This window comes from Taudactylus pleione, unplaced genomic scaffold (genome assembly GCF_031769625.1).
Source record: "Taudactylus pleione unplaced genomic scaffold, aTauple2 ptg000122l, whole genome shotgun sequence".
NCBI lineage: Eukaryota > Metazoa > Chordata > Amphibia > Anura > Myobatrachidae > Taudactylus > Taudactylus pleione.
Window position 1 is genome coordinate 5949100 of NW_028284524.1, and position 144179 is coordinate 6093278.

Genomic DNA, 144179 nt, shown 5'->3' on the forward strand with positions numbered 1-144179 from the left:
TGTACCTCTCCTGTCTGGGACCTGATATATATACCCCTTCAATAAGGATGGTGGGAGGTGCTTACAATTATGACCACTTCCGTTTTTTTTTTTGTTTGTTTTTTTTTTAAACTAAAAAAGGTTATTCAAACATCGTGGCTAATACATAGCTAAGGTAAAGTTCATTTATATAAGTAGATCGCTTCCACAGTGTGTGATTTTAGATACTGAAACTAGTTTTTTTGGTGTTTTATGCGGAATGAGCCTAGTCGTCACGTGATGTCCGCTTCCTCACTTCCGCCCTGTTTGATGCAGCCTCTTGCGTCACTTCCGCCCATTCACTCGCGTTACACCGCTCGTATGTGCTGGATCATCATCTGCTGTCCGCTGTGTGGTTTCCGCCCGGCTGTGTTATGGCTTCTTGCGTCACTTCCGCCCATACGTGTACATGTTGTTGTATTGTTAGCGGCCATGTTGCTGCACCTTATTAAGTTTCAAACGGCGGACATCTTGGTACTCTATTCAGTATCGGCATTAAGATATTGAAAATGCGATTTCCACAGGAGATCACTCGCGTGTAACATCTATTGGTACCTACATAATACAAAAAGTAATTTTGTTAATATGTTCATGGGTACAAATTAGTCAGTGTTCCCATATACTTCTAAGATGTTGTTTTTAGATTAATCACAGGTGTTATCCAATGCACAGAATTTATGAGTGAAGTATTAATAAATAATTAATTGAAAGACAAGATAATAGCATATCATATGTTGCTATTTGCTAAAAGTTAGAAAAGAGATAAATGCATGAGATCTAATAATTAATATTTCCATCGATACACTTATAAGTATCTGATGTAAAAAATAAATAAATAAATAAAATATAAATATATGTATGCATATTTCATATCCAAAAATGGGATCTCTAGAGGGAAGTTTTTATAATACAATAATGCGCATTACTCATCAAACTGCATTTGGTCACCAGGCACTGTTAAGTATTCACTGCATCGCAGTTGTGACATGCATTCTTTGGCTTCCCGATGTAACTAGGCTGTGCTTTATAATACATGTTCTTTTTGTTGAAAAACTGTCTGGTGTGCTGGCTTCAGTGATTGGTTCCCCCTTTTTTTATGAAGGGGTTCTGATCCAATTTTTGCATATGTGCTATTATGTAGCTGAGGCACCCCCTCTTGCCCATTAAGTGTGTGCGGTTCTATCCAGGATATTTGTGTATATATATATATATATATATATATATATATATATATATATATATTGTTTGCAAAATATTTATATATATATATATACAGTATATATATCCCTGTATATATATATCTATACATATATTTTATATAAATTTTTTTTAAATATATATATATATACTGTATATATGGGTGGGGAAGGCATCTTCAGGGATGGGTGGGGAGGAATGTGGGTGGGAGGCATCTTCAGGGGTGGGTGGTGTTTCGGCTTGCCTAGCCCTTCCTATTCTTTGAAGTAATCCTAAGAGTTAAATTAAAAAAATTAAAAATATTTTTACATTTTGCAATGTCCAAAAAACATCATATCCAGATCTCCCTGGTTTAGCAGAGGAAAGGCATGAGCAAGTTTTTTTTTTAAAAGCCAAAAAATAAAAAATACAGAGGATTACATACAGACACCTGTGTCACCCATGTGACATTAATCCAGAGACACTGCGTAAAATGTAGCATGACACTCAAATTGTCAGCCATCTTCTACATTTAAACACATGTCAGAAACCATGTTGATTTACAAACAATCCCCCCCACACACACAAACTCACACACACCAACACACACACCTAATGACTACAACAGTTGTGCTTATTTTTGAAACACAGTATTGAAATTAGGGCTTACAACTTGTTGGCAGCCATTTTCTTAAAAAAAAAAATGTCTGCAGACCTTAAAATGAAGCTAACAAACAGGCCATCAAAAACAGAAAATATACCATAAACACACACACACGCAGAAAGGCATACACAACACAAAGCATACACCACACAATGCATATAAAACACATTACTTACTTTGGAGGTTATCCCCCCGCAATTGATCGAGGAAGGCCAGGGTCCATCTCCGGAGATCCGACCATCTCCTTTCCAGCTGCACAACAGTATGGCCGAAGCCCATGTGCCAGAGCCTCCTCCTCACCTCCGCATACGCCCGTAGGCGCCAGTCCATAATGTCTGTCAGGACGTGCAGCTCCCGTCTACTAAAACTGGAGGATCTCATGATGGCAATGAAAAATATTACAGTGTGCAAACTTTATATCAACTAGGGTGCAGTCTGAATGGTTGGCCATTCAAAAATGGTGGATAAACACAGGATATTTGTTGATTTAATACATCTATAACAACACAACACATATCATACATCATGTGACTCACCTCATTCCACAGCTAGGATATGCCTGTGCGGCCAGTAGGACACTCCCAACACTACGCAGCTCCTTGTGAAAGTGTTTGGAATTGTGAGGGGCACTTTTAAAGGGTGTTGTTGGTCCCTTGTGCATTGCGTAGTGCACTGTGTGGGAGTGGCGCACAGTAGCAGGTGCGTACGCATATTGCTATAAATAGCAACGCTAGATTTGTAAAAATTTGCAGTCATGGATTCTGAGGAGGCCAGTGTATAGGACTGCATGATTGATATACATGAGTTTCTGGACAAATTTGATTTTGGAATTGCTTCAGAAATTGAAGTAGTGGATACACTTCCAGATGAGGCTGAGAAAAGTGTGCCTGATCCCACACCAGATGATCCTCCTCCAGCACCTACAAACACATCACCTCCAAATGTGGCTGGCCCATCAGATGGAACGATACAAGGTCAAGTTAAAGCTTGTCGGGTTACAGATACACTCATCCAGGTGGCACTAACCTGATTCACTTTTGGACATAAGATTCCTTTTTGTGTTAGGAAAAAAATCTGGGTGAAATTTACAAAGATCATCAATCGGTAGCACTCCACTCATTTTGAGTCCTATTTTCTTCGTAATAAGTAAGTTATATCCCCAAAAAATTTTGGGATACTGTCGACAAAATCTTTTATTTTTTTCTAGTTTACAAAATAAAAAATTAGTTAGACTTAAAAATGTTAGCCAAATGGTCTATATATCTATATCACTCACAACAAAATGTTTTTGCATAAAACTAATTGAAGAAAAATGTATCAAAAGGTGGGGTGACCTTTGCAGTCCTCAAGACGAAGCTGAATTTGTGGATAAAACACTTTAATGGGCCAGGGGGCCCCTCCGTGACAACTTGGCTTTGACCAAAAGGCAACATCTACTTTTGGGAGCCTTAGATTAGAGGATAGTGGTGGAGGCAAAACTAGACCATCAGGAGCCTCCACAAGATGACCCACATGCTGAGTCTGGTAATTATTTGCATACACCTGGCTCGGTATCTGTCTTTTTTTCTATTACTTTATAGTAATTTTTTTTTCACCCATTTTTTAGGAAGTAACATGGCTGAAAGCCTTCAGATGGATGGGGTGACGGCACAACCTCCATCAATTGTGCCTTCCCCATCCTCCACCCTTACCCAAGTCCTGGATGGGCTTAGGGTGGCAGTATTAAGGCAATCAGCAGCCATGGAGGCTGTCCAGGCCAGCACGTGGGAGCAAAACTCCTTTCTAAGGTCCATAAGCCAAGATGTCAGGGAGATCAAAGAACATCTGACTGGCCCAATAGAAGGTAAGGTGGACCAGTGCCCTGCTGTGGCTGGACAGAGCACCCAACAGGGTCTACGACGGTCCACCCGGATCCGTAAATTCAGCTTACCAGAGTCGGCTGCAAAGAAAAAGATATCCGATTGATGATCTTTAATTTATTTCACCCAGAACTTTCCAAATGTATGTCCAAAAATTTTATCTGGTTAGTGCCCCTGGAAGGCCCACAAGGAATATCTTGATTTTGTATTGTTCCATGTGATGGGCCTGCCACATTTTGAGGTGATGTGTTGTTAGGAAGTGGAAGAGGCTCATCTGGTGGCGGCACAGGCACACTTTCCTCACCCACATCTGCAAGTGTGTCCATTTTCTGATGGTAATCCAAAACCAAATTCATCCAGAAATTCATGTATTTTTAATGAATTAAATTGTTTGCTTTTTTATGTTTAAAAAATATATTTTCAATGATGCATTTTAAAAAAAATTAAATTTATGGATTTTGAATTCTCAAAAATCCAAAAAAATAAATAAAAATTTCATCTTAAATGACAGAATGTTTTTTTGTACCTTCTTCCAACATAAAATATTTTTTTTTTAAAAAATACTACGGTAGAACAAATCTGGACCTGGCCTGCAACAGTATTGCAAAAAAGGCATGTATTTACTCTGGAATGGCATGCTGGGATGTACAGTTCCACAACCAAAAAAGCACTTTCACTTTAAAAACCACAAAAAGAAAAAAAACATGTATTTGTGAACTTTAAAAATATAGGGACTAATGTTTGTGAATTTAAATTTCTTTGGGTTTGGTATCTTACTTAATATTCAATTAACAAACAAAAATAGGCAAAACAAAAAAAAATATGCTTATTTACGCAACCACTTTGCTATTATACAATGCAATGAGTGACACCGGTTACTCTATTAATTGACTGCATACATCCCATATGGGATAACACTCCCATATGCCGTCAGTCTCTGTAGCCACGTGGATCCCCAAATTAATAGATCAAAAGACGGCTTGGCGATGGTAATAGGTGAATGCTGAGGGTACAAGTCCAAAAAACAAGGAGAGCAGCAAGGCACGTTTTGGCTACCACCGTAGCCTTTTTCAAGCTGAAAAGGAATGTGTACATTTATACATGTTCCCCATTCATGTATCTTGGCGTGTATATGTGTGTGAAGCGTTTATCTATATAAGTGAGAAAGTGTGTGTGTGTGCGTGTCTGTTTGTCCACAGCCAGAGTTTTGAACCTAGCTCCATCAAATTTGACATGGTGGTGTAGTCTGACTAGGATTAGGTTCGTCAGGGCCATGGAGGCCAACATGGTGCCCACCAAGTAGGCCGTGGAGTCTGATTTGAATTTTTTTTAATTTTTGCAAATTCATGCAGGATGTCTTCCAGTGCCTAAAGCTGCACTGATCTGACGGCTGATATGTACCAGTGGGGGCAGGCAAAGCACCAACAGAAGAGCAGTGAGTCGGAGGATCAACTGTCACACTGCACCTGCACTTACAGTTACTAATTTCCTACAAGCACATTTTCATACGCCATGGTCTCCAATGTTGGTCTGCACTGATTCCTATTCTGTACTGATTTCTGAAACCGCAGTGACCAGGTGAATTTGTCAATTAGATAAATTTACACTGTAACTGACCCAGACCAAGCCGAGCATTATCCAACTGAATTTCTTAACTGCCAGGACCACCAGGGATGCCTCTGCCAAGCTCGATCTTTGAAGGTAGCAGGTATTGGCCTGCTAACTCCATGCTTTTCCCATGGTCTTTTGTATGTCCAACAGCCTTTTGATTCTGTCTACTAATGGATAAACAAACAACACTGTTTATACCTCAGTGGTGAGGTAACAGTGTCTAAATACTCTATATAAATGGATAGATAAGTCCTTTTCAGAGCTAAAACCTTGGGGTTTATGGATCAAGCAGTGAAAAGTTTGGAGAAGTGGAGCAGTGGAGAAGTTGCCCATAGCAACCAATCAGCTCCTACCTATTATTTTATAGACTGTACTTGATAAATGCTACTTGGAAGCTGATTGGTTGCTATGGGCAACTTCTCCACTGATCCACTTCTCTACTCCTTTCACTGCTAGATACATTAATCCCCATATTAGCAAGCAATAGTCCTTTTCATGATCAATGGAATGGAGTTATAGACAAGGTAAACGTAAAAAATGAAGGCTGCAGATGTAATTCAAGGTCCATTCTTCAACCTGGACAATGCTGGGTACCCCAGCTAGTTTTATAGTGTGTGTCTGTTTTCTTGTATGTCCTTATATGCTAAGCACATTTCTTTTTTATGTAGGTGGACAAATAACTATTTTGTTTCAGGTAGCAGAATGGACAATCCGCCCCTCACTGACTCTCTATTTGTTCTACAATCCTAGTAGTCTTACACTTAATGAATTACCCCTAGATGCTCTATTAAGTGTCAAATGCCTAAGATAAATCTCAATTACATGTGTCAGCAACCAATCAGATGTGTGGCTTAACTTTCTAAACTGTACTAATAAAATTATAGCTAGCACCTGATTGGATGTTATTGGCCATATTTTGGTTAGTAATAGTTAAACTGTCAAGGAGTGTTACAAAGCACATGCCACTGGACAAAATAGTATGTACACATTAAAAATCCAGCTTAGAATAGTAAAAAAAACAACAACAGTAAAACAAAGCATGATTTATTACATTTGAGATTTTGGTAAACATTAAATAATTTTTATTTTTGACAAAAAATTACACCAATTTTAGGTTTCAAAATTGCAAAAACTATATTGCAACATGGAAGAAGCATTATGAGTGTACCTAGAACACATAGGGGTAAATTAAATTAGTCATAAGCAATGGTGGCTCCAGAGGTGGGGCTGCAGCGCAGTCCATGATTCAAATAGGGGAGCCACACCAATTGCCAGTGAGCCCCAGCCTGCGATGTTTGGCAGCATTTGGGGTGGCAGTTGGTGTGGCTCCCCTATTTGAATTCTGGACTACACTGCAGCCCTACCTCTAAAGTCTCCACTGGTCATAAGGTCCTGTCCAAACCTTGCATGCTACTACTAAGCGGGTTATCAGGGCAGGAAAACTTTACAAATGTGTGCTCATGTACATTAGAGGTGTGAGCAAAAAAACAACCATCATTCTTGTATAAATGCTGATAGGCCTCAGTGTCACAGGTATTAAGGAGGAGCTGTTAGTTACAGAAAGGAACAACATACATTATAAATACATAGAATAATTAAGGACATACATGTAGTTTTGATAGCTCTATGTAATTCTAAAACAATTTCATTTGTGTTTAAAATGCTTGGGTGCAGGAAGTTGTTTTACTACAGACGTGATGATCAGTGGACATAACTACAGTCGTGGGCTGGCCTTGAACTCATACAGCTGTATAATCCGCTCAGCTTCCCGCACCCCTGTCATGTAAGCTCCATGTGTAGTTGTATAGAAGTTGGGGTGCGTGGCCTCTCCAGCAAACAGGACCTGCAGCGGCTGCATTAAGGGACAGAAAAAAGGAGAACACATGACACCAAAATAAGTTTGTACATTTGCTGCAAAGGAGATTGTTGGTGTGTGACGAATATACTAAGGAATGATGTCAGCGGTCACTCACTGCAACATCACTCCCAGGGCTTCAGCTGTACAAAAACACCGGCCATTCTGACTAACCTGAAGTCCTCCTGTACTCAGATGGCCGATGGTCATGCAGGGTGATCTGATGTTGAATCCTTGGATGCAGCAGTGAATCACAGAAGCCGGCAGGAGGCATCTATTTACACAAGACGCTTCCTGCTGCATTAGCATATTTTAGCATTGCTGCTGCGTCCAAAAACGCAGTAGCGATGATAAAAGCGTACAACTCTGCATCAGGCCCAAAAGTTAGCAGCATGCCTATTAAGTGGCTGCCCCGAGGTGGCAGCATGTTTTATATACATATCCTGCAGTCTGCTGTCTGGCCTGTAGGTGGAGGCAGGCTATTTGCCTTTCAGTCTCCTGTATTATTCCTTGCACGTGTTTCCTGGTGGGTATGTTCCCTTCATTCTCATTGCCTTTTTCTACACCTTCTTGGCCACATCCTGAATGTTAGCATCCAGTTAACTCCTGGGGGTACATTTAGTAAGCTGCAACTTTAACCTGGAAATTTAATACGGTAATGACAGTAATGGCAAAACACAACGTATTTTGCGTTAATATCTTAGCCATTTTTAATTTCTGGGTTAAACACGTTGAGAAGCGACGACATGCAGTTTTTAGACCCCTGGTCTGACTGACCTGGATCCTGCTAATTGGACTCTAACTTAAATTGTATCTTTTTCCAGAATATCCTGTGCTCTTACCCATCTTACCCCCATCTATTATAACTCTCTACATTCCTTGTGCTTCAGTATCAGTTCTCTGCTAGTCATTCACTATTCTTATACATATTTGTTCACTGTTTTGTTCTATGTCACTTGTATTAAATATTTATTTCATGTGATTGGTTCACAGCCTGGGTGAGGCTAGCTTGCATGCTGAAATCTAAAATTGGGCCATTAATGATCTTATCAGTACAGGTTGTGAATAATATTGAGCTATAGCCTATAACAGGTAGAATGAGTAAAGTTCAGGTATGAGTAAACAGGTTAGAAAGCGCCCTAAGCCTACATTTAATGTATTTTCCCTTTCTATAATGTCAAATGTAATTATTTAGGTATTAACTGTACAGTCCATAGGGCTGAGAGGTTAATAACTGCACGTGATGTATTTCTATGTTTGCAGTTATCCCCGTTTCTGCAAACTGATTTTATCCACCTTCGCAGCTGCTGCCTGGTACTGAGTGCTGCTTTATTTCCACTATTATTCCCATGTATGTTTCTTTAGTTATATTCCAAAAGTACTACCATGGCTCGGGTGCACATCCCAACATTTATCTACAGTAAATTTCATCTGCCATTTCACATCCCGATTTCCGGTCTTGCCAAAATCTTTTTTTTTTTGTAGCAGGTTAGTTCCATGCTCTGTGTTACTAACTCTACATAGCTTCAAGTCATTAGCAATATAAACCTCTTTTATATTATGCTATCTTTTTCTAGGCCAACATTCTTGTTATATGACATTGCTGTGCTGGTATTCAAAAGGTATTTTTGTATAGCTCTATATTGCTCCTTGGGAGCACCCTCATAACAGCAATATCTATCTGGAATGTGCTATTTTTCTATTAGCATTTATTTGTGTGTGTGATCTTGAGAGTTGCCTAGACCTCCTCTGTGCGGTGTATAGCCTTCCCCTCTCTCCCCCTTCCCTACTCAACAAAATCCATTGCTGTGCTGGTGCAAGAGTACATGTGCTCGATGAACTTAACATTTAGTAGAGTACCATTGCTTGCCTCCTTTTACCATTACTGAATTTATGCGTATTTCCTCTCATAGCTCTCTAGTTAATCTTATTGTGATAGTACTATTACAATTCGGAATCTTGGGGAAGGGACGTAAGACAGGTACTAAGGAATAAAGGGAGTGATCCAGAACTGGACGGAATTGCAAAGCTGCACGCAAGCAGCTTTGCAATTCTGTCCATGCAAACATGCAAATGCAGCAGGAGGTGTTTGACACCCCCTGCTGCATTTGCTATCCCAGCAGTGGGTGTCATACACCAGCAGGGCGTGCGACTAAAGATGGGTACACACTATATGACGGTGCAAACCAGCGATGCGATGTAACGATACATTGTGTTACCGTACACATTACACGATCCGGCAATGTATCTTTACATGCCACATGTAACACCACCGCGTACAGCCGTGGAATTGTACCACCTGATGTGCAGCACAGCTGATGGGATAATTCAATGAACAACGGCAGTGAATGGATGGATTGGGCATACACACTGTATGATATATTGTGTATTGAGCAATAGATCGTATAGTGTGTACCCAGCTTCAGAGTCAGGCCCAAAATGTGTACAATAAATGTAGCCTCAATATAAAGTAAGAGAGGTAAATGCATATATTGGAGGTAGGAGATATATAGAAAACATAAGACTAATGTGTCATGTACAAGAGAAAGGAAGTGCCCACTGATACATGTTTATGAAGCAGATTAGGACAGATTAGCAATATTCTCAAACTCGGTCCTCAGGACCCCAAACAGTGCATGTTTTCCAGGTCTCCTCACAGAATCACACGTAAAATAATTATCTCCACCTGTGGATCTTTTAAAGTGAGCCAGTGACTAATGACTACACCTATGCTCCTGCTGGGTGAGCTGGAAAACATGATCTGTGTGGGGTCCTGAGGACCGAGTTTGAGAACCACTGCAGTATGGCATTCACGTACCCGCAGGGTCTTCTTGTGATGGCTGGATGGAAGCGGCTCGCCCAGCGCTGTCTGTTCTTTCACTGCATCCACTCCCACTGGCACATTGGTGTAAGAGCCTCGGAAGTAGGGATTACTGTGCCACGTAGAACGCAGTACTCCCCGCAGTTCTGACACTGGCCATCCTGTAAATTGCTTCAACAAACTGAGAAAAACAATGGAAAAGAAATGTTCACTTACAGTAACTATGTGGTGGGTGCCATAGAAATTAACTACAAAAAGAGCATTATTTATTCAGCAGCCGCTAATGTGGAAAATGTGAATCACTTCTTATTGCTGAATTGGAAAGAGGAGGACAATTGTATTACAGCAGAACTATTAATAGCCCACTGGTGATTCCCTTGCTTAGCATTCCCTAGATAAGAGCTGGAGACATTTAAATAGCAACACATAGGAAGAAACAATGGATATGGGATAGAACTTGTGGCTTTTAATAGTTTTCCAGCTAAGTACCTTAGAGATAGGCAAGACCCAGCCGGGGGAATGCAGAAGCCATTTCCGATACTAGGTACACTAAGTATGGACAAATGGCTGGGAAGAGCTAAGTGGTCGCTCGTAAAGCTATTTTTTCATCAGTTGGATCAGACGTCAGTCGAGTCAGGCATCAGGAAATAGTTCTCAACGCATCATGAGAGATTTAAACAGAAGCAAATATGACAGCCTAGCAATTAAGTAGTAATGAATGACGTCAGCAAGATACGAGGGTGGTTCAAAAGACCTCTCATTGCGTACATTTATTCAACTCGTACGCATATGTATAATCAATAGTATGACCTTGGTACAGATGATTTTCCACATAGTCCCCATACTTGTCTAAGCATTTGTTCCAACGGCACACCAAGGCATCTATCCCGGCATAGAAGAAATCAGTGTCAAGCACCTGGTGGCAGAACATGGCGGCTTGCTGAACTTGAACCGTTGTTTGCGAATCGTCTTACACAGAGGTGTTTCTTCAATGGTCCAAAGAGATGGAAATCACTCGGTGCCCTTGCCACGAAGATGATGTATCCACCTCACCATGGGGGATTCTTAAGTATCTACCACGCCGCGGGGGACACTGATCACAGGTGCAAATCAGCATTGCTCCAGTGCGGGGACAGCTGCTCTGAAAAGCAGAATAGGAGGTGGCCCTATCGGACCCCTGATGATGAATGATCTGTTACCTCCAATACCTTGCTCCTTCACAACCGGCTCAACCCACATTTTACTGCCTGTAACAATACGCTGCAGGAACTGCACTCCCTCCTCATGGTACTGAGTCAAGTGCAATAGAGCAATTCCCATCCTATTGGTTTTGTGAACTTCTGTGAGTAGCTTCGACACCCAGCATAAACACTTTTTCCTGTACCCCAGTTTCTCATGAACGATGATGTGCACAGTACCCACTGAGATGTTCAGTTCGTCAGCAATATCACATCATTCGTCTGTCCTCCTGACTCAGCCCTTCAATGCGGCACAAATTGTAATCTGTGGTGGACTTGCCAGATGGCTGCTCATCTTGAACGTTGTGCCATTATCAAAGGCGGTGCACCAAACTCAAACCTGTTTTTGTGACATGATGTTGTCACCGTACACCACGACAAGTTAGCAATGAATTTCAGCTGCTGATGTGCCTTTTAGACTCAGAAATCTGATCACATCACGCACCTCAATGTATGACCATGTTTCCGCCAGCCCCGCTATCTCACAACTGATGTTGGGGCAATATAACTGTTATAAGGTGCAGTCTAATGGCCGTGAGGGGAAGCAGTGTCTACCTGCTCAGGCCTGGCAGGAAATTAGAATGAAACAGACAACATTACACACGTGAGAGGTCTTGTTACCTTACTTTTTGAACCACCCTCGTATGAGTCCAAAATAAAATGAATAAGCTGCATTCTCATGGCTGTTTCCACTGCATGTACCTGTGTCCTCCATTAAGCCGCATATCCACTTGCAAATACAAATGAGCGATTGAACGATAACGACATCGTTATCGTTCAACCGCTCATTGAATGTGCATAAATCAGGCACTTTAATTTCTTTCTTTTAATATTTCACGGACTGTATCATTGATATACATATTTTAAAGACTAATAAAAGTTATATTTTAATTTTGTGCATCAATTACAGACAACTCTTTCCCTCTCTACCCATTAATGTCGGAAACAACCAGCGATGCACGCTCCCGCTGGTTGTTTCCGATAACATCAGATTGACCATGTTCAGGGATGAGGGAGGGTGCCTACACTGAATGACTAATCGTTCAGTGTAGGCACTGCAGGGGATGAGGAACGACCAGAGATGAGCGGGTTCGGATCTCAGAGATCCAAACCTACCAGAATTTCGGGGATCCGGGGCGATCCGAGCGCAGCAAACATGACGGTCAACCTGACGACCGCCGTCAGGTTGCCATGTTCAGGGATGATTGATCTGCATACACTGAACGTCTGAACGTTCAGTGTATGCAGTTCACCCCGCGGGAGACGACGGCATCGTAATCGTGCCATCGTCCCCCGCATTGTTAAGTGGATGGGCAGCATTAGTATAAAAGGCAGCCTGTCTATGGGTTATTGTTTGTTTTGTCTTTTTAATAAACATTTTAAATTTAAGTTTGTTTTTTTTAATGTTTATTTTTTTGTCTAGTCTGTCACTATGGCCTGATTCAAAGTTGTATGCTATGCCGATGTTTTCCCAGTTCAAAGATTATTGCCTTCATGCATGTGTTTGAGACGCACTAGGCATGCGTGGAGGTACATTACCGCAGCTGCTTGCTGCAAGTACTTATTCTCAGTGTGATTGACAGTCAGGGGGTGTTTGAGGTGGTAACGAGGAGTATTGGCTACAAACACAAGCGTGTCACAACCGTTTCGGGGGCGTATCGCCACGGCAGGCCGCAACTAGGGGGGGACTAGAGGTGCACGTACACCGGGTGCTGGAATGCAGGGGGTGAAATAGGGCTGACTCAGCCCCTGCACACCTCGCACAGAGGGCCTGATTCAGAGCCGGAAGCTATTTGCGGACGGTCGTTCCAAAAAAGGGGCCGGCTATTTAAATTGAGCACTCGCTCATTGCGGTTTGTTGACGCCTCTATGTCTGAGCGAGCAAACAAAAAATGCGCTCGCTATTTTGTAAAGACGCCCCTTTGCCGTTCGCATCACACGTCATCTCCGGTATTTATTTGATTAATCGGGTACATCGAAAGGCATCTGAACTGCTCACAGTGCTTGTGGTAGCTTTTTCCTAAAAGACAACCAAGTGATATGGTCGATGACGCTCCTTTACTAATTATGCGCTCCCATTAAACGCCCTTTTTACCGTTAGGCACGCCTGCGTTCGGATCTCCACTCCCCCGTTTTCAAGCACCTTCCCCTGTTACCACCCACAAACGGTACATTCTGTCAATCAAATTAGCAGCCCCTCGCTGTTTTGTGAGTGCACGATTTCCGACCGCAATGACTGGTTTGCGCATGCGCATTAAGACCCATACGCATGCGCAGTTGTGCGAACATCGCTCATAGCAAACGAGCGGCCGCTTACGAGTGGCTCTGAATCAGGCCCAGAGTCACAGTAGTCATTGAGAATTGCGGTGCTCATAGTATTGGCAATGCATTGAGAATTCCTGTTCTGTGACTGGGAGGTGGCTAGTCAGACGCACAGAGATGCACCATCATATGGGCTTGGTATGAGAATGTAGCGTGCATGTTGCTGAACTAATTGCAAACTCAGGGCCCGATTCAGAGATGGACGCTACTGCCGCCGCCACTGCTGTGAATTTGTGTGCAGTGGCTTTGCAAAAATCTGCAAGGTCGCAGCCACTGGAATTTGTATTGAGGTGTCCACTGGCGGCTTTGCAAATCCAAGCGATTGCATACAAAGACACAGCATTGAGTGCAGATCAGTAACCCTATGGTTATTCAGACTGGATGTTGGAACTGGAACACTAGAGCCATATTATCTGCTTACGGGATCGCAGTTTGCAACCTGCCCCAAAAATGCTTGTGACACATCTGCGTTTGAGCCTCCACTCCCCCTTCACCTCCCAAAAATGGTTCCTGACTGTCGATCACATTGTAGCAAATCCTCGTTATATGACCACCGACAGTAACGAAACTTGGTGCCCGCGCAGACCACTGACAGTTGCTCAACTGCGTATAAATCTACATTGCGTCATTCTGAATCAGGCCCTCAGACGAATTACATAAAGCATTATCTTATTAGATTACTCTTATGCTGGGTACAAACAAGGTTGTCAGGTCAACCTTTTGGCTGACTCACCAACCTATTTAACAATTGGTAAGTGCATATACACTTACCATTCGTCCGCCCAATGTGTCGGGCCTGACATCACAACTGGGTGGGCATGTAAATTTGCTTGCCCAGTTGAGCTATCACTCACCGCCGGGTCCCTGCAGCTTGTGTATGGGTGATTGGCAAGTCGCCTGTACACACCAGCAGATGGGCGATATATCTGTAGATATATCAGCCATCTGCTGTGCTGCACTGCCGATGCGATATGTCTGTGAACAACGCCGTTCACAGAAATATCGAGGGTACACACCCGCCGACTGAACAGCCAATATATCGCTCAGAATTAGAAATAGCTGCCAGGTTACTTCAGTTTATGAACTTCCACTAAATAAAGGTTACAAGATCAAATAGTAGAAGTGAAAATACATATATTAAACAGCTCAGCAAAGTTGCATCAAACTTTTGTCATTTGCTCCTGTCTCAGCCTCCTCCCAACAGCTTCATATAGAGTTTATATGTAAACAGATTACTTGCTCATGCCTCACATGTATTATGTTTGGGATTCTAAGGATTTAGTTGTCCATTGTGATGGAGTTTTTTCAAGTTAATTAATGCTGCTTGGGAGAGATAAGAAGACCCTGTTCTGCTGAGTAAAGTACTTATTGTTCTATGTGCGAGACACTGGAGAGTTTTTTGCAGACAAAGAAATGCAGTGATAAAAGCTGATTTACGCACACAACCTTCAGTTCACAGGCAAATGTACTCCCTGGTTTGACGGCTATTTTCTGATTCAATGACCCAGGGCCTTATAGTGAGATGTTAATTCGTTTTGTGACTTTTTTTGGCTAGTTGGCAATTTTTCTTTAATGTACATCGGCAAAGCGCGTCTTTTTTCATGCGTGCACCCACCCTGCAACTATATATCACTAGGGTGGCAAAACTGGGTCTGGAAATGAGATCAGATGAGAGCAGTGGGCATTCAGACACACAATAAATAGAAAATAGTAGCGCTTTGATGATTTAAATTCACAAACAATTGTTTAAAATAGCATAAACCATATAGGTCACTTTAATAAAATATATTTGCAATGGAATCAGTAAAAAAAACAAATGACAGCGAAACGCATTAGTGGACCACCAAGGAGACCACCCCAATACCACCTTATTTGCCAAGTGTCTACACACACAGCGATCCGCTTCTCAGCTACCCTGGACCAACCTTCCGGATTCAATCCATTCTTGGGATCATCTTGGAACTCTTTTTGCTGTTCACACCCTGGATGTACAACAGAGGTCCACACCGTACAATTTGGAGGACTCCAAGTGCAGCATACTTACCTGTATGTCAATAGGAGCATTCCCCCTATCGGTATGAGGATCTGGTAATTATACTCAGGACAATTGAATATTATATTGGTGTCAGTACCATATACCATTATCCGGTGTTTATGTACTGGACAAATTCACCTCAAACATCCAAGTGACAATATTGCTTTTAACCTACCCATATATCCGGCAGTACTATAGGCAGGGCCGCAACTAGGGGGGGGCTGGAGGTGCACGTGCACCGGGTGAGCCGCTGTACCTGGTGCCAGTGACCTCCAGCCCGGTGCTGCAGAGAGGCTCCAAGCCGGACGTCCGCTGGTAATATTTATTACCAGCGGGCGCCCGGCTCCTCTGCAGCGACGCGGTGTAGCCGGAGCCGGAGTTCTCTCCCGAACTCCAGCTTCCGGCTCTCCCCACGGGCACTATGGGGGAGACGTCATGACATCTCCCCCATAGTTCCAAGGACCAGCCGGCGGACCGGACGCGACGCTTGATGCAGGATCGGGGTTCAAGGTAAGTATTTTTTTTTTTTAATAAGCTGCACTACAGGGGCATTATTATGGGGGCAGGGGCATTACTATGGAGGCATAGGCAATAAGGGGCATTACTAATGGGACATGAGCACTACAGGGGCATTACTACAGGGGCATTACCACAGGGGCATTACTGTGGGGGCATGAGCACTACAGGGGCATTACTGTAAGGGCACTACAGGGATATTACTATGGGGCATGGGCAATACAGGGGCATTACTATGAGAGCATGGGCACTACAGGGGCATTACTATGACAGCATGGGCACTAAAGGGGCATTAATATGGGAGCATGGGCACTACAGGGGCATTACTGTATGGTGGGCACTACAGGGGCATTACTATGGGGGTATTAACATATGGGCATTACTATGGGGGCATTACAATATGGGCACTACTGCAGGGGGAATTACATGGGGGGCGCCAAATTACTGTCTTGCCCCTGGTGACAAAAATCCTAGTTTCGGCCCTGCTATAGGAACAGGGAGTGTGTTGATGTGGTCCTATACTAGGTGTATACATTGGCTTGCTATTATAGTTTTTTACTGATTCCAGTGCAAATATATTTTATTAAAGTGACCTATATTGTTTATGCTATTTTAAACAATTGTTTGTGAATTTTCATCATCAAAGCGCTACTATTTTCTGTTTATTGTATGTTCACTCATGTATGGGCCTGACTAGCCCTCATATAGTAGCAGCTTGGAATAAAGCACTCACCTCAGCGCCTGTACCCATATATTGGTATTTCATTTTGGCATTCAGACACAGCCAAATTACTGTAAGGTCACACATAGTGTTATGCTGGGTACACACTATACAGATATATCTGCAGATGTTGGTTGGTTGTTGACGGGCAGCAGATATATTGGCCAGTCAATTGATCGGCCAATATATCTGCCAATGTGTACTCAGCTTTACTCAAATGAACGTCAATATGTTTGAAGCAAAGCCTCCTGGTCGGGACTGGGGGCTATAACCCAAGGGTAAGTTGCACATTGATGATGATGATGATGACACACCCATTTACGCAAACACACTGAAACTGCGGCAACTGTTTTAAAAGACACTTTAGACTGCAATGAACACTCGCTTTACATGAATAAAGAATGCTTCATACTCATTTGGGGAAAGGGAAATCTGCATATGTATTTTAAGCTGTTGCCATAAAAAATTCTAATAATAATTTGCATCTGCTTTGCTTCAAATTCAGATGCTCCCAATTTTAGATACTATCACTTTAGAATGTCAACAGTTAAGAGCTCATTCAGACCTGCTCGCAAGCTGCGGCCACTCGCTGGCAAAAGGGGGCCGAATATTCAAATTCCATGTTCGCACTGCGTGGCGTAAGGACTCCCTCTATGTCTTAGCGAGCTATGGCACTGTGCGCTCGCTAGTGTATAAAGACGCCCCCTTTCCCCTCGCAACACACGTCATCTCCTGGAATTGTAGGATTAATCGGTAACATCGAGAGCCATCGGAGCTCCTCGCAGCCCTTGAGGTAGCCTTACCCCGCCGCAAGCACTGCGAAATACATGCAGATGATGTGTACGATGACGTTACTTTGCTAATTATGCACGCCCTTTAAACAGCGTTTTGTCGGCCTGACATGCCTGCATCCGCAACACCACTCCCCCGTTTACAAGCACCTTCCCCTGTTACCACCGACAAATGGCACTATCTGTCACTCAAACTAGCGGGCAGTCTGTGTGCTACGAGCGCACGATTCCCCATTTCTAAGACGGGCTTACGCATGCGCACTGCGACTTATGCGCACTGAGCAACAATCGCCCAGCAGTGAGCGATCACGACTTAGCGAACGGGTCTGAATCAGGTTCATTGTCCCTGGTGGCCCAGGGTCACTTACCTGCTCCTGACAGCTGCAGCAACTCCACCGCAGTTTTCGGATCCTGGCGGTAGCTGTCACTTCCGGCACAGACCTCTGATCCTCCAGCGTTCTGGTAAGTACAGTCCTCCTATCCCTAACCCTCCGTCTAGTGCTTAACCCTAAACCCCCTCCTCCCCGCTGCCTAATCCTAACCTTCCCTTAGTGCCTAACCCTCCCTTCCTGCAGTTTAAACATAATGTTAACATTCTGTCAGTGTCGACATTTCATGGGGACATTCTGAGAATGTCGACATCATAACTGTCGAGATTGTAAATGTCGACCTATTGACTACATCACACACATGACTGGGCAGCAATAACAGAGTTTATGCCTCGTATATACCTCAGTTTATCTATGTAAGCAGTGGGTTTTTTCTATAGTACTCAGCATAACTTCAATCATAAAATGCATTTTCTACATTTTTTATTCTGTAACAAATATGTTTGTTCTGAAATGAAGAAGCTACAATATAAGTGTATTATGTACCTCTGAAAGAAACCTATTACAGCCAGAGATGTGAATATGATGCAGAGAAGACAGTGGGCCTGATTCAGACCCGGTCGCTATGAGCGTACGCTCACATGATGCAAATATTTGAAAGTGACGTGGCGGGGAGCGATCGCTCACCAAGGCATAGGCACGCCCATCGTACCTGTACGAGCGTTCACTTTGTGTATGCAGACTCCCTTAGCAATGCAGAGATGCCCACTGCCCCACGTCATCTCCTGGAAGTTTATGAAAACATTGGTACATCGACCACTATCGGATGCGAACGCAGTGCTTGTGGTAGCTTTTGTTTACCGCAAGCATTGCGAGGAAAACAGAGGAATAAAATGGCTGGTGACGTGTACTATGACGCTGCCTGTTAATTATGCACACCTCTAAAACAGCGTTGAAACACTCAGGCACGCCTGCGTTCGCATCTCCACTCCTCCGTTTTTACTGGACTGCCCCTGTTACCACCCACAAACTTCCTCTCCTGTCACTCACTCTGCTGGGCTGGTTTTGCTGGGCGAGCGAGGGATCTGTGATCGCACAGTGTAGTTCATGCATACGCATGCGCAGATTAGCAACCATCGGCAATAGCGAGCACACTGCAGATAGCGTCCGGGTCTGAATCAGGCTGCAGGGAATGCTGGCACTATATAAAGGTCTGGTTTTCTGTACTCTTTCCAGTAAGTATAGAAATGAATGCAGATGGGACTATGCCACACACTGAGCAGTACAACCATCATATTTACGTAATAGAACAGGAGTATTTGAATTGGAATGAAAGCAGTGAACAGGAGTGTTTGCAGTTACATCAATAGAAGGCCCCACGTTTTTAGTCAGACTAAACAATAGCAGTCACATAAGCTGTTTTGCCACATTTAAAAATGTATATGTTATAAACTGTGGGCCTAACTCAGAGATGGCCGCAGCTCACACAGCAGCTGCATCCTTATACGCAGCGGTTGTGCGATAATATGATAATGATGCAGGAGGTGTCTTGTGTAAATACTGCTGGATACTCTGACCCACTGCTGAGTCTAAGGACGCGGCATTGGTCATCGGAGTAACCCTCAGATTATTCAGGATGGCTGGGAATTTTATGCTGCTGAAGCCACACACAGCCACTGGCTTCGGCTCACCCAGAAACCGGGGCAGACCCGATCCCATTTTCTGTAACACTGCCTTTCGCCACCCTCCAAATGCCAGTAGCACGTCAATCATGCTGCAGCATTTGGGGCACTTTGAGTGACATCACAGCCCCGGATCTGCACATGCACCGTGCAGCTGCGATGTGATGTAATACAGCATCAAAATATTGGAAACTGCTCCTGCTGTTTGTGCATTTGTTATTCCCAATGCCGCCGACATTGATAGTGTATACATGCACCTGCATATATAGGTATATATATATATATATATATACACACATATATAAATACATATGTACACATATACAGTGCTATTTTTCAGCAGGAACTCAGGGCTCGATTCAGACCTGATCGCACAGCAAGGCATTAGGACGCCCACTATGTCTTGGCATGTGATCGCGGTGTGTATTTAGATGCCCACCAGCCTGTCTTAAGATTCCCACTTATGCACGTCATCTCCAGGAAGTGTATGCAACCATCGGTAACATCGAGTACCATCGGAAGCGTACGCTTCAGTGTGAAATTCAACCAAGTGACATGTACTATGACGCGCCGTAATAATTATGCACGCCTCTGAAACGGCTGCATTCGCACCACCACTCCCCCGTTGTCTTTGTCCAACCCACAAACGGCTTGTCCTGTCACTCAGACTAGCGAGCAGTCTCTGCTTAAGGGACGATCGCTTTGCGATCGCATGGACTGGGTTGCACTTGCACACATTGCAAACATCGTCTGGCTGCGTGCGAACGCATCCTAGCGAGCGGGCTGCGGGTCTGAATCGAGCCCTCAGTTCCTGACCTCTCACTAACTATGACGTAATGTCCTGGGCCAAAATGTATCTTCCATAAGATACGTTTTATTCTAAAGGCCCTTTTGAGTGCCTTCTTTCATAAATACTATATATATATATATATATATATATATAATGCGTGTGACCTCATAATATGGCTCTATAATATATGTTAGATATCATACAATTTCTGCATAGATACCCAGCGTGGATCATTATCATTTATTATTATTTGTACCTTTAAACGTGCACAGGGGGTTTTTCAGATCTGCTGCAGGGTCTCTTGGACCTGACAGGTGCTTAGATTGCTCCTTGGGAAGCACCTTGGATTTAATTTATCTAGTTCCTTTTATTAAGCAGGGTACACACTGACAGATATATTGGCCGATCAATTGATCGGCCTATATATCTGGTGCCCGTCGGCCAGTGTGTACCAGCAATATGTCTGTGGTGTCATTCACAGACATATCGTGTCAGCTGTGCTGCACAGCCAATGGACAGATATATCTGCAGATATATCTGTCCTTCGGCAAGTGTGTATAGGTGATTAGCCGATCGCCCGTACACATGCACCGGCAGCCACGGTGATTTGCACTTAATAGTATTGCTATTTAAAATTTTGCAGGCATTAATAACCATAAGACTAATTGGACTCCCACTCCTTTAGTTTGGCAAGAAAGCCCCCCACCCAACTCTTCCAATTCTGTACTGAGCTGTCCTACACCCCCTACCAGTCTTTGCTTTAGCATGGTGCAATGAATGCTGATATTGATAAAGACCAATGGCATCACATATTTCAATTTTCCCATGCCAGGTCTACAAATTACAGAAATGCAATATAAAAAATTCTCCTCAGATGGTATCGTTGCCCAACCCTCAATAAAATGTCCCCTTGCAGTGGGATAGCCAAAACTTTGCCAGCTCCATAGCAATACATAACAATACTCTGATGTGACCCCTCCCCAAAGCTTCTAGAGAGACACCTCTGTCCACGGTGGTTGTTAATTTTTATACCCGATAATATTGCCCTAGTTAATTTTATGTCACACAGAAATGCTCAGTCACATTATATCACACAGTACAACCCAGGCCTGGAGAGAGCTGGGCTGGGCCCTAGTACTGTTCAAGGAGTGTGCCTTAATTGCAGGAGGCGTGGCCATGCCCTCCTTGTTTCTAAGGAGGGCATGGCCACGCCTCCTGCAATTAAGGCATTATTTGCAGTGCTGAACCCCCCTGTTCAGCACTGTGAGCCCCTCAGCCAGGGGCAAAACCAAGAAGGGTGGGCGTTCAGTCTGTTCAGTGTGCACAGGCACAGGTGACTGCTGCTGCTGTTCAGCCTCCCTCGCCCCACTGCACTTCAGAACACAGCAGCGTGTGCTGCACTGGGTAGCAATGCTGCTGCTGCTTTCCACAGGTAAGAGGGAGGGGAAGGTGGAACCTGGCCCCTGCCAGGCCCCTCCAATAAACCTGGGCCTGGGTAATTAGTACCCACCCCCCTCGGCAGCCCTGGTGCCACCAGTTCATATTATACCATATTACAGTGGTTACCAAACTGTGCGCTGTGGCACCCTGAGGTGCCTCGGGACACTTGCAGGGGTGTCTCACGTTGGTGGTCCAGCACCAACTCAAATTATTTATGGTCAATGTAATGTAAATATGTGGACAAACAGATCCGCAAACCTGTCCTCCACCACATATTACTACATTTTTTTCTGAATTTCTCAATAACAAACTTTTGTCTTAGGGGTGCCATGATAACATTGCTGATACTTTAGGGCGCTGTGATTTACAAAACTTTGGGAACCACTGCCATATTCTATTCCTCCCAGTTCACAATATGCCACACAGTGCCTCCAGTACCCATTATGCCACACGATGGACAGGGCCAACCAGCTCCTACCTGATGATACTTCCTAATGCAGGTGTTCCATTTTGAGTGTATATTATCTTACTTTAGGCACTTGTCCCTTTCTGGGACAGTCCTAATCTTGGAGCTCAATTCCTGTCCTCCCAGCTTCACAAAGGAAGTAAATAAGGAGTAGCCTACTCTCTGACAATGCTGGTCTTACTTATTAGCTCAGCTGAGTCTGTGAGCATGAAACAGGTGTGCGGGAGATAGATCATAACAGTGTGGAGCTTTACTGGGAGAGACAGAGATCGCCACTGGCGAGTCCCCCTTTTTTAAGCCCAGACAATGGCCAGACCCAATTTCTTAGCAGGCAATTTCAGGAACTTGGTAGACAAATATATCAGCTGGGTCCAGACACCCCTAAGCCTCTGGGCCCCATAGCAGTGGCACCGCCTTCACCCACTATAGCTATGCCCATGTTCCCTGGCCTCTCTAACTAGTGTTGGAGATGCAATACGGCTCTCTTCATATTTGGTAGCCTGGTCCCACTTTGTTAGAGTTTTGGCATAAAGTTCATGAGCTCTCTGAGAAGATAACGGTCTTCCCCTTCCTTTCACACCCGAGTTTTGGCTTTTAAACTTAATGGATTTACCTATCTCAAAGTTGAAAAAGTCGCTACTCTGACATCTCATGAATGCAGCTAAAGCTATCATCCAGTGCCTATGGCGATCATCTTCTTCTCCCTCCCTCTCAGTGATTTTGAAGAATCGACCTTTATATCAATAATAAATAAATAAATCAGAATTCCCCGCTGTTTGGTATGATTCATTGACATTTATGGAATCTGCCATCTATAAATGACATGTCTAATCATCCTTTGAGGATGTTCCTATTATGCGGGCTGAGGTCTCCTCCAAATTACATAATTCCTCATGCTAATACATTGCCCTCCATATTCCTATCCCTATTTTGTTCTTTGGAATCCTTTCTTACACACTTTCCCCCTCTTCTCTTCTATAATCTAATTTCTTCTTTTTCCTTTCTGTCTCTTATTCCCTTTTCTAGATCTCTCTTCACCTCAGTTTGTTTTCATCTCTCTGCCTTCTCCATATTACAGTTTACATATATTTAGTTTTACGAGCTCTCAGTTATCATGATGCTACTGTTTCCAAGCTCCTGATTCCTGTGACTGTTGTATTATATGGTTCAATGTCTGCTTTTGATGCATTTTATGTCACGCCAGTTGTTGCTTGTAAACTGTATTTTAAAAATAGATTGCATGAATTCTGCAGGCAAAAATGACAATAATTAACAGCCGATTAGTAAACAAGTGCCTTAGAGGCTGATGCAGATTTCAAGGCAAGTTGGGTGGAATTGCTCCTGCAGTGTGTGCACAGAAATCAATATGTATATTTGCCCATATACAGATTTGTATTCATCCTTGCGACAACCGCCCCATCTGTACGCTTGGTATGATACCCGGCATCATCATCAGTACACGCTTGCATGAGTCCTGTTCTTAGTGCAAAAGACACATCTGAATATAGGAGTATTTATGCTTCCTATAACTCTGCGTAGCCCACAATTCCATTCACCTGCCCTCTCTGAACATTGCCTACGCGAGAGCTCCCTCTTACAGCCACGTTACTCCCTTTCAGTCACATGTTGAGATGAAGCAATGAAAAACTGTAAGTTAAGTCTCACAAAGTTAATGCAGAAATGTATATGGAAATCAAGAGATCTTAAAAGTACCTTCAGCTTTCCCTACAGAAGATATATTATTCTTCTTTGATGACCTCAAGAACATCAGATCATCTGTGATCCCATCAGCCAGCTAAGTGACCCATGGGGTAATGCAAGGTAACCGCCGCAGATGCACAAAAGAGGCCATGAAATCTCCGTCTGCCTACGGAAATCCTGTACTCATCACTCCCCAATGGCAGTGACACGCCTCCGTTTTGGGAAACGGAGGGCATCGCCGCCGCCTCCCCACCCAGGAATGGCAGCAGACTGTCAATCAGACCACAGACCCATACTACACATGCACAGTACGGGTCCAGCTCATGTGTAGATTCCCGCACATCGAGAATCTGTGAACAAATCTGAGCTGCGTCCACAGCTGAACCAACCCCTTTATACTATTTCTCCTGTGGACTCCTCCCATCAGACTCAGCTTCTTCACAAAAGTCAACCATGCCAAATTGCTGTCCTTGCAGAGAGCATTTCTAGAAGGAGAAATTACTGAAGTGAAATTTAAGTTTACAATAACACATTTACCTTCTAATAATTCTCCTGTCCCTGATGGCTTCTCTGGGGAACACTACAATCTCCTCCAACATGATTTACTTCCCAATTTTCTGGAACTCTGTAATACCATTCAAAGAGATGCCTCTTCCTTTCTGGCCTTTAATGAATATCATAGCACTTTACTCCTTATCAATGGTGTCCGGGGTGACACACTTTTCTTGGGCCGTAAGACCCGCCAGGGATTCCCCCTTTCGCCACTCTTATTGAATTTGGCTATAGATCCCCGTCTTCATTTACTCAATGGCAGCTCTTCTTTCAAAGGCATTTTAATTGGTTGTCGTGAAATGAAGGTGACTGTGTTTGCCGACAACCTTCTTCTTTATATTTCTGACCCTAGGGATTCTCTAACTCATGTCTTACATTTGTTCGAGCAGTTTGGCCGGATCCCTGGATAATATATTAACCCTAGTAAATCTGTAGCAATGTTATTTGATGTACAGTGGATCTGACCCCTATGGGGAGAGTCCCTCCCTCTTAGTCTTAATTAGCTTGGTATTCAACTTCTTTATCGACTGAAAGTCACTCCAACTGTCAGGCTTCTCTCTGATGACTTAGAGTTGGAGTCATCTTTTGTTATCCTATCTGGGCCAGGGGAATCTCATTAGAATATTTTTTCCTAAGCTACTTTGTATGTTGCAATCACTCCCAATTCTCTCAAATCAGAGAGATGTTCGGCTTATTATTTCCATTTTACATAATTTTTTGTGGTGGGTAGATGTCCTAGGATTAGCAATACAAAATAGTTGTTGCTCAGATCAACTTAATAGTCTTTCACAGGTGCTTGTAAAGGGAGGGGATTACTCTAGACTAGAAAAAAAAATGTTCTCTCCAGCACACTGCAAATAAAAATAAAAAAATAAAAAAAACCACAAAGACTTGAATACTACATGATAATAGAAATTCACAGATTTTTGTTTCATATATTTGCAAATACATGGTTAATCACCTTGGATGCCCTAGGATTAGTATGAGAAATCTTTACCAGCCTAGAGCCAATGGCGGTAGTAATATGTAAATATACTTACATATAATCAGGCAGTAATTCTGCGGTATCTTAGGGATTGGGTAGGTAATACAAAAATTTATGCTGCCACTTCATTGGAATCCATATTCCTTCCCAGTATGGATCTGATTAGTTTCCTCCATTTACATGACCAGGAGCTTTCTACAGAATTGCGAGATAACCCACTTCTTTGGTCAATGAGGAAATTGTGGTATGTACTCCGACATAAGTTGAACCTTAATGCCCATAAATTCCTTTATCTCCCTCTATTGTAAAACCCTGAGTTGCTGGCTGGCATGGCTGCTCACCTCTTCACATTTTAAAGGCTGGGGCATCCTCATTAGCTACCCTGGTAATTGCCCAACTCGTAAGCCGCGTTCCTATTCAAAGGTGTCACAGAAATTTCCTGTCAAACAGTCGTATTCCATTGCATTTTTACAGACCCAAAATGATATCAGCTCGGGCATTCAGATGTTCTCTGAGGCTGACTGTTGTAACCCCCAGCCCCTTCCCCATAAACAAGTAATCTCCTACCATTACTCCTTTCTCAGGGAGACATTGGATCACTCGGTGGTTAACACTGGGATGGTCCGTTGGTTATCCCAGTTTCCCTCCTTTATTGTATCTGACATTATTACTTATTGCCTCATCGTAGATGTTTTATGGGGTCTCCTGTGGCCAATTGTCCGAAATGTTATACGAAAATGCTAACATATTTCATCGCCTGTGGTATTGCCCCCTTGCTTGTCATTTTTGGCTTAAGGTTAAAGGATATGCTGAACCTCATGTAGTAATTTATGTTCCATCCACCCCTTAGTGGGCTAGGGGGATAGAACATTGTTGCTTGTCATTAATTCCGCCGGCCAAGAAGACCATCCTTCAACAATGGGTACTCCCTTTGTCCTCTGTTTTATTCCTATGTAATGCTGGGCATACACTGCCAGATAAAATGTCTGTCAGACCGACAGACATTTTATCTGGCTGGCTGCCAGCCGCAGATGTCCGCGGCATACACTGTGAGAGAAATCTCACAGTGTATAGCCCGACATCCGCGCTCCGCCCCCGGGGGAGGAGACATTTCCCTGTTCCTTCCGTAGGAAGGAACACAGGAAATGTCTATCTGTCGGCCGCGCTGGGCATACACTGCCTGATGCGGCCGACAGTTTCCCGGGTAAATATCGCATCGGACAGGCATGCTGGACAATCCAGCATGCCCGACCGAGCAATATTTAACCCTCGGTCGCCCGCATACACGCTGCAATTATCGCGGCGATCCGCCGATATCGGGCGGATCGTCCCGATAATTGCAGAGTGTATGGCCAGCATAAGGAGGTTATTTTATTTATTCCATTCAGAGTGTATTGATACTTTATTTCAAAAAGTGAAAAACATTTTTGGGGTCTGGGAAAGTTATATAGATACTCTGCCTTTGTCACTTTGTTCTCAGCTTCATAATACATTTGAAACCACTACCTGGTATGCCCTTTGTCTTTTGGATGGAGACCCCCCTATTGCCCTTTTATCACTGGGATGATGGTCTTCTTGGTTTAATTATTTCTGCTTTTCCTTTTGGTCTTTCCTTTTGATTATCTGCAGTGTACTGTATTAACCACTCATGTCCGTCCCAAAGGTAAATTATTGTTTCTTTGACTTGGTTATTCTTCCATATTTTTTTTATTATGTTTTTGTTTTTATAATGTTGCTGTATTACATGTTATTTTTCCTATTTAGATGAGACTTGTTTAAGATCCAATCCTGCATCCTGATGTACTATTATTTTAATGGTGATTTGCTGACAAAATATTTTGATGAATCAGAAGATATATAATTTCCCTTAATTTCCCTATCAATTTCTGCATTAATGACAAAATTTAACTTTTTCAGTTTTTCATTGCCGATTCAGAAAACATTCTGTAAAAAATAATAAAAAAAAACATGACGGGCATCAGGATTTACAAATCAATGTCTAAAACAGGTGTGCGCAATAAGCGCCCCCCCAGCTGTTGTAGAACTAGACATCCCAGCATGCTCTGCTACAGTTTTACTATTTGGCCATGCTAGTACTGCTGCAGGGCATGCTGGGATGTGTAGTTCAACATCAGTTGGAAGGCTGCTTATTGCCCACCCCTAGTCTAAAGCATCTTATCTTCTGCACAAAGATGAGTGGCAGCTCAGAGAATAGTAAATTACCTGTACATAGGTTAAACAGTATTGTACCACACCTTCTCTCCAGATTTTCCTGTGATCATCGATTTATCCATTCGACGTCTCCACATGAAGTTATCCACACTAATTGAGTCCATGAGGTTCCAGCCACTTGGCCAGCACACTAAACATCTGGATCTAAGAAAATTGGCCTCACTCCTAAAGGCCCCCACACACCAGAACGATTTCGTTCCAACCAGCCAACTAGTTGGCTGGTTGGAATGATAATCGTCCTGTGTGTGGGAGCAAACGATAGTCAGCCGTTTGCTCCCACACGCTGAAAGACGGCCAGAAACGGTCGTTCCAACTAGTTGGAGAAAATCAAACATGTTTGATTTTCACCAACTATCGTTCTAGTGTAGGGGGAAAGTTCCCCCCAACTGAACGAAAAGTAGGCGGGCACTTCTTCACCTGTCAGCGGCTGTGCGTAGGGGTGGATCAGTGGCGCTGCTGCACTACCTGCATTGTCAGTGCCGGTTCCCGTATCTCCAGCTCCCAATGGTCCTTCGTCATCATCGCCGTGTTCGCGTGTGTCTTCAGTTCCGGCGGGTCCTCCATCATCAGTGCAGTGTCCCATGTGTCCAGCTCCCGCGGATCCTCCTCCGTCATCAGCGCTGGCCAGGTTCTGTGTGCTTAACGCCGGCAGCAGCAAGTCCTCTGTCCTCAGCAGCGGGTCCCGTGTTTTCAGCGCCGGACCTGTCAGGAGGAGCAGGAGCCGGCTGGAACATGTAGCAGCAGCGGTGGATCCAGGTGGGTAGCACACCTCTCCAGTCTCCCCTGCCAGCCCGTGATCACCCCCCCTCTCCCCCACGATCACAGCTGCACCCCCCGCGGGAACAAACTCCCCCTCCCCCCCGCGGGTACAAACTCCCCCTCCCCCCGCGATTACAGATGCACCCCCCACGCGGGTACAAACTCCCCCTGGCAATCACAGCTTCACCCCCCCGCGGTTGCCCCCCTCCCGCGGGTGTACCCCTCCTCCCCCGCAATCACAAAGGCACCCCCCTCCTCTACAGGTGCCGAACACCCTCCCTCCCAGATCCCGATACTCACCTTCTCTATCTCCGGTGCATTGATGAAGCTGGAGTGCTCCAGACCTTCCTCGTGTCACTTCTGTGACACCTGCCGGGAATGCTGCCTGACCGACCTCCGATCCCTGGGGTGCTGTTGATGGCCTCCCTCTTCAGGTTGTTGGATGGTCCTGATGCCCATTGGTACCATATTGTGTGTGTGTGTATAATATTAATAAATATATATATATATATATATATATATGGAATGGGATTGAAATGGCAGCGGCTGAAATCCCGACAGCAGATGCCCGGCGGAGGAGATCCCGACTGGGGTAGGTAAGTATACTAACCCTCCCCTCTCCTCCCCCTAACCCTAACCAACTCTCCCTTAAGGGTGCCTAACCATAACCTCCCCCCAGTGCCTAAAGCTAACCCCCCCTCGCTGCACCCTAAACCTAACCCTCCCGGGGGGTGCCTAACCCTAACCTCCCCCCTAGTGCCTAACCATAACCCCCCCTTACCCTTGCCTAACCCTGAGATACCATTTGTTTTTTTTGTCCCTAGATCCCTACTTTGGAACGAAGAAGACCCTACTTCGCATAGGAGACGGTGAGTAAGGTTTCTTATCACAGATCCACTATGGACAATCTACTGGACAGTGGACCGATGCTACAGGGATACATAGGTGAGTGTTAGTACATTTGTGTGTACATGTGTGAGTGCATGTATGTGTAATAAACTTTTACTTTGTATGCTGTGTTTGTCCTGCGTTTATTTTAATTTGCAGTGGAACTACAGGTACCAGCGGGCCCGTAATGCCCCGTATGCTGGTACTTGTGGTTCTCTAAGTACCAGCATGCAGGGGAGGCTTGCTGGGACCTGCAGTTCCACAGCAAAAGACAATATTAGTTCATCTATTTTTTACACACACTATATACAATCAACCCGGCACCCACCGGCCAGGGGTTCCGGGGATAGCCCCAGGCTATCAGCCTGGGCCTGGCGTGCCCTGGAGAGAGGGACCCCTTTATTGGGGGAGTCCCCAAGGATCCCCGGCCTGGGCTGACTAGCGGTCAGGGTTAATGCTTCGGCTGGGGGGCCCGATGTAAGGGCTCCCCTGGCTGTGGCATTAGCCCCCCACTAGAAAAAGTCTTGTGCTGGTTCTGGATAATACAGAGGGACCCTACAAATTTTTTCCTCCTGTATTTCCAGAACCAGGACTGGATCAGAGTCCAGTGCTGGTTGCACAAAATACGGGGGACCCCCTACGTCGTTTGTCCCCCGTATTTTGGCAACCAGAGCTGGCTCTGACTAGCCTGGTGCTGGTTGTGCTTAAGTATGGGGGACCCATGCGTCGTTTGTTCCCCGTATTTTGCACAACCAGTAGGTCACTAAAGCCCGGGGCTGGTTGTTCTTTTGGGGGAGGGGGTCACACTGTTTTGTTTTTTTTTTACACAGGGTTTTTTTAAACACAGCAGCACAGACAGGTATCACTGTTCCTGTCCCTGCATCTGTGTTTATTATTTTACAGACAGATACATGCATCATGGATATCCCTGATCCGTGCAAGCATCTGTCTGCTAACCTGCACAATCTAAAGATCGGCAAATCTTTAGATCATGCACGATAGATCTTGTGACACATCGTGCAGCTTTTGCTGCACATAATGTCCTGGAGTGCCGGGGAGCTGCCGGGGAAAGTTCAAGGGATATCGGACACGATATCGGATCGTGACCACATCGCCTAGTGTGTAGGCACCTTAAGTCCCCCCGGTGGTTCCTAATCCTAACCCCCCCATTCCCGTTATAAGTGTAGTACTTACCTGGCAGGAGGACTTTCGGTTCGGCGTCGGGATTAATATAGGAGTCGTTATTTCGACGCCTCTGTTAAATCCCTTGTCGGGATTCTGCAGCTGGAATTGAGATTGCCGGTCTCATAACTACATCCCTATGGATCATATTTATGTATATATAAATGTGTGTGGCCCATTTAGTAATGATCGCATTTGCAATGCGATCTGGACGCCATATTAGCGTTCATGATCGCATTGCAGGATGCGATCATGCCACCCGGATGTATGAAGTTCCACCTGCAGAGACAGCGGTCACTTCACTCCTGTGCTTGGATCCTGTGCATGTGCGTTCTGCAGACCACGCATGCGCTGCGGCCATTGCCAAGGGAGGGTTCCTATGGAATCCTCTCATGGACAGATTTGTGATGTGTAGCATACTTGCCAACTCTCCCTCATTGTCAGGGAGACTCCCTGAAATAGCAGCAATCTCCCTGCCCCCCTGAAGAGTCTACCAATCTCGCTCATTGCACCTTACCTCCATTATGACAGTTATATAAAATAAAAAACAGAGATATATACATTCAAATGGTATCCTTAGTATAATGTGCCTGCATTGGTTATAAGACACAATGATCCCTATGGTTACATGCATTTTCTGAGAAGTATCAGTGTGTTTTCATCAGCAAATAGATATTACTAACTGCTTTGGGGCTCATTTACATGTGGATGTAAATCAATTTTTTAATGGCACGCCTCTCATATGTAGCAGTACACGCCCACTGTAACACGCACTCATAGGTGCTGCTTTCACAATCTCCCTGAAATTCTTTTTCAAAAGTAGGCAAGTATGATGTGTAGCCCATAAGCTACAGCGGCTTACACCATCTTCAGATGGCTTATGCTGCGTGCATCAAGGTCCAGAATGTTTCGCATTCCAGAACGTAATAAATCTGTCAGCATTGCATCCCCTATAGAAACTATTGGGGTTAGCATTGCCGCCGGAAATGGAGGTATAGCAACAGATAGCGAATATTTGCGTATATATATTTTTATAGATATATATATATATATATATAAAAACATGCACACATATATACAGTATATATATATATATATATATATATATATACACACATATATATACACACACACACAGTATATATGTATTCATATATAAATATATATGTGTGTTCAATATATTTATTCAAAACATGCAGAAGTAGGCAGGCAGTCTCCGCCTACTTCTGTGACATCACAAGTTGGACAGAAGTTGGCTGGTCTGATAAAAAAAGTTGGCAGGTTGGCTGGTTGGATGAAAAGTTGGTTAGATGTGTGGGGAAGCGTTTTAGTTGGACAGACAAGTTGGACGGTTGGTCAGTTGCTTGGTTGGAGGAAAGTTGGTCTGATGTGTGGCCAGCTTAAAGCTGGCCACACACTAGACCAACTTACATCCAACCAGCCAACTAGTTGATTGGTTGGAATGAATATATGGTAAGGTATAAAAGCAAATGACAATCAGCAATTTGCTCCCAAACGCTGGAAAATGGACAAAAACTGTTTGACCAAATTGTTTAGATCAATCATTTAACAAACTTGTCTGACCGACCATTTTCATCTGTTTTCTGGCATTTAGGAGCAAATTGCTGATCATCAGTTACTCCCATACCTTACCAGGTTTTCATTCCATCCAATCAACTAGTTGGCTGGTTGGATGAAAGTTGGTCTAGTGTGTGGCCAGCTTTAGTGTCCAAATTGGACAGACATATAGGGCCAAATGTAATAGTCAGTTTTAGTAACATTACAAACTCACACTTTCTCGCACTTTTAAAAAGTGCGAGTTTGTTCTGAAACTTGCAAATTCAGTAGCCTGCAAACTTTTCAGCTCGATGCTACTACATATGCGAGTTTGGGCAAGTTTAGGACTATGTAAACTGACACCATTTAATGCAAGTAGCATTAAAAGGTGCGTGTTTTAGAGAAGCCATCACAGATCAGTGAGAACCGTGATGGCTTCTGTGTGTGTGTTAAAAAAAAAATTACGTGCACCCCCTCCCTAAAAGCATAACCAGCGACAATGTATCAATGATGTAACCACAAGATTAAACTCACTTAACCTTGTGGATACAATGTAGCGGGAGCCAGCATAGACTTCAATGGTGAATTCTCACCATTGATGTATATGGGGAACACAGGCTGACCACATTCAGCCAATCAGGGAGCTGCTCCGATGGAGATGCCTGCTGATTGGCTGGCGGCCCCTTCAATGACGGGGCACACGTGTGGCCCGGTCATTTACGCGGAGCAAAGGTATGTGTACATACACATAAATTTGCTCAGTCCGGCATGGTATGGTTTTTTATCAGTTTGTTATTTTAACCCTTTGGATGCCTACATTGAACAAAGCGGACGTGAACTACGCATAGGAGAGGTGAGTATGGATTTTTATTTTAAGTACCCCTATGGATTACTTCGGATACTAGCTGAGTATGTGTGAGTGTGCAGGTATGTTTTATAAAAAATTAACTTTCACGGTGTGTTTGTTTTATTACGTATTTCTTTCGTTGTGGAACTACAAGTGCCAGCAGGCCCGTAAAGCCCCGCATGCTGGTATTTGTGGTTCTCCAAATACCAGCATCCGGGGGAAGTTTGCTGGTACGTGTGGTTCTACAACTAAAGACAATATTTAACCCTTTATTTTACACAAAACACTAACACTATCAACCCGGCACCCACCGCCCTAGGGTGCCGGGGATAGCCCCGGGCTATCAGTCTAGGCCTGGGGTGCCCTGGAGGGGGGACCCCTTTATTGGGGGGGTCCCCAACTCCCCAGGGATCCCCGGCCTGGGCTGACTAGCGGTCAGGGGTAATGCTTTGGCCGGGGAAACCGGTGAAAGGTTTTCCTTGGCTGTGGCAGTATCCCCCCGCTAGAAAGAGTTCGGTGCTGGTTTTGGATTTTAGTGAACTGAGGGCCTGATTCAGACCCGCTCGCAAGCGGATTGATTGTTAGGCAGTGTGCACGCACGGCGTGCGCACTGCGCGAGCCCCGGAGCTCGCTCCGGCGCTCGCATCCAAAAGGGGCAGCTGTTGATGTTGATGGATAGCTCGCCCCATTTGGAAGGCGGGGCGAAGGGGTGGCTGGGCAAAAGGGCAGCTGTTGATGTTGATGGATAGCTCGCCCCATTTGGAAGGCGGGGCGAAGGGGTGGCTGGGCAAACGGAGGCGTTCCTGCAGGAATGCCTGCCGTTTGTGGGCGGCCCTACTGACATCACTCGTGATGTCAGTAGGTGGACTTCCTGCTCTATTAGAGCAGGAAGTCCACTGGGGTTGCGGCAACGAGATTCTACCGCAAGGGTCTCGTCGCAAGCCCGATGGTCGCGATGGTCTTGACCATCGCGACCATCACCTGGCCGCTCGCATAAGCTGTGGGTGGTAACCCATAGCTATGCGAGCGGCCAGGAGGCTGCAACTAAAAAAACGAGCGGCCGCCCTGATTCAGAGCTAGCGCCCGCTTTTTGCGAGCACCTCTGAATCAGGCTCTGACACCCTATTACATTGGACAGTTGTGAAAAATTGCGAGTTTAGCACAAATCTCACAATTTACCAAAACTGACACCCTATTACATTTGGCCCTTAGTCACCCAAGCATAGCAGCTGGACCCTGGAGGATAGGATTAATCAGTTGATATTAGAGGCTCTTCCTAACATGATATTTAAGAAAGTAGTGTTAATTTAGTAAATCCAAACGCAGCATTGGATCTTCTGCGAGATCATCGGCCATCTGAGTAACCCTAAGGTTACTCAGATTGACCCTCGCAGCTCTGTAGCCGATGCAGGAAGCCTGCATCAGAAGACGCAGACCCTGACCTTGGCATTCCCAGAAAACAGGGGGGACATGCCCCGTTTTCCAGTACAGAAGCAGGCCCTTGTCAATCAGCCTGTGGTTTTGGGGAATTGCGAGAGATCTCATTGTAGAAGACTGGCACATGTGCAGTAAAGATCCTGCGCATGCGCCGATCTTCTAACCATCAGGTTTGCGTACTACTCTGAATCAGGCCCATTAAGCAGAATTACCTCTCACCTGACACACACATCTCCCACTTCGCTTTCAGGGAGAGCCTCCATGTGCTCTGCAGCCAGTCCCGTAATCCAGCCACAGAGGGTTCTTCTATGCATTGGAACACAGTCAAAGCCTCCGATCTTCTTGTACCACTCTGAGCGCCAAGAATCTCCTTTACATCCATCAGAATAACCCTTTGAGCTTTCGGGGCCTTGTTTCCATACTAACTGTATTCCTGCACAGTCATCTGGCCAAAAGGGCTCAGAGAACTCCAAGAAGATCTTGGCCACTGTGCCAAATCCCAGCCGCTCAATGGCTTCCATCTTTCCATGTGGCAGTGGTGGATCAAATAAGCTGGATGCTTGTTCCTTCAAGTAGCCAAGTGACACAGTGACAATTACATGATCTGCAGGAAAATACTCTTCATCTTCACAAAGTACATTGACGGGATGTTTAGATATATTGGCAACTGGTTTTGGAGATCCTTCCCATTGGATGCATCGAACTGCCTTACGGCAGCGTAGTGCATTAGGAGGCAGTTGGTCTATCAAGACATTTAGCAAAGCCTGGTAACCTTTACTGCCCAAGCAGTTAAAAAAAGGTCCCTCTAGGGCAGTGTACAAACTGAGTTGACTCAAAGAGAATTCATACATGGAGTTACAAGCCTCGTCAATGCACTCGGTGCGCTTACACCATTCATAGACACCTTCTGAACCCTCAGCCCCAGAAAGGTTGGATAATGCAAACTCACTGTCTAAATATTCTCCAACTGACCAAGATTCACATTCTGGCTTAAAGTCCTGCTCGGTAATATGACACATCAGCCTACCAAAAAAGCAAGTTATCTCTTCTACCTGGGGTGAGGGCAGCAGCTTCCCTTGCTCAGTGAAGAAGTAATCCTGGGGGGTCACAGATACTGGCTGGCAAGACATCATATTGAAACCATCATCCGCTAGCAGTCCTGCTTCCTTAGCCATTTGGTAAAGTGGATTATCTTTTTGCCCATGGATCCAGGTGGCACCTAACTCCAGTGCAGCAGACCCCAAAGATTTAAGTGTGAAAACTCTTCCACCTGCACGATCTAAAGCTTCAAGGATAATCAGGTCCTTCACACCATGTTTCACCAAAGTGGTGGCTGCACCAAGTCCTGCAAAGCCAGCGCCAATTATAACCACTCGGGGTGAGTGGCTGGCATGATGTTCTGAGTCCATGGAAGTTGAAAGAGAAACGGGATAACCTAGGATCATAAGCATCAAATTAAGATTGACTGTTCTCATGTGTACAGACACTAATTTAAAAAAAGCAGAGTGGCTTATGTTGTGAAAATCAATTACAATAATTTATGTAATTTCAAATTTATTTAAGAGACTATGCATTTTGAGTTGCAGAGTATACAATTTCAAAGTCTGCAGGTGTCACTGTTGTTATTGCTTAGGGAAATTTAATCATGTCAAAAAAGATTTTATATATATATATGTATATATACACACACACAATAAAATATAAATATATTATCTGACACTACAAAATTTTATGATTGAGCCTTTTAAACTATTTATGTGATTTGAACTAGATTATTATTATTATTATTATTATCCTTTATTTATATGGCGCCACAAGTGTTCCGCAGCGCCTTACATAGTACATACAACTAATGGGTGAACAAGAAACAAGTAACATACAGTACATTACAGTACAGGACAAGGACACAACTTATATACATTGCTGAAATAGTGATTAAAGCACTCACAATAAGCTGCCGGGAATTGGCGGTCCCGTGTTAGGTGCCCTAATGGGGAGTAGAGAGTAGAAGAAAATGTAAAGAGAAGCACATGAAGGAAGAGGTCCCTGCTCGTGAGAGCTTACATTATAAGAGATAATTGCAATCGATTTACTATATTTTTTGCCAATAAAATAATAACAGCACATATATATATATATATATATATATATATTTTAGCTTATATATATATATGTGCTGTTATTATGCAGTACATTAATATATAATTATATGACCCAGAGTGGGTGCTACTATTAGGTAGAATCAATTATTTTGGGGTGAGCGTTTGGGCGTGGGGCCCCCGAGGTTGATCTGGCTGGGCTTCTTAAGGGCATCACCACTCACAACTCACAGATACATTTTCAAATCACCTTTTATTTGTTTGTTTATTATTCATGTAATTTTAATTCTTTCTTACTATATTAACACTTATTTATTATCTTTACACATCTATACTTTACACTTCACTATCACCTTTTTTCGTGTGATGCCCTGGGGATGGTCCTTGGCTGGATTTTTTTGGGGGTGCCCTGCGCCTCAGACGTGAACCCCTGAATGTTAGGGAAGCCGGCATAGAAGAGCCTTGACGCTGGCCTGGCGTCTAATCATATATTTGCAAATGTATGTAACTAATACCTCTGAATTTCTATTATTATGTAGGGTTCAAGTATTTTTGCTGATATTGTTGCAGTGTGCTGGAGGGAACACCCTTTTCTTCTGTGATTAATTGATTAACCCAGCAATCTTCAGTAGGTTCTTTAACTACTTAACCTTTGAACATGGCTGTATGTTGGAGATAAGGTAGTCTTTTTCTTGAATCTGTTTCTTACTAGTTTAAAGTAAACGCATTTACCTACAAATGTGAACATTTTCCACACTATTGCTTATTAGCTACATTCTAAATAGAGATGCAGGATGAGCTACCCAATCTATTATCACTATATTTATGTAATGCATTAAATGGTATCAAACATTTATAATGTAAGTGAATATCTATTATGAGTTGTTTTATACAAGAGTTTCATGATCTTCTCATCAAATGTGAAGAGATCACACGTGTATGCCGCTAAAAATGAGACAATCTGAAAGTCCAAAACTATATGTCTGTGAATGACATTGTTCACAGTCATATCAGGTGACCAACCAAGATGGCAACTCTTACATTGATTTGGGATTTTTAAATCAATGCTGCGACATTTGCACTTGAATGAAAATGTTCTGACCAGCATTTGTGCAGGAAGGTATGACTAACAGCCCTGAGAAACACCCCATGAGCTTAAATCACCACCCCCTACAAGTCAGGAACACAGGAGCTGCAGCAGTGCAGTATTCCACTCACCAGAAGCAGCACAGTTATCCCCACGGCAGCCTGCGTGCTGTAAGACTCTGGAGAACAAACTCCTGTGTTTATAGATTCCAAACAGAGCCCTGGTCTGTGAAATCTTGGACCATCCGTGTTGCTTACACAACATCCCTCTTTTCCCCAATAAGATCTGTGAAGTACTGCACGCAGCAAATATGGGGTGTATTCAGGTTATGAGACACGTACCTTTGCCCTGCTGAGACAGATGAGGTTGATCACAGTAAATGCTTAGGTTTATTCCTGTGGCTGGAAATATAAGTATCAACATTCAACTCAGTCCTGTGTCATCCGGAGACCTTTGGTCTGTTTTTTTGATAAAAAAGAAATGTACAATAAACTCAGTTTACAGTACATGTACTGTGTAATCTCTCAAAATAATGTGTTTTACAACACAGGTCCTATTAGACATAATAGTTCAAATATTGGGATAACTTGTCAAGGTTCGAGTTAGGAACAGCAGCTGGCTGCATATTTGTTGATTTTGACTGGGACCTATTTCAGGTGCTTTCTGTGTTAATATCCTGAGGTCAGTACACAAGCTTTGTAAGTCATCTGGTGGCTGCTCCAGATATTTTCATTGGTGCCAGCAGCCTTAAATAGGTGACGTTCACAGACATACCTTGAGAGTTATATCTTTCATACAGGCCCGTATTAACAATGGGGTGAGTGGAGCTGCAGCTCCAAGCCCACCCATTAAAATAGGCCAACAACAACCCCTGCAGTGCAGACACTGGGCCTGATTCAGACCCGCTTGCAAGCGGGTCGATGGTTGTGCATTGCGCATGTGTGCGCAATGCACGTGCGCAAGCCCTGTAGCGAGAGAGAAATTCTCTCGCTCCGGGGCTCGCTACAAACGAGGCGGCTGTCGTTGTTGTTCGACAGCTCACCTCGTTTTGTAGGCGGGGTGGGGGGGTGGCTGGACAAACGGAGGCGTTCCTGAAGGAACACTTGCCGTTTGTGGGCGGCCCTACTGACATCACCAGTGATGTCAGTAGTGAGCTTCTGGCTCTATTAGAGGCGGAAGCTCACTGGGGCTTGCGGCAGATGAGACCCTACCGCAAGGGTCTCGTTGCAAGCCCGATGGTCGCAACCATCGCGACCATCACCTGGCCGCTCGCAAAAGCTGTGGGTGGTCACCCAGAGCTTAGCGAGTGGCCAGGAGGCTGGGTTTCAGAGCGAGTGCTCACTTTTTGCGAGCGGCTCTGAATCAGGCCCACTGTTGGGAGGAATTATTTTTTTTCTGTCACCATCCCAAACATTAATCTCCCGGCCACCCAGGCAATGGTGCAATCACGTACAAACGCCCCCTCCCTAATGCCAGCCCCCCTGGATGTCTAAAGACCCGCCCACCCCCTGAGCCGATCGAAGCTCCACCCCCAAACCGGTCGAAGCTCCGCACCCCACTTTGTTCTAAGATGCACCTCCTGTCTGGGAGTGGGACCGGAAGTGAAGGTAGGAGGCTGCAGGGCAAAGTGCTATATCTACTGTCGCTGATTGGGACAGATGGGCCCCGGCAATGACATATTTGGGAGTGACTGCCTGACACATCTTTAACAGGGCTCTCAGTCTGCTGATGGCAGCTCTGCCAGGGGGAAATGATTGGAATAGGAAGGAGGAGTCTGCGCTTAGCAAAAGAGGAGCAGGGAGGATTGCAGGAGGGAGCGGCACAGATGTGCCGGAGAATAAGAACAGCTCAAGGGACCCATAAAAGGAGAGTGTGTGCAAGGAGGAGTGGGAGTCCCTGAGTAGGTGAGCAGTAACAGTGCCTGCTGGCTGGTATTTGTCCAGTCCTGGGGATGTATGGAGAAGTGGGGCAGAATCCAGTCAGTGCTTTTTATCTATGTCCATTTTTAATTAAAATACTCTCTATTAAAGCCTAATTCCTGCCTCAAGGATACACTATGCGATATGTCATTCAGTGAACCACATATTTCATAGTGCATATGCGGGTGTGTACAAACTATATGTCTGTGAATGACATGGTTCACAGACATATCAGGTCAGACCTGCAGCACAGCCAAAGGTACACTTACTTGTCTGTACAGGTGACCCACCGACCACCATACACTGGCCGCAGGAACCGCCGACACTGGCACCACAATTAGATGGGCAAATTTAAATGCCCGTCCAGTTGTGACATCTTTCCAGACATTGAGCTGCCCATTGGTAAGTGTGTATCACTTACCGAATTGACCACTTGGGCGGCGGGACTGCCAGTTGGCCGCTGGTTTGCTTAAGTATGTACTTATCTTAATGCATCATATTTGATGTAGATGTGCCTGGGATTAGCTAAAATGATAGCCACACACCCTTTTATGGTGGTCATGCCCTTCTTTAGTTTCATGACGTGGAAACCTCCCTCTAGAAATCCTGCGTTTGTCCCTGTATATATAGATAGATCTGCCCGCAGCTTGTTGTTTGATTTATCCCACTGCAGGGGCCATGGTGTGTAGCTGTGTATGGCAGTCACTTAGATGCTTGGTGCATTATATGGCAGGCACTGATGTTCTCTGATTATACGGCAGTCACTGCGATACTGTTTTATATGGCGGTCACTCTAATGCACTCTATTATATTGTGGACACTGCGATGATATTTATATTATATGGCAGCCACTTCAATGCTCTCTGTATTGAATGACATTCACCGAGATACTTTCTGTATTATACGACTGTGACTGCATTATATGGTGGTCACTGTAATGTATGGTGGTTACTGCAATGCTCTCTGTATTATATGGTGATCACTGCGATGCTCTCTACATTATCTGGTGGTCAAGGTAATGTTCTCTGTATAATATGACAGTCACTGTGATACTCTATGAATTATGTGGTGGTCACTGTGATGCTCTCTGTGTTATATGCCAGTCATTGTAATATGCTCTCTGCAGTATATGGCAGTAACTGTAATGCTCTCTGTATAATATTGTGGTCACTGTGATGCTCTCTGCATTAGGTGGCGGTCACTGATTCTCTGTAGTATGTGGCAGTCACTGCGATGTTCTCTGCATTATATGGCGGTCACTGTAATGCTCTGTGATGGTTGTAGCAGCTTAGTACAGGCAGCAAAACTTAGCCATTATGTTTTGCAACCGTTGAGCCTTTATGCTCCATTTGAATAGTGTAGATGCCCCAGAATAAATGCAGCAGGCACTGGCACTTTAAAGTAACGGTACTAAAAATGGGATTTTAGTTTTTACAATGCTGACAGTTCTATGCAATCTAGCCAAGGGTGTCTACTATCTACAAGGTGGGTGGATGCTGAGCTGAGTCTTTGCCTGTGGTGAAAAGAAGCCTAGCTTCAGGGGCGTATTTACCCATTTGGCAGGTTGGCACTCGCCAGGGGCGACAGTGCCACCAGCAGCCAATGGGTGGACTACCCCAGGGGCTTGAACTAGCCCCGCTAGTCCCCCGGGCCCCTCAAGTGTAGGGCAGACCGCAGTGAGAGCGGTCTGCCCTACACAGTGACAAACATACACAGCCGCCAGCGGCAGTTGTGTGATTGTTACAGCAGCCAGCCAAAGAGAGTCAGACAGACTCTCATTGGCTGCTGTGTCCACGGAGGGAGCCGGCTGGAGCTCACTCATGAGCTCCACCTTCCGGCTCGCCCCGCAGCGGGTGATGGGAGAAACGTCATGACGTCTCTGCCATCCCATAGTGCAGAGTGAGAGCGGGCCCAGACGATTGGACAGCGGCGGACGTCGGCAGGAGCGGGGATCAGGTAAGATGCTTTTTTTTTGTTTCGTGTTTTTTTTTTCTGGCACAGCACAGAGGGGGGGGGAGTATGGCTACTAGGGGGCACTGTATAGAGGGTGGGCGCTACTGGGAGCACTTTATGGGGGGTGGCCTCTACTGGGGGCACTGTATAGGGGGGCCACTACTGGGGGCATGTTATGGGGGGGGGTGGCTGCTACTGGTGGCACTGTATAGGGGGGACTTCTACTGGGGGCACTGTATAGGGGGGACTACTACTGGGGGCGCAGCATAGGGTGGATTACTACTGGGGGCACTGCATAGAGGGGACTACTATTGGAGGCACTGCATAGAGGGGACTACTACTGGGGGTACTGCATAGGGGGGACTACTACTGGGGGCACTTCCTGAAATTATGGGGGGAGGGGGCGCCAGTCCATTACCTTGCCAGGGGCTCTCAGATCCCTAGATACACCCCTGCCTAGCTTCACCCCTGCATGTATGTATGTATACACATACAAACAAATATTCGCAACACAAAAAATCCTTAAACTTTTTCTTTTTATAGCTTAAAGGTAGGCACTAACAATGCACTCCATGGAGTTAGCCACACCCACTGCACATACCACACTACCTGTATAGACCACACACACACCACACAGGTCACACCAGAGCCGTAGCTAGGCATTTTGGTGCCCTGTGCCAGAAAGAGCATTGGTGCCCCCCCTATAATTTAAACAGGAATAGTGCGTGGCAAAGGCGTGCATCAAAAATAAAGGGGGTGTGGCCTCACCGGGATGGGATGTGACCACACAAAAGTACCAATTCACATTTCACTGCACATTAGTGTCTGTTATTCACATTACAATGCACGATAGAGTCCGTTATTCACATTACATCACAAAGTAGTACCCCAAACCCCTTTATACATCTTACGCCTCATAGTAGTACCCCTTATACATGTTATGCCACACAGTTAAGGATACTGGATTTAAACCTTAATACGCTCCTGCCTATACCTTCTAGAATTGACGCTATTTGCGTACGCAGTCATACAGTAAATAAATGCCTTCAGACTTTGAGAAATGTTTTCCAACGCACAAAGGTTATTATTCAACATAAAAACAGTAGGTTACACACTGTGATCTAAAGACAATTTAGCGCAAAGAAATCATACAGCCCAATGGTACAGTTAAACATACGCACGTGCACTGGGACCAGTTACCGGCATCAACAAGAAACCTCCATCATCAGCATCAGCAAGAAGACTCCAGATTGGAGTCGGTACGCACATTTATACCCTTACAGGGATAAGCAACACAATAAAAAAGTTTGGCATGGTTCCATTGGTTCCCAGTGCGTGTGTATCTGTTACAGGACATTTAACAGGTTGATTCAAATGGACACAGGCCAGCCTCCGACAGCCTTTTGTCTCCTTTTTCCCGCCACATGCAAATCTAAGCTGCTAACATTACAAAGTACATTTTAGTGTTTTAACTCTCTACAGTCCATAAGTTGAGAATGCATGTTGCGATCTTCTCACCAATGATACCGGAAAGCTGTTGAGACAGAGTAGATCAGTACAACACCAAACATGGTTTGCTTATCATGTACTAAACCTTAGATATCAAAATAGTCTTTATTTCACAACATTAGCAATAAAAACCCTTGAATATTACACTTTGAAGCTATGGAACCTTTTATGTGAGTGTGCAGTGTGTAAGTATGAGGGGTTTGAGAAAAGACGCTAGTTAGTTATATGTAACTTAGGGAAGATGCGTATGCATGAAGCTAATAAACAGCGTTTGCCTGCAGGATTTTATGCATTTGCTAATGTGTGTCATGTTAACAGGGCAAGTGTGTGTATTTAATGTGTGTATGGAGTATGGTGAAATATGCGATCGCATGATGCTAATAATAGCATCGCTGTATGTACTTAAGTGTGAGTTTCTCTAAAATGGCGCTGGGCGGCCATTCGCAAGATGGCGTTGTGCAGATCTCATTTTCTAAGATGGTGTCTTGTGGCCATTCGCAAGATGGCGTCGTTCCTATCTGATTTTAAACTGATTCTGTCTCAGCCAATTATCCAGCTTCGACAGTCCAACCTTTGATAGCAACCAACATGCTATCATACACTGGTCTTACATTAATTTTCAGGCTTACATTTTGACATATTATTTAATGTTATTATGGGATGGCACAAGGTGGTTCCTAATCCATCAATAATGTGTCTCTAAGAGGTGACATAAAACTACCATTATACGCACACCGCAAATCTTGGAAGATCATGGGAAAGGTGTGGGGATGCACCTATCCTATAAAGGAAGTCTTGAGGGGGATTAGGGACTTACATTATTTGAGGTTTTTTAAAATAACATTTTAATAATACATTTTGTGCATGTCTAAATATAATACATTATATGATGGTATTTCCTAGTTCAGGGTTGTAATGCAGTTCTACATTTACCTCAGTATTCATATTGTCATTGCTAACCACCATCATAATTTTGTTCTTCTGGTTTACCTTATCTTTACATTTTCCACACTTCAACACAGTAGGAACACACCTGACACATATGCCAATTACTATGATGACAACCAGTATGAGGATCAGGAGTTTACCTATGCTTGCGATCATTTCCTGGACCCACTCTCCTAGACCTGAGAACCATTTCGCTGGGTTCCACCTTGAAACCCATTCCTCTACCTGTATACCTGAAGGTGTCATCATACTTCTCGGTGATATTATCTATTAATTTAGCAAGATCTTGGATATATCTAAAATTTAGTGTACCTCGAGCGATCCTGGTGAGATCCAATGCTACTAAAACTTGAAAGCCAGTTGTTTCACTAATTAACTGTGGCTTTATGCACATCACCAGGTATCATATTTCTTTTGCCTCTGTGTTCATAATGCGTGTAAAGGGTTATATCTCTTAACAGTTACAGTACTAAGATTGGTCAGACACTCCCCTGATTGGCATAGCACTCCTCCTCTTGACTCCCCTCCATCAGCATTGCCATCAGCTCCCATCTCCTCTATCGGTCCCGCGTCACAGAAACCAGGTATCCCCGAACAAACCAGGATGATGGAAACTCTGGAAGAGAATATGAAAATTAACACAGCAGACCAGTCCATCGTCGCAGCACGGACCTGCAAATTTCTTTAGCTCAGGTATCTCACTACAACCTTTTAATCCTCCCGGAACAAGCTCGCGATCGACAGGTCCACGTTATCAGCCTTGTCTCTACACCGGTTGGTTGACCTTTTTGCAGTGAGTGGAATGGACCCAGGTATCTCTCTCGGCCACCTTCAAAGTTGTGGTATTCGTCAGCAACACCTGATACAGGCCTTCCCAACAATCAATCAGTCAAACAACCTGGGTGTAGAGAAATTCAGATCATAACAAATTATCCAGGTTTGACAGTTCCACCCTTTCATGACAGTCTGCATCAGACATGTTAGAAAATAACATTTTCAATTTCAGTTGTTCTTACTCATCTTTGTGAGACACTGCAGAGTAACCTCATTATCATATTTTCACATGAGGCTGCCTGTCAAACAGTATCTCAAAGGGGGACAGATAAAAAAAAAGAAAAAGAGATGGTCTGGGGTGATCTTGATATTATTAATACCCACCAATTTACACGTTTGTTTTTAAAGACATCACCTGTGAAATTAATATCCCTATACTCTAGGGATACCGTATCTGCATACAACCTTCTGTACAATTAAACCCTGTTATTAATAGCTACTGCTCTAGGTGGTGTCTTAGCCCCTGGGTTTGGACAGTTTCCCAAGTACTTGACCTTAGCCTGTCATGGCTGTAATTTGTCCTTGTGTCCTGTGTGTGAGAGATGAAGCACAACAGTTTAGTATCATTTAAACATGGCATAAATGAAACAGGGCACAACAATAAATCGTCCACATATTATATCAGAACAGATCCATTGGCAGGTTAAAAAAGATTGTAAACAGTCGTATAAGGCCTGGGGGAAGATACTGGGGTTGTCTATGAAACCTTGGGGCAATCGTGTCCATGTGTAGTACTTCCCGTTAACCTGACTATCTACAGACTACAGATATGATCTGACCCCTAGCGCTGACTTTCATTCTCCAATAGATTGGATGTAAGGCTACTATTGGAGCTGGTGACTGTTGGGGATTTCCTGTATTCTGTGTATATCCCTTATGAGGGTATACAGGTACTCTGGTTTGGGAGTCCTACATTCTTCACTTTGCAGTGCTTACTTAGGTGTCCCACTTGGTTGCAGTTAAAGCATTTTTGTGAGCGGGATGGGTGATAAAGTTATTGTGTGGGTTGAGCAGTGGGGAAAGGGTGAGGGTATGGGTAAGGATATTGAGGGAGAGGAAATTGTGGGAGATATGGGGTTTGTGGATAGTATGGGAATTGTGGCTGTGTGTGATAAGTGGGGCAGGGCTGCGTTTGCTGTGGTGTGGGATTAGTTAGGACGTGTAACTGTTCAGGTGAAGGTGTAGGTGTGGGTGCAGGTGTGTCTGCTGGCTGTGATGTTACCGTTATTCCTTCTAGAGCTTCAATACTGACAGCCATTAGTTTCTCGCTCGGGGATTCTCTCTTTTTAGAGATGTTCTTGTCATGTTCATTTGCGGATTCTATGAGGGTGTCTACAGTGACTCCCCTCCAGCCAGGCTGTGAGGTCTGAACCCGGGTCTTTAGGCTCTCTTTAAGACCATCCATGAGTACAGTGACAATCATTCCCCTGTGGTGAGTGCTATCTTTAATATCTTCTAACCCAGAGTACTGGGTGATAGCCTGCAGAGCCCAGTCACAATAATCTTCTGCAGATTCACTCTCTTTTTGTTTTATGGTGAAGATTTTGTTCCAGTTAACTACTACTGGAAAATATACACCCAATTGAGTTACAATGCGGGAAATGTTACCGTGATTAATTTCGTCTGTTAAGGGAAAATCTCCATCCAATAAACAATATGTGATAAATTTTGTCACGTCGATATTGCGTGGTAGACAGACCCTTAACACCACTCGCCAATCTTTGTTATGGTTACTTAAGAGAGGGTACAAATGACTTGTTACATTTTTATGGGTTTTTCAATAACTGTACCTGCACCCCCATCTGCATAGGGCGGCGGTGGTGCGCGTGAACCACTGACAATACTTTCCACAACGCTACCTTGCTGCACGTGCACGCCATTTCACGGCTCGCACGCATTACAATTTAGCACTGTGGATGTACTTTCTGAAAATGCGTTCGCAACGCTAGTTTGCATCGCTTGCACACCTTTAAGCCACATCTCCCCTTCATGCTGCCACAATTTTAAACATTCGTTATATTTTATCTTTTTCATTCGAGAACGCACCAAACAGATGTGAGCTCGGACATTGTTCAATATCTCATCAAAGCTACCAATTCTAGGAAACTGCCTAACACTCTTCCTCGTCATATTAAACCATAAATCACAATACCTGGTTGCATTGGCACCGTAGTTAATATGCATAATATGTCGTACTGACCCAAGCGGCACTTCCAACAGCAGCAAATCATTTAACATTTCTACCGTTTGCTTGGCCCCCATCCTGGGAGAGCCCTAAGTTTTTCAAAAAAGATTTAAACTGGTGAAAGACAGTCTAGATACTCTCACTTACCTTTGAAAGAAATTTCTAGATGCCTCCACTCACCTATGGAAGTTATTTCTAAATGCTCCCACTCACCTATGGAAGAAATTTCTAGATGCTCCCACTCACCTATGGAAGAAATTTCTAGATGCTCCCACTCACCTATGGAAGTTATTTCTAGATGCTCCCACTCACCTATTATCTCTCAGTTTACAATCACAAGTTTCCAGTGCGGCTCAATTACAATGTTCAAGTAACCCAACCTAATTACTAAACACTGCAATCACACTGAGAGCCGGTCCCTACAACAAAGACAACATGTACACCTGCTGATGTGTATAGAACGGTAGCTACTACTGAGCAGCTAGGCTAACTCCTGCACCTAGCCCTTAAGGATCATACAATACCCTTAACATTTAGGTCCCGTGTTACACCTTAAACAAATACTCACAGTTACACACTTTATTCCTGCGCAGAAAAATACACGTTAACCCAGTTATTGGCAACAATTGATAATGTAATCTCAACGGCTTTGTTTAAAACATGTGGCAGCAAGACCGGAAATACATATACGCTATTGTGCGACTAGTCGTATACACAATAATGCGACTACTACACAACCGTATTATGACTCTTAAGTTATATTACAACTTAGCTGCGTACGCAAAAATGCGATTTTGCTGCGTATGCAATAATACAACTCAGCTGCGTACGCAAGAATGCGACACCCCCTTTTTAACACACAAAATAAAACAGAAAAACAACCTATCGACGAAGGAAGACAAACTTTTTTCTCCCCCGTCCCTGGATTCTTAATCAGCGCTCCTAAAGTCACAGTAACCGGTAGCGCACTCTCAGCAACAACGGTGGTAACAGATTCCGAACGCACAATGCGTTCTCCTGCCAGGCGCCTCCACCCTTTTGCTGTGAGTTCGATACTGAGTGTTACAGACCAGTTGCGAGATTAACCTGCGAACCCCCAACTAGGGATACTAGATTTAAACCTTAATACGCTCCTGCCTATACCTTCTAAATCCTGCCTATACCTTCTAGAATTGACGCTATTTGCATACGCAGTCATACAGTAAATAAATGCCTTCAGACTTTTGAGAAATGTGTTTCCAATGCACAAAGGTTATTATTCAACATAAAAACAGTAGGTTACACACTGTGATCTAAAAACAATTTAGCGCAAAGAAATCATACAGATCCAAGGTACAGTTATACATACGCACGCGCACTGGGACCAGTTACCGGCATCAACAAGAAACCTCCATCATGAGCATCAGCAAGAAGACTCCAGATTGGAGTTGGTACGCACAGTTATACCCTTACAGGGATAAGCAACACAATAAAAACGTTTGGCATGGTTCCATTGGTTCCCAGTGCGTGTGCATCTGTTACAGGACATTTAACATGTTGATTCAAATGGACACAGGTCAGCCTCCGACAGCATTTTGTCTCCTTTTTTCCACCGCATGCAAATCTAAGCTGCTAACATTACAAAGTACATTTTAGGGTTTTAACTCTCTACAGTCCATAAGTTGAGAATGCATGTTGCGATCTTCTCACCGATGATACCGGAAAGCTGTTGAGACAGAGTAGATCAGTACATCACCAAACACGGTTTTGCTTATCATGTACTAAACCTTAGATATCAAAATAGTCTTTATTTCACAACATTAGTAATAAATGAATAACCTTTGAATATTACACTTTGAAGCTATGGAACCTTTTATGTGAGTGTGCAGTGTGTAAGTATGAGGGGTTTGAGAAAAGACACTAGTTAGTTATATGTAACTTAGGGAAGATGCGTACGCATGAAGCAAATAAACAGCGTTTGCCTGCAGGATTTTATGCATTCGCTAATGTGCGTCATGTTAACAGCGCAAGTGTGTGTATTTAATGTGTGTATGGGGTATGGTGAAATATGCAATCGCATGATGCTAATAATAGCATTGCTGTATGTACTTAAGTGTGAGTTTCTATAAAATGGCGCTGGGCGGCCATTCGCAAGATGGCGTTGTGCAGATCTCATTTTCTAAGATGGTGTCTTGTGGCCATTCGCAAGATGGCGTCGTTCCAATCTGATTTTAAACTGATCCTGTCTCAGCCAATTATCCAGCTTCGACACAGCAGAGCCCCTTACGCACATTATGCCACTCAGTAGTACCCCTTATACGCATTATGCTACACAGTAGTGCCCCTTATACATGTTATACCACCCAGTCACAGCCCACACTGCCCCCACTCACTGCCCCCCCTCACAGCTCACTGCCTCCATTTATAGCTATCACTGCCCCCAATCACAGCCCACACTGCTCCTGTCACACTGCCCCCACTCTCACCATCTCCACTGATAGCTATCACTACTCCCAATCACAGCCCCCACTGCCCCCACTCTGACTGCTCTCAAGCCGCCTTTATAGCTTTCACTGCTCCCAATCACAGCCCACACTGTTCCCTGTCACATATCTCAATGCCTCAACTCTCACTGCACCCCTTATAGCTATCAGTGCCTCAAATCACAGCCCACACTGGTCCCACTTATAGCTATCACAGCCCATACTGCTCCCTCCTCCCAGCTTACTGCCCTATTTACACAGCCCCCACTCATATCTCACTGCCCTCCTCACACAGCCCTCACTCATAGCTATCTCTGTGCCCAATCACATCCCCACACTGCTCCTGCTCACACTGCACCCCTCTAAGCTTACTGTCCTCCTCACACTGCCCCCTCTCATAGTTCAATGCTCCCAACTCACCACTCGCACTGTCCCCTCTAACAACTCACACTGCGCACCCCCATTCCCTGCCCCCCTACAGATCACACTGCCCAAACCCCCTCTCCCCTCTTACCCACGCCCTGCTCCCCTTATACCTCTAGCACACTAACCTGCAAACTTTGTTGCTGTCTCCTCTCCTGCTGGCACCCTCCTTGTGCTGGACACCTGGCCTGCACAGTCCACTACACACACCTGGTTGGGCTGACCACAGCGCTGGCTGGTAACTAAACACTGCAGGACAGTTAATGCCCCCAGCTAGCCTCCTCCTGGTCTGGTCAGCTTGCTGTAAGTTGCTAGTGGCCTCCTTTCCATCCTCATATGGCCCGCCCCCTTCTTCCTCACAGCCAGCTCTGTGCTGCACGTGTCTGGCTGTGACTACACTTGCAGCAGGGACGGCAGTTGTTGAGCGTGGTGAGTGGGCCTGGCTGAGGCAACGTCCGCACCACCCTCCCTGCGGCCCTCCCCTTTCCCTCAGCCACTGCGACCAGTATCAGAGGCACTAGGAACATTGTGGTGGGTGGCCGGTCCCCAGGCCTGCTGAGAGCCGCGGCGGGCCCGGGTAATAGGGGGCGTGGCCTAATCGTGGGAGGCGTGGCCACGCCCCCTTCCCGCTGTGCGCTGGGGAGAGGGGCGCTCTGGGCCCCCTCAGCCCTGCTCAAAGCCAGGGGGGCGTGATCAGTGTGATCGCTCCCCCCCACAGGCATAGGAGAGTGCTGTGGCTGCTGCTCAGCAGCCACGAGCAGTCTCCACTGCAGCTCAGCACACGCAGTGTGAGGGAGGGAGGGGGAGTGGCGCCCGACCCGGGCCACCACCGGGCCCCTCAGGAAGCCCGGGCCCCGGTAATCTGTACCCACAGACTACCCTCTCTGCGCCCCTGCCAGTTCCACCCACAGGGCTGTTGCGCTCTGTGCGGTGGCACCGGCCACACCACCCTAGTTACGGCCCTGGGTCACGCCCCCGCATCACAGGTAACACTGCCACAGAGATTGTCACACCCCCTGCAGCGTCACACAATAGGCCCTTCATAAATGTCAGCTCGGATTAAAGGCCCATGTGGACATTAATCTGGCACTGCTTTCACACACTAGCACTTTACACTACTGTTCAGAAATGCCCCATTTTTCCAGTTTTTATTGAAATTTGCGCAATATAGTGTCTCAATGCACTCTGAAATTAAAGCATAAAACAAATAAACAATTGGAGATAAACAAAATGATTCTATGATTTCTTTTTCTTTAACAAGTAGCTACTGTTAGGATTTTGCCTAGTTGTCAATGTCAGTCACTGACTTTCCATGTGTGTGATTTCAATCACATTGAGCTGCAATGCAGGTGTGTCAGTTTCTGTTATGGTATTATGGAGCTGAGTCAGACCCTATCGCTAGGATGCAAACGCTCATAGCTGACGATAGTTGCAATCTGTGCATGCGTATGCATCGCAATGAGCGTGCGCAAACCACTGCGAAAGATCAGAATGCGTTCGCTCGTTGCACATAGACAGCCCAGCAGAGTGAGTGACAGGAGAGGCCGTTTGTGGGTAATGACAGGGGCAGACCTCTGGAACCGGGGGAGTGAAGGTGCAAACGCAGGCATGCCTGAGTGTTGCAACGCCGTTTCAGAGGCGTGCATAATTAAAAGGCAGCGTCACAGTACACGTCACTTAGTGGGATTTCACATGAGGTGATCGCAGTGCTTGCGGCAGGGTATAGTCAACATTAAGCGCTGCGATCGTATCCGATTGTGCTCGATGTAACAATGTTTTCATGTACTTCCAGGAGATGACGTGCGCAGGCGGGCATCTTATGAATGTCTGGTGGGCGTCTGCATACACTAAGTGATCGCACGCCAAGACATAGTGGGCATGCTAATGCCTTGCCATGCGATCGCCTGCCTTGCTGGGCATGCGCTGGATTTGCATACGCAGGCTGCGAGTAAACGCATCTAGCGAGCGGGTCTGAATGAGCTCATAGGCTCAGTACACAGCTATATAGATATATCTGTCTGGTGGGAAGGAAAATCTGGTTAATGTATGGGAGTAAATAACTATAGAAATTCGCTCCCAAACACTGGAAATGGGCCCGATTGTTCTTCCCACCAGACAGATTGGACAGATATATCTATAGGTGCGTACGCAGCCATACCCTGTATGTGAGAGCTTGCTATTAACTAAGTTGAGCTGTTATGCAGGTGTGGTTACCAGGTAGCGCTGATTGGCTCTAGGTCTGATTCAGAGATGGACGCAGTTCACATTGCGGCTGCTTTTTTGGACGCAATAATGTGAACATATGCTAATGCTGCAGGAGGTGTCTGAGGAGAAAATACGCCTCCTGACAGCTTTGCATATCTGAGTGCTGTGTCTGAAGACTCAGCATCAGATCACCATCACGCCCATCGGCTACTCTACCTGCGTAGTCAAGGCCAAGAAATCTGATGCAGTACTTGCCTTGGCACTCCCAGAAAACGAGGACAAAACACTCCCATTTCCGGGAACGCAGGCTGCGCCATCCCCTCCCCACACCCTAGTGGCACAGATAGAGAACTGCACATACACAGTACACATCCTACGCATGCGCAGTCCTTCCACCATCGGAAATGCACACAAGCCATCTGGTTTGCGTACATCCCTGAATGAGGTACTCCATCCTCCATCTGCCCTGACACTCCACCTCTGTCAGTGACAGCGTTTGCTCCCTGCGTAGCATTCTGATTCCTGTGCTGCATGTTCTTGGTTTTGTTTTCTACTACAGCTCCTACAATTCCTGGTTCAATTGCTGTATATTCCTGGTTTGGTTTCCTTATACAGCTGCTGCTATTCCTGATTCAGTTCCTGGCTTCAGACCACTACTGACAGGGCAAAGCCTGGGATTTCAGTCCTGGCTCCAGTCGGCCATCCTTGTCCCTGCATCCAGTCCGGCTTCCAAGTTCTGAGTGCACATTCCAGGCTCAGTTGGAGGCATCCAGTATTGCAGTCTCCGTTGGCTGACTTCAGGTAGTATATCCTGCGTTACTCGACAAAACATTCAGCTGAATCTGCCTCCAGTCCGGATTCATCACGACTACCACCTGCACACATCCCACCTCCACGCAATCCACCTAGTTTGGCAAGAACTCGAGCTAACTTACATGATGTTAAGGTAATTTGCTGGTTACACTAATGGTGCGTACACACTAGACGATATGCTCCCTGAGCGATATCGTCTAGTGTGTCCCCGGCAGTGTGTGCTCATTGTCGTTCATGACATTGAGCACACCCGCTGAACGATATCATTAACGATATCGTTCAGCGCCGGGCTCTCTCCCCCATTCCATAACATGCAGCAACCTGACGACATCGTCAGGTTGGCCTGCATGTTAACCCGATGAACGATGATGACGAACGACCCGCGGGAACGTGCGTCGTCGTTATCGTTCATCGTATTTGTGTTAAAAATGGATGATAAAGTGGACGACTGAACGATAACGATATCGTTATCATCCAGTCGTCCACTTTAATCGCCCAGTGTGTACGCACCATATGGGGCTTTGGGCTTGTCTCATTTACTGGTGTATCCTGGACTCTGGCCCTGATTCAGAGCCGGACGCTCTGACAGAGCGTTCGCTCTGAGTCAGGGTCGTCCTTCTTGATTTTTAGAGCGGCCTCCTGGCCGCTCGTATAGCTGTGGGTGACCACCCACAGCTATAGCGAGCGGCCAGGAAGATGGTCGCGCTGGTCAAGACCATCGCGATCATCGGGCTTGCGACGAGACCCTTGTGGTAGGGTCTCATTGCCGCAAGCCCTGGACTGCTTTCGGCTCAAACAAAGCTGAAAGCACTCCCACTGACATCACTTGTGATGTCAGTGGGGCCGGCCCCAGACGGTAGGCGTTCCCATGGGAACGCCTCCGTCTGGGCAGCCACGCCCCTGGCACGCCCACCAAAGGGGGCGTTCTGTCACTCACCATCGACAGCACGCCCCCTTTAGTACGAGACCCGGAGCGACGGCTTGCCCGTCGCTATCCGGGTCTCGCGCATGCGCACGATGGAACCGGCTCCGTCGTGCGCATGTGCACTGGGCCAACATCGACTCGCTTGCGAGCACTCAGCGCTCGCGAGCGGGTCTGAATCAGGCCCTCTATTCATTGCTGTGTACATACCATCACTAAACATCCACCATTTCCACAGTTACCTAAATGGGAGTGTATTCATACTTTGTATATTGGGACATTGCTGAGGAGCTCTGGGCCGGTCTCTGCTATCGGATAATATGTGCACTCTGTTACTTGCTGTGACTTGTTTATCAATTCTGAATATTGACATTCCAGATTCATCTGTTTGTGTTATATTTATCATATCAATAACTGTCATATTTATGGTAAACACACCTCGTGATTTCTGCTACAAACTTAACAGCCATCTTTAGCAGATATCCACCAAACACACTTGAGACCAGGGCCGGATTAAGATCTGTGGGGGCCCCTGGGCAACAAACTTGTGGGGGCCCCTATATACCACCGTCCCCTGTAGTAATGCCCCTTATGCAGTGCCCTCAGTAGTGGTCCCAGACTCAATAGTGGTCCCCCTATGCAGTGCCCCTTATATAACTCCCCAGTAGTGGTCCCCCTATACAGTGCCTTCAGTAGTGCCTCTTATATAGTGTCCCCAGACCCAGTAGTGGTCCCCCCCATGCAGTGCCCCTTATATAGTGCGCCCCCAGTAGTCCCCTCTTATGCATTGCCCCCAGAAGTAGTCCCCCCCTATACACTGCCCCCAGTAGTAGCCCACCCCTATTCAGTGCCGCCAGTAGTTGTCCTATGCATTGCCCCCATGAAGCGGCCCCCCCTATGCAGTGCCCCTTACACACACAAATAAAAAAAACCACAACTTACCTGAAACTCTGCTCCTGACGCGACCGCCGCTGTCCGCTCCGGCTCCTCTTCTCCTGCAGTATGGGAGAGACGTCAGCGTCATGACATCACTCCCATCATCACCCGGGGGGGAGCCGGAAGACGGAGCTCATAAGTGAGCGCCAGTCGGCTCCCTCCGTTGAAGCAGCAGCCAATGAGAGTCTGTGTGACTCTCATCAGCTGCTGCAACAAACACACAGCTGCCGCTGGCGGCTGTGTGTTTGTCACTGTGTAGTGTGGCTGCGCTCACTGCGCGGTCTACACTACACTAGCGGCGGGGACACTAGCGGCAGGTGAAGCCACCAGCTGCACCGCTGCTAGTGGGGGCCCAGGGACGACCGCCCCTGTACACTCCCCCCCCCCTTATTCCGGCCCTGCTTGAGACATTCTTTCTACAATGGAAATCAAATATTGTTCCGAAAGTTCTTCTCAACACTGTTGCAGAAGTTCCCGCAAATATGATGCACTTGTAGGTTGCTTTGCTTTTACCATTCTGTCCAGTTCTTCCCAAACCCGTTCGATAGGGTTTAAATCTGGAGACTGTGCTGGCCATTCCATGATTTAAAGCCTACTTGATCTTTTCCTCGAAGGTTGTTCTGACCTAGCCTGGAGGTATGCATTGGGTCATGATCTTGCCGTAGGATGAACAATTGACCAACTAGGCATAGAGCAGAGGGTATTGCATGACGCTGCAAAATGCTGTGATAGCTCTATTGATTCAGGGTGCCAGTAACTCTTTGCAAGTCGCTGACTGGGGCCCAGACCATCATGACCTCCTCTCCATGCATGAAAGTTGGTGTTTACTAAATAAGCAAGCCTACTGTAGTGTTTAAGTTCAAAAGTTAGAAGGTCAATGCTTTTAATGTTGGGGACACACTAGACGATATGTCATGCGATATAGCGAATCAGATCGACATAACAGGCACATCATCTTGTGTGTACGGACAATTGCACGCTCCCACAGGTCTATCAACGTATCTTCTGATCGGCCTGCAGAGCGGGCCGATCAGAAGATATCTTGAACGACGCCATGCTCCTGGATCTGGCCACTAAATGGTATATTATGCGGTTTCACAATAAATATTGTTTAGTATGTACGGCCAACCTACATATCGTTCCATCGGCCACGATCCAGGATCGTGTAGCGTGTACCCAGCCTAATAGTAAACTACATGTTCTATCCGCTTATAAATGCTGGTCTGCATGAGCCATATCTGAGTGAACACACACTTTGTGAACCTTGACTACTTGAGAACGCCTCGTTTTACCTCTCCTGTTGTAAGTGTGGATGCGTCCATAATGCGTTCCACTCTGCAATTTGCTTTACTTACTGGGCATGTACATTGCGGAAATACGCAAAATAAGCCACATTATTCGGCTTAGTTCTCTCTCTATCAGTCCCATAGTGTTATATAAGAACGGGGGTTGTTATAGGTGAATTACTCATCAAGATCAGTTATGATAACTTTATTAAGTGTAGAGCTTTTGCCCTTCTGCTCCACGGTAGGTTTCTGTCCTCCCTTAGCTCGCCTTTGGACACCTGGGTATGGTTTGACATGTCAGTGTCAAACGCAGGATTTTGAAAGGGGGGTTTCCAAACATCTAGCCTATGCAGTGCCCCCAGTAGTGCCTCTTATACAGTGCCCCCAGTAGTACCAGTGCCCCCAGTAGTACCCCTTATGCAGTGCCCCATATACAGTGTCCCTCTATGTAGTGCCCCCAGTAGTGGTCCCCCTATGCAGTGCCCCCAGTAGTACCCCTCATACAGTGCCCCAAGTAGTGTTCCCCTCTATGCAGTGCCCCCTGTAGTGTTCCCCCATATGTAGTGCCCCCAGTAGTGGTCCCCCTATACAATGCCCCTTATACAGTGCCCCCAGTAGTTGTCCCCCCTATGCAGTGCCCCTTATACAGTGCCCCCAGCAGTAGTCCTCCCTATGCAGTGCCCCCAGTCGTGGTCCCCCCTATGCAATGCCCCCAATAGTGCCCCTTATACAGTGCCCCCTCTATGCAGTACCCCCAGTAGTGCCCCTTATATAGTGCCCCCATAGTGTCCCTTACATATATATGACAAAAAGACAATTAAAAAAAAAAAAACATGAATTCCTGTGCCTGCCGCTGTCCGCTCCTCCGACCTCCCAGCCCGGTCATGATGTCTCTCCCATCACCCACAGCAGGAGCTGGAAGGTGGAGCTCATGAGTGAGCTCCAGGCTGGCTCCGGCAGTGGGCGCAGCAGCCAATGAGAGTCTGTCTGACTCTCATTGGCTGCTAAAACACACCACCGCCAGGTAGTACCAGTGTACTGCCCGGTGGTGACGGCTGTGTGCTTGTTCTTGTGTAGAGCAGACAGGGGGGGGGGGTCTCTGGGTATTCAGAAACCCCCCTACAGCGCGTATGCAAGTGTACCACCCCTTTCTCCTTTCTTCTGCTGAGTGGAAAAAAAAAGACTTCTGTAGCCATAACAGTAATACCAGGTTGCAATGCCCGCTCTGTCCTCCCAGATGTTAGGCCAGCAGGCATCTGTATCCAAAATGCCAAGGGAGAGGCAAGATCATTCACTCCTCAGCTCTGTGGTGTACTCTTGGTTGCTATAAACTAGTTATGAGAATTTAAAAACCTTGTGCTACAATAAGGTTTTTATTGAAATATTTATAGTGAGCGCTTCTTCTTAACTACCTTACTATAACCATACTGGGTGCACTGTATGTTGCTTCAATGTATGGTATATCATAATTTAATCATTTAACAGTTCTAACAAAAAATGCAACTGCTGGGAATATTAGGTCAATTTGGCCTTTTCTTTCAGGCAAGAGGGAGACATCAGGCATTTGGAAACTGGTGGAACTTCAGAATGCTGCAAAAACACCTGCTGTCTCTTCAATATCTTCACCTGTGCTGCTGAGTTGTGAGGAATGAGCTAGCAGAGACCAAAGAGGTGCTAACATAGATATTTGATTAGGAATCCAGGCGCACCATTTTCCATTTACAGGAGGAGAACCTGGAGAAGAGTAACTTTCTTTTTCAGAAAGCTCTACTATGGCCACATGTCCCTGTCTCAGCTGCAGGATGATATTAGCATCACCAGGAAGGGGAAAGATGGTGTCATGGGGGTCATCAGAGACTACTACCGCAACCTCTACTCCAGGGATGCTCCTGCCAATGGAGATGCTACACTCTGATGCTGCAGGCCTTGGTGCAGTGATAGCCTCAGCAGAGCTCTGGGCCTGATTCAGAGATCTACGCTATTCCGATATTTCCCAGTTGAGCGATAATTGGTCGACGGCGCATACATCACGGTCACACTGTGCACTAGCCAAGGTACCTTTGCGTTGCTGCTTGCAGAGCGGATTTCTTTGCAAAGTTATTGACAGTCAGGGACTGTTCAGGACAGGTAACAAGAAGTTGAAGCAAAAAACACAGGAGTGGCCCGGCTATTTTTGGGGTGTGTTTTAGCCTGCGGCTGCGATCTCGTATGCAGAAAAAGTGGTTCCGACGACTCAGTTCAGGCAGCCATTCAAATTGCAGTTTCTTCACACTAAGGAGTATATTTACTAAAGTGAGAGTTTTTAGAAGTGGAGATGTTGCCCATAGCAACCAATCAGATTCTACTTAACATTTAACTAGCACCTTCAAGAAGATAATAGCTAGAATCTGATTGGTTGCTATGGGCAACATCTCATTCAAAAAACTCTCACTTTAGTAAATTTACCCCTAAGGCTTAATTTCACTTGTCTGCAACAATCCAGCAGTGCTAGCAATTTACGATCATGATCAGCCTCTGCTTTCTTTTATGTCTCACCACAGCCAATGACAAGAATATCATCTGCTATCGGCTCAATGCCACCAAGTCCCATCAACAATTCATGCTGTTTTTGCTGGTAGACCTCAAGTGCTACAGAAACTCCAAATGGAAGTTTAAGCCATCTTTTCCTACCCCAGGGGGGTCCAAAAGGTGGTCATATAACTGCTTTCTTCATCCAGTCTACATTGCAGGAATGCATCACATGCATCAACCAGCATAAACACTTGTGCCTTGAGCAGCTTATATAAAACATCCTCCAATGTAGGCATAATATAATTAGATCTCCACAGTGCTTGATTTAAAAATTTTGGATCAATGCATATCCTTAACTTACCAGGCTTTGCCACAATGACCATACTGCTAATCAGTTGGTTCAGTCACAGGTGCAATATGTCCATCTGCTTGGTTTAAGAGCTGTGGGCACATTACGTGGAGCATCCTGGAATGGTTGGACACTTAGACCAAGTTCAAAATGTACTTCCCCCAGGGATAGACTTCACTGGCCCCTTAAACACATCAATATAGGCATCTGTAATGTGCTCTTTCCTCAATGGTCCAGGCAAATCACATTCCATTTTATGTAGCTCAGCAGCAATAGTAGATTGCATCAACCCCCAACGCTCACATGTGGACCCTGACAATAATGGTTTCTGATGGGCCTCCACAATTTCAAAAGTAAGCATATGCAGGGGCGTCGAGAGCTGGACCGGGCTCAGGGAGAGCCCTAATCGTGGGAGGTGTGGCCACGCCCCCTTAGGCTTTGAAAAAAATGTTTTGCAGTGCCGGAGGGAGGCGCTGTGAGCCCCTCAGCCCAGCGCAAAGCCAGTAGGGGGCCCGATCGGTGTGATTGCTCTCCCCCCACAGGCATAGCAGACTGCTGCGGCTGCCGCTCAGCAGCCAGGAGCAGTCTCCCACTGCAGCCCAGCACACAAAAGCATGTGCTGGGCTGCTGTGTGATAATAGGAAAGGGGGAGCGGGCCCCCCGCCGGGCAATTAGTACCCGCTCCCCGCCTCTCGGCGCCCCTGAGCATATGGGTACATCTATTAACAACACATTCTGTTCTGAACCATCCCAATGATTTCTAGGAGCCAATTTCATCTTATCGGTCAGACTCATCACATCACATGTTGCACCTGAGTCTAATTGACATGGTTGCCTTTTATTATTCAAATTCAGATGTGCAAACCACTTTTGGCCTTCTGTTCTCACAGTCTCAATGCATTCTGTTGAATTTAATCGCCTCAGCACTATGGGTATCTGCCTCAGCTGTTTCTTCCACAATGTGTACTTTCCCTGCTTAATTCCATCTCTTGCTTGATAAGCACATCAGTGATTGGTAATGCCACATGATCTACAGATTTTCCCAAATGCAGGGCATTGCTCTTTCCCTCGCTTGTGCCAGCAGCCCAGCATATGCAATGTGAAACCAGGGAGACTGCTGTCACTAAGCAGAAGCAGCAGTCTCCTCTCCGCTGCCTGTGGGGGGGAGTGATCACACTAATCAAGCCATCCCCCCTGGATTTGCTCCAAGCTGTCTCACGGCACCCCCTTCCCCAGTGCACAGCGCCACCTCACAGTGCTGGAAATAGGGTTTTTTATTTATATTTTTTCTAAGGAGGAGTAGCCATGCCTCCCACGTTTAGGCCACACCCCCGATAGTAAAGGGGCCGGCTCTCTACGGCCCTGATTAACCCTTAAAATGTCTGTTTTAACATTTACTTGATATGTGATTATATTATCTTCCTCTGTTGGCAAGGTTTAAAAAATTTGGAAAATGTTGGCTGTCATATTGTATGGGACTTTCTCCTCCTCCGGGAATCTCTCTCCTGATTGCAATTTTTTATTCCTTACAATTACATGTTCTACCTACTTTCTTGTTTTCTGCTGCAACAAAGATATTTAAAAAACAAACAAACAAAAGAAAAGCCCATATTAGCAGGTAATCTCTCATGGGCCAGGTCCTCCATCCTCTATTTCCTCCCCCACACTGTCCCTTGCTTCCAGTGCTCCTTGTCTCCGACTCTGACTCCATATGCTCGTCCCTTTTTGGTCACAGTCTCATTGAGTGCTGAACTGCCTTCCAGTCCTGGAGACTTACCGTCTCCTGCCTGTCTGGATATAGGCCCTGATTCAGAGCCGCTCGCTGCTGGCGGGCGCTCGCTCTGAATGTGGGCTGTGGGTGACCATCCACAGCCTGTGCAAGCGGCCTGTAGACCGTCGTGATTATCGCTACCATCGGGCTTGCGATAAGACCCTGGGGTAGGGTCTAGCTGCCGCAAGCCCGAGTGTACTTCCTGCTCTATTAGAGCAGGCAGTCCACTACTGACATCAGTAGTGATGTCAGTCAGCCCTCCTACAAATGCTAGACGTTCCTAAGGGAACGCCTGTGTTTGTCCGGCCACCCCCCCTACCCGCCCACAAAACGGGGCGAGCTGTCAATCAACATCAACAGCCGCCCCGTCTTGTTGCGAGTCCCATAGCGACTGAACTTCAGTCGCTCAGCGGGGCTCGCGCACGCCAGATGCAGTGGGCAACCATCGGGACGCTTGCGAGCGGCTCTGAATCGGGCCCATAGTGAGTATCCCATCTTTCGCCCCATCCGCGTCCTACCTAGTGTGCCGGACATTTGATTCGTGTTGTTCCAATGCTATGTCAGATTTAATTTAATGTACTATCGATATATCTATTTTCACTGTTACTTCTATATAGCCTGTACAGCGCTGTAGAGACTGCATGGCATCTTAAAAATTAACCATAGACAACAGTAGTAAAGATATTTATTACCCCCCCCCCCCCCCTCCCAACTCCCCTTTCCTGGATTTTAGTATAATGATCAGTACATAAGTCATTTTGTAAAAGCCCACGTGGAAAACCAGTTTTGTTATTCAAATATGCTGTATGCAAAACTCTCAACAGCCCGTTCTGTGGAAGCTGAGAAGCAAGGGGCTTATCGGAAAGTGAATGTCTGAATGTGTGGGTAGTTTGCTGGTGGTTTGGGTGGATTGTGGCTAGTATAGGCGGATCGTGGCCTAGTCCCCAAAACATAGCATTACAGATGAAAACCAGACATGTTAATGAACTTTATAGATACAATCTATTCCTACAAAGGTTTGAAAAGTATTGAACTTACTATAATATTGACAAACTGTGTTCAATCTGAATTGTACGTTAATTATAAATAAATGACCTTACCTTGTATTTCTAGACATCAATATTATTATTTTACTTTCCAGTCTGCTAATAGAGTTAAACCACTTATTATTCACACATAAGTGGAGTGCCCTTGGAAACACATTACGAAGTTGAAGATCTCTATCATGATGACAGTTGCAGCGTTGGTGGAGTCAGTTTCTTGTAAGTGTAGCCTTACATAAATCTCTCTTTCTATGGCATTGTGTCGTCCCAAAGACCTGTATGGAAACAACAAATAGTCTGATACATGAGACCTTGAAATGCAGTTCTGCAAGGAGTACACAGGTTTCTGCACAAGATACAAAGTTTCTTTCATTTCTCAGAATTTCAAAACACAACTTCTTTCAATACACAAAAATAAGGATAGTGAGTAAAAAATTTATCAAATAAACAAAAGCACTAAACAAAAGCACTGCCATGGATTAGTGCTATTGTTTATTTGATTATTTTTTTTAATTAATCATTTTGTGATCACATTTTCTCATGCACCCCTTTTAACCTGTTTAATCTAGCTTGTGTCAGCTGTATTCCTAAGTGCTTTGCAATAGGTATGCTAGGTGACTGTCTCAAGTTTAAAAGCAAAGTTGCTGTAGCTTTAAACCTTGATAGCACATGCTGAGTTTAACACTAATGTAATAGCTATTTCCATGTTATAATTCTGAGTTATACCCCTTTTACACCAGAGCTAAAACCTGGGTTGCTTCTGGGTGTAAAAGGGAAAAGGGTTGGATTCCTGGGTCAAGTGACCCGGCATTCCAACCCAGGACTCTTGCAGGGTTTAACGCAGGAACGACCCATGAAACCCTGCAGTGAAACGGCGCGATCCGGGTTATGATGATCTGGATCGTGCCGCATGCCTGTCGATTGGCCGGCTTCAGTGGCGCTTGGAGATGACATCATCTCCAAGCGTCCGCTTCAACGCCGGAAGAGCCGGGTCACTGCAGACCCAGCTCTGGTGTGAACGGCGCCGACTCGGGTATATCCTGGGTCGGTGCCGGGGAAGTTCTGGGTCTGATCCGGATTGGAACCCTGTTCCAACCTCCGGGTCAGACCTGGAATTTAGGTATAAAAGTGGTATAAAGTGGGGTCCCTTGACGGGTGCTGCAAGCTTAAATGCATTGATCAATTCATGAACCAAAACCCCACTGTTTATTATTATCATTGTTAGTTATTATGGTGAGTGCAGAGCCCCTGTGATTTCTATTTAAACAATGTGGTCACATACCATGTTGCATCCCAAATCTTGGAATGGCGAGTGCCATGAATTAGTGCTTATATATATATTTCACTTTAAATAGTGTTATGCTGTCAGAATGAACTGAGATGCCATGAATATAAAATGAGATTGACCTCAGTAAAAGCAAATAAAATGTTCATGTTAACCAGGCATTATTATAGTAAAAAGCTGCTGCTTTATGGTTCCATATATTTCACTTCACCACTGATTACACATTATTGCTCTAGGTTAATATTTGATATTTTGTCCATACATCAGCACTTCTTACTGTAATCAGATAATAAGACATTTCCCATGAAGCACACAATAAATGGTATCAGTTTAATATTTTTATTGCTTGTACACGTCATTATGTGCCATTTCATAGTGTGATAGTGCGTTATTGTGAGAGGCATCGGAATTCCGGCGCCAGCAATATCAGCACCGGCATCAAAGGCCACTGGGATACTGACTGGGGGCCTGATTCAGCTTCAGACAGAATACTATTCCGTTTGTGCTGATATGGTAATGCAGCAGGAGGCATCACGCCTCTCGCTGCATTACGTATCCGAGCTGCGTTGTCCAACGCAGCATTGGACACTTTGTGGGGCATCGGCCGGCTAAGGTGACCTATGGGGTCATGCAGCCGGCTGCCGAAATTGAGATGGAGAAGCCAGGAAATCTCCGTCAGCCAACGGTGATCCTGGCTTTTTCCCTCCACCGCAACGGCAGCGACACGCCTCCGTTTTGGGAAACGGAGGTCATCGCCGCCCCCTCCCCGCCCACAAACGGAAGTAGACTGTTAATCACTGCCAGTCTGCTGCCAGTCTGCGAGCGTGTTACCAGGACCCATTCTGCACACTCGCAGAATGGATCCTGCGCCTGTGCAGATTTACGACCATGGGGAATCTGAATCAGGCCCTGTATCCCCTGTAAAATGATTGAGGTTGGCGCATATGCTATTTAAACAAATCATAATAAGTTATTAGAGTTGCACCAGGCTTAGGCAACCTCTGTCTCTCCAGAAGTGGATTAACTACAGGGTGTTTCACTATTGGCCCCAAAGTTTTTCTTATAACTTATAAAGTAATTGAAGTAATTAGTGAAAATTGACACAGAAGTACCTTGTTCTATGAGAAACATGAGGAAGTCATAGCAAGTGTTGAAAGAGTTCGCCATTAGCATCCAGGCCAGCATTCACGCATGTGTAAAGTGAAGACCAGCTGTTCACCACCCTAGTTAGCAGCACAGCCCAAAATTCAAATAGGGGAACCACACCAACTGCCAGTGAGAATGTCAGTGAGGATGGCAGGTGGTGTGGTTCCCCTATTTGAATTTTGGACTGTGCTGCAGCCCCACCTCTGCAGCCGCCACTGCTAGTCAGTAGGTATTCCTGCTTCTGACAGTGGTGTTGTGTACTGAGGCGTCCATATTCATTGTGTCTGCGTGTTACGCGCCGATAAGATCCTTTATTGACTTTTTCGGCAATGACGTCATTTTCGCCTGTTTTGCCTTTACCCCGTATTCAATTTGAAAGACTTTCCGCTTAGGCGGAAAGTCAATGCAATGTAGTAGGCGAAAAAGTTTCGCCTATCAATAGTAGGCGGAAAAAAGTGCAGAATTGGGGTTTTAGGGTGCAACATTGCAGGTACCCCCCTACAGCCTTCAGACAGTCCCCCAAAGGTAGACTGTGTCAAAAAATTTTTTAAAAACACTTAAGGACACCCCAAAAAATGACTTTGAAAAAGGGGGCAAAAAAAAAAGTTGGGGTACAAAGTTAAAAACTAGCAAACTTGACTCTGGGGGGGTCCCCAAGTATGCCCCAAGTGTTTTTTTGATTGCAGGTGCTTGCGGAAGGTGGATTTTTCACGATTTTTTCAACTTCACTTTAGAAACTATTAAATATGCTGACCCCCATTTTCAAGTACCCCAAATTTGCTGGGATAACTTATTTTCTGGAAAAAATACTCCTGTATACTATTCTGCATCACATATAGAAAAACGCTATTTAGCAGCTATTGAGCCCGTTTAAAAACTCCCAATACTTTCAGCAAGCCAAATCGGGGGGTACCATAGGGAACCCCCATGTCAGAGCATCTTTTGGGGGGTGTCAGGCTGATTTTCCCAAATCTGACAGGACTTTCCACCTGTTCAAGTTTCGCCGTGGTCCCGTTTTCGCGTACTTTCAAACTGAATACGGGGTAAAGCGGGCACGCGCGCGATACTTTTCCGCCTGCAAAACAGGCGAAGTAGGCGAAAAGTCCGGGCCGCGAAAAAGTATCGCTGCTTGGCTCATATTAAATACGGCACTTAGTTTTCCTGTATGTCTGGACAATAAATGTGCATCATTCAGCTGTGTCCCAGTTCATATCAGCACGTAACACACACACACACACACACACACACGAGATGGGGCGGTGTCAAATTTCACTAAATGATGTCAATTACTTTAAAGGTTGTAAGAAATACTTTGGGGCCAATAACGAGTGAAACACTCTGTACAAGTCCCAACGTGATTTTTGGCATAGCTATATATAGCTTATTAGTTTATTACCAGTTATGTTTATGACCTATAGCTCTGAACAACAGGTTTGCTAATTAAATCCACTTCCAACTAATAGGACCACTTCGCCTAAATCAGGTTAATATTTAAAACATAACAGGTTTTAATTGCAATTGAAACCTAATAAGTATATAAATACTTAGTTTAGATTCTCTAATTAAACGAACTAAAATGCATTACATTACTTTTCTAAAACAGCCAGTCTGACGTCTCATACTCATGTACATGTATTACTGGGCTGTCTTGCAAAAAGCCAAATCTAACACACTTGTTGTTACATATTTATATATAACATTACATTACATATTTATATATAACATTACATTACATATTTATATATAACATATTAACAAACCGTCACCTGCTCTGTAACTCTCCGGCGTTATAGCGCTCAGAGCATGTCGGGAAATGTAGTTTTAACATTTTACAAGTAGTATCTGCAACTGTTGCTGACGTCATATTGTAGTCTCCGCTAGGAGTTATGGGACTTGTAGTTTTTGTGCCAATAAAAAACGACATAAAGATAGTGGGAGGAGCTGAACTGAAGTGTATGGAAGAGAAGACCAACGAGGAGATAACGAGTAGTACATGTACAGTAGATGGAGTCATAGGCCAGCGCACATTACAGAAATAGATGGAAATGTATTTCTTCAAACATCCAACAGGGAGGAGATCCTGGACATTTGCAGCATGTGTAATGGAGCCGTCTATGGGCATCTGTAACTTGCAGATTATTTCAGTAAACAGTAATGTGAACATTCGCACGTAAAGGGGTTATCATCTGAGTTAACTGTGTTTAAAATAAGCCTGACAACATTGCAGTAAATCTATTTAAAAACCCAGCAGGGAGCTTTTCAGTACAAACAAACAAATAGTATCTTAGCTGATAATAACATAGAACAAAAGAGGAGTATCGTTGTTCTGTCATCTCCCCCCTTCCCCTACTCTCTTGTTTATTGCTCTTGATTTGCTTAGATACCTTTTTTATTGTATTAGTATTCCTTTTGTTTGCAACACTATGTGCTAATCTACTGTAACTAGTCAGGTATTTTAGTTGTGCTTTATGCCTCCCACCCCCCTTCCTCCTATTTTCCGTTCTGTTTCCCATCCCCTCACTTTAGAAAACTTTTCAATGAACAGTTATTTACGAAAAAAGAAGAAACAAAATAACAAAAGGTTCAGATTTTACTGAGCTAGAGGGAGGGGGGCAGGGGGCTAATGTTAAACACCTTAAGGATCTGCATTGATTTATTTAATACTTCAACTCTCACATTAGCAGAGCCATGGGGTCCCATCTGTGGCAGCCCCCTCAGTTTCCAGGACACACACCTTCTGGTCGTTTGTGTATAGCTGGACGGACGCCCTGGCTCCAGCATACATATGGAATCAGCGCTGGGGCCAGCAATGTGCTGCAGGCTGCTGTCTGTCTCTCGTCTGGTCACGTAGCCAGTGGCACCACATAGGGATGAAGAAAATGACTCCCAGGTCGCAGTATTTCACGTGCATCATGTATCCTTATACAGAGACAATGGCTTTACGTGATGAGAGGACAGATCATTAGCATTATCAACATATTCAGATGGCATGTCCAGTGTGTGCTGTCGGTCTTCTTTTATCTCCTTTATTTGCTAGGAGAGTTATTATTACCCCTGTGTATCACACAGGAGGCTGAGTGTTTACTGACCTCAAAGACGACACCACTAATCCAATTAGCTCATATATTGTTTTCCAGAGCAGTCACACAATTCCTGATTTTAATTTCTTAATAAAATAATCCCATTGCTATTTAAATTAGTAAACATGTCACATCCCAAACTGCTTCTTTAGAGACACTTGTATTAACAATAGTTTTGGAATGATGTCAACAATGTCCAATGTCAATGGAAGAGAATAAAATACAGCGCAGGTAAAACTGCTAGAAATGAGCACACAGGGACCCCACCTCTCACTGTCTCAGGACCCCACCTCTCACTGTCTCAGGCAATACTGAGTCACATTTACATGATGGACTTTGCATTTGATCAATTGCATTATCATAATGGAATTCACATAGTTGTAGTTACATACAGGTAGAGGTACGTATCTGCATATTTGTCATGTATCAGCTGGTGATTTATGGTTAAAGGGCTTAAACATAAATAATAAATACCTTAGTAATGTATCCAAATGATAGTACAGGAACAGTTATCTCTAGGGTCACCAAAGATACGCTGATAAAAGGTAAAGGTGCGTACACAGTACTCATGATGATGTGCTCATGATAGAGAAGGTGGGGGACAGAAAGTGCGCTCGCCCTGTGTGTGCAGTTGTAGTTGGGGAGTCTAGGATTGTATATGTGGTTGCTGGTGTGTTGGGTGTGATTGTGAGTCGTATGAATGAGAGAGACGGACACAATAGTGGAGGGTAAATGTTTTATTGGAAGTCACAATGCTTCTCCTGTGTGGTCCCGGGCACAAGATGGATATGGTGGTGGGAGTGAAAGAGAGAGACTGGGGAGATGGGTCGACCCATTCAGGGGGCTCCTTGCCGCGCGGTTCAATTGACCCCTGCTGCACCTATGGTGGACAGTCTTAAGAAGTCTAGGATGGGGGGGGGGGAGGGAGAGAGAGCAAGGGTACCAAGCAGGTGTGGTGGGTGGGTGTATATACCTGGCGGCGTCCCGCGTGTGTATCAGAGTCTCGGAGTCTGTTACCGGTAGGTTCGGCCTTATGTTGGTGAGGCCATGGGGGTGTAACGTTGCTGCAGGTGAGTGGAGCTGCTGCGGTAGTGGAGATGGGTTACTGCTGATCAGGGAGATCTGAGTGGTGCTAGTTGCTTGTAGATGCAGCTGCGTATGTCTGCTGCTGGGGCTTCTGTTGCTGTTGCCGGGTCACTGAGGCGGGGTGCGGGTGCCCCTGTGGGAGCCGGAGGTGCGGTTTTGGCCTCCCCTGTGCAAGGGGGTGGGCTGCCCGGGACGGGCTAAGTGAGTAGCACTCCTGAGGTGTTACATGGGAGATTCAGGATGGAGTATAGGTGCTTGTACCAGCAAGTGCGGGGGCAGCGAAGATGGGACGGCTGCTGCCACCGGGGTCCCCGTTGGGATGAGGGGCATCGGTGGGAGCAAGCCGTGGATTGGGAGTGTGGGGGTAAGTGGGTTTACCAACGCGTTTTGGCAGGGGTTCTGCCTTCTTCAAGGAGGTAAGGAGAGTGGTGTTGCAAGCATGGGTTTAAATAGTATACTTCCGGGTGTGGTGGTGATCATGTGATGTGGGCGGCCAATGGTGGTCGGGGAGATGGGGGGTGGGTGTGTGTAGGGATTGGTTGCAGAGGTGGCTGTGTCATGGGGCTAGGGAAGGTGAGGATGTGTCCGTTCACATGTGATATGAGTCCCGTGGATTGATTGTGTCATTGTTAGGGGTTCGGGAGGGGCTGCGGCTACACAGGTTAAAGATGATCCTGTGTTGGTAGTGCTATGCGTGCAGGGGGGCAGGAGCCGTGTCATGTGACTGCGCTGATCGTGCGGCAGTCACGTGGTGCGGGTGGCCAATGGGAAAACGGGCTGCATGGGTGTGTTCTGGGGGATCCTGTGTGATCGGGTGAAGGAGGCGAGGATTGCGGGTGACATCGTGGCTCCTTTCTGGTTGGGTGGCGGTTGGCATGGCAACCGTGCGGGGATGTTGGTGCAGATGTGAACGGGGGGGGGGGTTAATGGAGGGCTGGGGGGCGGGGATGTGAGTCGCCCCTCGCGGTAAAGTGTGCGGACGTGGAGAGGAGTCGTCGGTGGTCATCTGGTGATGTTGTGATCATGTGCATGGGGGAAGGGTGGGTGTTGTGAGTATTGCTGTCATTAAATGTATGTGGAAACTGGTTGGTATGTGCTGCGGTGGTTTGAGGGTGTTTGTTAGACAGGGGGTAGTGGTGGGGAGCTGATAAGGGTGTGTATCACTCGCATGTGGCGAGGGAGGGGGTTGTTGCGGTGTGCAGTGCGGGACCTAGATTTTTTAGTATGGTGCATAGGCTGGGAAGGACCGCTGGGTGTTTCATGCTATACATGTGGACTGGATATGGGAGGTAGGATGCATAGTGTGGGGGGGGCATCTGGTGGGGTAAGGGGACTAGTGTGTTGATGGTGTGTTCGGAGGGTCTAGGGGAGGCGGTGGACTACAAGGTCCTGGAGGGGGCGGGGGGGTTGGCGGGGTGGATGAGGATAGGAAGAACCGCTGAGTAGTCTGTGCTGTGCTTGCGGGCTGGATATGGGAGGTGGGATGTGGAGTATGGGGGGTGTGTGTGTCTTTGGGGGAGCTGGTGAGGTGATAGTGTGTTGGGAGGGTCCGTAGCTGGGTGACGGGTAGGGGAGCCTATAGGTGTGGTGGGGGTGAGTGGTGTGAAGCTCCGTGTAGGCTGGGATGCTGGGTTTGTAAGGAGGCAGGGGTATGTGGTGTTTGTCTGCGTGCGGGTAGCGTTAAGTGGGCTTATTTGGTGATGACTGATTTTACTTCATTGTCGATGTTGAGTCCTTTGGGTGTCAGTGTTCTGAGTGTGAGGATCCACCGGAGTTCCTCTTTGTTGAGGATTTTGATGTGGTCGCCGCCCCTCCAGTGTCTCGTGACGTGTTTGATGCCTGTGAAACGGATGCCTAGGGTGTTGCTCTGGTGGTGTTCTTGGAAGTGTATGGGAATGCTGTGGTTGTCTGTTTTTTTGGTTATGTTTCTGAGGTGTTCCGTGATCCTGGTTTTGAGTGGTCTTGTGGTTCTTCCTATGTACTGTTGGTTGCAGGGGCATTGTATCAGATAGATAACGTTGGGAGTGTTGCATGTGATGTGTTCCTTTATTTTATATGTCTCTCCTGTTTGTGATGAGGTGAATGACATGGTGGGATTAGTACTGCGATACTTTAGGGTGGTGCAGTTCGTGCAGGTTCCGCAGTGGAAGAAACCTGCTGTTTGGTGTTGTCGATGGTGCTCTGTGTTTGTTGCGGGGGTGGGATGTGATTACGTACCAGTTTATTGTGTATATTGGTGCCTTTTTTTAGATGACTTTGGGTCTGGTGGGTAGGATGTCCGCGAGTTGTTCGTCTTGTAGTAGCAGGTGCCAGTGTTTGTTGAAAATGAGTTTTATGCTGTCTTTGCGTGGGTATTGTATTGTGTGATGAATGGGATGCTGTTGTGTCTTGTCCTATCTGTGCGAGGGTGAGTTCTAACTTGTCCGGTTTGTAAGCTTTGTCAATGAATTGTTTTTTGAGGGTTGTCTTGTTCCTTGTAGTCTGTGAGTCTCATGCAATTGCGTCTGATCCGTTTGAATTGTCATGCATTAGCACGAGTGATTTCCCTTGAATTCTCCCCGGAACTCCAGGGGATACTTGGATAAAAGGAAAAGGTGCGTACACACTAGACGATGTGCTCACGATGTAATATCGTAAGCGATTTCCATTCAATTCTCCCTGGCACTCCAGGACACGATATCGTGCTTAAAAGTGTCCAATCATGGCCGTAACTGGGGTAGTGCGACCTGTGCCATTGCACAGGGCACCGCAGGGCAGGGGGCGCTGTTTGGGCCTGTCACTTTTCCTGTTTATTATCATTCTCACTTGTAGCTTCCTCTTCTTTTATCCCCAGCATCTCCTGGCCTCCCCTATCTCTTCCCTGGCCTTTCCCCATGAGGCCATGGCCCTTTTTCAGGTGCACCACAGTATCTTATGCCCCTATTTAAAAAATGGGGGGGCGCCAATGATCTCTCTGGCGCGGGGCACCAAAAAGTCTAGTTATAGCTCTGTGTCCAATGATCTATCATGCGTCCTTATCGATTACAATGCATTGTGTACGAGATCGGCAGATCTTGCCTGCTGTAGGCAAGATCTAAAGATGCGATGTACGACTCGCGGGTACGCGCATCGTGATCGGGAGTGGCCACTCACAATTTGGACATATTTTACACGATTTGTCGTTCCGATGCGTCAAAATCGGGTGAATCATGTAAAATATCATCTAGTGTGTGCGCACCTTAAAGGTATGCGATTTGCACCTTGTGCCCCGAACTGCGACATATCGGGCGGTCCACCCGCACGGGGCGATTGGGTAGACGACCACCCGATATCCGATATGCCAGCACTCCCCTCCACCCACAAAGCGCTCCATGGGATCGTACATCGCATCCCCAGATCAAGTGAACATGCAGTAAGATCTGGGGGCCAGATGTACGACCTCATGGGACCGCGCACTGGCCGATATCATGCCCACACTGTACGCTATAACAGCGATATCGGACCAATCCGTTGGATCAGCTGCTATATCGCACTGTGTATGGGCACCTTTAGACAGCACTGCAGCCACATACATAACGACAGAACAATCCATTTGCTTCCTCCATTTAAACCTGAGACATTTCAAAAAGTGGCCATAGTCTGCTTTTCCGTTTTATTTTGCAGCTGCATTCTTTTATTGGGAGTAACCCATGAGATTGGAAAAGACCAGGAAAAGGCATAATATTAGCTGAGTGGGTCAGGCAGGGAGCCATGCACTAATCATTCAGTTTATCCAGTATTCATCGTGCAGAGTAAATAACTATTATTGCTAAGTATAAACGACTAGCTGTGCTGACCACGCCCCCTTCACGCAACCAATCACATGCCGGCATCCAGGGACGCCACTCTTACTACCTTTGCGTTCTAGGCCTCGAAATGAGCTATGGGGGGCGTGACGTAAGGCTAGAGGCAGTGACGTAGCCTGGAAGGGGCGGGACGGCGAGGTGACACGTCAGGCGGTTGCTGGGAGCTGTTATTAGAGGAGGAGGAGGAAGAGGAGTGAATGGAACACGGAGACCGGTGTCTGAGACGTGCGGAGATAGCGGAGGGTGTTCCTGACTTACACTGTGCGACCGGGGGAAGCTGAAGGACGAACGGGAGAGAAGGCGCTGACCAGTGCCACTGACCCACATCCCTACCTTCACCTGCTTCATCCCAATCATTCACTACTACATACCTGTACTCCTCTGCTACTACACCTCTGCTCTTCTCTATTACTACATCCTTATCCTCTTCTGCTACTACTGCTTCCCTATCCTCCACCTCTACAGTCCTGATATTCTTTGCTATACACAGCTACTATATCACTATACACCACTACATCTCTGATATTTTCTGCTACAAGATCCTTATCTTCCTCCACTACATCCATACTATCCTTTGCTACTACATCCTTAACATCCCCTGCTGGTGCTACTATACTCCTATTTACCCTTAAGTCCTTACTATCACCATTCACCACATTTCTATCTTTTTACTGCATCTTTCTTTCTGCTACTAAATCCCAATACCTCTCTGCTACTGCAACACCCCTATCCTCTACCACTACATCCCTACTATCCTCTGCTATAGCATCACCAAACCTCTCTGCTACTGCAACACCCCTATCCTCCACCACAACATCCCTACTATCCTCTGCTATAGCATCCCAAAACCTCTCTGCTACTGCAACACCCCTATCCTCCATCACTGCATTCCTACTATCCTCTGCTACAGCATCCCAATACTTCTCTGCTACTGCAAAACCCCTATCCTCCACCACTACATTACTACTATCCTCTGCTACAGCATCCCAATACTTCTCTGCTACTGCTGTTTCCCAATTGTCTCTGCTGTTACTAAATCCCTATCCCTAGAGTCTGTTCTCCTGCTTTACATCCTAATACCTATCTTTTACTCTTCACTTGCTGGTTGCCCAGACTGGTGATGACCTCGACTCAGTGACTGTTTAAGTGAAGCTTGCAAACCTGTGGTTCGGTGCTCTTGATGCTGGTTGGTGACTCCTGGTCTAGGTGGAAATGAGACTGTCCATGGTGCTGTCCTTGCTGCGGCCTGTGGGCCCTGTGGTGGTCGGTATATCTCTGGGCTTCACACTCAGCCTGATCAGTGTAACCTGGGTGGAGGAGCCCTGTGGAAGTGGGGCAAGACTACCTGGGGGTCAAGGGGTTCTCGCTGACTCTGGGGATGATTTAAGTGTTGTGAGGAAACCCAATTCAGTAGCTGCTGCTATTCACACCAATGAGAACTTTGAGCCCAAGATCATCCCCTACAACCCGCCTGACCCCCAGAAAGTGCAGAAGAAACCTGTCCGGTAAGTATGACACTCTTCCCCCACCCCCATAATGTGACTGATCTGCCCTGAAGCATTGCGGCAATACTTTGAGGTAGAACAAGGACATCATTAAATTCTTCCATGTCTGTGAGGCTTTGTAACTTTCTGTGTTGGGAAAGTAAAACTGCCTGTTATAACACTAAAAGTGATTGCATGGGGATGACTAACTTTGTCCCATGGTATTAGTCTCTGAGAACAGACCTGGCTGTGTGTTGGGACATAAGCCAGCCCTTTTATCTTATTACAGTGTCCCCTCCAAGTTTATGGTTTTCTGTAATCACATAATAATTATATCTAATTAAGTCTTGGTATGTCTGTATGGAAAATAAGGGTTCATGTCTAATACAGACCTGCCCATGTGCACACAATAGATTATGGTCTCCTCACACTTTATTCCTCTTAATATCTTAACTATACCATTTAATCATGGGAAATATTTAATATAAATTCTATGTATACTATAATATATATTCCATACAAGTGGCAGAACTATTGAGGGGGTGTAAAAAAATTGGTAAATAAATAACTGTGGTATGACTTAACCAATTAGCAATGTAACTTTAACCTGCTTTATTATTATTATTATTATTATTATTATTATTATCATTTAGTTATGAAACCACAAGGAGACCTCCAGTACCTTTAGAAGGTACATAGACCGAAACCGTAGAGAAGAACATTTAAGGACATGGATTATAAACTTTGCTGCATCAGTAGTCCTAATATCCAAGGGAAAGATGCCATTGTATGCATTGGGCAGAAAATTATGGTATAAATGAGGGAAGGCATAGCACATGAGGGAAGAGTGCCCTGCTTGTGAGAGCTTAAAGGGCCTATCCATTAGTAGATAAATTGAACGGGGCAGCACAGACGGCGTAATGGTTAGTGTTACTGCCTCACAGCACTGAGGTCGTGAGTTCGATTTCCACCATGGCCCTACCTGTGTGGAGTTTGTATATTCTCCCTGTGCTTGCGTGGGTTTCCTCCGGGTGCTCCGGTTTCCTCCCACACTCCAAAAATATACTGGTAGGTTAATTGGCTCCCAACATAAATTAACCCTAGTGTGTAGATTGTAAGCTCTACTGGGGCAGGGACTGATGTGAATGGCCAAATATTCTCTGTAAAGCGCTGCGGAATATGTTTGCGCTATATAAATAACTGGTAATAATAATCTGCTAATGGATAGGCCCTGAACGATGACAGATGCGCACTCCCGCGGCCGATAAATTTTATCTTTCGTCTCCAACATGTTGGTCAATTATCGCATAGTTTATATGCGGTAAACGACGAACGATATTAACAGCAGCTACAAAGCACTGGAGAGAAAAATATCCACTCCCTGAATGATGTCATGCAGTATCGTTCATCGTTCGTCTTTTGCAAAAATCTGTCATGTACGTGACCGATATCTTTCAGCACAGCCACCTGAATTTTCAGTAGATATCTTTTGTCTTTCATCATTCAGAAAAACATCTGCTAATGGATACATTACAATCTGGGCCTGATGCAGAGATGTACGTTCATCCGTGGATGAACGTACATCTCCGATGTTTCCGGTTCTGCACAGACCTTCCCCTCCCGCCCTCCCCCATGCTGCGTCGTTTGGGAGGGGGAAGCGGGGGTCGTGACTGGGCAACGTTTCCAGAAACGGGGGCATGTAACCCTTGTTTTCCGGGATGGATGAGGCCAGGGTCTGCGTGGACGGATGCAAATTCCTGGCCTCTGAAGTGGGCAGCACCCACAGGGCCGACGCTAGCTTTCTTAGCGCCCAGCGTCGTCCTGTGCTTCTGCCCCTTCTCTGCACTCTGAGTGTATACCAATAACGCCAGCAGGTGTGGGCGGGTTTTTCCAGAGCCGGATGGTGGTCAGTGCAATAATCTTCAGGCAGGGCTGTGCCCTTCAGGTTATGGCGCTCTGGGTGACTGCCATGCTAGCCCGTGCCTTGTGCCACTGAGCATGCAGTCACGCTGTGGGAAGCTTTAGCTCCCATAGCCTGACTAAAAGAGCAACCATCGCGATCATGGGTTTCGATGGTGCTCGCAAATGCAGCAAGGAGCTATCGAACACCTTCTGCATTTGCATTCAGATGGACGGAAGTGCACAGCCACTTGTCTGCGGCTCTGCAATTCCGTCGGTCTCTGAATCAGGCCCTCTATGTGCATTGATTACAGCTAGCAACTTTCATTAAAAAAAAAAAAATAGCCATCTGATTAAAATGTTACTGCTGGTGGAGGCTGTATAAATCGGTACTCGGCTTGCTCTTTTATCATATAGTGGTCTATAGCCTCAATTGTCTGGTCCTGGTTAAGAATAAATGCATTAAATTCTGTGTACATGCCTCTGCGGGGTTTTGGTAACTTATGAAAGGGCAGTGTCCCCTCAAGTGCATCAGAGCTCTATCAATGTGATATATTATTAGTCGGCAATCTGAAATAATTTAAATGCAACCTAAATTCTTAGCTGATATCAGGGTGATTGATGAGTTTACTTTTTCTTGTGCAGGAAGAAAGAAAGCTTGTTTGATTTAGTTTATACATACAACAACCCTGGGGTATATGTAATTAGAAAATTAGCATCATTTGGATTCATTATAATCTCTAGTTAACAAAAAACAACCACCTGACTAAATTCTAACATAGTTCATAATGGTTATCCTAATTCCTGAATACTGTATTGTGCTGATATAATGTATCTGTATGAGATCATACGCCAGTGTGCTTATAGTAATCGTCACTGTTGATTACTAATGTGCTTATTGTTAATGTTATATACAATAGTTTTATTTGCGCCTGGATCAAACTTTCAGCCGATCCAAAGAAGTAAAAAAAAAAGGGCAATTCAACTTGGGATAACGACCATTCTATCCTAAAAAACAAACAGACCACTTTTAATAAGTAAACTAGACAGATCCCATGAGCCGATTTAATTTTTTATTTGACTTGGGACAGTTAAGAGCTGGTTTGTATGTGCTGTTTGAACTGTAATTGAATACACTTTTTTCTTTTTTCCCTATGTAATTGTTACTCTGTTATCTGTTTGTAAATGTTTATTGAGCATGGGCAGGGTTTAAGGTGGGTACACACTGAACAGATATATCTGTAGATGACGGTCGTTCATACACACTGAACGACCATCTTCCAGGCAGCAGCAGGTCTGCCCTGGCGCTATTCAATTCAGAGCAGAAATCCGACAGAAGTACAGGCGCGATGCTGTTTTCTGCCCTTAATGCTGGGAAAACGGCATCCTGCCGGGAAGTTTAGTCAGAGAATGCCTGTTCTAGCGACTAAACACCCTGTTTAAGGCTGGAGAATGGGCATTCCCCTACCTAACAGCGTGCAGAATTGAATAGCACCGGGAGCTCACTCCCTGCGCTATTTACTTCGCTATCAATTGAATCGAGCCATTGGTGTCCCCCAATGATGGCACGCTGACACTTGGTGTACCAGGTCCCACAATGGTGACATGCTGACACTTGAAGGGCAGTACAGTGGTGCTTTGATGCTCGCATGTTGGCCCTGTGACCTAACCAATCTACAGGCCCCCATACACGGGGCGATAAAGCAGGTGATCCGACTGATTGGTGCAATTTGCCTGCTATATCATACTGTGTATAGCCCTGATGTCGGGCCGAACGCGTTCCCGAGAGATCGTACATCGCACCCCCTGATCTCTCTGCAGGACTATAAGATCAAGGGATGAGATGTGCGATCCCATAGATTGCTATGCGGGTGAGAGAGGGGGGGTTGGCATATTGGGCGGTCGGCCACCCGATCGCACAGTGTGCGGACCGCCCAATATGTCGGATGACTGATCCCCTGTCACCTCGCACCGTGCTTTCGCACCTTGTATGGGGGCCTCACCACAAGCTGTTCTGTAACTATTACCCTTTGACACCAGTAGTGAGAGTGTCTCTTCCTGTGCCATAACAAAGTCATATAACACATTTCTAAAACCCATGAACAAGTTATTGATCTTGCCGTATTGCGTTTGTCTGCTAAACAATTACCTACTAACTGCATTCGCCACATTGTCAAATAAGCAACAGATAATCGGTGTCAGAAGTTTCTTGTGTAACAGTTGTATTTACCAGAGGACACTGCTCTGCATATTCCTGGTCTGCATGTGTCCCTGCTCACTGTGTGCCATTTGTAGCAGTATTCTGTGTTTTACTGTCCGTCCTGTTGTGCTGTAATATCTTCCTATAGATTTGTCACTCTCCCTTTTTGTGCCTCTGACATATTTATTTGTCCTGCAGGCAGCACACACTTCAGGAAGCCATTTGGGAATGAAACATTTCCTTGTAATGTGCTCTCCTGGGTCCTCTGGTGTTAACTCTTTCACTGCAGGCATATGAGATTGCAAGGAGCTGCTAGTGAGCTTACAGTTGAGCGAAGCATGCCCTTGGTAAATGTTAAGGGACTCTAGTATTTAATAGATATATATTATTTAGTCTACTAATAATAATAATAATAAAAAAAAAATATATATATATATGTGTTTTTTTTTTTATAATTTTTTTTTTTAAAGCACTCACAAAATTGGAGAACACGAGGAACAGAGCACATACGATGACGATGGAGATATTTTGATCATTTTTTTTATTTTTTTTTAATAATAGGCAAACACAGGGGCATTTCTGGTTGCCTGGAAACCTCCCTCCCCAGCCCACTCCATGATCACAATACATATAGTAATATAAAAGAATTTTACTAGGATTCATGTTCTCCGTATCACAAATGAAAAAATTAGCACCACCTGTTAATCTTTTAAACTGTGTCAGCCAGTAATAAATACACCTGTGCACCAACTAGGAGATCTGGAAACTGCACCATGAGGGGTGCAATGCTATAGACAAACAAACAATAGGGTTAATTATGAATACCATATATTAATACACTATCCAGTGCATAAGGAGACCAATGTATAAATATATGTCCAGGGCAGTTCTAGGTTCTTCTGCAGCTCAACCAGACTCCCGTTTTCCTCCCATCATCTGGAATTGAGCACGCACATGTGAAATAAAAATATTTAGCTCAGACAGAATGGCTCTACTGCAACATTTAATGGTTGACTGCTATCACTGGTCCTGTATATGCTGGAATTATGACACACAATACACTTTGTATAATGCTGGTTAAGTGCTAATTTTTTCCTCTTCATGGCCTTGCCACGCTCACTCTAGAATCAAGCATTTAGAACCCCCCCCCCCCCCCTATAGAAATCCTGCGTTTGCCACTGTAAGGGGACCCAATTTGAAGTTGACAGAAGACCAAAGGGAATCTGTATGATTTACTGCCAGACGCATGGCTGGCGGTTCGAATCCCGGCAGCAGTGAAAATCCCGATCGCCCTAAGGTAAGTATCTGCTAACCTATTCTACCCCATAACCCTAAACCTCCCTTAGGGGTGCCTAAAACTAACCCCCCCTTCCCCACTGCCTAAACCTAAGTCCCCCGGGGATGTGCCTAACCCTATCCTCCCACCACCCACCCCGCGGCTATCCACGCCCGGCGTCCCTTCGATCGGGATGCCAGGCGTCGGGCTCCCGACGTATGTCGAATGACAGGTGTCTGGATTTTGACGCCTGTCTTTAGACCCTTGCCAGGAATAGACAGTCAGGTAGCTGGCGGTCGGGATTAGGTCCGGCGGCTTCCCAACTGCATACCGACCAAAGTACTGTGAAAAGCTGAACCCACTGGCAGTTACATTAGTTTAATTAGTGGTTTATGCTAGTAAACAGGTGTTACACTAGAAATCATTGCTTCTAGTCTTGCTGGCGTTAGTGTTCATTCAAGCTTCTGGCCTTTCAGAACGCATCTTGTTTTCTTTGTTGCGCTGCGGAAGCCTAGAATTCCAAACTCTTTTAAAATGTGTGGCAGCAAACACAAGAAGTGCGATTGCATGTCACACGCATTTTTAAACAAACTCTCATACAAAAAAAACATCAGTGGGTATGGAACTAGTGGAAGAACATGGCCATTATAGACTGACTTTACATTTCTTATTAATATACATGAAAATATGAGTAAAGGCCGGTACACATTGGCCATGCTTCATTCGGCAGCATGGCCCTCACTATGTCGCCCATCTGACCTGCATGCAGGTCCGTAGGGTGATGTTGCTGACAACATGCAGGAGCCCGCATCGTCGGCAACATAGCAGGTACACACTAGACAATGTGCCTGGTTTCTCGTCTGATCTGGTCAGATTGGACGAGATATTGTCTAGTGTGTACCTGGTATAAGGGTGCATGTGACGTTGCTCATTTTCTGTGTTTATTTGTTACATGGCTTATATGTGCTTGATCTGCTTTAAAATGCACTGTCTAACCCTCATCCATTCTACATCCTCTTAGAAAACTGGTGAATGTCACAAATTGTACAAACTGCTGCAAGAAGTTTCAAAACGAGACCAATGCATGTAACAATGTGCATTGGTATCTGCTCCCATTTTAATAGAATGAAGTTTATTTTCATATCTCTTTACATGCTACTAACTGTCTTTTACTAGTTTTAGTGGGTATCAGGCCAAAGGGCGATAATCCATGGACGAGTCTGTCAGCAGTGGTGATAGAGAGTTGTAAAATGAATAGGGCCAACACATGACTGCTGTTAAGATTTAGATAGACAATAGGAAAGAAAAGGGGTAAATTAGAAGGACCTGTAGTTTTACCAAATTCTATTGTGTCTCTATTGCGCGGGGCCTATTATGTTTATTATGTTTCTCTATTGCGAGGGGCCTCCCTACCATGGCCTTGCCTGTGCACCAGGAGAGATTTCTGCAGCAGAAAATGAAGATGTTTCTCATTAGTTTTAATTGCCTCCTGTTTGTAATTTCCTCTATGTACAGTAGGGGCCAGTCCACCAGTTCATCAATCTTTGAGCAGGATGGCCATTCGCATATACTGTAATATTATATTACCTGAGAGCACAGACACGTTCTTATGCAACTGAGGTGATGGGCTGAAGGTTTTCAGCTATTTGGTATATTGCATTCTATTCTTATCCAGGTGTTGTCTATATGGGTGGGGTGGGGGGTTTGATTTATTGACAAATTCCACTACAGTTCTGTCACATGTAAGACTTTCTGTCCCCTTTGTGTCACTTCTTTAGTGATGTCAATAATAATCCAGAGGTTCCCAAACTTTCTTGAATAAAGGCTCCTTGGAGAATCAGCATTTTATTCACGGCACCCCTAGGCCAAAATGTCTTATTGAGAAATTTGCAAAAATGATTAAATTAAGTAAATTGGGTCAGTTATGTGGTGCTGGACAGGGCTGTGATTGTTCGTCCACATATTTTATGATGGGCAAAACCAGTGCCAGTGGCTGCCAATTACATTCTACATTAATAATTTGATTGGATTCTGGACCGCCAACCCGAGGCATCCCTGGGTGCCACGGCACACAGTTTGGGACCATTGCAATAGTCCCTAGTGTATTGGTAGTTTGCGTACTTAATCATTTGGAGATCACAAATTGACTGGCTCCATTTTGTATGGGCAGCGGTACACTATGTAGTGGTACAGTACTTTTTTTTTTAATTTTATTTTTTTTTGTTATGGTTGCTATTGTTTTTTCTATGGTTACTAGACACCTATTTGTGATGGCTTTGTTTGAAATTACATTTTGTATTATAACTTTAAACATTGCAGTGCATGTAATGAATCATCCTGTAAGTGTGTCCTCCATAGAACTGACTCATTAGTAAACTGTTTCTCAATCCTCTGCTCTGGACACATAAAAACGTTATGTAGGGGCAATGAGCTAGTGAAGTGTTGCCTTATAAGTGAGAACATATGTACAAAGTTATCGCATGGATGGATTCTGCTCTCGTGTCCTGGTTATTGGAACATGGGATGTCTTTAAAAACGTAGGGCTGTGTGCTTTAATCCATGACAACCGATTAGATTGCAGTAGTTTAGAAAATGACAGCAGTTATCTGGTTGCCGTGTATTAAAGTACATTTGATTGCGCAACAGTGTACCTTTTTTTTTTTGTTTCATGTTTTCGTCATGCAGGCATAGGGTATATTATCTGTAAGCTCTTTGCATAGAACACCCCCATGTCAAAGGTTTTTGTGATGGTCAGCCAATAGCACAGTGGTTAACATGGCTGTCTTGAGGTGCTTGGCTATAACCCCTATTCTTACTGGGTCAGAATAGAGGATATGACTTCTATGGAGTTTATATGTTCTCCCCGTGTTTACTGCCACAAGGTGATAGATTAATGTTAGTCTGTATAACACTGCATAATATATATTGTACCCTGATGATGCATTAAAGAAGCATCGGCATTAAACTGCGTATGTGATATATTATAATAATACCTGAGTGCTGCTGTGCATTGGATACATTTTGATTGGGGTCCCAGGTTGGGATTATCTGTGGAAGGCATCAGAGGCGCTGGAGTTTTCTACATGTGAGTGCCGTCTGACAGTGAATATATATATATATATATATATATATATATATATATATTTTTTTTTTTTCTTCCCTTATTTTAGTTGATAAATTATGTGTAATGTAAGGTACGTGGAGCAGTTTTCACTTTCATTTGAAGTTTTCAGAATTGCTCTTGGAACACAGCATTTAAAGGACCGTGTTAGGTAATAATTATGTTCCAAAGTGCCCTTTCCCTTATAAAGGACAGCTCCCTTCCACTGAGCACCAGAAGCTGTCACTTAGCAGGTCCTCTAATAAGTACCTCTCAGTCCCGTCACAGTTCTGTCTGTGTAACCCAGATTTCACAGAGCAGACAAGGGATAGAGCCCTGACAGCTATTAAACCCATTCTATCTGATTGACTGCCCACTACTTCACGCAGTGTAATTATTTTTTTTTCACCTAAAGGATTAACCTGGCAGTGCCCTGATCTCCAAAATTACAGCCCCATGTTGTTATAGAGTACATGTCCTGCCAGCCAGTCTATCCGTATAACTGAGGCTTGCTGAAGAGTCACGCAGACCTCAAATGACTGTTCTTTCTGTGTATAGCAACCAAAGCACAGAGCCAGGAACATACACTGGATAGAATAGTCATAGGAAACATTTAGGTGAGCCTAATCTTTTTCCAAAGTTGACTTTGTAAGAGACATCTATTTATACACTTTATTATTAAAATGTTTGCTTATGCCAGTGGCTGGCAGCCATTATGTATCAAGGTGGTGGATACTGCAATGGATGCAACAGAACCATTATGCTTTGCTATGATGTGACATAGCTGCTGACTTTATGAACCGTGGGATCCTTAGATGTTTTACAGAAAAATAATGTATATTTTAGGCGCATCTTTCCATCCATTATGCTTTTGACAATACAGTCAAGCATACGAGTAGTGCATGTTAATACACAAGACATAGGCTGTGCTGTGTTTCAAAAATTTGAAACCTAGTTTCAACATTTTTAGACTGAAATAATGGGAGCTCTGCCATTGATTATATCTTGATGATATTATAGTCCTGGACTGTCTAACTGGAGGTGCTCAAATCAAAGACTTTTCGGTGCCAACCTTACTCAACAAAATCCGTAGATGCTTTACAGCATTGTTTTGTAATCCCAATTGCACAAGCGCATACCGGCCGGCCGGTACACATTAGACGTTCCGGTGTCAGACCACCCGATGTGTCGGTCCCTGTCACGTCCCACTACAGCCGCTTTAACCGATTGAGCTGCATGTAGGGCCGACCTGACGATGCGGCTGACGACCCCACGGAAGAGCGCTTTGCCCTACATAGTGGGTATACCCTACATGATTTTTTTTATTCCTATTCGTCGGAAATCGTCAAATCATTCAAATATCGTCTAGTGTGTTCCCAGCTTTAGATTATATTCTTATGTGCTGGAAATATATATTGTAGCAGAAATGGACACTTAAAATTGTCAATATGGATAATATAAGTGAATGGAATTTGACAGTTGCACAATGAAAGCATGGTAGATGCAGCGGTATGGTATACTGCCGTATGCCAGCCCACATCAGCCACTGTAGTGTGTATGTTTATCTAGATATATAATATTGTACAGTAAGTATTTCTTGTTGATTTGCCGGAGCCCTGATCTTTGTTTCCCTCCCAGATTATAGTGTCTAGCACAGGAATTTCAGACCATCCTATGTACTGTACAACAGCTGCTATTGTAAAAACTAGGCTGCAGAGCAGTTAAGCAGCCTGTTTGGAAACGCACCTTTCAGCAAGACCTGTTAACAAGAAGGGAGACTGTATGGGACAAATGTAATAGCCCACGATTTGTGTGATTCTGGCGAGATAGTCATTAGACTTGAAGCGCCACTTAGTTTTTAAATGCAAAACCAGGTTGTTCTTTGCCTTTAAAGCAACAATTTGTTTAATCTAACGACTATCTCGCAGTTTTTTGCGTCTGCTCCTGCAAATAGTTTTGTTTTTGTTTTTTTTTATATTTGGCATTATATTTGATTATGGTGGCTGCTAATTTTTGCAGTGTGCTTTCAGTGCAGTTTAGACTATATAGAAGCACAGCCCTCTTTGCCCTGATTTCACATGAAATATACACTCTTTACTTCAATGTCACTGTTATAATGCTGTTCTCCACAGCGGCTCAATTAATGTGATGCTTTATTGAAAAGAAGAAAAAACCCAAAGTGTTGTAGTAGTATTTCTTATTTTTATTAATAATAATCTCCCTCTTTTTCATATAAATTGAGCCATACACCCCAAATCAGACTGACCCAGGCTTGTCATAAATATATAATTATTATTTTTTTTTCTTTTGTCGAAGTCAAAAATATTAAATACACTACAAAATATGCCTTTTATATTTCAGACTTTAACAAAATCCCAGTTTACATTTCAAATTGGCCTAAAACACAATATCAGATTGTTCTGTCCAAAAACTTTTGATAGAACTTTAATTGATTGGGAGTGTAAATACTGTATGTTTGCTTCAATTGTTAGCTTGGACAATTGGAATTTGTTGGTGATCAAATAGACCCTGTACGGTAACTGTCTCTGGTCTGAAGAAAACCAACAAGAAGGTCAGATAACATACAGAATGGTAAGGATATGCAGCTCTTTAATTGTAGCTCCTGACTGCATTTTGTTTAACACACCCTGTTCATGCCATAATCTGTACATTTTACTATAAGTTGTATTCAAGATGTGTGTGTATATATATATATATATATATATATATATATATATATATATATATATATTTAGTACAGATCAGACATTTATATTAGAATTAATAGTGACATCTCTAATGCATTATATACAGTGCCTTGCAAAAGTATTCACCCCCTTTGCATTTTTCAAGTTTTGTTTCCTCACAACCTGGAATTAAAATGGATTGTTTGACGGTGTGCATCATTTCATTCACAGAACATGCCTACAACTGTGAAGTTGTATTTTGTTTTTTTGATATTGTGAATCAAACAACATTTAGGGCAACATAACAGAAAACTTCAGGGTGCATAACTATTCACCCCCCCCTAAATTCAGTACTTTCTCAAGACGCCTTTTGTGGCAATTACATCTGCAAGTTGCTTTGGCTAAGTCTCTATAAGCTTGCCACATCTTGCCCCTGGGATTTTTGCCAATTCCTCAAGGCAAAACTGCTCCAGCTCCTTCATGTTGGATGGTTTCCGCTTGTGAACAGCAATCTTGAAATCTGACCACAGATTCTCAATTGGTATTGAGATCTTTGATTTGACTAACACATTTAAATGTTTCCCCTTAAACCACTCGAGTGTTGCTTTAGCAGTATGCTTCGGGTCATTGTCCTGCTGGAAGGTGAACCTCCCTCCCAGTCTCAAATCACAGGCAGACTGAAACAGGTTTTGCTCAAGAATATCCCTGTATTTAGCAGCATCCATATTTCTCGACTTGAATCAGTTTCCCAGTCCCTGCTGCTTGAAAAACATCCACACAGCATGATTCTGCCACCACCATGTTTCACTGTTGGGATGGTGTTCTTGGGTTGATGGAATGTGTTGGGTTTGAGCCAGATATATAATTTTCCTTGGTGGCCGAAAAGTTCAATTTTAGTCTCATCTGACCAGAGCACCTTCCTCCATTTATTTGGGGAGTCTCCCACATGCCTTTTGGCAAACTCAAATTGTGTCTTCTTATTTTTATCACTAAGTAATGGCTTTTTTCTTGGCACTCTTCTATAAAGCCCAGCTCTATGGAGTGTACGGCTTATTATGGTCACATGCACAGATACTCCAGTCTCTGCTGTGGAACTCTGCAGCTCCTTCAGGGTTACCTTTGGTCTCTGTGCTGCCTCTCTGATTAATGCCCTCCTTGCCCTGTGAGTTTTGGTGGCATGCCCTCACTTGGCAGGTTTTTTTGTGGTACCATGTTCTTTCCATTTGTTGATGATGGATTTGATGGTGCTCCGGGAGATCATCAATGATTTGGATATTTATTTATTTTTATTTTTTTATAACCCAACCCAGAATTGTACTTCTCAACAACTTTGTCCCTGACTTGTTTGTAGAGCTCCTTGGTCGTCTTGGTGTGATGCCTCTTGATTAGTGGTGTTGCAGCCTCTGGGGCCTTTCAGAAAAGGTCTGTTTATACTGACAGATCATGTGACACTTAGATTTCACACAGGTGGACTTCATTTCACTAATTATGTGACTTCTTAAGGTAATTGGTTGCACATACCAATTTTCAGAATTTTATTTATAAAGTTTTTTTTATATATATATTTTTCTCATTTTACTTCACCAAATTAGACTATTTTGTGCAGATCCATCACATAAAATTCAGGTTAAAAAAATAAATAAATTACAGGTTGTAATGTAAAAAAAAAGGTAAAAAGCCAAGAGGGGCGAATACTTTTGCAAGGTACTGTATATCCTGGCTTTTGTGGCTCACACAATACAAACCTGCCTCCTACTAAATAATTTACAAATAGTAGTCACACATACAACCAACTGTTTACATCAAAGAACAAATGTATTAAAGAGTTACAAACCAGCTATACATATAGTCCAGGGACGGGACCACATGTTAACATCATGTTTGGGGTCATAATGAACAGAATTGTGTTAGCAGTAAGCCGGTGATTGCGAATAGATTGTCGCACATTGCAGCAAGCAGATATTAGCAAAGCTGGATTTATGTTTAATATAGTATATAACAATGGTTGATTTGAACTAGCTTTTTGGCGGGAACCCAGAGGTGAATATCTGCAACAGCATTCTGAGCCTAGGCATCGCCCACTGTTTGAACCAACCAATGACCCACAGTGAACTGGAAACATCCCGCCCCTGCACCAATGGAAGAAAACGCAGCCTGCTATTATACACGCCCATAATTTAACTGTATAAATTAGGCTCCCCTGGTCCAGAGAGTAGTAGCTGTATTCTACCGGTCATCTGGTGACGACTGTACTCTGGATCCAGGGAGCGCATGCAAACATATGTATACTGGTTTGTAACTCTGACGTTTTTTTCTGAATTGTTTTATACCACTGTATAACTTGTGATAATAATGTTATATCCTTTTAATACAATATTTACCTTTGTGCGTTGGACCACAGAAACGTGTGTGTGTTCACTTGTTTTCACCTAAGATTATTATACTGTGATATATGTGTGTACACACACACAGTCAGGTGCATAAATATATGGCACATAAGAAACCGTTGTAATTCCTACACCGTTCCCCTGATTTGGATGTAATTACCCTCAAATTAAATTTGAAAGTCTGCAGTTAAAGCACTTCTTGTTTGTTTCATTTCAAAGCCATTGTGGTGGTGAATAGAGGCCAAAATATGAAAATGCTGTCAGTCCCAATATTTGTGCGCCTGACTGTGTGTGTGTGTGTGTGTGTATAATATATATATATATATATAATACTGTAATTCACATTGTGTTTTGATACGAAGATAGCGACTATTACGCATACTGGTGGTGTTACAATATTGCGTATGCGTCACACGTTGCATACACTGCATCCACATTTGCGTATCGCCATACGCAAGGTGCGTACACTTGGCGTCAACAGCCGTAGAGAGATTTAATTAGGATTTCACACTTTCTAGTAGAAAATTTGATTACCTGTATCCCCAAATGGGTCACAAAGGGGAAGACGCCGACCAGATGTGTGTGGTCTAAGTGCTAACAGACCGGCAGTGAGTCAAGTTTATGAGGACCGGGACTGATTGATTGAAAGTGACCCTGTTTTGGATTTGAGTCCCATGATATAATATATATGTGTGGGTGTGTATATATAATATAATACAAGATATATATTTATATGTAGGTATGTGTATTCTGTGGTGCAAGTGTTTGTGTAAGTTCTCTGTTTTTTAGAAGTGGAGATGTTGCCCATAGCAACCAGTCGGATTTTACTTAACATTTATCTAACACCTTCTAGAAGATTGGGCAACATCTCCACTTCTAAAAACCCGCACTTTAGTAAATATACCCCATAGCGTCAGAATGAGGAGTGAAAGGCCCACCGGGGAAATGCAGTGGTAGGGGCCATCAGGCAGTGGGGCCTACAGGGAGAATGCAGTGGTAGGGGCCCTCAGGCAGGGGGGCCTACCTAGGATTTCCTCTGTACCCCTGTGGGCCAGTCCGACACTGTCTGTAATGCAAAATTACTGTTCTCTCTGGAAAGGAGGGGGGTGGAGATCTACATTGTTTGCAGCATCATGTCTCATGATATATGTAAAAGTAGGAATGGGTTTGTAATGCCGGCTGTTGGGATGCCTCCTGACAGAAAACCAACAGCGTCATCCCGATGGTTGGTAACATGGGTAAGTATACTTGCCCTGCCTTTTTGTAGCCTAACACTAACTCTCCCCCCTAGGGGTGCCTAACCCCGCTACGCTCCCTAATCCTATCTCTCTCCCCCCCCACCCACCCCGCGATGAACGCTAAGGGCGCCCCAGACTTGCCTCGTTCAGGCTGGCATCCTTCGGCGTTCCAGCGTCGGGATTAAGATGCCTATCCCTTGTCGGAATTCCCGATGTCTGTGCCGTATAACTACATCCCGTAAAAGTACAATTGCAATCTGTCCCTGGCTTCCCTTCCACTGCCCCTAGTATTCTCCTCCAAGCAATTACACTGTTTAGCTGTGCTCCTCACAATGACTGCCTGGGCAGGCGACTGTTACCAATTTGCAGCACTAAATTATCTTTTTCAATTTCGGCTGTTTTTATTTTACATCTCTGACTTGGCTGCAGCATATTTGATGGTTTGAATATAACAGGCTGGCAGGACCTCCTGTGAAACTTCATTATCAGAAGCAGCATCTGACGTATGGTTATTATGTAAGCTGCACCTCTCACAGAACTGGCAAATATCATTTTGTCAGATATGACCTTTTGTAGATTGCCCTGAGCTGTATTTTGGCTGAAAATAACTTTCACTGAGACTCTGGCATGAGGTGAATGAGATGTTACCATCCAGAAAGCCAGATGACTGTGGGATTGGGTGGATTTATAGAAAGCTGTCTGAGTGTCCATGTTCATTTAATATTCAGTTTGCTCTATTTATTGATAATCCTCCAGCGATTCCATAAAACCTATCTAAGCTGTGTGTTTCTGGATCATTATGCTGATTAGTAGCTTTTACTGTTAGATCTATTTTGTAGATACAGGTTGAGTCTCCCATATCCAAAATGCTTGGGACCAGGGGTATTTTGGATAACGGAATATTCCATATTTTGGAATAATTGCATATCATAATCAAGTGTCTTGGGAATGAGACCCAAATCTAAACACAGAATGCATTTATGTTCTATATACACATTATACAGACAGCCTGCAGGTCAGTTTATACAATATTTTTAATAATTTTGTGCATCAAAAAATGTTTGTGTACATACATGAAATTCATTTGTTTCATATACACCCTATACACACAGCCTGAAGGTTATTTTATACTGTATTTTAATAATTTTGTGCTTTAAACAAAGTTTGTGTACAATGAACCATCAGAAAGCAAAGGTTTCACTTTCTCAGTCATGCTAAAAATATTCCGTATTTCGGAATATTTGGATATGGGAGACTCAACCTGTACCCTTATTTTGTGTTTGACACAAGTTGGTTCACTTCCCACCTATGTGTTCTGTATATGTTTAGAATGTCAGTCATATTCTGGGGAAAGGTTTCTCCACACTGATCTGACTGCAGATAATGATCTAGTCTGCTTCTCAGTATCTATGTTCTGGTTAACTTGTGTTATAAACTTTATTTTGTTCTCAATGTGTGGGTGTGTTTTTGTTTTTGTATTTTTGGCAGACTGGTTCATTAGATCATGGTATTCCATTCTAGTACTCTGGGCTAGAGATGAGTGATGGAAAGTATAGGTCTAATTTTCACATGCTTCCCTGACAGATATTCGCCTAAAATGTTCCCAGTCATGCCCTAGCCTACTTCCTACAGCCTCTTGTGTACGTAGAAATTTTTTTTTTCTACGTAAAAATGTTTCTTTCTATTGGGGTTAGGGGGGGCCATAAGTGTAGACTTCAGTCCTGAAGGGTTCTGATGAATCTGGAAGGAGGTTACCTCCTGGGGTTCCCAGGCAGAGAACCCTGGCGATCTGTGATTCCTTACTGTGCACCCAGGCCCTAGCTCCAAATCTTCTGAAGCCAAACACTGCTTGGATGGTGCTAGATTAGTCTTAATGTCTGGGTGGAAGACCTAAAGCTGGGTACACGCGTAAAGATTTTCTGTCCAACCATCGAACTACTTGATTGGGTGGAATAAAAATCTGGTAACATATTAGTAACTGACGATCAGCAATTCTCTCCTAAATGCCAGAAAACAGATGAAAATGGACGTCAGACAAGTTTGTTAAATGTTTGATCTAAACAATTTGTTCAAACAGTTTTTGTCAATTTTCCGGCATTTGGGAGCAAATTGTTGATTGTCATTTGCTTTCATATCATTCCAGATTTTCATTCCAACCAATCAACTAGTTGGATGGCCGGGCAGAAAATCTTTACGTGTGTATGCACCTTAAGACCAACAGACACCAGGAGAGTAAATGGAAAGTGTTCAGGCTTGTGTACATGCCCTCCTACAATTAGTACACCACATTGGGGAGTTGATAGTTTGGCCAAGCAGTGCCTGTAGGTATAGTCTGAGCAATGCTGACAACCAGCGGAACCCCATAAGGTGTGATGGCAGAGTAACCCCAGAGTGAAAACTCTGTGTTCTGAAAATACTAGTGCGCCATGGCTGTGGCGTTATTTGCTTTCTTTGACATAATCTCTGAAGCATTAAAGCGATCTATAACTGGGCACATATGTTAAGTGTCACAGAACTGTGTAGTTAATATATATCACAAGAAGACCATACCGGATGTAACGCTTCATGGCTTACTGATTTTACCACATTGTGGCAAAATCATGTTCTGTTTTTCAAAAAAGAAGAACTGGAGTTGAATTCTGAACCTGTAAAACATGTACATTTTGGCAGAATACATTATTGCCTGTGTATATGTTTTCATGGTCTTAGCTGTGTCTAAATATAACTGTGTGAGGTTAAAGTTTATTCAAGGTGCTGTACTGGCCACAAACAGGTGATTGTTCTGTTGGGGGGAGGGCAGAGGGGATGTGTCTGGTATCTGTTCACTTCTGCTCCTGTCTCTGCATATTCTAATCCTCTCTCTGGAGTACGTGCAGGAGGCGCCTGAACCTCCAACAGAAAGACTTTATATGTACAACTAAACCAAGACAAAACACAGCTGTTACAGACATCACAAAAGTATGATAAAGGAATCCACTGTTAAAATACGGGATCTGTATTATGATCAGTGCTGGACCCACCGTGTTTTAATGAGGCAGAGACGTCAGAGGCCCTAGGCAAAATACAGCGTAGGGCCCTTCCCCCCCCACTGGATGCGAACACATATTTATAAGTGTGTCTGTGACAACTTTTTACAGCTCTTCTTCTGGACATCTGGTTCTGGCTCAAGTTTCAGATCCACATAGGTTTGAAGGATAGTGAGGGACCAGCCATCGGGATGAAAAGCACCCCAGTAGGACTGATACCTTTTTATGGCCAGAGACCACATTGATAATCGCTTCAATGCTTGTCACCTGCTAGGCCAGGGGTGGGGAACCTTTTTTCTGCCGAGGGCCATTTTGATACATATAACATTATTTGCAAGGCTGGTGGAGGCCATGCCCTCTCTGTGACATCACATGGGGGCGGGGTCACAATTGTCAGTGACCATCTGAAGGGTCCTAAGGATGCTCCAGACGGCACTGCTGCATAGATTCTGGCTGCAGGGTGCCATTTTAGGCACCCTGATAGCCAGATGAGGTGGAAAAAAAAAAGCTCAGAGGGCCAGACCAAATGATTCCGCGAGCCTTATACGGCCCCCAGGCCTGAGGTTCCCCATCCCTACGCTAGGCGATTTAGGCCTCCGTTCTCTGCTACCTAGGTTGCACTATAGATAATCCAGACCTGTTTGAATCATGTTTGTTTCCATATTCTGAGATTTGTAAAGTTTTCTCTGAATGTCTTGCAAATCTGTTAGTCCTGGGGCCTTGTTTGCAGAACTGCCTGACGCACACCCTTCTATTTAGAAAGTAGTATGACATGTATACCCCCTATCTTTGGCCATTCCCAAGTGAGATTAAAAGGAGTACTATGAACATGTTGACCCTAGCTAATCATATGCTGCATACACACGGTGCAACCTGCACAACCAAAGATGTCGCTGATAGATTTCTCTCCAACTTTCTGTGGTGTGGGGCAAACTATTTTGGGTGTACACACTGATAGACATCTATGATAGATATTTCAGTGAAGTCATGTCTTTACAGGCAAATCTTGACAAAATCGTCCAAGTTGGCCTGTATGTATGGTCGACTACAGATATCATTATCGTTCAGGAAAATCGTCCTGTGTATGCAGCATAAGGTTTGCAGCTAATCCAGTACTGGATGAATTAAGAATCCAATAGAACAAGGTGCAATGCTGCTTTAAGGAAATAACTTGCCAACTCTCCCTGATTGCTCCCATTATGAAGCGTGCGTGGCGTCCCTACCTCATCTGACACCCAGTGTGGGGAGTAGTGATTGCTGGGCTAGTAGTTCACACGGCAGAGACGCGCGCCGGGAGAAGGGGGCGTGGCCTCATGGCCCGAGCTTTGTTTTTGTCACACCGGGGACCACCCTTGCTGAAGTGCCAGCTCCCTCACTGTGTCAGGAGTCGAGTGCTGCACGTAATTCTACAGTGCAGCACCTGGCTCCTGCCACTGAGGGGGGAATCTGCACCTTGGTGTCACCCCCTTGTGACGCCACTGTGTGTGTGTGTGTGTGTGTGTGTGTGTGTGTGTGTGTGTGTGTGTGTGTATATATATATATATATATATATATATATATATATATATATATATATATAATATATATATATATATATATAACTTTTTCAACGTTTCTGGGCTATCAAGCCCCGTCATCAGGAAAACATAAGCACAAATACAAATTCCAGCTTACCTTATATCCCCACCAAACATATATAAGGTAAGCTGGAATATGTATTTGTGCTTCTGCATTCCTGATGACGGGGCTTGATAGCCCAGAAACGTTGAAAAAGTAAAATCTCTTTGTTCATAGTACTGCAGTGGCGTGTTGTGTTCTGCCGTTTAGGCATTACAGTTGATACATACTTGATTTGTCCAAGGGCACGCAGGCAAGTGCTTAAGGAATGGGGAGTGCCGAACCTATCTGCGTGTGTGTGTGTGTGTGTGTATATGTATATGTGTGTGTGTATATATATATATATATATATAATATTTCTATTACATATTTTTACACAAATAGAATCATTGGTATCATTTCCCTGCATTGGTTATAAGGCACAATGGCTACATGCATTTTCTGAAAAGTATCAATGTGTTTACATGTACAAATGGATCTTACTAACTGCTTTGGGGCTCATTTACATTTGGATGTGGATCAGTTTTATAATGCGTCTCTCAGCTGTAGCAGTACACGCCCACTTTAACGCTCATAAGTGTGGCTTTCGCAATCTCCCTGATATGCTTTTCAAAAGTAGGCAAGTATGGTGTAACTGTATATTTCTTGAATATTTGTAAACTATAAATGAATAGGTTACTTGATTGAAAGCTGGGAGTTTGGAAGCTGCTTTATCCACTTCACATTACTTGTAGTATGACGTGGAGTAAGCAGTTTCCTCAGCCTCTGTAATCTATCAATCACATATGGGAGCTGCACCCAGCTGGACAACTATATCCTCCAGGGTGTTTTTAGAAAACTGGAGAACAGGTTCAAATGAAAGTTGTTTTTTTTTTTTTTTTTTTTTTGCAAAGGTGTGCTGTAGGTCCGACCGTCACTGCAGCAAGAAAGTTATATGGTTTCGAAAACAAAATGTCTTATCATGAATACATACATCTTCCCAGACTTTACATATGCAACCAGGGTCCTCTTAAGAGAGGAGGGGACCCGTGTGCACTCCCCGTGCAGGACCCCCTCCTCTCTCTCCGACGGCCGACTGACGCGGCTGGCCAGCACCGGAGCATTAGTAGACTCCGGGCACTAGAGTGTGTCCGGAGTCTACTGCGCATGCGCAGAACGCTGGGAAAATGGACGGCGGCCATTTTTCGGTTTTCTGAGCAGCGCTGACACCCGCCGCGGGACCACAGGCAGGTAAGTTTAAAATAATATGGGTGCAGTGTGTGCGGTGCGGGGCCCCCCTGGACCCAAGGGCCCATGTGTCCCGCACACACTGCACCCATTATAGATACGCCACTGCATGCAACGATGTACATATACATAGAACAAGTGTTCTATCAATGAGCATTAGACTGAAATTATCATGAGCAAATTGATTTTCCTGGGTTCTGCATATGTAGCAGTAAATTGTGGTATAGAGCAGTGATTTCCAAACTCAGAGCCCGATTCACTGCAGATCGCTGCTGCGATTACGCACGCAGTTCAACTGTGATGATATGCTAATACATTGCGATTGCAATGCCCTCGCAGCACTGCACAGGGACGCCAATTTTACCTTATACACATCTGTAACACTTAGCAGAATAGCAAAACCATCAGTAGCATCGCAGCCTCACGCACAGTTGCACAAGCCCTGACCTTACTCAGAAATTGCTAACAGCCACGCACGCTATGAGACCTCACACTGCGTAGGCTATCGCAGTGGATAATTTATGTATGCCCCGGAGACACCACTGGCACACCTGCATAGGACCGAGTTTGAGAACCTGTAGTCTAGTGTGTACAAGACATGTGTATCTAGAGGACCAAGTTTGAGGAGCCCTGGTATTGGAGATTTATTTCTGTCATCTGATCATATAGCTCTTTACTCTTCAGTATCGTTCAACCATTTCTTAGCCCAACTCCCAAAGCCACTGAGAGTCCTATCCATGCTAGTTTACTGAAATAATGAAAAAAAAAAAAAAAATCTTTTAGATAGAGAGATAGAGATATATATATATATTCAGAATTTACATATTTATTTTAGCAACTTGCTATTTAACACTCATAATATTTAAGAGATGATAAATCTAATGAACATAATAGAGATTTTTCTTTTCTTGACTGAGACATGAGTATGGCACAAGTTCTTTTCATGTTCAATGCAGAACAGTTTTTTTGTTAATTGTTGCTTTTTGTTTTTTAATAAGTGTCTGTGATTGTTTTTTTTATTTCATGTTTGGTTTCTCGCCTCTTGTTGTAGATCCCGGTATATAAGCACAGAACTCGGCATCAGAGAGCGGCTCTTTGTTGGAGTCCTAACATCGAAGACCACCTTGAACACCCTGGCAGTTGCTGTGAATCGGACCTTAGGACATCGACTTGAGAAGTTGGTCTACTTCACAGGGATGCGTGGCCGGAAACTTCCTCATGGCATGACTGTGGTGACCCATGGAGATGATCGACCCATCTGGAACATGTATCAGACGATGAAGCATTTGTTGGATCATTATGTGCAGGAATTTGACTGGTTTTACCTGGTGCAGGATGACACCTACACAGAAGCCCACCGGATTTCCAGACTGGCTGCCCACCTTAGCATAGATGCTGATCTCTATCTTGGTCGGCCTGAGGAATTCATTGGCGGTGACACTGAGGGAAGGTACTGTTATGGCGGTTTTGGTTACTTGCTTTCTCGAAGCCTTTTGAAAAAGCTCCAGCCACACTTGGAAAGCTGCCGTAATGACATTCTTAGTGCCAGGCCTGATGAGTGGCTAGGGCGATGCATCATCGATTACACACATGTTAACTGCAAGGAGGAGCATGAGGTTAGTATCATCAATTAAATCTTTATCTATGATGGATAGTGAGTTACATTCATGTAGCATTTTGGCCACTAAAGTGCTTTCTGTACGAAAGGCCAATGGCCTTATTGCCATAAAAACTTTGGATTTCACTTTTTTGGAAGTAAATACAATATTTGCATTAAACTGTATCAAATGCTGCCTATATAACAGTCTGTGCCATTGACACATTTTATCATGTTTGTAAGTAGTGATTTTCACGGAGTAGTGTGTTTGGCATGTTGTTTTGGCTAGACCGCTACATGTGTAAGTAAAACATTGGAACGTGCATGTCTATGCAGATGTAGAAGAGTTTGTTTTCTCACCTTGCAGCATTGGAACCTCCACAATAAGAGGGTTTATAAGGCTGCCTTTGTATACTGTACTGACAGCCTGCAGATACATTGGGGTCCTTGTACTAGTAAGATCTGGAATTATCAGATCTGAACACCGACTAACCCTGTCATTTTCTGATGCAGTTTAAAAAGATAAACTTTTGTGCTATTGTGGTTAAAACTAATGAAGTCTACACTAACACAAAATTAATAATTATTATTATTTCTAAAGAGCCACAAAGGTTCTGTAATGCCTTAAGCATAATTTACAAGTCTCTGCAATAAGTAACAATGCTTCACAACCCTAAAAAGAAGGGATTGAGTCGTCACTTAAGTAACGTCAGTAGAGAGCTAACATTTTATCTTTTAATAACTTTTGCTAAGTTGTGCACCCATAAACCACTGACTAATAGTAATGGATGTTGTCCGGCTTCTACAGTCCTATCTGACTTGCAGAGCTGTTGTGTCTTCCATCTCATCAGTGCGAAGTATGAAATGATGGCTTGTTCCAGATGTTCCCTAAGGGTGTTTTGTTTTAGGTGTTTGTGGCTGATGGATAAGTGGGAGAGATCGCACCCACACCCCACTGTCTCTTCCAGTTTTTGTAATGGTCAGCTTCTCATTCTGTGGTTTTGGCAATAATCCAGGTTTGTGAAGGGGACACATTGTATAGGAATCTGTTGCTGGATCATGTGTCAGGAGTAAGTGCCATTAGATTAAGGAACTGCAGTTATGGTGTCTGTGATCCTTCCCCCATAGATGTATGAAATGCATTTATTGACCACTCTGAACGACCCGATCATCTTGTCTGTGCAGGGAGTACGATACCGTTACTTTGAACTGGGAAAGAATGCTGACCCTGAAAGAGAAAGTGACCCCCGTTTTAAGATAGCATTCACAGCCCACCCAGTTCTGGACCCCGTGCAGATGTATCGTCTTCACAAGCACTTCGCCCAGTTAGAGCTGGAGAAGACCTACCAGGAAATTGAACAGCTGCAGGTGAGTGGGGCGCCCCCCCAGGTCTGCCACTGTACTGCTGCATGGTTGACTACACTTAAATGAATCCTACACCAGGGACCTGTCATTCACTGTTATAACAGAGTAAGGGTTTGTTAGCACTTATTAGCTGTTAATGCTGTTCATTCACTATTAAATGCCAGAAAAGATCAAAAATGCGATGATTAGTTACAGTAGATAAAATGTTAGAATGCAGCACAATATGGCTCCTCCAGGCTCCTGTCTTCAGATAACAAAGTGACCCTTTTCCTGAAATGAGCATTATATGGGTGAATTTATATATACTGTACTATATTCCAGGCAGCATGGCAGCGTTAGTCTAGTCTGTAAGGCTGTGGCCTATTTCAAATTGTAATCTGTCTCAATGTTTGTTAAGATGCAGGTATAAAGGCATACATTTTGGTTGAAGAGTTTCTTCACTGTGTAGTTTTCTCTCGAAGTTCATACACTCCTCCACTTCACATCTCAGTGCTTCATAGTACTATTTTTAGCTAGTGAAAAGAAGTTTGGCTTGTCCATATTTGCTTTAGTGTTACATGTCTCGGTGGAACAGTAAGTGGCACAAAAGGTTTAGAATAGTTTTCTGCCTTCCCTTTTGCACTAAGGACTTAATACTCAACCCAGAGACCTCAAACGGTTATGTGGCGCTTAGCTTTAACTTTAATACATCATGAAGGACCAGTAAAACTAGTTTCTGCAATGTATGGTATGCAGAGCATTGTTTGATGTTTTCCCTTGAGAATCTGTGTGCTTGACATGATTACCAAACAACACCAATTTTTCTACTTCAGGGTCCATAGGGTAGCCACAGGATACCTTGGGGTATAGGTGTGACGTCAATCATTGGGCACCATAGAGTTAAGCTTTCAGCCTCCCAGGATGCACTAGGGTCCCCCTCCTATACCCCGCCCCCGAGCCAAGGCACCTCAGTTTAGTTTGGTGCCCGGCCGGAGCCGGGTGCACCTGTTGGAGTGGGGGCTAGAAGAGCCCCTGAAGCTTTTTCTTCATGCAGCTGTGGCTGCACATCTGGATGAACAGCATGGACAGTCAGTTCTGACTTCCATGCTGTCTTCCCTACTCCCCCGCCGGTACCAGAACGCCGGTACCGATCCGGGGATGCTGGTGAGCATCTGGGGTCACAGCTAGCGGTGACCCCAGATGTTCCGGACCATGGCCGGATTCAAGGGGGACAGCAGGTAAGCAGCGGGGTCCCGCGGTGGGTCCCCGCTGTCACATGGTCCAGAGTCTCCAGGCAGGGGGCTCCCTGGGGACTGGCTGCAGCGTGGAGCCAGGTATTGAACCTGAGCTTCCACTACCCCCTGGGACAGCGGACCGCAGCAGAGCGGTAGCGCTGCGGCGTCCCGGGGGTTAAATGCATGCCAGGGGAGCGCGCCTTCCCTGTCTCACAGCCGGCGCCTCCCCCGCTGCACACAGCCCTCTCTGCACACTGCCGACTGGTCCTGTAGCAGCGCTCCTCCCCCAGGCCAGCCTCCTCTCTGCTCCTCGGCGGCCATCTTTCCAACGCATGGTGAACGCTGCTGGAAGCGCTGGACGGAAGCATCGTGGTCTGGGTCCCCCCGCATACCTCTCCTCCGATTTGGGTCAGGTCTGTGTATGCTGCGCTGTGTCCTACCAGGCCCTGTGTCTGCGTAGTTGAGTGATCAGTGCTGTTAGTACAGGAATTGATTTTTCTTTGCATTGTATGTGACTGTGCTAGCGCTGCTGCCTGTAACTTTTCTTCTAACTGTCAGCTTTATTACTGTCCCTGTCCTTTCTGCTAAGCCCTTGCGGTGCGGTGCTGCAGGGTGGTCTCTCGCCTATTTAATATATAATTGGTGAGAGGGGTCACATACTTGGTGCCATCATGTCTGAAAGTGATTTTCCTCTCCGACTACAGTGTGTACGTGTAAAGTACCGTTAGCGGAGGGGGAGGGTAGCGCGGAGGGCCTCTGCCGGCAGTGTTTGTCTATGGCGCGGCCTATTACGGTTACAGCACCGGTACAGGAGCCGCCCTGGGCTTGTTTCGCTCAGGCGCTTACAACCTTAGTGGGCCAGTTAGCTCCGCAGCCCGCGTTTCCGCCGATGGGTTTGTCCCAGCAGTCAGTGGTGTCGTCACCCATGCAGGGTTTCCCACGACAATTGGTGGTACCCCACAGTCTCCCTATTTCCCCGCTCCCGGTTTCTCAGGAGCCGGCGTGGGTTAACTCCCTGACGAGTTCTGTACAGCACTTGTCGGATGTGTTGCAAGGGGAGTCTGTGATGCGGCCACATAAACGGCCGGTGGCGTCTGTCGGCTCCTTATGAGGATGACGAGGGGACGTCTGATGATGCGGAGATTCTGGATCCTTACGATCAGGAACCTCTCCATACTAAGGACGCTTACGCTAAGTCCAAGGTATATATTCCTGGACTTATTCGGGCAGTCCGCACAGCCTTCTTGATTGAGGACGAAGTTCCCCCAGCGGCTAAATCCAAGTATGCCTTTTTTAAAGATCTGAAGAGCGATGCCACAGTCTTTCCTCTTTCGGGTCAGTTAGTGGACCATTTAGAGGAGGCGTGGAAACAGCCTGGCAAAAGATACCAGCCGCAGAGGCGCCTGGCAGTGGCTTATCCGTTCGCGGATAATTATTTTGCAAAGTGGGAATCCCCTCCACAGGTGGATTCTCACGTGACCCCTCCCTTAAGGATGCTACGGACTGCAAGGTGGAGATCTGCCTGAAGTCCGCTTATTCCCTTGCGGGGGGGGGGGGGGCAGCACGGCCGGCTATGGCCATTTGCTGGGTTGCCGGAGCGATTGAGCGCTGGCCGGATTTATTAGAGGCGTCTTTTGATTCTGACTGTCCGGCCAAACAGGCGGAGTTGATTGGTTATCTCCGTGATTCGGACACTTATATCAACGAGGCGGCCTTAGACATTAGTACTCTGGTGTCTAGAATTTCCTCAGCAGCGGTGGCTGCTCGTCGCACCTTGTGGCTGCGATCCTGGAAGGCGGACGCAGATTCCAAAAAGGGTTTGGAGGCGTTGCCATTTACCGGAGAAGTTCTCTTCGGCCCGGATCTGGATAAGATTGTGGCCACGCTGGCGGCAGCCAAATCGGCTTGTCTCCCGTCGGCTGCTGCTCCTTCTGGTTCTGGACCATCGTCCTTTCGGTCTTATAATGCCCAGGGCAGACCCAAACCACAGTCTTTTCCTCGACAGGCTGGCCCTAAGAAATCGGCCAAGCCCCGGAAGCAGGCATGGAGTACCAGACGTCCGGCCCCTAAGCCAGATGACAAGCCTGCGGCCTGACGGTCCGGGCCTCCCTTTGGGGGATCCCAAAGTGGGAGGCCGCCTGCTGCAGTTCGCCCAGTGTTGGTCGGTCACTACGACAGACACTTGGGTTCTCGAGGTGGTCTCCCACGGGTACGCCCTCTCTTTCCGGCACAGACCCCCGGCTCGATTCTTCACCACGAGTCTACCATCAGACCGGAACAAGGCTACGGAGCTGCGGAAGGTATTGCACACTATGCTCCAGGCTGGAGTTATAGTGCCTGTTCCATTCTCCCAGAGGGGCCAGGGTTTCTATTCAAATCTTTTTTTGGTACAGAAACCCAATGGGTCGTATCGTCCGATTCTCAACCTCAAAGCTCTCAACAAGTCTTTGCGGGTGCCGAAGTTTCGGATGGAGACCCTACGGTCCATCATTCTGGCGCTGGAACCTGGGGACTACATGGTGTCATTGGACATACAGGACGCTTACCTGCATGTCCCTATTCTTTTGCGCCATCAACAGTTCCTCAGGTTTGCAATCCTTTTGGCCTGGCAACAGCACCACGTGTGTTCACCAAGGTGATGGCGGTCATGGCGGCTTCTCTGCAGCTGCAGGGAGTCCGCATGTTGCCATACTTGGACGACCTTTTATTGGTGGCAGGATCTCCAGAGCTCCTTCTACGCCACTTGGACCTGACCATTGCGCTACTGCAACGGCACGGCTGGCTAATCAACTGGCAGAAGTCCACTCTAATCCCGTCTCGGCGGATTCTGCACCTCGGAGCTTCGTGACGGGGGAGAAGATCTCTGCTTTACAGTCGAGGGTGCGCAGTTGTCTGCACAGCCGCCGGGTGTCTCTACACTCGGCGATGAGGTTACTGGGCTCCATGGTGTCGGTGTTCGTCATGGTGGAATATACCCAGTTTCACTCCAGACCTCTGCAGCACCTCATCCTGTCCAAGTGGAACGGGCTGCCTCAGTCTCTGAAGTCCCAGACGATTGTGATCACCCCGGAGGTTCACCTGTCCCTTGCCTGGTGGTTACAGACGACCCATCTCAGCAAGGGACGTCCGTTCTGGGTTCCAAATTGGGTCCTGTTGACAACGGACGCCAGTCTTCGGGGCTGGGGAGCAGTTTCGGGTCCACACTTGTTCCAGAGCAGGTGGACGCCGACAGAAGCGGAGCTTCCAATCAATATCTTGGAACTCCGGGCGGTCTTCAATGCTCTCCAGCAGGCACATCGGTTTCTCCAGGGTCGTCCGGTACCGGTCCAGTCGGACAACGCTACCACTGTGGCCTACATAAACAGGCAAGGAGGAACCCGAAGTCGGGCGGCTCTCGTGGAGGTCTCTCGGATCCTGGTATGGGCGGAGCGCAATCTTCCGGCCGTATCAGCGGTCTTCATCCCGGGAGTGCTAAATTGGGAGGCGGACTTTCTCAGTCGCCAGGACGTTCATCCGGGGGAATGGTCCCTGCACCCGGACGTTTTTCAACTGCTGGTGGACAGATGGGGTCTTCCAGAGATCGACCTCATGGCGTCCCGGCACAACAACAAGTTGCCGGTGTACGGATCTCGCACGAGACGAAGGGGCGTCTCTGGTGGATGCTCTGTCCGTCCGGTGGACGTTCCGGTTCGCATACCTGTTCCCTCCGGTCTCCCTTCTTCCACGGGTAATCCGGAAATTCAAACAGGAAGGAGGGACGCTCCTGTTGATAGCTCCCGCGTGGCCCAGACGGCACTGGTTCACAGACCTTCAGGGCCTGTCCGTGGACAGTCCTCTGCGGTTGCCGCTACGACCGGACCTTCTGTCACAGGGTCCTTGTCTTCACCCGGACCTGACTCTGCTGTCTTTGACGGCGTGGCTGTTGAGACAGCCATGCTGAGGTCCAGGGGGTTTTCCAGCTCTGTGGTGCGTACCATGTTACGAGCTCGGAAGCAGTCTTCCGCGAGGATATACCATCGCGTGTGGCATACGTTCTTCCAGTGGTGTCGACCGAGAGGTTATGCACCGCGGGAATTTCGTCTGTCTCGGATACTCGCCTTCCTACAAGCGGGACTAGATCATGGGCTTCGCCTTGCTTCTTTGAAGGTACAGGTTTCGGCCCTGTCTGTCTGGTTTCACCGTAGGATTGCTACAATCCCGGATGTGCGCACCTTTATGCAAGGTGTTCTCCGCATTCAGCCGCCCTTTGTTCCACCTGTGGCGCCTTGGGATTTGGCTGTGGTCCTGAGGGCTCTCCAAGGACCGCCGTTTGAAACACTGGGCTCAGTGGCTCTTAAATGGCTAACAGCTAAGACTGTTTTCCTTCTGGCTATTGCTTCAGCCAGACGTGTTTCTGATTTAGGGGCTCTTTCTTGTAAACCCCCTTTCTTGGTTTTTCATGGGAACAGGGCAGTGCTCCGCACTCGGCCCGAGTTTCTTCCCAAAGTTGTTTCCCAGTTTCATGTTAACGAGGAAATCGTTGTTCCGGCCTTTAACTCACCTGGTCTTTCAGTGGGTGAGGCCTCTTTGGATGTCGTGCGGGCCTTAAGGACTTATGTTGACCACACTTCTTCGTTTAGGAAGTCGGACGCCTTGTTTGTCCTCTATGGCTTCCTTAAAAAGGGTTGGCCTGCTTCAAAGCAAACTTTGGCGGCCTGGATCCGTATGGCTATTTCTGAAGCTTATCTTCATGAAGGCCTGCCGGTTCCTCCTTCTGTGAAGGCTCATTCCACTAGGTCTGTGGGTCCTTCGTGGGCAGCTCGACGTGGTGCCTCTGCAGTCCAGATCTGCAAGGCTGCTACGTGGTCCTCTGTCCATACCTTCGTGAGGTATTACAGGTTTGACACCTTCGCCTCTCAGGATGCTTCCTTCGGGAGGCGGATTCTCCTTTCTGCACAGGAGCGTCCCCACCCTTAAAGGATACTGCATTGGGACATCCCCAAGGTATCCTGTGGATACCCTATGGACCCTGAAGTAGAAAATGAGATATGGTAAGAACTTACCCTTGTTATCTCTATTTCTACGAAGTCCATAGGGTTCCACAGGACTCCCGCCCTGTCGCACCTGTGCTGCAGATGGGCTTTGCTCTGGTCACCGGTTTTTCCGTCTCCCTCTGGTGAGAATGTGAATCTTGTGTGTGTCCAGATCTTTTTTTTCTCTCTCTTCCTTCTCCTCCTCCGGCCTATGGCTTGGTAACTTACTGAGGTGCCTTGGCTCGGGGTCGGGGTATAGGAGGGGGACCCTAGTGCATCCTGGGAGACTGAAAGCTTAACTCTTTGGTGCCCGATGACTGATGTCACACCTATACCCTAAGGTATCCTGTGGAACCCTATGGACTTCGTAGAAATAGAGATAACAAGGGTAAGTTCTTACCATATCTCATATTTGTTTTATTTCCTGATTTTTGGAACCTTTTTATTAGAGGACCTATAATTTCACCACACAATGAGGCTCGCATACAATTCCTGCTCCTAGAACACAGTATGCGGAGATCGAGCACATTCATGATTGACCGCAATCATACATCATTAGAAATACTTTCAAATCATTGCATGTTCATTCCAGTCTATTGATAACTGGTCGTTGTAGCTGGTTTTAAAATATAATGTTAGGCTATCAGTACAAATGATCTGCTTTCTTTCTGAGCTATTCTGTTCTATATACTGTTATCTTTAAAAATAATAAAATGAAAATTCTGGTATCTTCTATTTACAGCGAGAGATCCGGAATACAAGCAGCCTTTCTATAGAGGGAGAACAATCTGCCACGTGGCCCCTGGGGATCAACTCTCCTTTTCAGCCCCAGACACGCTTTGAAGTTCTGCGGTGGGACTATTTCACGGAGGACCACACTTTCTCTTGCATTGACGACTCTCCAAAGTGCGAGTTAATCGGAGCTGACCTTGCTGATGTGACCGATGTCCTTAGCACAGCCGTTGATGAATTAAACCGCAAATACCAGCCTGTGTTGCATGTGCGCAAACAGCAGCTCCTGAATGGATACCGCCGTTTTGACCCAACGCGGGGCATGGAGTACACGTTGGACCTTCAGCTGGAGTTGGTGACTCAGAAAGGTCACAGTCGTTCTATAACTAAGCGTGTCCATCTGGTCCGTCCACTTAGCGAAGTAGAAATCATCCCTATGCCATATGTGACAGAGGCCAGTCGCATCAACATTATCCTACCCCTGACTGCACAGGACCGAGAACATGCTTTACACTTCCTCCAAGCCTTCACAGATATCCAGGGCAACGAGAACTCCCTTCTCACTCTGCTTTTCATTTACGATCCTTTCCAAGCTCAGCAGGTGAGCCAAAATGATATCTTTGCACAGGTCAAGAGCCACATATCAGATTTAGAGCGGAAGTATCATGACATAAAGATCCCATGGATCAGTGTGAAGACAGACGCCCCTTCTCAAATCCGACTTATGGATATCATCTCTAAAAAGCACCCGGTAGACACTTTGTTTTTCCTGGCAGGTGTAGGTAGCAGGGTCACCACAGAGTTTCTTAACCGCTGCCGCATGAACACCATCAACAATTGGCAGGTCTATTTCCCCATCCACTTCCAGGGGTACAAACCTGAGGTGTCTGAACATGGACAACAACCTCCACTGGCAACCCTGGAACTAGTGCGAGATGCTGGACGGTTTGACAGAGATGTATTTGATGAAGCCTGCTTCTACAATGCTGACTACATGGCCGCGCGCACAAAAATGGCAGCCGATGCTCAGGAAAATGAGGAAATCTTGGAGATGCTAGACATATACGAGATGTTTATTCGTTACTCTGGGCTCCACGTCTTTCGGGCTGTGGAGCCAGCTCTTCTACAGCAGTACCGCCCACGGGCTTGTAACCCACGTCTCAGTGAGGAAATTTATCACCGTTGTGTGCAGAGCAATCTGGAAGGACTGGGCTCTCGTTCCCAGCTAGCCATGCTGTTATTTGAGCAGGAACAGGGGAATAGCACCTGACCGGAACCTTGAAACAGACTGCCTGAGACCCAGTGTGGTCAAGGGGCCTTGGAGAGACCTCAAACTGCTCTAACCTTACAACGGACACTGATATAGGTGCTAGGAACAGAACTCTACATACACTCCAAACTTCCCCTGTTACAGCACAAGGTCCGTATGTGATCTTGACATACGAGACCACTCTATGAAGAATCGTTCACGTTGGACGTGAGGGGACATCCCCTTCAATTAGAATTGCCAGCAGCATTAATTGTGCTTGTGCCCTGCTCTGCCATCATCACTGCACCTGGTACCTGTTCAAATTCTGAAGGATATGTGACTTCTACCCAGGAGCTTGGTGTACTCTGTGCCCATGTTTTCTTTCATTTTTACAAAGAAGGCATTTACCGGAATAGTACACTTGAATATAGTTCCCAAAAAAACTCAGATACTTGTGAACATTTTAATTTATCTCTGTGGTCCATTTTTGCTTCTAGAAGACTTTTATTTTATGTAGACCATAAGTAATAAGACTGTGCTGTCATGTGTGGCACAAACCTGGCTTGTAGCATGCTTCAATGCATAACTTGCGCTGATGCTGCATCCAGTAAGGCTGACCTGTTACAAACTGCTTTGGCCTATGTGTGTCGGCCAGCTTGCCATCTGTCCTGATGTGTGTCTGTGTTTTTCCGGTTAGACGTTTTTGTCTATGCTGAGCCCCGCTATACTCCCCACCTCAAAGTCACTCCAAACATTATTAGTTTATCTTAATTATTATTATGCAACTTCACACTCTGTCAGATGCAGCTAATACAGTCTCCTGCCTAATACGGCCCATGTTTTTAGATATTGTGCTCATGGTTTAATGCAACTTTGAAACACTCCCACTACCCATTCCAGACTAGGACAAATTTCTTTGCAGTGTCAGACAATCTCCAATCCTTCAATCTACGGTTTCCTCCTTAACCCTTATGTGTATATTTATGTGTGTGTTTGGGTGTTGCCCAATGTGTTGTGTTATGTTTTAATTGGACTTAAAATTGCTTTTTGTATTGACATTTTACATTACTTGCTCGCTGTTGCCGCAATCAGCTTCACCTTATGATGAAGAGGTTAATCTGAAACTGACTGTATTGATTTTTACACTGGGGACGGAGGAGGTGCATGCGAGTTTCTATAATCGGGGAAATGGTGATCGTGGAGACTCCCTTTTATTCTTTTTGTACAATGAATCTGGAAGAACACCGCAGGCGCCTCTAGAAAGCAATCATTTTATATTATAAATCTATTTAATATTTTGGGGTTTTTGTCATTTGATTTAAATCTACTACTTTAATAAAAATGCAACAAAGAAATCTCCTCTGACCTGTTTTGTTAACCTTTGATGCTTGTTATTGAGTTGACCTGTATAATATTGATCTAGTAGATTAGTTTAAGTTGAACATCACATTAACAGACCTATCTGACAGTATACAGCTAAGTCAGTGGAAGGTCTCTGCCTGTGTAACATGCGGCCTGATTCAAAGTTTTACGCTATTCCGATGCTTACCGAGTTCAGTGGTTATCAGTAAACTGCATGCGTCAAAGACCATTACTGTAGTGGCTCGCAGTGACTTTATTTGCAGTGTGATTGACAGTCTGAGAGTGTTTTGGGAAGGTAACGGGAAGTGGTGGCAAGGAACTCAGGCGTGTTGCAACAGTTTCCTGTGTATGTCTCACTTTGTGACAGCAATCCAGTATGCAAGGAATATGGCCCTGGCGTGGCAATACCCACACCCCTTCTGTGGTAATGGAATGATGCTGCATCTTTGTATGCAGATGCTGCAACATTTTATGCAGATGACTGGATTTGCACAGCCACAGGCCACAGGCCACAGGCCACACTCCATACATCTCCCAACGTTTGCATAACAGTTACGTACAAAGTTGGTAATCTTCAATGAAGTACCCAAAACCAACTGGACACTGCAATCTACATGGAATAAAAAGAATCTAGCATCCACAGAGTGTGGTGAAGAATTTACGTTCCACAAAATTGTGTGTGTGTGTGTGTCACCAAAGTCTCAAGATCCAGGGTATTTTTATAGATCCTTTTATATATGGGACAAAGATGACTGGATGCAATGATGATAGTATAATATGCCTCAATGCTGTGAGTGCACCTCACCTCCGCTCTAGATCTTATTTGCCAGTGGTAGCCCCGGAACAGCGACAGCGGAGGGGTGCAGGTTCTCAGTGAATCACGCTCCCCTAAAGATGTAAACAGCAGCCACCCGATGTAGCAGATCAACGGGAGCAACTCATCAACGGCCAGTGGATGAAGAGCATGCAGTGGGCTATAACAGCAGCCGGGAATGGCAACTTGATATTCAAGAAAGTCCCCGTGGTGTAAGTGCTTAGTGCTGGGAAATCACAATGATTGGTGGATCAGCATACATAGACGTCCTCAAATCCTTGAGAGACTTTGGCTGACTGTGTGTATGTGTATATAAATATATATATATATATATAATTACACCCACAAACTGAGACACTCACGAGACTGAATAATTAAGAAAAATGGTCCTTTAATCCTACGTTTCGGGATCAGATCCCGCCCTCAGGGACATACTGCAACAATTAAAACAAACTATATATATATATATATATATATATATATATATATATAATGTATACACGCACACCCACATTGCTGCTCAGATCATCAATCAAATGTATCCCACCTGTTCAGGCACGAGCCACAGAGGTCCCGGTCAGCGTGGCCAGACAGCACATCGCCGTCCGATGACTTCAATAACCCGCGCCCACCTCACATGGGCGCTATTCGGCGTTGCCAAGCAACTGAATAGACAACAACCCATATGGGACAAACAGGGAAAATATACACACAGTATGAACATGCGCATATACATAAAACACAAATACAATACAAGGTAAACTTTCAATTAAAAAACATAAACAGACACCTCATCACATTGTTAACCATCTGGATATCCAGAAAAACGGGAGCTATAGAATTATTGCACCAGAGTACAAAAAAGAGTTGACTTATAATCAACCCAATTATTTACATAATCATTATCATATAAGGGTACTCAAATGGTACTAATAAGTCCACAAGATAAACTAATTGATGTCAAACATTAGCACAGAGGAATAAACCCTAAATTACCATAGCAGATCTTAGTCAGGCATCTATGGGACTCTCAATCTAAAACAGAGACTGCCCAATTCTATAAGAAACACTTCAATCCAAGGGTCTCGTTGAGGCCCCTGGGTGCTATAGTGCCCAACATATGGATCCATTTAATCCTCTGGCTACTAGTTGTATACCTGTTGACCCAGGAGACTATCAGTCTATGATCTTTAGTCAATGCTGTTTTAGGGGTGAGGGGTGTTGCAAGAGATGTTGGAGAAATTTGTGGCTCGGGGGTACAAAAGAAATGACTTAGAGAAAATAAAAAGGAAGGTGTTGGACATCCCACTGGATGATACCCTCACCACTAAAACAGCATTGACTAAAGATCATAGACTGATAGTCCCCTGGGTCAACAGGTATACAACTAGTAGCCAGAGGATTAACAGTAGGGCTAAGCATTGGTGGCCTATCATTGGTTCTGATAAGTAACTACCGGCGCTATTTGGATCCAGAACTTAAAAGATAGGGTTGTGAAAATTGACGTAACCGATATGGGTAAAATAGCCCCTAGCCATTTTTTGAGTCAGAAATCGGGATGTTTTCGATGCTTGCGGTGTGTGACCTGCAGATCTCTATCTGTAGGGGATATGTTCTCTCATCCCCACACAGGGAAAAAATATAGCATCCGTTTTGAACTGACTTGCACTTCAACACATGTGGTGTACCTTCTGTCTTGCCCATGTGGGTTAAACTACGTGGGCAAGATAGAAAGGAAATTTAAAGAAAGGATGGCTCGGCATAGGAGTGCTATCCGACAGGCATTGGATTCAGGACACAGTGACCAGCCCGTAGCCAGGCACTTTGTGCAGGCTAAACATGGGGTGGCATGTCTGAGGACTATTATAATAGATCATGAGCCCATCTCTAAACGTGGGGGTGATAGAGGAAAAAGATTATTGCAGAGAGAGTCAAAATGGATCCATATGTTGGGCACTATGGCGCCCAAGGGCCTCAACGAGACCCTTGGATTGAAGTGTTTCTTATAGAATTGGGCAGACTGTTTTAGATTGAGAGTCCCATAGATGCCTGACTAAGATCTGCTATGGTAATTTTAGGGTTTATTCCTCTGTGCTAATGTTTGACATCAATTAGTTTATCTTGTGGACTTATTAATAGGTTCTACTGTATGACATATTAGCACCATTTGAGTACCCTTATATGATAATGATTATGTAAATAATTGGGTTGATTATAAGTCAACTCTGTTTTGTACTCTGGTGCAATAATTCTATAGCTCCTGTTTTTCTGGATATCCAGATGGTTAACAATGTGATGAGGTGTCTGTTTGTTTTTTATTTGAAAGTTTACCTTGTATTGTATTTGTGTTTTATGTATATGCGTGGGGTGGGCCCGGGTTATTGACGTCATCGGACGGCGATGTGCTGTCTGGCCACGCTGGCCGGGACCTCTCTGGCTCGTGCCTGAACAGGTGGGATACATTTGATTGATGATCTGAGCAGAAATGTGGGTATATATATGTGGAATATGTTTGTTTTAATTGTTGCTGTATGTCCCTGAGGGCGGGATCTGATCCCGAAATGTAGGATTAAAGGACCATTTTACTTAATTATTCAGTCTCGTGAGTGCCTCAGTTTGTGGATGTCTGTGTATTGGGCTGCTTTAACCCAGGAGGGTACCGGAGCATTACTTAAGTTTGGAGTGCCGGGCATTTTGGATGTGTGTGTGTGTGTGTGTGTGTGTGTGTGTGTGTGTATGTGTATGTATATATATATGTATATATATATATATATACACACACCAAGGAATATATATATATATATATATATATATATATATATATATACACATACATTTTTAATGTTCTACTTCCATTATATATCTCAAGCACCAATTTCCCTTTTTGCTTGGGTTATTATTGTGATTTTAAATCTGTAATCTATGTTTAATTATGTTTTATCTAGTCACAGAGTTTAAGCCACACCATAGGAGACGCAATAATCCACAGAACTACATATTATAATCCAAAGCAGCTCTCTACGTCTTCAGGTGCTGATCTGCATGAAACAGAGATTCACCCTATAATATTGACAGTGCCACTGCCCATAAGCCTGTCTACTTTGTATAAAGCGCTTTGAGGAGGCAGCACAGTTTCTTCATTGTCCCATTTGTTGCAAAAATAGATCAACAATTTTAAATGCCATTATTTTCACAGCAAGGCAGCTGCTTGAGGAAAGTAAAGCAAAAATATACACCATATTCAGACCGTAACAAATGTAGCTACAGGTTATACTGAGTACATACAGCAAAATTGAAATGAGCATTTATTTACCCTGGAAATCGATCCTCGGGATTCAGATGATATGCTGCTCATAATTGCTACATATGGGGGATGAGTTATAATAATGGGGTATTTCAAAAGGGGACGCAGTCTAGATTTCTGGTGCATCTGGATTAGGTGTTTTAAAGGGGACAAATACCCTAGGTGGATATTATGGCATAAGACTGGTATCCTGGCTGTACGCTAAGCTTAGGGAGTCAGCTTAACAAGCTGCATATTTTGGTATGTAGTCATGGTCATCATGGTCTGAATGTTGTCGTGTTCAGAATGTCAGCACATGATGTTAGGGTAAGGCTTTAAAGTTAGGACTAGCTTAAAATACCATTGTCGACATTTTAAATGTTGACATACTGAAAATGTCAACATTCAGACCATGAATGTCTAATATACCTCAATGCATATGTATTATACCTCAGCAAGACCATAAACACCCTGGGTTTGGAAAGATCATCTGTACAATTATTTATTTAAAGGTAAGTTGTCACTGGGATAAGCCATCCTCTGTAGTAGATGCCCACACCTGTAGAGATTATTAGGGGTTCCTCTTATTCAGCAGCGCTCCCTGATGTCAGTAATGGGGGTTCCTCTTATTCAGCAGCGCTCCCTGATGTCAGTGATGGGGGTTTCCTCTTATTCAGCAGCGCTCCCTGATGTCAGTGATGGGGGGTTTCCTCTTATTTAGCAGCGCTCCCTGATGTCAGTGATGGGGGTTCCTCTTGTTCAGCAGCGTTCCCTGATGTCAGTGATGGGGGTTCCTCTTAGTCAGCAGCGCTCCCTGATGTCAGTGATGGGGGTTCCTCTTATTCAGCAGTGCTCCCTGATGTCAGTGATGGGGGGTTTCCTCTTATTCAGCAGCTCTCCCTGATGTCAGTGATGGGGGGTTACCTCTTATTCAGCAGCGCTCCCTGATGTCAGTAATGGGGGGTTTCCTCTTATTCAGCAGCGCTCCCCGATGTCAGTGATGGGGGTTCCTCTTATTCAGCAGCGCTCCCCGATGTCAGTGATGGGGGTTCCTCTTATTCAGCAGTGCTCCCTGATGCCAGTGATGGGGGTTTCCTCTTATTCAGCAGTGCTCCCTGATGTCAGTGATGGTGGTGACCTGCGCTTAATACAAGGTAATGACCGACCAGCACCGCATCGCTTCTCAGCGAGAGCACCACAGTTTTGCAGCGACTGCAACATACTGACCACTCTAATTATTAGTTTTTCCAATCATCTTGTCACTCCTGCCCAGCTTGAGATAAACTTGTAATTTGCTTAACCTAATAAAAAGGGTTCATTAGTCAAACTATTTTACAAGCTATTTATATCTTAAATATTTGGCTCTGCATGACATTGTTAGCCTGTTACAGATTAAATAGCCTGTCAGCCCACATTTGTAAACCATAATAATTATCACTGATTAACTCAGTTTCTCAACTTTGGTATTTTAATTATTTACACACAGTGACAAATATAATAGGAGAAAAAATAAAGTGATTTCGTCCATAGAAACTAATCAATTGGTCGGGGTAAAAAAAAAATATATACACACACACAGGCGGCATTCTGTTTATAATAAGACTCAAACCAGCAGGCAGAATATGACGATGTAATAACATCGAAACGTTGATATTCTGCCTGCTGGTTTAGTCTTTTTATATACAGACTGCCGACGGTGTGTATGTATATTGGAGCCCCCGCTGTGGGGCTTCTCTGGAGGGCACCTGGAGCATTATTTGCAGTACATGGGAGTGCCACCTATACTGACATTTTTTATATATATATATATATGTATATATATATATATATATAAAAAACAATAGGTTCGGCACTCCCCAATAAATAAGTAAAATCGCCTGCGTGCCTTTTGACAATCATGTACAGGGATTTTGAAATGCCTGGTGCGACAAAACAACAGATGGCACTGCAGTATAACCATAGATTCTTTACTTCAACGTTTCGAGGCACGGATGCCTCGTCCTCAGGAAGAAATACAACACAGAGTCTTTGCAAAAACTTACCTTATATCCCCACCGAGAGAGTGACAGAAAGATTCTGCAGCAGGAGTGGGTGCACACGACCGGGGAAACTGTCGCGCCTGCAGGACGTCATCATTGCATTCCCCGGCGGTTGTCATAGGAACCGTACACGCTACCCCGATCACTAGCTGCATAACAGTGTATAGATGTAGACAAACAGAAGAAAAAAAAAGAGAGAGAAAAATGACAGCAATATCAATACATATATAAACTCAGAGCAATTTGGCATATAAATGCCCATACATTTTTAACTTCTTAATAATTAAGGGAAAAATGCCGTGTATGAGAAAGAAACACCAAACACACAACATACATAAAACGTCCACAAACATAAATGCACAGACAAATGATGAATCCTAAGCTAAATATCGATTAATCAAGAGAATTCCATGAAATACGTTCATTTAACCCTCTAGGGGCCACGGTGTCCAACTTGAAGATCCATGATGCTTCTAATCTTATCAGTTCTTTAAGACGATCCCCACCTCTTATTCTTGCAGGGACGTGATCAATTATTTTATACCTAAGTGAGGCCAATTGATGTTGATAATTTTTGAAATGGACAGCAACGGGTTGGTCCATAGGTTTATTATTGAGAGCTGCTCTTATTGCTGACCTATGTAAAGCCATTCTCTCCTTGAATTTACGGGAAGTCATCCCTACATAGCAGAGACCGCATGGACAAGTTATCATATAGATAACAAAAGATGAATTGCACGTTAATATATGCTTTATATGAAAAATCCTTCCTGTATGCGGATGTTGAAAAATAGTTCCCGTCTGTAAATAGCTACATGTTACACAAGTTGGACAACGATAGCAGCCAGGTTGTTTCTCTTTCACTAAATCAGATTTCTGTGGCCTCAAATTGGTGATATCAGTACGTACTAACAGAGCCCTTAAGTTACGTCCCTGCTTATAGCAAGTCATAGGTCTGCTCTTATGTAGACCTACAAGATCTTTGTCACTTGTGATGATGGGCCATAGTGCTCTACTAGCCTGAGGAATAATTGCACTACTGGTGTCGTACTTAGTGCTCCAAAGAAACACAGATGATTCAGGATTTCCTGGACCCTTGGGATTGAGTAAGGTGGTTCTATTCATGGCTAACACTTTTGTCTTAGTAGCCATAAGATCTTTATTTTTATAGCCCCTCTCCCTGAATTTAGAGATGACTATCCAATTCAATGGGAAGTTGGTTATAGTCACTGGTGATTCGTGCTATACGAAGCATTTGGGAGTACGGCAGACCACGTTTGAGTGGAGGCGGATGGTGGCTATTAGATTTCAGTAGTGTGTTTCGATCTGTTGATTTGTAGAAAACAGATGTAAAAATCTGTTTATCTTCAATTTTAACCATGACATCCAAAAAGTCAATATTGCTTTTACTCCACCTAGAGGTAAATTTGTCTACAGAAGCTGTTAATTTGTTGTATGATGTTTTCCAATACAGATGCCTCTCCTTCCCACAAAATGAATGTCGTCTATGTATCGGATGTATAGTTTCATGTTTCGAACAATGATATCAGACTCAAAGAACACCTGTCTTTCTTGCTGAAACATGAAGACGTTTGCATAGGAGGGTGATACTGCTGACCCCATTGCACATCCTGATTTTTGGATATAATATGCCCCGTCAAACAAAAAGTAGTTGCGTGTTAAAATCTTTTCCAATAATAGGATAAAAAGATCCTGATTAAACGTAAACTGGTCTCCTAGATGGTCCAAAAATTCTCTCATAGCAAGCAGCCCCAAACTGTGACGTATGCAGGTGTAGAGATCCTTGACATCCAATGCAAAAAGTGTAGTGTTCTCCGTGATGTTGGTCATATTTCCTATTAATGTCAGGAAGGATGTAGTGTCTTTCAAATACGTGGGCATTCTGGTAACAAATGGTTGAATTAGGCCATCTAGGAATATGGAAATTGGTTGGTATAATGATCCCCAGGCGGAAATTATTGGCCGCCCTGGGGGATTTGTCATACTTTTGTGGACTTTGGGCACCGTGTAGAGGATTGGCATAATTGGGTATGGCTGTTGTAGAGCATCGTATGTTTTTTGGTCCAACACCGTGTTCTCAAAAGCTGCTTTAAGAATTTGAGACAACTCAGTCTGAAATTTACCTGTAGGGTTGACTTGAAGTTTCTCATAAACCTGTGGATCACTAAGTTGACGCATGATTTCATTACTGTAATCCTGCAAATCCTGAAGGACTATGCCCCCTCCCTTGTCCGCAGGTCGTATAACAATACTGTGATCATTGCTTAACTGTTTTAGTGCCTGATGTTCTGCGCGTGACAAGTTAAAATGGCAATTAGTCTAAGCTTTTGTATATTTAGACATAGATTCATCAAAAAGCCTAGTAAAGGTTTTTATAGAGGCATTGGTAGATGGTGGGTCAAATTTAGATTTAGTTCTTGTTTTATGAAATTCAGAGAAGGGATCACTGTTAACCGTAGGGGGTGTGTGCTGGAAAAATTCCTTAAGTCTAAGTGCCTGATTCAGACCCACTCGCAAGCGGCTGTCCGCTCGCAAGTGGGTCGATGGTGTGCACTGCGCATGCGCACGACGGGAGCTCCGTCGTGCGCATGCACCAGACGCGACGAGCGAAGGACTTTCCTTCGCTCGTTGTGTCTGATCAAAGGGGGCGTGCTGTCGATGTTGATTGACAGCACGCCCCCTTTGGTGGGCGTGCCTCCCTGACGGGGGCGTTCCCAAGGGAACGCCTACCGTCAGAAGCCGGCCCACTGACATCACTAGTGATGTCAGTGGGAGTGATTTTGGCTCTGATAGAGCCAAAATCACTCCGGGCCTTGCGGTTGAGAAACTCAACCGCAGGCTCCGGCTCGCAGTGGCGATGGTCAAGACCATCGTGGCCATCAACCTGCACGCTCGTATAGGCTGTGGGTGGTGACCCACAGCTATACGAGCGTCCAGGAGGACGCTCCATAATTATGGAGGACGGCCCTCATTCAGAGCGTGCGCTCTGCTCAGAGCGTACGGCTCTGAATGAGGGCCTAAGTTTTCTATTCATTTTGTGAAGGTCGATTTGCCACTGAAATTCATCATGTGGATTTGTTGGTATAAAAGAGTCCTTTATTAAGTACCCGCTCTTCGTTTTTACTTAATATCCTGGAAGACAATTTAAATATTAATTTTTCTTCTTTCGTGTGGCTTTTAAATTCCCTTTCAGTTTGGCCACCGCACCTAGTTCTTTTGTTTTTCCATCCATTGTGCTGCGGGTGACGGCTCCTAAAGGGGGTCTCTGTGTGGTAAGAGTATCATCCGATTCGTTTACAGCAAAATCACTATCACTCTGGGAAGAGTAATGCTGATACTTTGATCTCTCTTTCCAATTAGTTCTATTTGAAAAGCGTCCGGATCGTCGTGCTGGTTCTGTTCCTGATAGCCACCGGTACACTCTGTTATCCTCGTAGTCCTGCTGGACCACTTGCAACTTGGTTTTTTTAAAGCGCATGAGGTCTCTTTTGTACAGATCGCATTGTGTTTTTAATTTATTAAGCCATTTGTCATAACTGGGATCATTTAAAGTAACTGCTTGTTTAGTTTTACTTCAGTTTTAGATCTTGTGACCGACAGTTCCCTGCCTGCTTCCTCTATGACTAATAGCATAAGGTCTAGGCTACATTTGTTAAGGACTGCAACCCACCTACGGCAGAATTCCGGATTCATTCTGCCTATTGTAGGTGAGTTGCGCACCCTAAAACCTCTAGGAATAATTTTTTTAATTTTTAATTTGTCTAAAGTAATCCGAAAGGGATGTACCGTGGAGAAGATAATCAATTTCACGTTTCTGTAATTTGAATAAAGAGTGATATAAGTCGTCATTAGTAATTTGCTGTTCCAAAGCGGGTTCCTCTGCAAAAAGAATCTCCTTTGCTTTATCCTCTGTAAACGTCAGGGTTTCGCCCTTTGGTAAAGTTAAAGAGGTGAAGTCTGTGTTAATTCTGGATGCAGATGCTTGTGTATTCAATTCCATAATGAACTTGCACTAATCAGTGCTAATACTCACTCCAGTGAGGGAAAAAAAGAAGTTGAAGATGTTCTTATGTTCAGGGTGCCTTAACCCTAGGGTAGCCCCAAATGGGACTCCAACGATATATGAACAATAGGTTCGGCACTCCCCAATAAATAAGTAAAATCGCCTGCGTGCCCTTTGACATAAAAATCTGTTTATCTTCAATTTTAACCATGACATCCAAAAAGTCAATATTGCTTTTACTCCACCTAGAGGTAAATTTGACTACAGAAGCAGAGTTGTTAATTTGTTGTATGATGTTTTCAAGCTAGTAGAGCACTATGGCCCATCATTACAAGTGACAAAGATCTTGTGATGATGGGCCACCATGCGGTCTCTGCTATGTAGGGATGACTTCCCGTAAATTCAAGGAGAGAATGGCTTTACATAGGTCAGCAATAAGAGCAGCTCTCAATAATAAACCTATGGACCAACCCGTTGCTGTCCATTTCAAAAATTATCAACATTAATTGGCCTCACTTAGGTATAAAATAATTGATTATGTCCCTGCAAGAATAAGAGGTGGGGATCGTCTTAAAGAACTGATAAGATTAGAAGCATCATGGATCTTCAAGTTGGACACTGTGGCCCCTAGAGGGTTAAATGAACGTATTTCATGGAATTCTCTTGATTACCGTATATACTCGAGTATAAGCCGAGTTTTTCAGCACAAAAAATGTGCTGAAAAAGTACCCCCTCGGCTTATACTCGAGTCAAGTGTAGCGCTGACCGGACGGAGTTCGGTCAGCGCTACACACTGCCAAACACACAGCCGCCGGAGCTGGCAGCTGCGTGTTTGGTGTAATCAGCAGCCACTGAGAGTCTGTCAGACTCTCAGCGGCTGCTGCTGCTCCCACTGCGGGAGCCATCTTCCGGCTCCCGCAGTGGGTGATGGGAGACACGTCGTCATGACGACGTCTCTCCCATGCAAAGCGGCTGGAGGAGCGGACAGCGGCGGGACCAGGAGCGGGAGTTCAGGTAAGTGATTTTTTTTTTTAATCTTTTCACGTCTCTCTCTACTAGGGGGGGGGGACTACAGGGGGCACTACCAGGGGGCGATGACTACAGGGGGCTCTACCAGGGGGCGATTACTACAGGGGGCACTACCAAGGGGCATTATCAGGGCGCACTACCAGGGGGCGATTACTACAGGGGGCACTACCAAGGGGCATTATCAGGGGGCGATTACTACAGGGGGCACTAAAAGGGGGGATTACCACTGGGGGAACTACAAGGGGGGGATTACTACAGGGGGCACTACCAGGGGGGATTACTATAGGGGGCACTAAAAGGGGGGATTACCACTGGGGGAACTACCAGGGGAGGATTACTACAGGGGGCACTACCAGTGGGGGATTACTACAGGGGGCACTGAAAGGGGGGATTACCACTGGGGGCACTACCAGGAGGGATTACTACTGGGGGCACAACCAGGGGGAATTACTACTGGGGGCACTACCAGCTGCTGCCATTTCCCACACTAGGCTTATACTCGAGTCAGTAAGTTTTCCCAGTTTTTTGGGGTAAAAGTAGGTACCTCGGCTTATATTCGGGTCGACTTATACTCGAGTATATACGGTAATCGATATTTATCTTAGGATTCATCATTTGTCTGTGCATTTATTTTTGGGGACATTTTATGCATGTTATGTGTTTGGTGTACGGTTCCTATGACATCCGCCGGGGAATGCGATGATGACGTCATGCAGGCGCGACAGTTTCCCCGGTCGCGTGCACCCGCTCCTGCTGCAGAATCTTTCTGTCACTCTCGGTGGGGATATAAGGTAAGTTTTTGCAAAGACTCTGTGTTGTATTTCTTCCTGAGGACGAGGCATCCGTGCCTCGAAACGTTGAAGTAAAGAATCTATGGTTATACTGCAGTGCCGTCTGTTGTTTTGCCGCACCAGGCATTTCAAAATCCGTGTGTGTGTATGTATGTATGTGTGTGTGTGTGTGTGTGTGTGTGTGTGTGTGTGTGTGTGTATATATGTGTATGTATATATTTTTATATATATATATATATATATATATATATATATATATTATAGTGTTAGTATCACCAGAGATGGCACTGGTGAGCAGCTGATTCTGTGTGGGGCAGGACAGATCCGCCCACACAGTGTAGAAAAGCATTGTGGGAAGATGCCTAATGGCTGCCTTGTGGAGAGAGCTCAGGTGTGGGCTGATGAGAAGGCAGACAAGTCAGGCTGCTGCTGGAAACAGTCTATGTGGGACTGTAGCAGCCAGAGAGCCCAGTAATAAAGCTAAGCGAGCCATTGGGGGCCAAAAGGCCTGTGTCTGTACCTTGCAGGAGGCAAGGGGGGACCATAAACCTCTCAGACTGTGTGACATTGAAGCAGCGGGCTGCAGGCTGAGGAAGACAGGACCTACTGTATACCTGGAGGATACAGGGAAGCCACAGAGACTGTGAGAGACTTTATTGGCAGATTAGCTGCACCCTTTACTGGAAAGTAAAGTATCATTTATTTACTTGAAAGCGGTGTGTGGACCCTCATTAAGCACCTAAACACTGCACCAATCCACCCTCTGCCGAGCTAATTAACCCCAAGATTATATATATTGATAGATGATAGGTATATATAATCTCTAATATTTTGTTTTTATATTATAGTCCAGAATAGCCAGAACTCCACTAAACAACAAATAGTTATTCTGGGTGCTCCTCCAAAGGTAAATGACATGTGCAATAGTAGTAGGATGGCACTCCAAAGAAATTTGTAAAACAAAGTTAATGTATGAAAGAAATCACTCGCTGCAACGAGGACTTAAGTACAACATTTCATGATATTCCTCAATTTGTCAGGAATAGTCCTCATTTCTGACGAAATGATGAATATCATGAAATGTTGTACTTAAGTCCTCGTTGCAGCGAGTGATTTCTTTCACACACTAACTTTGTTTTACAAATTTCTTTGGAGTGCCATCCTACTACTATTGCGTATAATATATATATATATATATATAATATATATATATATATATATATATATATATACATACATACATACAAGAACTGAGAAAAAAAAAAAGATCCAATGTGATGTTGACATATTTGTACAACTGGGGGGGGTTGTCTCTGTTTAGGAGCACATTATGGTGCTGATGCAGAGCTGCATGCAGACCCTCTTTTGTAGAGTGATCTTGATTTATTTTTGCACTGTGCATGCTCTGGGGCTGAGCATACTCAGCCACAAGCAACTACAGGCTGTGTTCCAAGCTGTATACAACTCGGCCGGATCACAACTTGCAGCTGAATGGTTCTAAATGGGTGACAACAGGGCACTGGAAAGTTAGTGGGGTATGGCGCTTTCGAGGGCAGGGCACTTCAGTTGTCTGAAGCAAAAAGGGGTTAGTGCACTATATCCCGACCACATAAAATTCAATAAACAAAACTGCGCAGTGTCTCAACACATATGTTCAGAACAGTGTATACTCATATTAAGTTTGTAAATTTATTAATATCTCTTATATATAGAAATAGTAAAGACACCATATAGACAAAAACAGGTACAAAAAAACTTATAAGTAAATTGTGCCAGCTGATAAATCATTAGGGTTAAAAAACATTCAGAATACAGATAAAAAATATTCTAAAATATAGAAAGAATAAAAAGGGGAGCTCAATAAAAATTAGTTTATCAGAATAAACTTGGAGAGGAGAGTGGGTGTTCATATGACGTATCCGGGTTATTTCGTTCCCAGTAAAAAGGGACCCTTTTATATTGTAATGATGATATCAGGCGAATAGCAGCCACACGATATACTGAAAAAGTCAGCTCACATATAAAGAGTCTTAATAGTTTAACTGAACTGGGCGTCCCCGAGTTCAGGTATAAGTATAAACTAGGGGTGAGCGGGTTCGGTTTTACCCGCTCACCCCTAGTATAAACAATAGTAATAGAATAAGTACCGGTTAGCCAGGTGGGAGAGCCGCCTTAGTATACGATCTGCAATCGGTGGCAATTGAGCATAGGGTCCCATGTGCAGCAAGTTAGACCCTGTTTAGGTAGTGGACACAATCTTGTCTAAGGGCCGTATTCAATTAGCGGCGAAAAGCCGTTTTCAGCAAAGAAGTTTAGCCGATGTCATTTCGCCAGCAGAAACTTATCCCCGTATTCAATTGTTGCGACTTTTCACTGGTGCAAAAACACAATGCAATGTACCCGGCGGAAAAGTTTTGCCTATGAATAGCAGGCGGAAAAAAGTGCAGAATTGCGGTTTTGGGGTGCAAAGGTGGGGAAACCACCCTGCACCCTTAGGACAGGTCCCCAAAGGTAAATTGCGTCAAAAAACTCCTAAAAAAATTAAATGGACACTCCAAAAAATGACTTTGAAAAAGGGGCAAAAAAGTACAAAGTTGGGGTACAAACTTAAACTAGCGAAATATACTTTGGGGGGGGTCTGCAAGTATGGGGGAGATGTTTTTTGATTGAAGGTGCGTTTTTCATGCTTTTTAAGACCTCACTTTTGTGAATTTTAACCATGCTTGCACCCATTTTCATGTACCCCAAATTTGCTGGGACTAGTTATTTCCACCAAAAAAAAACTGCTAAATGCTATTCTTCACCACTTGTGCAAAGATGCTAATTAGCAACTAATGAGAGCATTTAAGTACCCTAAATAGATGCAGCAGGTTTATTCGGGGGTAGCTCCCATGATCCCCAATGTTAGTGCATCTTTTGGGGGGTGTCAGGCTGATTTCTCCAAATCTGACAGCACTTTTCGCCTGTTTGCGTTTCGCCGGGATACGCTTTTGTGTCCTTCGGAATTGAATATAGGGATAAGTGGGGATGAGCCCAGTAAGTTTCCACTGCCAAAACATGCGGTGTTGGCGGAAACTAGATTCCGCCGATGGCAGCAAAATTATCGTGGGTAACTGAATACGGCCCTTAGTCGGGACCCCAGTCTGGGCATCAGCCAGCAAGGATAAACAACCAGGAGCTGCCATCCTAATGTGAAAGTGGCTGGAGGTGGCTGTGGTTATACAGATAGAAGAGCCACTTACATTCGCGACCGCCCACTGACTACAGAACGGATGTCCAAGCCAGGACCTCCGTCTGTATGTCAATCAGTGGTACAAATTATTTCTCTCTGTTGTTTTAAAGCAGTCAATGATAGCTAAGGCTTTTGGTCAGTGTAATCATATAGTTGTTAGCATTAAGCGGCCAGTGCTCCAGTATCTCCTCTATTGAACACACCACCAGTAAATTGTTCCCCTCCAGCTCTCATTTAGCTCAATGTGATTTTCTGTACCACAGTACTTTCGTCATGAGCTTTTCACAGGTAAGTTGTATGAGGGTGTGTAGGCGGAATGGTGGCTAAGCTGAGTTTAGCGGACACAGAGATCTTTCTGATTTCAGACAAATCTCTTCTTATAAGTATAGAGCTGGTGCGCGATTGCTGATAGAGATGACCGCGGCTTCCACAAGCAGATGGATAGGGGTGCTGCAGATACATAGATACCAGAAGCTCTGCATACGGGTACATATTTACACATGCAAATGTGTTCAAAGTTTGCAGTGACTATTTGGACATTGAAGCCAGTAATGTGAAGTAGTATCAAAGCAATAAAGCTTATGAAGGTGGCCATTGTGCAATGTTCTTTAGCCGAGCAAATCACTGTGGATGAATCCCAGACATATGGCTGTTCCTTGCGGGCAGCGAAGTTCCAGCTGAATCTTCCAATCTGTAAACAAACTGGCCCAATCCACATGGACTAGTTTTGTAGTTGCCAAATAAAAACATTCCTCTTCTGTGGAGCCTGTCACATTATTGGGTTTTATATAAATAAATGATCTAATTTTTATAATGTGCTACAGCATAGCCTGTGTGGCCCGGTCCTAAAATTAGTTTACCTTTTATTTCTGATGTGGTTCGCCGGATGGGGGGGGGGGGGGGGGGGGGAGAGTCGGTCACATACTAATGACGCTTGGGAATAAATATATATTTATTTCAAGATTCGTAAGGGAGCAATTTTATCTTGTCGCCATAGTCCCCTACATCTCACCACAACCCCCTGTTTCTCATTCCTGCCCCCTGCATCTCACCAGTGTCTCCACAACCCTCCCTGCAGCTGGCTTACGCCTGGCCATTAGGATGTGCTGGGAAAGGCAGGGGGTGACAGATTTGTATTGCAGCTATGGTAAGCATTATCAGCTGAATGTCCCCGGGGCTGGGGCACCTGTGCATATTTCTGCAGCCTCCATGCGCACCCCTCCCCAGCTGCTGAACCTGGTGATGAGTAATGTCCTCTTTGCACAATGTACCCTGTATTTCCTGGTCTTCCTGTTGAGCTTCCTCGCGGTGGTGCCCCTATCCAAGAACAGCGCTGACTTCCATGGGAGGTTCCTCCTATTCACCGAGGGCATGTGGCTGAGCGGGAACATCACGCTGGAGATGGAGCACTTCACGGTGAAGGAGTGATGGCCAGAGTCGCCTGCAGGTTCACCGTAGGGATGGAGATCAGAATTTGATGGTTACTAACCAACAACGTTTTTTTCCGATGGTAGTGTTTATACCATTTGATGGTGGCGGTCTGATGATTACCACCATCAAATGGATTTTATTTGATGGTGTTCCGATAGTTGTTTTTTTGTTTTTTTTTAAATTCCTGATCGCTATGCCTTCCCTTGCTCCTTCCTGGCTACTGTATCTGCATCAGGGCTTCTTCATGGGTTTGTGGAAGCTGTCTCTAACTCACTGTGCCTCAGACATGACCCTGCTCGTTCTCAGTCCCCGACTCCCTCCCCTCTCTAGGCTGCTGCTAAGCATTGCATTAGACCATGCCCCCTTGTCATCACTCGGACTCGGCCAGACTCTTTACAGCTTTGTGTTTGTTTGTATATATATATATATATATATATATATATATATAGCTATTTTCTTCTTCCTACTTCATGGCAGCCATTACTTGTGGGTTTAGATCCCATCCTCCTATTGTTAGACAGGAAGTTTTTTTTCCCCTTTGGACCGCCCACTTAGGGATATAGGCTCACTCCGTCCCTCCCTTTTTTTCCTGTCTCCTAGTACAGACAGTGTAGGGAAGTTTGTTATGTTATCAATGCAGAGGACTTACCTCAGTGACTGCCAAGTAAATACTCCTCTTGGAGCCGTGATCTGGAAGGGGGTCAGCACCCCGGGGAGAGGCTGATGTGTGCTGCAGAAGTATGGGTCCCTGTATTGCACCCGATTTCATTGTGCCAATAGCGCTACTCACTGTGTTTCCCAGTCCCAGCAGCCGTCCTGTATCCCGTGGGGCTTGGCAGGTGGAAGCACTGGAGATGGTTGTCTAAGGCGGCTATGCGGGAAACAGTTGGTGGTGGACGGAAGTGCCTGTGACTTGGCCATTCCCAGAGTTCTGTGCATGGACAGTCTGAACATGCTGCAGGACTTAATGGATCCTTTGTTACATATACCCAGGGGTTAAAGTGGGGCGGAACTGCGTTTCACGTCAGTTCTATTTGGAGATGGAACCAGTTCCATCTCCGCCAGCCCACCTAACCCCGGCGCTGCAGGGAGGATCCATTTGCCGATTGCCCGCTGAGATTTTGTTACCAGTGGGCGCCCGGCTCCTTCCCCTCAGCGCCAGCAGCCGGAGGCTGGAGCTCACTCCTGAGCTCCGGCTTCCGGCTCCCCCCTCAATCACAATGGGAGAGACGTCATGACGTCTCCTATAGTTCAGCGGAGCAGCCAGATGGACTGCAGCGGTGCCGAAAGCTGGAGCTCACTGCTGAGCTCCTCCATCCGGCTCCCGCAGTGCACTATGGGAGAGACGTTATGACATCTCTCCCATAGTTCAGAGAGGAGCAGCCATGCGGGAGCAGGGCTTAAGGTAAGTTTTTATTTTATTTTTTTTTAGATTTTTTTTTTTGTGTGTGTAAGCTAACGTCTTCACTACTGGGAGCACTACAATTGGGGGCATTACTTAGGGGACATTACTACTGGGGGCATTACTCAGGGGGCACTACTACAGGAGGATTACTAATGGGGGAATTGCATAAGCGGCACCACTCCTGGGGCACTGCATAAGGGGGGCTCTGCATAAGGGGCACCTTTACTATTGGCTCTGCATATGGGGCACCACCACTTTGGGCACTGCATAAGGGGCACTACCACTACTGGGGGCTCTGTATAAGGGGTATCACTACTGTTGGCTCTCCATAAGGGGTACTACCACTGTGGGCACTGCATAAGGGGCACAACCACTGCTGTGGGCTCTGCATAAGGGGCACTAATGGGGGCACTGCATTAAGGGCCCCACTGCTGAGGACACTGCATAAGGGGCACTACTATTGGGGCACTATTACAGGGGGATTACTAATGGATATGCATAGGGGGTACTGCATAAGGTGCACAACTCCTGGGGGCACTACCACTACTGTGGGCACTGCATAAGGAGCACTACCACTACTGGGGGCACTGCATAAGGGGTACCACTACTGAGGGCACTTCATAAGGGGCACTTCCACTGTGGGAGCTGCATAAGGGACACTACCACTACTGGGAGCACTGCATAAGGGGCATCACTGCTCTGGGCATTGTATAAGGAGCACAAATGAGGACATTGTGTAAAAGGGGCACTGCTGTGTGTCATACATGAATAAGGGATGTGTAATGTGAATCAAGATAGTGCTACACTGTGGCATAATTTGAATTGAAAATACTATTTTGTGACCACACCTCTTTCGTTTGAGACCACACCCCTTTTCCAACGTGCACTCCTACGGCGCGCTTTTCCTTTATTGTAAAAAAAAACATTATGGGGGGGGCGTGGAGTTTCACCACTTCTCTAGGACCACTTTAAGCACTGCATGTACCCATTTTCCACCAAGAACCCAGGTCTGACCTGGGTTTTCGGACATGGGCCCTCATTCAGAGCCGTTCGCTATTTGCGTTCGTTCGTTCAAAAACAAGGGGTGGCTATGCAAATGATCCGTTCGCACATTGTAGTCTGTTCACACCTCTAAGTCTGAACGAGCGAGCAAAACATACGCTCTTTTATTTCTTAAAAACGCCCCCTGGCCGCTCGCACCATACGTCATGCCCGCTATTTATTAGATTAATCGAGTACATCGAACAGGATATGAACTGCTCGCTATTCTTGTGGTTGGTTTTTTCAACCGCTATTTTGCGAGCAGTTCTGAGTTAAAAAAATCCAAGTGACGTGGTCATTGACGCTGCTATATTAATTATGCACACCCATAAAACACCCGTTTTGACCTTTAAGCACGCCTGCGAACGGATCTCCACTCCCCGTTTTCAAGCACCTTCCCCTGTTACCACCCACAAACGCCTCATCCTGTCACTCAAAATAGCAGGCACTCGCTATATTGCGTACAAATGTTTTTCAGCCGCACTGACTGGTTCGCGCATGCGTACTAAAAACCGTACGCATGCGCAGATGTGCGAACATCGCTCGGAACGAGCGTACTGCCGCTAGCGAGTGGCTCTGATTGAGGGCCTTGGTTCCAACCCAAGTCAGACCCCGTTTAAACTGCACCTTTGATTTGGGTTATTCCCAGGTCAGCCCTGCTAAGCTCGTGAGGTCATAAAAAGTGGGAGGTGACTGCTTCACAACCACCAATCAGCTCATTTTAGGCATGTGGTAGGATAACCCGGGTCGTGCAGTTTACACTGCACCATTGCCTGGGTCTAACCTGGGTCCAACCCTGGTAGCTACCTGGATTTTGACTGATTAATTTTTTTTTTTTTTTGCCAGAATTTATGCTTGAACAGGTGGTGCAAAATAGCTCTAGTCAGGAATCTTGTGTTAGAATATATAACTTAGGATGTTGTGGATACTCTATATAAATCAATTAATTATAATGAAACTGTGAAGATGGACACGATTAACTGTTTGAAGACAGGTATAAGAGAAGCAGATATTTCTCGGTACATAAGATTATGATGGAGATTATGTATAAAGAATGTTGATAACATTCAGATATCCTTTAATTACAATCCATTTTTAACTTGGTGTGCTGTTCCTAAAATTGATTCAGCAGTTTCTTTAGTTGTATCTAAACTACCATTCCTCTTGAAGATGGGGCAGCACAGATGGTGTAAAGGTTATGCTGGGCATCCACTATACAATTATCTGTCAAATATCTGTCCAATCTGGCTGGTTGGAATGAAAACCTGGTAATATATGGGAGCAAATGACAGTCGTCATATGATCTTAAACACTGGAAAACGGACAAAAAAATAATTGTTCAAATTGGTTAAATTTGTGTGTTAATACCAATTTTTCTGAACGGCCATTTTTGTCTGTTCTCCAGTCTTTGTGAGCAAATGATGTATGTAATTTGCTCCCATATATTACCCGATTTTCATTCCAACCAGCCAGATTGGACAGATATCTGACAGATAATTGTATAGTGTATGCCCAGCATTAGCATTGCTGCCTCACAGCACTGAGGTTGTGCGGTTGGTTCCTATCATGGCCCTGACTGTGTGGTGTTTGTATGTTCTCCCTGCGCTTGTGTGGGAAGATCCTTAAAAGAATTACATAGCTCTGCTGCAGACTCTAAAATCTGGCGTTGCAATAGCCTTGGTCTCTAGGGGGTCTATTTACTAAGCAGTGTTAGGAGACAGAATGAAAAGTGATAAGAAAGTGATAAGGTGGCAGCCAATCAGCTCCCAACTGTCATCTCACAGGCTGTGTTTGAAAAATGACAGTTGGGAGCTGATTGGCTGGCACCTTATCCCTTTCTTATCACTTTTCACTCTGTCTCCTAACACTGCTTAGTAAATAGACCCCTTTAACTTTGAGACTCTGGACATCTGTTATGAACACAGACTTGGAAGAGAAAATGTAAGTATCTCCTCAGGATAGAAGAAGCAATAAATTGGTTCTCAAATCAGTTAATAAGAAGATCTCTGAAGATATTTTCGGACAAGGTGGCAGTAGTAGTGGCTATCTGAACTGTCAAGGTGGCACCAGAAGTCAACTACTAATGGTAGATATGTCAGGAATTCGGGAATGGGGAGAAGAACACCCCAATGCCTTATTGGCTCTTCACGTACCAGGGAAGGACAATGTTATTGCAGATTCCTCAGCAGACATCAGCAGGGGTGTATCTAGTGATTCAAGCGCCCCTGGCAATGTAATGGACTGGCGCCCCCCCATGCAGTAATGCCCCTGTAGTAATCCCCCCTATGCTGCATTGCCCCCAGTAGTAGCCCCCCTATACAGTGCCCCCAGTAGTAGCCCCCCTATACAGTACCCCCAGTAGTAGTCCCCCCATACAGTGCCCCCCAGTAGTAGACCCCCCTATACAGTGCCCCTAGTAGTAGTCCCCCCTATACAGTCCCCTCAGTAATGGCCACCCCCCCTAAATTGCCCCCAGTATTGGCCACTCCTATACAGTGCTCCCAGTAGTGGCCACCCACCCCCTAAAGTGCTCCCAGTAGTGGCCACCCCTATACAGTACTCCCAGTAGTGGCCACCCCCATAAATTGACCCCAGTAGTGGCCATTCCTATACAGTGCCCCCCAGTAGTGGGCACCCCCCCATAAAGTGCCCCCAGTAGCGGCCACGCCCTATTTCAGTGCCCAAACCCCCCCCTGTAGTGCCAGGCTTACACACACAAAACACACACACAAAGAACAAAACAAAATTCACCTTACCTGATCCCCGCTCCTGACGCGACCGTCGCTGTCTGCTCTGAGTCCCGGCCACTCTTCTCCTGAATGGGAGAGACGTCATGACGTATGATGTCTCTCCCATCACATGCTGCGGGGGGAGCTGGCACACGGAGCTCATTAGTGATAACGATACTGCCTTTGAACCTCTATACACCCATGCCTATACCTTCTGATATCCTGCCTATAAACCTCTAAGGATGACTCTTATTTTGCGTACGCAGTTATACAGTAAATAAAGACTCCAGACCTAGAACCTGTGGTTCCAAAGCACAAAGTATTATTCAAATAAAAGTACAGTCAGTTACACGCAAGTTATAAGTACAATTTAGTGTAAAGGAATTATACAGACCCAAGTACAGTTATACATACACAGCACTCTGGACCAGATGTAGGCATCAGCAAGAAACCCCTCGTCAATCAGCTTTCAGCACGAAGACTAGAAACCCAGGGTCAGAGCACACATATTTATACCCCCCAGAAATAAACAGCACAATAGAGAAGTTTGTTGCTAATACCATTGGTCCTAAAGGAGAGGGCATATGTTACAAGGCATTTAACAGGTTGGTTCAAATAAACACAGTCCAGCCTCTAACAACTGGTGGTCTCTGGTTTCCCGCCTCATGCAAATCCTAACAGTTGGTCATATAATGTACATTTTGTTGCTTGAAGTCTCTGCGGTCCATAAGTTGAGAATGCATGTTGCGATCTCTCCATCTATATTACCGGAATACTGTTGAGAGAGTACGCATCAGTACAATACCAAACATGGCTTACTTATCACGTATAAAACCTTAGTTACGAAATAATCTTTATTTCCTAGCAATTATAATAAATGTGCATACTTGAATCTTATACCTTAAAGCTTATGGAACCTTGTATGTGAATGTGTAATGTGTGAGTATGTGGGGTTTGATGTAAAGACGCTAGTTAACTTGGGGCAGATGCATGTGCATGAAGCTAATATTCAGCGTTTTCATACAGGATCTTATGCATTCGCTAATATTCGACTAGTTAACAGCGCAATTGTGCGTATTAATGTGTGTATGAGAAATGGTGAAAGATGCAATCGCATGATGCTAATAGTAATATCGTCACATGTACTAAAGTGTGAGTTTATCTAAAATGGCGCTTGGGCGGCCATTCACAAAATGGCGTCTTGCGATCTCATTTCCAAGATGGCGTCTTGCGGCCAGTCCATAGATGGCGTCGCTGTGATCCAATTTTAAACTGATCTTGTCTCAGCCAATTATCCAGCTTCGACAGTCCACCCTTTGATAGCGAACAACATGCTATCACAATCTGATTTTAAAATATAATTTAGGCTTACATTTATATACTATTTAGTGTTATTATGGGATAGCACAAGGTGGTTCTTAATCCATCAATAATGTGTCTTTGAGTGGGGACATAAAACTACTATTATACGCACACCGTGGATTTTGGAAGATCATGTGAAAGGTGTGGGGATACACCAGTCCTATAAAGGCAGTCTTGAAGGGGAATTTGAGACTTCACATTATCTGAGGTGTTTTAAAAAATAACATTTCAATAATACATTCTATGCAGGTCTATAAATGATGGTATTTCCTAGTTCAGGGTTGTAATGCAGTTCTGTATTTACCTCGGTATTCATACTGACCATCAGCATGATTTCGTTCTTTCGTTTTACTCTATTTTTACATTTTCCACACTTCAACACAATAGGAACACACCGGACACATATGCCAATTATTATGATGACAATCAGTATAAGGATTAAGAATATGCCTATGCTGGAGATCACTTCCTGGACCCATTCCCCTATACCTGAGAACCATTTCACTGGGTTCAGCCATGAAACCCATCCTTCTATCTTCTCCCCTACTTCAGCCACTGAAGCATTATGGTTTTTACGAAATTCCCATTTTAGCTGCAGAATTTCATCCATCTTTCGGTCTATCACCTCCTTGGGGTTGCTGGTATCATTGGTGACATAGGTGCAACATTTTACTCCAAATTGGGTGGCCAACATTACGCAATACCCTCCAGTAACATCAGTTAAATAATTTAACACTAGCCTGTGTTGCACCAGTTCTTTCTTGTACGCTTGCAATTCTCTCCCTGTATACCTGAATGTGTCATTGTACATCTCGGTGATATTATCTATTAATTTAGCAAGTTCCTGAATATATCTACAATTTAATGTACCCCGAGCGATCCTGGTGGGATCCAATGCGACTAAAACTTGAAAGCCAGTTGTCTCACTAATTAACTGAGTGGCTTTATGCACGTCACCAGGTATCATATTTCGTTTGCCTCTGTGTTCATATTGCATGTGAAGATATGGTGATGGTGTGTTTTTATGTATACCAAGCATTTCAACATGTGTGAGGGTCATAACTTCTGGGACTACTCTTCCCAGGTAACACAAACCTTCAGAACTCGGGGAGAGACACATACGCTTTTCTTCCACATATGAAATATACATTATCAGGGAGAACATAAGGAATGGTATGCATCATTATCATTAAGCACATTTCCCTTGCAAACAATCCTATTTCTGGGTCTTCCGTCTGGTACATGCAAGTCTCTGGCTGTATTATTTTAGCACAATAACCATCTGGCACCTTACCAATAATTTCTTTGGTGGAACTCAATGTATACCGGTACCTAAAATGTCTCCCACTAGATTTAATTGAGCGTAACAGATCATGGTTTATGGACTCATTATCAGGTCTTTGTGAGAAGGTCATCGTCTGATTATTCCCTGTCACTTCCCAACTCCCGGGTTTATTAGGGTTGGTTATGTTTAAACACAAAAGTGATCTATCTACTTGGAATTGATAGAGTTTGAAATGAGGTGGTTTGGATGAGAGGAATTTTCCATCCAATGTCTTCCCTTTCTGTAATTGTAAAATTTCCGTGATATTCAGCGGAAATGGCACCAACCCTACATTATGCTGTCCCTGTGGCACATGTGAACACACCCAGCAATCAGTTTGCTTTAACACTTTGCCTACCATGCTATGATAATCCTCTAAAGGATACCCACCCCAGTACGGGTTATATTTAGGTTGGCACCGTTGGATACAGTTCTCATCAACTAGGGACCCACAAAGCTCACAAATACAGGAATCTTCAGACGACAAACTTTCACACCGTCCCCGAGTATCCGGAATAACAGCTCTCTTAACAATAACAGTACTAAGATTGATCAGACACTCCCCTGATGGGCATAGCACTCCTCCGGACTCCACTCCATCAGCGCTGCCATCAGCTCCCATATCCTCTATTGATCCTCCATCACAGAAACTCTGGAAGAAAGAACTAGGATGACCACAGCAGACCACTCCATTGCTGGAAGCACTGATATACACATTTCTTTAGCTCAGGTATCTCACCGTCACCTTTTTAATCCTTCTGGCACAAGCTCGCAATTGACAGGTCCACGTTATCGGCCTCGTCTCCGCCTTGTATTTCCACCGGTTGGTTAACCTCCCTATAGTGAGTGGAATGGACCCACGTATCTTCCCCGGCCACCCTTTGAGGATGTGGGACTTTGTGAACAATCGTCAGATACGGACCTTTCCACCAATCAAACGACCTGAGCTAAAAAAATTTGGATCATAACAAATTCCCCAGGTTTGACATCATGACAGTTTGCATTAGACATGTTAGTTAATAACACTTTCAATTTCTGTTATTCTTATTCATCTTCGTATCTCAAAGGGGGGACAGATAAAAGAAATGACAGTCTGGAATGATCTTGGTTTTATTACCCATCACCTTACACATGTTCTGGGAAACGACACCTGTAAAATGAGTCCCCCCATCACTTTGAATAATTCTAGGGATATAGTATCTGCATTCAGGTTCCTGCTATTAAATCTTGTTATTAATAGCTACTGCTCTAAATAATGCCTGGGCCCCTGGGTTGGATAGTATTCCGAGTATTTGACCTTAGCCTGGCATGGCTGCCGTTTATCCTTAGCAACCTTGTGTCCTGTGTGTGAGAGATAAAGCACAACAGTTTAATATCATTTAAACATGACCCAAATACAACAATAAATCGTCCACATTTTACATTAGAACAGATCCATTGGCAGGTTGAAAAGATTGTAAACAGTCATATAAGGCCTGGGAGAAGATACTGGGGTTGCCTATGAACCCATGGGAAACCCGTGTTCATGTGTGGTGTTCTTCACTTTGCAGTACTTACTTATGTGTCCCACTTGGTGACAGTTAAAACATCTTTTTGAACGGGGTAGATGAAAGGATTGTTGTGGGAGTTGAGCAAGAGGGAAAGATGGTGGGTATGGGTAGGAATATGGAAGATAAGGGTATGGTGGGAGGTATGAAGTTTGTGGGTAGCATGGGACCTGTGGTGTATGATATGTGGGGTAAGGATGTGTTTGCTGTGGTGTGGGATTGGTGAGGACGTGTAACTGTTCAGGTGCAAGTGTGTGTATAGGTGCAGGTGTGTCTACTGGCTGTGATGTTACAGTCATTCCTTCCAGAGCTTGGATACTGACAGCCATTAGTTTTTCGCTCTGGGTCTCTCTCTTCTTTGAGATGTTTTTATCATGTTCTATGTCAGATTCTATGAGGGTATCTATTGTGACTCCCCTCCAGCCAGGCTGTGAGGTCTGAACCCAGGTCTTTAAGTCTTCTTTAAGGCCATCCATGAGTATGGTGACAATCATTCCCCTGTGGTGAGTGCTATCTTTAATATCTTCTAACCCAGTGTACTGGGTTAGAAGTCTGCAGAGCCCGGTCGCAATAATCTTCTGCAGATTCACTCTCCTTTTGCTTTATGGTGAAAATTTTGTTCCAGTTAACTACTACTGGAAAATATATACCCAATTGAGTTATGATGCGGGAAATATTATCTTGGTTTACTTGGTCTGTTAAGGGAACGTCACCATCCAATACACAATCCGTGATAAATTTTGTCACGTCGGTATTGCGTGGTAGATAGGCCCTTAACACCGCACGCCAATCTTTATTAGTTGGCTCATGAGAACTACCCAAATTCCTCAAAAATCTTTGACATTTGGCTAGTTCCTTTTTGGGATCGGGGAAATCTTTTATGATGGAATTTAGTTCTGCTCTTGTCCAAGGACAATGCATTACCACTTCCCTCGTGGGCGCTACACCATTTGCATCTGTATTTCCATTCAGAACAGTTATAGTTCGAATGAGATGCAGACCGGCAGCGCTGCTACCTTTGACCTTGCTACCTGGCTGGGGGTTTAGTCTGCTGCTGCTACGTATGATATTAACAACTTCCTCTACGGGTGCAGAGGGTGTTAGCACTACTGTTACCGATGGAGATGGCGGCACCACTCATGATTGTTGTGGTGCAGCATCTATCATCTGTACAGCATGGGAAATGGCAGACATTACAATAGGCTCATCATCCACATCATGAACATTTTCTTTATGTTTGCTTAAGAGAGGGTACAAATTGCTTGTTACATTTTTATGGGTATTTTTGATAACTATACTTGCACCTCCATCCACATAAGGTGGAGGTGGTGTGCGTGAACTGCTGACAATACCTTCTACAACGCTACCTTGCCACACGTGCGCGCCATTTTGTGGCTCGCTCGTATTGCAATTTAGCGTCTCGGATGCATTCTCTGGCAATGCGCTCACAACGCTAGTTTGCGTCGTTTGTGCATTTTTAAGCCACGCATCCCCTTCATGCTGCCACAACTTTAAACATTCATAATATTTTACATTTTTACCTTGAGAGCACATCAGACTGTGGTCTCGGACATTATTCAATACATCTTTATCAAAACTACCAATTCTAGAAAACGGTTTAACACTCTTCCTCGTCATATTAAACCATAAATCACAATACCTGGTTGCATTGGCACCGTACCTAATATGCATAATATGCTGCGCCGACCCAAGTGGCACTTCCAACAGCAGCAAATCATTTAACATCTCTACCGTTTGCTTGGCCCTCATCCTGGGAGAACCCTAAGTTTTTCAATAAAGATTTAAATTGGTGAAAGACAGTCTAGATACTTTCACTTACCTACGGATGAAATTTCCAGATGCCCCCGCTCACCTACGGAAGAAATTTCTAGATGCCCCCGCTCACCTATGGAAGAAATTTCTAGATGCCCCGCTCACCTACGGAAGAAATTTTTAGAAGCCCCCGCTCACCTATTATCTCAGCTCACAATCACAAGTTTCCTAGTGTGGCTCAACTACAATGCTCAAATAACCCAACCTAATTATTGAACACTGCAATCACACTGAGAGCCGGTCCCTACAACAAAGACAACATGTACACCTGCTGATGTGTATAGAACGGTAAGAAACTTACCGAGCTACTAGGCCAACTCCTGCGCCTAGTACTTAAGAGTCATACAATACCCTTAACCTTTAGGTCCCGTGTTACACCCTAAACAAATACTCACAATCACACACTCTTTTCCTGTGCAAAAAACTACACGTTAACCAAATTATTGGCAACAATTGATAATGTAAACTCAAAGGCTTTGTTTAAACATGTGGCAGCACAACCGGAAGTACGTATACGCTATTGTGCGACCAGTCGCATACACAATAATGTGACTACCACACAACCGTATGACAATCTTTAGCTGTGTACACAAAAGTGCGTCTTTACTGTGCGCAAAACTGTGACTCAGCCGCGTGTTCAATACTGCGGCACCCCTTTAAATGTTAAGTTCTATCAACAAAGGAAAACAAACTTTTTCCTCTCTTGTCCCTGGATTCTAGTCAGCGTCCCTGGCTCACACGAAAACGGCTAGCAATCTCTCAGCACTGAGTGGTTGCAGGTAAACCCTGCATGTGGCGACTCCACCCTTTGGTGAGATATCGATAACTGTATGTGCCGTGTGAGTGGGTAAGTGACTTCACTACGAGCCCCCAACTAACGATACTGCCTTTGAACCTCTATACACCCCTGCCTATACCTTCTGATATCCTGAATATAAACCTCTAAGGATGACGCTTATTTTGCGTATGCAGTTATACAGTAAATAAAGACTCCAGACCTAGAACCTGTGGTTCCAAAGCACAAAGTATTATTCAAGTGAAAATACAGTCAGTTACACGCAAGTTATAAGTACAATTTAGCGCAAAGGAATTATACAGACCCAAGTACAGTTATACATACACAGCACTCTGGACCAGATGTAGGCATCAGTAAGAAACCCCTCATCAATCAGCATTCAGCATGAAGACCAGGCACCCAGGGTCAGAGCACACATATTTATACCCCCCAGAAATAAACAGCACAATAGAGAAGTTTGTTGCTAATACCATTGGTCCTAAAGGAGAGGGCATATGTTACAAGGCATTTAACAGGTTGGTTCAAATAAACACAGTCCAGCCTCTAACAACTGGTGGTCTCTGGTTTCCCGCCTCATGCAAATCCTAGCAGTTGGTCATATAATGTACATTTTGTTGCTTGAAGTTTCTGCGGTCCATAAGTTGAGAATGCATGTTGCGATCTCTCCATCTATATTACCGGAATACTGTTGAGAGAGTACGCATCAGTACAATACCAAACATGGCTTACTTATCACGTATAAAACCTTAGTTACGAAATAATCTTTATTTCCTAGCAATTATAATAAATGTGCATACTTGAATCTTATACCTTAAAGCTTATGGAACCTTGTATGTGAATGTGTAATGTGTGAGTATGTGGGGTTTGATGTTAAGACGCTAGTTAACTTGGGGCAGATGCGTGTGCATGAAGCTAATATTCAGCGTTTTCATACAGGATCTTATGCATTCGCTAATATGCGACTAGTTAACAGCGCAATTGTGCGTATTAATATGTGTATGAGAAATGGTGAAAGATGCAATCGCATGATGCTAATAGTAATATCGCCACATGTACTAAAGTGTGAGTTTATCTAAAATGGTGCTTTGGCAGCCATTCACAAAATGGCGTCTTGTGATCTCATTTCCAAGATGGCGTCGCTGCGATCCAATTTTAAACTGATCTTGCCTCAGCCAAATATCCAGCTTCAACAGTGAGCTCCAGCCTGCTCCCTCCGAGGACGACGCAGCAGCAAATGAGAGTCTGTCTGAATCTCATTAGCTGGCTGCTATTACAAACACACAGCCGCCGCTGGCGGCTGTGTGTTTGTAAACTGTGTAGGGCAGACTGCTATCACTGCGGTCTGCCCTACACTTGTGGGACCGGGGTACTTGTCCACCCATTGGCTACTGGTGGCACTGCCGGGCGGTGACCCTCCTTTGGTCAGCGCCCCTGGCGAGTGCCATCCTGGCCAATGGGTAGATACACCCCTGGACATCAGGTATTATCAGGGGAGTGGGAGTTGGATGCGCAAGTATTCCAGAACATGCTAGTGAAGTTGGTCACCCTCAAGTAGATTTGATGGCGACACATCAAAATGCCTAGCTACCATTCTTCTTCAGATATCTGGAAAACCTTTGCACTCTGGGTAGGTTTGAGATTTGATGTCATGAAGGCTGAAATGCCACAAGTGTAGTCTCTGCATAATGGATTTGAAAAAGGTTTAGCGATTTCAACCATTAAGTTACAAATAGCAGCATTATGTGTGTTGCTGGATAGAAGATTATCTGAGGAGAATCTTGTAAAATTTTCTGTCAAGCAATTAAAAGAATACAACCTCAGATTAGATCTGTTTTACCACCATGGGACTTGAATCTAATTGTTAATGCATTAATAATATCTCCATTTGAACCATTACATGAGATTCCATTAAAATGATTAACCTGGAAGGTAGCCTTTTTAATCGCTATTACTTCAGCAAAAAGAGTTAGTGAACTACAAGCATTATGGGCAGCCCTATTTATATATTGCCAGACAAAGTTGTTCTGAGAATCTGAGTATTTTGCCAAAGGTAATATCAACAATTCATTTAAATCAAGAAATTATTTTGCCTTCATTTTTTCTGCTGCGGAAGGATGAGCAGGAGGAAAGATTGCATAGGCTGGACTTATTGCCAGCAATCTGTCTATTTGGTTAGAGTTAAAGAGTTTTAGAAAAGAAAGCATTTGTTATCCTACATACGGGTGCAAGAAAAGGTGGGGCACCCACGACACAGACAATAGTGAATTGGATCAAACAGCTAATCACGTTTGTATATGAGGAGAATAGTCGTAAAGTTCCAGAGAATCTGGTCACACTCAACCAGTGCAATGGCGACTTTGTGGGCTAGGAAGGCTTAAGCTTCTGGGAAAGGCATTTGTGCAAGGGCTACTTGGTAGTCTGTTCATACTTTCTCTAAGCATTATGCTTTGGATGTTTCAGATGCCCACTTTGGAAGTCAGGTGTCAGGTCCTTAAAGGGGCATTGGCATAAATAAATATAATTAAGTATGAAAATGTCTGTTGGACTATTATCATCCCTCGCTATATTATGCTTTGTTATATCCCACAAGTAATGGCTGCCATGAAGTAGGAAGAAGAAAACAGTAAATTATGTTTACCTGATAATTTTGTTTCTTCAAGATACTTCATGGCAGCCTATAATATACCCTCCCTAAGTGTGTTTTTTCCCCAGGTACAGAATGTAAGGAGACACTCAAAGACTAAGGAGGAAGGGAGGAGTGAGCTTATATAGCCTAAGTGTGCAGTCCCAAGGAGGGGGAAAATACTTCCTGTCTAACAATAGGAGGATGGGATGTAAACCCACAAGTAATGGCTGCCATGAAGCATCTCGAAGAAACAAACTTATCAGGTAAACATAATTTACTGTTTTACTGGAAAAATAGGTTCAGGAACCATGGGTGGAGCTATATAAAAACAAATATATTTGTATGTATATATATATATATATATATATATATATATATATATATATATATATATATATATATATATAGAGAAAAGACGGCACTCAAAAGGGCCTTTAAAATAAAACTTCTTATGGAAAATATATTTTTGTTCCTGGACATTTTGTCATCGTTAATGAGAGGTTCAGGAGCTGAGTTTCTGCTCTGAAAAATAGCACAGTGTATGTATATGTGTGTATACATAATAATAACAATAATCATTTTATTTATATAGCGCTTTTCTCCCATAGGACTCAAAGTCGCTTTACAGACATCAGAAAACATGGTACATTGTATGTATGTATGTGCATGTATATATATATATATATATATATATATACACAAACAGCAAGTCGGCGGCACTCCGGCATAAACAGGACAAGTAGGCAGGATAATTATTCCAACGTTTCGATGCTTTATTGCATCTTTGTCAAGGTACAAAATGCATAACATAAACACACTTATTTATACCCATCACCACACCATGTGTGTTGCTGTGGCTTCCGGGTCCGGCTAAGGAGCGTCCACATGTGACGTCATCAGCACGACCCCTGTTGCCCGGCAACCGTGTGAAACTAAAAACAAATAAAACATAGCAACATGTCATAATGAGGCAAGGACTAGTATTATAACAGTCATAAATTATATGAACGCTAATACAACACTCACAAAAATACAAATAGAATATACACAAACAATCAGTGCGAATCACTTGGCTATAATAAATATTCTCAACAGTATTCTGCAACATACCTACAGATAGTTTATGATTGTAATCATTTATGATTGTTATAATACTAGTGACGTCACATGTGGGCGCTCCTTAGCCGGACCCGGAAGCCACAGCAACACACATGGTGTGGTGATGGGTATAAGTAAGTGTGTTTATGTTATGCATTTTGTACCTTGACAAAGATGCAATAAAGCATTGAAACGTTGGAATAAATATCCTGCCTACTTGTCCTGTTTATGCCGGAGTGCCGCTGACTTGCTGTGTACATTGGGAGCTTGTTTTCCCATGGAGGGCACCCGGGACTTTTTTATAGCTGATTGGGAGTGCCATCCAGTAGGATACTATATATACATATCGTATATACTCGAGTGATACTCCAGGACCAGCGGGCTGCGGTGCAGACTGTGTCTCTGTGACACAGCTGCACTGCGTGTGTAGCGCTGACCGGATGGAGTTTGGTCAGCACTACACACTGTCAAACACACAGCCGCCGGCAACGGCGTGTGTGTTTGTTGTAATTAGCAGCCGATGAGAGTCTGTCAGACTCTCATCGGCTGCTGCTGCTCCCACTGCGGGAGCCATCTTCCGACTCCCGCAGTGGGTAATGGGAGAGATGTCATGATGTCATGACCTCTCCCATAATGCAAAGCGGCCGGAAGAGGCGGTAGCAGCGTCGGGATCAGGAGCGGGGTTTCAGGTAAGTGTTTATATATAAAATATATATATATATATATATATATATATATATATATATATATATATTACTAGTTGAAGTACCCAGTTTCACCTTAGACATTTACTTTTTCCATTTCCATCTCACCACTCCAATAACACATTAATCCCCCACCTCTATAGTAATGCATCACTGCTGTAATTACCTTCTCTTGTCTGTGTACTGACACATTCCACCCCCTCACCTCTGCAAGTAACACATTTTCCTTCCTTGCCTGTGTTGTAAAACATTAGACATTCCCCTCCCTCACCTGTGTAGAAATACAATCCTCCCTCACACCTGTAGTAACACATTACCCTCACTCACACCTGTAGTAACTTATTCCCCCTCCCTCACCTCTGTAGAAACACATTCCCCTCCATCACCTCTGTAGTAATACATTCCCCTCCCTCACCTCCGTAGTAACACATTCCCCTCCCTCGTTCATATTGTAACACATTCCCTCCCTTCACACCGTAGTAACACATTTGACTTTCCCCTCTGTCACCTGTGTAGTAACTCATTTCCCTTTCTTACCTCTGTGGTAATTTCCTCCATCACTATTCAAATAGGGGAGTCACACCAAATGCCAGTGATGTTTGACAGCACTTGGGATGACAGGGGTATTTAAATATTGAACTCTGCTACAGCCGCGATGAGACAGTGAGGCAGAATATTGCACAGGGGGAGGAAACATTTTAGCCCTTTTTACCACCTTAGGAGTTGAATTTCGAAAAATCCCTTCTTAGTGGGCACTTACGTAATGGAAGGTATATACTCCCCAATTTTCATGCTTTTTGGTCCAGGGGTTTGGGCTAGGTGTTGATGAGTCAGTCAGGACATTTGATATATATCAGTGTTCGCAAATACGTGCTATAGCGCGTATTTTACCCGATATTGAGTAGTGGGGACTCACTTTTAAATTGTAGCCGAGTCCCCGGGGATGTGCTGTGCTGTGGCCAATCCCTGACAGCTGGCTGCAGCACAGCGCGTCCCCCTGAGAAAGACACAACGCTGTCTGTTAGAGCAGCCAATGAGAGTCAGATTGACTCTCATTGGCTGCTGCTGTGGAAAGCCATGCTGGGATCAAGTGTCTGATCCCAGCACCGGCACAGCATCCGTGCCCGGCGCTGGGACAGTGTGTTTGTTCCCAGCGCCGGATAAGCCACCATGGTGGGTACCTGGTGAAGGGGTCCAGCAGCCAATTGCGGCTCGCCGCGTCATAGCCCTGCCCACTCGCTGCGTCTTGAATTAGATGCCGCTGAGCATGAAAGCTGGGTCCAGCGGCAGAGGGGAGGAGTGAAGACCTCCCAAAGATGAGAAAAGAAGAGCGGCGCGGCAACAGTTCCGGTGGCTGTGCAAGAGGCCAGAAGACGGCATGATCAAGGAGGAAGAAAGGAAGAGGCAGCACCGCTGGCCAGGATGGGCCAGCAGCAGAAGAATGAAGCTGAGGACTGCAGGGGTGGAAAGAAAAAGAGCTAACGAAGCTCTCTCCCACAGCCTCTTCCACCATACGGGTAGGCGGCCTTGGGCCACCGTTATTTAACCCCTCCCTAACCACCAGGGTTGTCGGGCACTAGGCCCATGGGATAAATTCAGGCAATAGGCCTGTGGGTATATAGTTGGGCACAAGGCCCAGGCTACATAGGGGGCATTATGCCCAATTGAAGGTATGAGTGACCTGGGTGTTAGCCCAGGTCACTAAAGGGCAAATAGGTGGGCCAATACTGGGGGAAATGCTTAGAGGGTAAACTACTGGGGGCACTGCATGGGGGGGATTACTACTCGGGCAATGCATAGGGGGACTACTACTAGTGGCAATGCATATGGGGTAAACTACTGGGGGCAATGCATAGGGGGGGACTACTGGGGGCAATGCATAGGGGGAATACTACTGGGGACAATGCATAAGAGGACTACTACTGGGGGCAATGCATAGGGGGACTACTGTTGGGGAGCTCTAAAGCATAAATTATGATGGGACCCAGAAATGGTCAGGTAGGACCCCATTTTTTTTAAAGTGGAGGGTCCCTGGGGCCCACATATTTTGTCATTCACTGCGATCACTGTATGTATGTGTATATAATATATATATTTATTTATTTTCTGTCTCCAGAGGTCAGAAAGTGACATAAATTAAATGATAACCTGAGAAACGCTTAATATTCACAATTACAATTCTCTTTGGTGATACAATATTGGTATAAATCTATATATTATGAGTCAATGGAAGATGAGAGTTGACACACAAACCACTTTAATCATTCCAAAACACTTTATTAAAATTCAAAAATACATAAAACCTTTCTTATTAACATATAACCTGTTATAATCCCAATTATAAGGAACAGAATTATTGAACAAATCTTTGTCAATTGTGACGACAATCACCCAAGGCGTTTTGTTGATCACAACTTCATCAGGGATTCTTCAAGAATAAAAATGTATATAACAATCAATAAACATTAATTAAGAAATTATTACAAAATAGTTAAATGACATACTTTTGATTAAAAATAGTTCTTTGACAGCTAGTTGGAAGTAAATTACTACAGACCAAAGTTTGAAAGTAGCTTAATTTCTTTTTACACATTATAATAAGACATTCTGGATAATTAAAATCATCTAAAATATTTATATCTCTTTTAAACCATAAAAACATATACAAGGGATATTCATATATCTCTTCTCTCTCAGACCATAAGAACATATACAAGGGATATTCATATATCTTTTTTTCTCAGACCATAAAAACATATACAAGGGATAACCATAATGAAGATAATAAAAGTCACTTGTGGCGTCTTTAACTTGCTTGTCTCAAAATGTGTAAGAAACCACCCTTTTAATGACAGCTACTACTGGTTGATTCGTTAGACAGCTCCTGAATATTTTTAAATCCTTAATTATTGAAACCTGATTAAAATAATCATATATAAATCTCAGCTACGTTATATTGCATTCTATTATAATGTTTTTTTGCAAGAAATAAAAACTCACATATAAAGTTTGTCAGGTTTGGATCTTGATAGAAACCACCTTTAGATGTAAATGAGGCATATAATCCTCATACTGAGACCTAATTCAATATGTAAATATATAAATAAATAATGTTAGTTCTAATTTCAAGTAATTTATATATACATATAATTTTTATATACATATAAATGAGGTGTATAATCCTTAAAAATTATATGTATAAAAAAGCAAAAAAAAATTTAAATTATATGAGATGTGCGGGCTCTATTTTCTGAAAACTGAGCCCACCCAAACTTCCCCAATTCGAGTGAATCTGAGTTCGAGTGTTCTCGCCTTGCTTGGATTCCAAACCGAGGCAAAAATCATCATCCCGGAGTCTGATTCTTGTGGGTTTTGGAATCTATATGAGACCCTCCCACAGTGATTCGGGCGCCATGTCACACTGACTCCAATTTATGCTAACGTGTCCAGTGGCTGCTGTGTCCATTCTCTCCACCTCCAGTGGCTGCTGCTGTGCTGTGTCCAATCCAGTCCAATAAGTGTTAAACACTGTTAATATTGGCTGAGCTAGATTTACAGTACCGGCAGATAGCAAATCATTATTTATTATGTTTATAGTGCAGGAATTATTAAAGTATATTACCAATCTAACTGTCCCACGGTGGTGTTGCACTGTGACTCCGCAGTCCATACCCCACGGCGATATAAGCAGTGTTACTCTGCAGTTGTTACAAATTATCCTGCGCGCTTACTTAATGAATAAGCAGATGTCCTGTTGAGTGTAATCAGAAACCTGATTGACACTCTAATGATAGAATTTTAAGGGGGGTTTGGACGCGCTAGTGATTAAGAATAAGGTTATGAAAAAGGGTTTTAAAATTTGTTAAAAAATGAAGAAAATAAATGTGTGCAAATAAAACAACAACTATATGTTTATGAGACCGGCAAATGCTAAGTATACAGTGGGCTGAAAAAAGATACATAGAAACACAAGGATGTTCATAGCTCTTTCATTGAAAAAATGTGTGTGTTAGAAAAATAGTAAGTCTGTTACGGCGGTCCGTGTCTTGTACACTGAGAGTGGAGCAGCGGTCTTGTTACTCACCCTATCTTACCCTATTGACGGCGCAGACTGAAGTCCGCTGACGACTGTAGGGAACGGGTTGTATCGGCTGTGTGCTCTGCGCTGTGGCCGTCCTGCTGAAATTTCTGCGGGCGGTATTGTTTTTCTGGCTCTGTGATGTGAGCCAAAGTCCGGGGTTCCTGCTGC

General features: G+C 44.7%; 2 protein-coding genes across 7 annotated transcripts; one reads left to right on the top strand and one right to left on the bottom strand.

The window, feature by feature from the left end:
- Positions 1–6671: 6671 nt before the first annotated feature.
- Positions 6672–67008, bottom strand: LOC148524023 (spermine oxidase-like). 6 transcript variants are annotated; one of them, XM_088472293.1, is made up of 7 exons: positions 66895–67008; positions 61787–62004; positions 38002–38118; positions 36423–36461; positions 34694–35909; positions 10002–10185; positions 6672–7180 (listed from the first exon to the last, which is right to left on the bottom strand). In XM_088472293.1, exons 3-7 carry the CDS (start codon positions 38081–38083, stop codon positions 7043–7045), a joined length of 1659 nt encoding a protein of 552 aa, XP_088328419.1. In that variant the 5' UTR covers positions 38084–38118; positions 61787–62004; positions 66895–67008; the 3' UTR covers positions 6672–7042. The 6 variants fall into 6 exon arrangements, with proteins under 6 accessions (XP_088328419.1, XP_088328418.1, XP_088328417.1 ...); XM_088472292.1 differs by having other exon boundaries at positions 66837–66905; XM_088472291.1 differs by lacking the exon at positions 66895–67008 and adding an exon at positions 65927–65969.
- A 5251-nt stretch (positions 67009–72259) lies between these two features.
- CHPF (chondroitin polymerizing factor) lies at positions 72260–106815 on the top strand. Its single transcript, XM_088472296.1, has 4 exons — positions 72260–73655; positions 95343–95907; positions 97074–97256; positions 104222–106815. The coding sequence occupies exons 1-4, from the start codon at positions 73363–73365 to the stop codon at positions 105479–105481; spliced, it is 2301 nt and encodes a 766-aa protein (XP_088328422.1). The 5' UTR covers positions 72260–73362; the 3' UTR covers positions 105482–106815.
- The last annotated feature ends 37364 nt before the right edge of the window (positions 106816–144179 follow it).

Excerpts from the sequence above, each read along its gene's own strand:
- LOC148524023 (XM_088472290.1), bottom strand. The coding sequence starts at position 37,924 with ATGTTGTGTAAGCAACACGGATGGTCCAAGATTTCACAGACCAGGGCT. Across the intron at positions 10,186-34,693 it reads GTGGGAGATGTGTGTGTCAG|TTTGTTGAAGCAATTTACAG; the intron begins GTGAGAGGTAAT and ends TGTTTTTCTCAG. Across the intron at positions 7,181-10,001 it reads ATCACAAGAAGACCCTGCGG|CCGCTGCAGGTCCTGTTTGC; the intron begins GTACGTGAATGC and ends CCCTTAATGCAG.
- CHPF (XM_088472296.1), top strand. The coding sequence starts at position 73,363 with ATGAGACTGTCCATGGTGCTGTCCTTGCTGCGGCCTGTGGGCCCTGTG. Across the intron at positions 95,908-97,073 it reads ACTGCAAGGAGGAGCATGAG|GGAGTACGATACCGTTACTT; the intron begins GTTAGTATCATC and ends TTGTCTGTGCAG. Across the intron at positions 97,257-104,221 it reads AGGAAATTGAACAGCTGCAG|CGAGAGATCCGGAATACAAG; the intron begins GTGAGTGGGGCG and ends TTCTATTTACAG.